A 130,995-nucleotide genomic window follows, 5' to 3' on the forward strand; every position below is an offset into this window, starting at 1 on the left:
CACGGCACGTCCTATTTACCCCTTGGAAACATCAGATTTAGGATCGTGTGAGCTGTGGCCCCGGCAGATGTTTGCAGCTCTCGAAGCATGCCCAGTAACAAACCATGGTGAACACTGCCACAAAAAGGCCGTTTTCTGGGCGCTCCTCCTTTACCGCCCCCCCCTCCAGCCGCAGGGGGTCTTGGACCGCCAACGAGCTCCAAGGGGAAGAGCACTTCTTTACGAAAACAGCACAAACCGGCCCTAATAAGCCTTATTCCCAGCTGCATTAATGAAGCTGTCAGTGGTCTCTCTGTCAAAGCCTCCTCCAGCACCCGGGTCTTACTGCGCCCTGTACAAAGCCCGGAGCAGCCGCCAGCGTTTGCAGCCCGTCCAGCAAAGCCGCCCCGGCAGACCCATCGGCGGGTCCGTGCTGCTGGGTTGTATCTGTCCCTTTGATCCCGCAGTAGGTACCTGTTCGTCACGGAGGAACCCATCTCTGATCGGATTTCTAACGTACAGCAAACACTGAATCAACAGAGCAGGAGCCAGCGGCAGGGCTCTAACAACTACCATAGCTGCCTGCTACCAGGTCTCGGGCCACCAGGGAACGTGGACTAATTCACTGTAATTCATTTAATATGTTTAGTCTGAGCAACATAATTCCAGCCCGATAGACATCTGAGAAATCCCTCATCAGTGCTAATTGCGAATAGGTCAGCACGGCACGTGAGCGGCCCAGGGCCGGGGCACCGCGCAGGGGAGCCCGCAGCCCCCACGGCCCCCTGCAATGCTGCAGACGACCCAGGACATATTTTTTAGGTTTTGAAAATCCTATGCGGGGCCCATGCAAATCATTGCCTGACCCTCGCAGGCCCTCACCCTCTCCGCGAGCCACACACTGATTTGCACGCGAGGGTTTGCCGTCTATCGTCTCTCCCCAAACGTAGCTGATGCTGGCTTCACCTCTTGTCACTGCTTCTGCGCAGCTGGGAAGGTCTGAACTCCAGGAGCGGGAAATTTCCTCCTTCAGACACAGATAAGTTAAGACAGATACAAGATACCATATCCCAGTCTAATTTATTTTGAAGTATGTACATTCCTGAACAAGGATATTAGATGGCAAAAGCAAAGAGAGCTTAATAGCTCGCAGATGATGCACGCGCACTTTGCGATCTCCAGCAGCCAGCTGCACCCCCTCCCCAGCTCATGCCCTTCACTCTTTGCTTGCCTCAAGCTTTCCTCCAAGTGTGTAAAAATATTAAGTCCTACAGCCACTTCCCCTCCCCCCCGATGGCCTTGGCGACTTTGCAACACGAAATGAAACCCATCTGAACTGAAGAATCAGCAAAACTTTTTATAATTCTAAGACTCAGATATCTGTTGACAGCAGATACTCAGTTAAAAGGCATCAACTGTCCTCATCAATTCAACGGATTTACTGCTGAATGGGCCCCAAACTAAGTCATCATTATTATCACATCTTTATTACTTTGGCTACATCACGTAAGGCCAGACCTTATTTTGTGACCCTTATCTGTGACCCTGTGTCACAGATATACAGAATTGTCAACAACAATGTCTAAAAAAATTCTACTTAAAGCCTGCTATTATATTTATATTTGATACCTGCTTACGCCTACTGATTTCTGTGATGCCACTTCACTAGTTCGAGTCTTGCTGGAGATGTAACCCAGCCCTCTGGGTCTCTAGGCCCCCGTGTAAATCTGGCAGTCGTACAAGCGTACCTGGGCTTTTTTGCCATTCACTGTAGCCATCAGCAAACACAAGTCTACAAGTGATCACGGCCCAATTCAAACATACAGCGACAATGATCACTAGTGAAGGCCTCTCTCAAGAACGGGTCACACGAGATAGCTGCAGTCCCTTCTTGGAAACCTACCCAGCAAAGAGAAACCCATTTTCCAGTGCGCCAGGAGCACCGGTGATTTACCACGACTCCAAGACGTATCACCTCAGCGAGAAGGGCTGCACACAAACCTCCCTTCCTCTCCCCAGGCTTCGGCCGCAGTTCTTAGCAGATCAGTCTTACCGACGTAAAAACAAGGAAAAAACCCTCCTCCTCTCCCAGCATGCTGGCTCCAACAATGACTTTAATGACACCTTAACTTAGCATACATCTCTTATTCTATGCCCACAAAGGTAATGATACCTCAAAAATAACCCTCAAAACCGAGTCCCACTGACACTGATCAAGGTGACAGAAAGCAACCTTTCAAAAGAAAGAAGAAAACCCAGCGAATGCTGTGATAAGATACAAAAAGAACTGTAAAAGACCATCTCCAAGCAGCCGTATGAAATGGCTCATGTCCTTCAGGTCCAGTGTCCCAGCGGTGCCACTCCAGCCTCTTGCTCAACAGTGCCTGCGTCCTCTCTCAAAATTCGTTTTCCTTCCTCTTCCCTCAGTCCAGCACCGGCCCAGGAAGCGTCCCTGAGCAGCAGCAGCGGTCCCCCCGCCCCGGGGGGGTCCCACTTGCCAGGGCAGGACCACGCCGGCAGGCGTCCGTCCGGACGCGCCACGAGCTGCCTTCGGGCCGAGCGCCACGGCATGCGGGAGACCTCCCCCTCCTTCCAACAAATCCCCCCCCGCCCTCGGAGCGGCGGGCAACCGACCACACCGAAAACACGTCCTTAAAAAACAGCCCTGCCCCACGAAGCGATGAGGCAGCTCGGCGGAGCAAGTGGAAACTTCACCTGAGCAACGGCTGCAGGTTTTGGCCAGAGCTTCCTTGGCCCATTTGCCACTTGCTGTGAAACTTCTTACTGCAGGTGCCCCCGAAATTAGAGAGTATTGAGGGGCTTTTACATGCTGCCAAACACAGAACATACCGTGTAAACAGTGATAAACTTTTCAGAAATGCCTACAAAAATTCAGCACGCCTTTAAACATTTGGCTTTGAATCTTTAAAAACGCATCCAGTCCTGGCAACCTTTGCTGCCAGCAAAACTCCAAGGGAAGGACTTAAAGCGAAATCCAAATATAAATCACAGGTATGCACCTTTTCTTCTCTGATTTGGTTTTTTTTTAATGTTCTTCCAGAGAGCACCTTGTGAAACAACAGTGAGAGTATTTTAACAACAGACATTTCAAAATTTCAGAAGATTGGACTTTATGCTCAGGATGTTCAATAGTTAGTGGGGAAAGGATCTGTGCAGCAACATTTTGTAGTAGCTGTTTTTATTCTGTGTCTGGATATAATTACTTTTATGGGAAGAATATACATGGTTCACAGACTTTCAGCATCTTTGTAAGCCTTGTTCATAGGCTATAAACAAATACAAATCTCACAAACAGCTTCTGTGCCCTTTTCCAGCAGAAATCAGAGATCGATAATCCTATTTCTGTCCTAATTTCAACCAAAAGTATGCTCTGAATCAGTGAGACTCACCATCCTTAGTGAGCATAAAATTAAGCTATTAAAAAGACAACTTCCACTCTTTACTCTAAAAAAGTGGACAGCACATAAAATGATCCCGTGTACTATTTCTTTTGATTCAATATTCACTCCAGACATAAGCTGTATTTAATGGGTGCACACAAATTAATATAGAGACTATAGGCTACATTTTCAGACAGTCTCCACCATGACGGAAAACTGCTTCTGGCTGTAAAATTCATAGATGTGAATGTACAAGCCTAGGAAGGATGTCCTCGCAATCCAGGGAGTGAGCAGATGTGGGCTTGCAGGCAGAGATTTTCTGAGTCAAAACTTAAAGCAGCTGTAGCTGAAAATTTGACCAAGAAAAAGCGATATCATCATCATCAACCTCAAAATGTAATAGTAAGAATTTGACATCGTTATGCAGTTCATTTTTCATAAAATTCCTCATTTTGCAAATATCTGGCAGGCTTAAGAGGAATGTGGGGATTCTAATCACAGTTTCCATTCATTTTTTAAGTGCCTTTGTTCAGGTGATGTCTAAAACTGGATTATTTCTTATGTCTTCAAGAATGGATGGAACTTACTCGATGCCAGTAATAATAAACGGATGGGTTTGGTAGCTCATAAAAATAAAGTCATGCCTGGAGAGAAATGGCGAAGCAGCCTGACAAATCTTCTGAACAGCAAAAGGATCATCAAATCAAGCAGTAGGGGTGGGTGTTCTGGATGCTAAAAATGCTGACTTTCTGTTTCATTTGACAGTGACATACAACCAAAAAGTTTTCCTGAGACAGCAAGACAATAAAGGAAATTTTAGGCAGAATATTAGGAAAAATGTCCTAATGGTGAGAGCTATTATATGGGGAATATCCACCCGAGGGAAGTGGTAGAGGGAAGCCTAATTGCTTAATCTTTTAAAACTGGATTGGACAAAACACTGGAAAATATGCCGTGAATGAAGAACCATCTCCCACTGGCAGATGTCTGATTTCTGTAATCCTCTGAAAAGCCACCACCAGTGTCATTTGGGAAGTGATGGATGGTTGCCGTTTGGATGCCAAGACTTCCAAATGCCAAATCATTCACACCTGAGAGCTGTTATGCATAAAGGCGACATTCAGCACGGGTCCTAAGCACATACGTCTGGCAGGGAGCAGTCCCACAGGCATCGCGGGAGCTGCTCACGTTAAGATGCAGCGTCCACGTCTGAGAACGCTGCACCGACACGATGCGGCCTTCCTCAGCCTGGAAATGCACCCGCTACCTCCATCGCATGCAGCTGTGAAGCACTACCACGTATGCAGCACGACGGCACTCAGTTCAGAGTCTCACAGTCAGATTCTTTCAATATTTGAGATGGCTTTTGCTTCTTTTGAAGCCCGGGCCTTTTGGCTAAGCTTTCATTTATCTATTTATTTATTTATTTTAAAGCTGAAGGACTTGTATACCCTTCATGCACCCAAAAGGTAGCACCAGATCAGGACAAATCAGTAATTGAAACATAATGCTAGAGGGAGCGTCTGAGCTTCACCAAAAATGCCCAGCTTCCGCTGCCCGTAAACCTGGAGCTCCTGTGGCCCCAGAGAGGGAAGTTTCCTGGCTAGCAAAGACACGGGCTCCCTGGCAACACCAGGGCGTTTATGGGGTAGCTAAGGGGAAGCCAGAAGAGAGCAAAGAGCAGAAAGGTAATGTGCTTTTTGATGAAAAATTTAACATTAATTGGAGATGCTCAAACTGGGAAGAAAGCAAAGGCTCTGGACAAACCTTGGGTGCTGCCATGACTACACTGAACTGAGCTAACCAGACAGTCAGGGCGACAGTAATGCTGGGAAAACAACAGAAGAAGGGAAGAAGAAACAAATCGAGCAAGTCCAGAAACCTACTGTTCCATAAAAAACAGCATGCTAAAAACTGTGACACCCAATCACATTATTGCTTTTACAGACAATCTCTATAGCTTGTGCAAACCTGGTCCTGCCTATTCCCCCGTGGAATAAAAACAGACAATGAGAAAGACAGACACGTTTTGTTCTGAAGGTTTCAAGGCTGACAGTCAGTTCTGGGACTCTGCTAGTTTCAAATCTGCTAGTTAGTGCTCTGCACCTTCTCTGCGACCCATCACTGTCACCCCAAATAATGGCGCCTTCAGCCAGCAGAGAGTGCCTTGGGGTTTTCACGGGCAAAAATGAAGGAAGCACAAAAATATTTTCAATCAGTACTGGAACAAGCTCCACATTGCACAGCTGCAGCAAAAGCGCTGTCCCCCAGAGACCCTCTAGAATTTGATTAAGGTATATGGAAACTCGACTCATATTTTATGAACATTCATTTTTATGATATATTTTTAAAGGGACAGCATATATTTCCATTATGTGGAAGAAACGACCGCTGTTGCTTTGACAGGAGTAGTATGCTTCCAGCGCGAAGCAAGTCTTGACACCCGCTGAAGAAGCCATGGAAAGTAACACGGGAGCCGAGGAATTAGCTGTTGCGTGGGGCGTTTCTGCTCGACCGCGAAGAGGGGGAACCACCACGAACCAAGGTGGAAACTGCAGTGATTTCATTTTCTGTTTTTAAAAGGGGCAATAACCGGGAGGAAGAGAAGAGTTTCAGATGCTGCTTTCCAATCACTCCGAATGAGGAGTGATCCTCACTTACTAGCTGAGGAGCAGGTGCTACCACCTGTGTCTAGCTATTAGCACCTCGGCTCTACCTTGGTGCAATGGCGACCTGCAAGTAGTTCGTGCCATTAAGTCCATCGCGAACATGGCTTAGCCTAACTTGCCCGACCCTCGAAACGCGTCTGGGTCTTTCAAAGCAAATAATTTGGTCCCAACGAGCAGTGGGGCACGCCTCCCGAGGAGCCGGGGCACTGGGGCTATCCGAGATTTACGCTCCTAATGAAAGCCGAATAAACCCCATGGTTTTCAGAGAGATGGTTACTCTGTGGAAGACGTACGTTGCTAAAACATCATTATCGCAGTAGGAACTCTCTCCATCTGTTTTTATGTAAATAATTTCAAGTGTGTGATTTATGCAATGGATTTTGTTTGAATTAGTTTTCACCAGTGAGATGAGGATAAAGATTTTCTTTTATATTACACAGCTGGTTTTACTTCTTCTTAGCATCCGATACTTTTATTATTTCTACACAAATTCCTTTACTGCAGGAGATTTATGACTTATAGTAATGCTGCGTGGTGTGAATTTCTTATAGCTCATTCATTTGTCTTTCATGAGACTAATCTAGAGTGGAGATACTACGAAAAAAAGGTGATCTGAACCTGGTAAATATTACAGGACAGTTCCCCAAGAGTCGGGCACGCTGCCTCTTTCACGGTATCCAACATTTTATGCATATCACTCAAAGAATTAACTAACTAGCTAATACAAACAGAACAGCAGACCTGAAGTTTTTCATGCCTCGAAATCCCTCAGAGATGTTAAAAATGATGAGGTTTCAGAGATGAAAACTGTATTTTTATTACTTACTCAGACAAGAATCCCTAATCCCACATATGCTAATATGAATAATAAATAACAATAAACTGCAGGAGTAGTTTTGGAAGATGCACTGATGCAGAACACAAAGTTTCACGGGTCTAGCTGGAAACATTTTTTCAGAGGATGTCAAAATTTTCTGGGTGAAAACCAAAGGTAGAAACGTTTAGGTAAAAACCTTTTTTCCTGAGTTGCTTGCATCAGAATAAGAGAATATAGGAAGAAGGGAATTATGTACACTGAAAACATTTTCTTTTGGCTGTTTCAAAATGAAACCTTTTGGTATTCTTGTTTTGAAATTACATTATTTTTAGAAATCGTATTTGATTTAAATAATAAAAATAGAAACAATCGCAAAAGAAAATAAAACAGTTTTAGCAAATTAAGTGTTTCACACAACCCAAAACACATGTGTACAGACCACGATGCCTGTCTGCCTGTCTGGCTAAGCAGTTCTTTGCGCAGCCCCTATGCGGAGGATCAAGGTTTACTGATAGAAGTGGTACGATTCAAGTTGCACATACTGATGTTTCCGATACTGAGATAAATTACTGCCACATCAGCCAGCGGGTTACTAGCACAAGATTTTATTTTCTGCTCTGGAGTCTATTCGGTACGTATCAAAATCACGGAACTGGTAAATGGAGTGTGAGAGTGGCAAGGGGAAGCTAAGCATCACGGAGCCGCAGCAGTAGATCAGCATCATTTAAAATGCACTTCAGAGATTAAAGAGCGTAAGCAATTTCCCGGTATCAGCTGCCCTGATCTCTTTACAAATAAGCAAGGGCAGTGAGGCAGACAAGCAGCGATAGGCGCGCAGGACGCAGGAACCCCTTTTGGTTCAACCCCAGCCCTAGCTGCCCAGAGGATGGATTAAATACGCAGGGGCTGATGCAGAGAGGGCAAGGTGCAAAGCACGCGAGGAAAGAGGCAGCTCACAGAGGTGCTCGCTGGTCACGCAAAAAGCCTCCCAAAGTGGATTTGACTCCTGCTCCAAACAAGCTGCAACCCAGTTCCTCTGATCTTAAAACCTCTTAGGGAGTTCAGGACACCTTCCCCTGGTTGCAAACACGCTCATTTGGTGGTGGTAGCACTGGCGGGCACAGTTGTCTCTGTTTGTGAATGCGTATGTATTTTTGAAGATGTATCCTAAGGTTTTCAGGAAGCTCATCTCCACTGGGCGTTCCCAGCCGTACGCCAGAGCGACCAACGCTCCCATCTCCTGTGGGACACTCACACGTTAAGTAGTTTTGCCATGCAGATTTGGGCTTTTCCAGAAGCTGAATACGTCTCTGCTCTAAACCTTGGATTCAGACTCATGCCTAGGTTCAAATTTTCAAAAGTTTGACGTAAAATACATATCCTGGTGAAGGACTGTCCAATACCTGGCCACCCCAGCTGGAGGTACGTTGACAGTCCAGCACTTATTGCTATGTATTACTTTTATTATGGGATAAGGTAAAAACCTATCTCCAAAAGCCCTGATCACTGCAGTGCTATGAGAAATGAGATTTTGCAGCTTGATCCCACCCCTAGAAACAACGAGGAACAAAGTTACTGAACATCATGAAATACTCAGTTTCATTTCACCTTTGGGCCATTAGACCATTATCTAGTCTTATTTAAATCCTTCCTCTACATATGACATGGAAAGGTTGCGAAACTTGGAATTGACACTGCATCTCAAAAGCCAAGGACTGAAACGCTCCAAGAAAAAAAACAGTTTTTCCCATATTACATTTTACTCTTCAAGTTTAAGTGAACCAATTAAACAGTATTAACCCAGTCTAGATACAGCAAACGGTATAGAGCAGAACACAATACAACATCAGAGAGAAAGAATGGATGTAAAAAATGGTTTCTGGGCAGTGTCTGTTACCTCATGCCTGATAAAAAGCTTTGGTGACTACACTGAATTACTATGTAGGCATATTAAAGTTGCCTTCTGTTTTTAATGCTTCTTTGAAAAAACTGAGCAAGCAGTTACTGATATAGTTTATCCTGGTAAAGAAAGGTTGGTCCCTTCTTTAGTGAGAATGGGGTTAAGCATGCAGTTTCTTTTTGTTTCCTATACCCGCAGCCTCTAAATTGGAGCTCTTTGACTTGAAATAAACCACTGGAGACCAGTGGATCAATGCATAGGCAGATCTGGCTAAAGAATTACTGCACTCCTGCCACAAGGCTAGCATCAAGTTATGCTGGACATAAAACATGGGAAATAGCATGACCCTGTTAACTTACAGGATATGTTTCATTATCATACAACTCTATTGTTTGTGGGGAACATTTCTAATCTCAGCTTCTATCAGTTGTTACAACATAATGGTGGAAGAAAGAAAACCACAAGATTTCCTGACGTCTCCTTTGAGTTAGGAAAATAAATCCAAGTAAATATATTTTTAAAGAATTTATTTAGTTCCTTCTCCGTGCTCTGTATTGCCACAAGAACTTTGCCTTTACCCCAAACTGTTGTTTTTCCTATCATATTTGTCATAGTCCTTACAAGTCTGCTTCTATTCTACAGACTGGTCAATAACAATTAACTGCACATATTTGATAGCTGATACCCAAACTTCAGTCTGTCCTCACCAATCTGTTTAATCCTCTGAGTCACACGGTGCAAAGAGCTCCATGTACCGAAGCGCAGGTTGGAAGGAAGCAAAGTGCCCTTCAAAACGGGAAAAACAGAGCTGTTAACAGCCTTCCCAAAGCTGGGAACCAGGCGCGCGGGCTGGAGCCCCATCTGCCGGCATCCTCCCCCTCAGCGGCTTGCGCCGGGGCCTTGCACCTCGAGCGGCTCGGCACGGCCGTGGGCGCCCGCAGCCCTGTCGTGCCCAGGAGGACGGCGCAGAACTGCTCCCCCGGAGCGCAGGGCGCCGCGTCTCGCCCCACAGCGCGGCGTAGCCCCGCGCCCCTGCGGCGCCAGCGTGGAGGACACCCACAGAAGCGGCGGGCCTTTTCCTCTGCGAGGCAGGCGTTTCAGCAAAACAGCGGGTTATTGCAGCAAGATCATTTTCCAAGACTCGAAATCTTTTGCTTTCTGGGTACCACTGACCTTGCCCGAGGCCTTCTCTGGGTGGAGGGGAGTAGATTCTTGCAAGGTTGATTGGCTGCCAAGCAAATTAAATATGTTTATTTTTTCTCAGCACGTTACTGTAAGTATTCTCCCTGTAAAACATCCTTTCACTGTCTGTCTTGTTTAACTGTCAGAGGACATTCGCATATGTTCCCTTTTCCCATATTCACTGTTGTAAGCACAATTTGTGTATGAATTTCTTGCCACATGCATTCCTCAGAGGACAGAGTGGCCCAGACAGCTGTGGAGAAATCCTGGCTTGCGTGAACGTCTCAAGAACTTGGAGTATCTACAGGCGCCCAAAGCAACTTTTTACATCGCCACATTTTATATTTAATAGTCACCGGCTAAAATACACAAAAACTAGAGAGAGAGTCTAGAGGAGAGATCAACAAGAATCATCTCACAAACATGACCTCTGAGGAAAGGCTGAACAAACTGAGGTTGCTCAGGAGGCTCTTGAGAAGAAAAGACCCAGAAAGGACACAGGAACAACCCTCAGCTACGTAAAGGGCTGTCACGCTGCAGGGGGAAGCAATAAATTGTTCTCTGCATCCATGGGGATAGGGCAAGATGTGGTGGGCTTAGCTTACAGCTAAGGCAACTCAAATCAGACATTTTGGAGAACTTTCCAAGAAGACGGATAGCGCAGCACCGAGCTGCCTTGCCTGCAGAGGTTGCGGCATCTCTGTGCTTAGGGAAAATAAGGCAGACTTTTGTCAAGAATGACACCAGTATAACTGACCTGGCTCTAGTGCACAGGAATGGATCTGGAAATCCTTTTCCAGCTCCAAGTCTTAGTTTCCTGGGAGCAAACAGGTGTGTCCTGGTGTTACCCTCCCAGGAAGAAGGAAATCTGGCCTCCCAGAGAGGTATCTGGAGAACAGCAGAAGAGCACAGGAGGCTGATGAAGATATGGAGCAGCTGAACACAGATTTTTCAGAATTAGAGGTCTAAATGTAGGCAGAAATTACACCCAAGTTCTACTTTAGCCTCTTAAATATTCTTCCCCCACACACTTTGGAGCTTAAGTTTGCCTCTTCCCTACGACTGTCTTGTGAATAGTTTTAATGAGGATCAGACTTTTGTCTAAACACATTCAGTATCTCCTAACATTTTAGGGCAAAATTACATCATTTTTCTTTGTTCTTGCACATATTCTCAACTCTACAAGCTAAATTTAGTTACAAAAACTCAGGGGCCATTGTAGAATCCAAAAAGCGGATGGAAAATTGGCCATGTTAGAGTAGACAATAAGGAGTCTTTGTGTAAAACTGAGAATTCCCATGGTCAACAGCTAGGTGTGGGGGGAGGAAGGGGAAAGCAAGGAAATCTTTAAGGAAAGATAACTGACAGAATGCAATACTAAGTTTCAAATGTTTCCAAATCTCTGCCACGAGCATCAGTGCACGTAATAGAAATCATGTCAGTATGCAAATGTTTTGAATTCAGTTATTGTCTTTTCATATTTTATTGGTTTATTTAGTCATAGTATTAACAGTAAAAATATCTCTTCAGTATAATGCCTTCAGGGATATTAAAGAAAGCTCCTTTATTATTTCACACAACTCCTGAGAATAGTATACATGTTTCAAATAGACGCAGCAGATCAGCAATAGCCAACTGTGTGCATTGCCTCACACAACATATAAATTCACCATTTCACATTTTTCACTGGTGCAAAGGGGTAATAGGAAGAAAAGAAAAGAAAAGAAAAGAAAAGAAAAGAAAAGAAAAGAAAAGAAAAGAAAAGAAAAGAAAAGAAAAGAAAAGAAAAGAAAAGAAAAGAAAAGAAAAGACCAGCGAGCTAGGAAAAAATCCTACAGTCAAGCAATACAGAGAGACAGACACTTAGGCCTCTTTTAAATCACATCTTCCTAACCCTTCTGCTAGTTCCTGACATGTAACTAATACCAACTTACACTCTCATCTGTTTGGGTGTAAGTCTGGAAGAAAAATGTATATGTCAGCTCTGGATTTTGCCCAGCACACAGAACCCCATGTACATCTCAAATGTCTCAAACATGTCTCTCGCCAAGGACTAAATATTGATCAGCATTTTAAAAGACATTTGGTGGTAAGTGAAAGAACTCCAGGGAGAAAGGAAACGTTGCTGTGACACAAGTTTTAAAAAACGTCGTTTATTTGCAAACCGCTCCGAAGGCGGCAGGCCTGGTGAGGGGGGTTAACAGGGGGCACTCAGGCCATCTGCTCACACACCAGATAATTCATTACACCACGCCACTGACATACATGTAAGAAAAAAAATGATAGGACGTTTCTTCGCATCTGTTACGTACATCTATGCGTACTCATGTACAAGCAAAATAAGGTCAAACTCAGCAACCTTCGAGATGGCAGTGCGTGAAGGCTTCTCCTTCCCCGCTTGCTTGCACACACATTGAACCACAAATCACTCCAAGAAAGCCAAAAGACAGTGCAACAAACAGAATAAACACTCAGACTGAGCAGGACGGAGACCTCTAAACCCCTTAGGCATGTGAGTAGTTCACAACAGAATTTCTTTTGGCTGCACCCAGCATTTGCTTTTCAAAATCAGCATCATGTGTTTTGCTCCGCCTTATCTATTTGCTATTAGTGTCTTTTTTGCCGTTGCAAACAACCAACATAACAGGAAGGAATTTCCGGCACTTGATGAAGCCCAAATTACCCTTTTAGGCGCCTGCAGGGGGTAATGGCTCCCCACCCTGAGCCAGGTCCTGGCACCTTCCCAAGCACCGCGTACAGCCAAGGCTGCTCAAAAGCTTCACTGGGCTAAGGGACCCCAGACCACTACCCAGCTCCTGCCCATAGAGATTTGTCTTCTTTGTCCTCTCTGGCTTCTTCTTGGGCTTAAATCAAAACTGTAAAGACTGTTTGTTTAGTTGCTGAAGAGATTAACTACTGGACAACACGCAGTTAATTTCTTGGGTGTGGTTCATTAGCTTCAGACACTTTCTGGCAGATACACGTGTGTTTCTTAGTAAAGCCCATTGGATTACTGGATTTTTTACAGCCCAGTGGCAAGCCAGTGCCACAGGCAAAATTTTAAAAGCCCAGAGCACCATTACACCGCTAGATATGCGCTTATCGATACTCAGTAAAGAAGGCCCCAGCTCTTGCTACACCAGCACCAGGATTTACACAGTTACTCTAGGTGTCTCCCCCGGGCCGGACCCACCTGGCGGTGCTCGGTCCCCTTTCGCTCCCTCGTCGCAGGGCAGGAGCTGGAGCTCCTCAGGCTCCGATGGACGCTCGCTGCAGGAGGAAGCCCTGTGCCGAGGCTGGAGGAGGCCTCCTGGGACGGAGGCAATCAGCAGCCACCTGGACCGCCCCTCCTGCGAGTCCCGGGTCAAGGCGTGCTCAGCCCCAGAAGCACAGCAGTGCATTCAAATCTGTGCGAAACCCGAGTGTGCTGTCCCTAGAGTGACTCTGCAAGTGAAGTGAAATCAGTCAAAGTCACTTCATGTCCCCTAAAACCACAGATGAATTTAACGTGGATTTTTAATTCCCCTTTAAAAGTACTTCCAGGCTAATTATCCCCTATGCCCTTTTCTCAATCGGTCCTAAATAGGCCCTTTCAAGTTCATTTGTTGTCTAGGAATTGTATGCATTTATATATATATATACACACACACACATATATGAGTACATATATAATGATATAAAATTTGAATATATAGAGAGAATTTATGTATATATATTAAAAAGTATATAAATACTTTATCTTTGACAGATTGATAGCTAGATGTAACTCGTTGCATTTAACTGTAGTATTACTTCTAATCTGCTGGCTTTTTCACATCTTCACACTGATTATGTTTTGGGGTAAATTCCAAAACCTCAATTGGGGTTTTGCATTTCATTGTACCCATTTTCACACTTCTCCAGTCTCACAGCTAGCTGCTATGTATTGAGGTTCACAGGGCCTTTACTATTGGGAACACAGGTGAATCCTTGGTTTTTTAAAGCAAAGGTCCAAGTTTGGTGTTGTCTGAAATTCATAACAGACTTCATATCCAGAATATCACACTGAATCTGCAGTTTATTTGTGCTAAATCCAAGTCTGCCGCAGCAGAAGGTCCTTGAGATCCCTGTTAAACTGTGACTTGCCTGCAGTCCTCTTTTTTCCAATGGTAGTACACAGAAAAGTAGGTATTGCAAAGTGCCCAGTGCAGCAGACAGCTGCATGAAGGTGCTACAGTACTTTAGTGGTGAATCTTGGGGCCAGCCCATCATCATGTAAATCCACACTCTTTTGTGACTGATGTTTTGTATGAACCTGGTACCATCAGTGTCTCCGGAAGTCAAACAAAACAGCTCATCAGTGCCGAATCCACAAGCCCTGCTTTGCAAATTAAAGGATCTTCATGAAGTCTTTCAGTATCAGCAGGCTATTTAGAAATGGAATTTGTGGCACTCTGCAAGAGATTTCTGTAATTTCAATTAGGCTTTCTTTGGAATGGACTATCTGAGAGAAAACAGTTTTGGAAAACAAAAGCTTTATCTACTTATTAGCAAGTCAATAAAAGCCATGAAGACTCCAAACTTCTGCTTTGGCTTTGTGTGTGCTAACAGGCCAAACAACCTAGCTTCATTTGAAACTGGTTTCAAATTACTTGCAGATGGCTGGATGTAGATGAAAGACTCCATAAAGGTGTTCCTTATTCTACTCTCTACTCCCTAGACTATTGGGCTATGTGCTGACACTTGGATGCTTGTTTTACAATATCATTTGACATGTGGGATTTATGTGTCAAAATTTCATTTAAAGCCAAGAAAATGTCAGCTCGCAAGTACAGAGAAGCAGCAAAAGACTGTGCTTTTCAAGACAGAAGTCAGTGAGTTGGACACTGCCAAGTCTTAACCCTGTACCAAGCACACACACACACAAAAATTTGACCCAACTGCCAGCAAACTGAGATTCCTTTGGTGTGTTGTGCTGAGATTCCATTACTGCCTTTATCATTAAGAAAATAATGTAATAAAATGAGACCTTTTCCCTGAATGCATTAATAAAGATAACTTGTTGGTCAAGCTCCAAAACCACTGGAGCCACATTTAATTTACTGCTTTTATGGATTTAGGATTTGGTTTGCTGTTATGTTCAGTCCACTGCAACGATATAATGGGAAATTGTAATGGCGTGTTTAAAAGAAAGGGTTCATAATCTATCACTGAAACTTTAAAAAGTCTTGCGCAAAGATGCACAATTAAACGCTACCAAAAATGGCCATTTCACATGGTTTCACCACAGCTCACCAAAGCGGGTCAGGGGAAAGACCCAAATAACCACCAGTTTTTGTGTTAGTCACCTTAAAACAGCTTGGGGAGGAGAACTGCTAAAAAAGCGCTAAAGGCTGGCAACCCCCTTCTGCTGCTCCTCACAGTAACAGCGTCTGTGCATTACCTCATAAAACACCAGCTGACATACTGCCTGACTGCAAATCAATAAAAAAATAATGAGTTACGTCAAGGCCTTTCTGATGGCTTCTGAACAACCGCTCAGCGAAGCGCTGATCTTTTGTCAGTGCCGAGGTCAGGCGCGGGAGACTTTCCCACCACCAAAGCACCGCACATTCGGCAAACGAGAAGACCCAGTGACAGAAGTGGTACCAAAACCCTGTATCCTGTCAGTCTCGCGTACCAAGAGCCCTGTTTGCTGCGGGCCTGCTTCGGCAGCCTCTTGCGCGGGGCAGGCGCTGCTCCGGCCGCGGCGTTTGCTTTGGCTTGCCCTTGGCTTGCCAGGTGGGAAAAGCGGAGAGTGGGCACACCGCCTTTCAGCCTACTTGCAACATCCTTGGCCTGTAAAGCGGAGAGCTCTTCGGAGCGAGGTTTTATGGTGAAACGTGAGTCCGAAGGGTTAGAAATAAACTTGCAGGCTCAGAGCGTAGGCAGGCGAGGACGCGCGGCCCCTGTGTCCAGCTCCGGCGCCCGGCCTGGCTGGACGAGCCTGGAAACGTGGAGCGGGAGGCGTCCTTGCAAATAAAAGCTACCGCGGTGTCAGGACGAGGCGTGGAGGAGGCCCGGGGAAAGGGCTGCGCTCACGTGTCCGTGGTGCAACCCAGCCCTGGGTAAAGAAAAGTTAAAGCTTCTGACAGGCGAATGAACACCAAGCCAACACATGCTTTGGGGGTTATTTTAAGATTGTGGGTTTTGGCAAAGATTGTCGGACATAGCCTTTCAAATGGCTAATTGCCCTAGGACCCATGCCTATCTCCTGACACCGGGGCAACGGAGGAAGGAATTTGCTGTCTTAGTTTTACCATCCTGATTGATTAAATACTTCATAGGTAATGCTGGACAAAAGCATTCTCTAAACCATGTGACAAAAAAGTCTGATTTAGAAAAAGCGGCTTGTTCTAGCTGCAGAATTAGACAAATACACTGGTTTTTATTTGCATGCAGCAGTTTCCATTTGTGCAGCTTTGGCCAGAATGCTGAAGAGGTCTGTGATGTGCAATTTACCATGCAGTGATTTTAAAGATGAATGTTTGGACTCTCATCGATAGTTGATTTTTATTACTCATTTTGTTACCATGGGAGGTTTCCACATGTAGTTTCATATAAACTCAGTCTGGTTTCTTGTTCTGTCCTCAGGACAAAGCATGACTTTGCTTCACTAGGAGGTTGGAAACTAGTGATTTGGGGGTTGGGGTTTTGTTTTTTTCCCCCTCTACAGCTTATGTTTATACTTTCTATTAATTTCTTGCTGAAGGTAAATTTTACTGTTGAAATGTGTATCGGTGAGTTAGGGATTCCCTGTCCTTGTAAGAAGGTTGCTGTTACCGAGCATCGCTCATCGGGAACCTGGACGGCTCGGCGAGCGAGGCTCTCCGCAGCAGCCGCGGGAGGGCAAGGGGAGCGCTGCTCCATTCCACACTTCTGCATGTCCCAAAACCCACCCCAAGCCTATGGGCTTGCATCCGAGTTGTGGCAACGTAAGGAAAATTTGCCAAGGGTTTGGCAAACCCCAAATTTGCCTCCCACCTGCCCTGAAAACTGCCCCCAGCCTTGCAGGCAGTGGTGGAGAGACAGGACCCTCTCCAGGAGCATCCTTGGAGCACATTTCGTCAGAATAGGACTTTTGCAAAATACAGCAGCAGCTTTCTTAAAACATGGCCAGAGGAGGCAGTAGTTTTTTGCACAACAGCCGAGTAGTCATGACGCTTTGCGAAGAAGCATGCAACTGCGCCTCATTTCCCCCTCCCCTCGCAGGGGTTACAGCTCGCCCGGCTCCCCTCGCTGCATCTCACCTGGGTTCCTAATCAAACAGACCGTCCGTGAAATAAGAGCTGACCGTGCAATATTTCAAATCCAGTAACTCTACATACAATAGAAGTTGTTTTAAAATTATTTCCTAAATTAGCTCCAGCGGGCCAGAAGGACTACTCCTAGCCAAAGCCCTCAATGCACGTTTGAAAGGTGAAATAATACTTTCAGGGCTCTTCAAAAAACAAGAGACGAGGGAGAAGGAATTCGCTTTTATTATAGAAATGTAATTCATAATCTCAGCGGTGGGAATGCTAATACCTTCTGACTGATTACAGTGATTACTCTGTGAAAGCAAAAAAGATTCCTATACCTGAGGACCCTGCTAAGAGTAAATCAAACGCTCTGTAATTGTGGCTATGATTCAGCAAAGCAGTCAGTTGCTCTACCTTAAGTATCTGCTTAAGTGCTTTTCTGAATAAGGTTGTGCTTAAATAGGTGCTTTTTCTGAAATAAACCTTTGCCTTTTTCCAATGCATGCTTATCACCCTATTCTTAATTGAATGTATTTTGTTTGTGCCTCATATTGTTTTTGAGATAAACAGTTTTCTAGAAACGGCTAACACAGTTTTCAAAGAGTTATCACTAGTGCTTTCTTATCTGCCATTTAAAAAGCATACAAAAACTGCCTCTAAAAATTAACGCTTACTGCCTTATCTCTAACATCCCACATAAAAAGCATTTGTCTACCAACATAACACCTTTCAACACTTCTCTTGACACTGATAGATTAGATTTCAACTAAAAGTGACAATTAGTTAATTTTTTTCTTCTTCCTACATGCTGGCTTGCAGTGTGGAAAGGGTTATGAAAGGTCAAACTACCTGTTTCCTTCCATGGTTATTCCATCGCGGCATGGAAATGATCTCCTGTTTGTTGGGCTGTGTATGGAAAGTGAGGTTTATTTAATATCACACACACACACACAAATAGCACCGAGGGCCAAAAAGAAATCCGGACAGTCTGAGTTACAAGGCATTTGCACTGCCTGCTTCACTGATCCCTCTCATGAGGAGCTATGGCAGCACAGATGGTCCATTAGGCCATCATCCAGCAGAGCACTTAAGCACTCCCGTAACCTTAGGCGTATGATTAGTCCCATCGACTCCTGTGACGAATAATATGCCTGCTCTCCCTGCCTCGGGAGCACATAGGGGAGAGGAGAGTTCGGTTTTCAGCAGATCCATGCATATTTGGAATAGCAGGTAAAAGCGTGTATTATGTCCACGTTACGCTCTTTTCTGCCTTTGATAACCTCTTGAATTGTTAGAAATGGTTAACTCAGCAATGAACGTACTCCTCACTGAGAGCTAGATGTTTGCCAAGCCTGATGTTTTAAACCTACACCAGCCTGCAGTTAATCGTGTACAAGCAATGCAGCTATTTTTTATTTTAATGAAAAAAATGTCTAAGTGGATTTTCCTGAAACGGTTGCATATGAACTGAGAGGTAAGCGACGTTGCCGATCTGAGGGGAAGGACTTCTAAATGCCTGAAACTGAAGCCTTGACAGGAAAATGTCATGCGTAACCACGAGCAGAGTGTGCCCAGTGCCGTTTCACCGGCCATCGGTAGGAAAGCAATCTCTGAACATGCAGATAGCTAAAATGCTAGTGCTAACGTATCATGATTCATGTACATTTCTCTTATGAATAAGCACATTTTCAAAACTCAGACTGATAATTTATCTTTATTGGCTGCCCCACCCTTGCTGTTTAAGCTACAACCCCACTTTGGGGATCATTACAGGGTCTGCTTGCATCAGACCCCCTGCTACCCCCCAGAAAAAAAAAAACAGAAAAGGGGGAGAAAAATAGAAAAAAAGAATATAATTGCTAAAACATGGTCTGTACTCAGAAACTGCTTTTATTTTTCCAAGTAATATACATTGGAATCTCAAGTAAATGGAGTGTATAATTCTTTGTGAAATGGATGCAGAATTAACACAGAAAAAAATACTCAGAAACACAGAAAGGCACATGCACACATACTCATATATGTGTGTGTCTGTGTTTATTATGCTCAGACACACACACACAAACTGTGATTCCTTCCATCCAGTTAATTATATGTCTTTCCCTAACATCTTATTTTTTTGTACTTTCAAAGCCTCATATTTTAATTAAAAACACTTAATTTTTTTTTAACGACAAAGCCACAGCAGACTTGTGGTAGGCTGCTGGAGTGCAATTACCAATTCCACAGCACTAGTCCCTTTTCTTTTTGGATGGCAGTCACAGACTCCAGATGCCAATGTACTGAGGCTAATTTTTTCCATCAGCAACATCTAGCTATTTGGCAGTCTGGTCTAACATTTTTGCTGGCTGCCTTGAGGCAGTTAAATGGCAGTATTCTTCATATATTGCCTAGGAAGCTGGTTTACCTGGGGGGTATTTTAATGAAGGTTTGGCCTTAACCATACATTTTATGCAATGTTTTGCTATTAATAAACATGCCTGTGAATTATCTTCTCATTAGATTTCCACAAAGGTGTATTTTTTTTGTGTTCGGAGTTGGAGTCCTGTGCTTAAATGCCCCTTTGCTATTCAGGGTCGGGCTCCTGTGATCACAGACCGAGGGCACAAAGACTCCTACATCCCTGCATGGACCGGCAGTGAAAGCTGCGCAAATAATTCTTCTCAATACACTGGCCAAATTGAGAGAGAAGGATGGGAAATGGTTTCAGGCTGATCCAAATTTCAGATTGCCCTTGTTTGTTTGATCAGCAGAATACTTGCCTGTCTGTGTTATTTCAAGTTGACCCATATGGTTTATGTGAATCAAAATTTTTGGAACAAGCTAATTTCAAGGTGAAGAACAATTTAATTTTTTAAAATTCTCTTAGCAAATATTGATAAAAGGGGTGTTCTTTTTGTTTTTCTTCCTTCTTTTTTCACATAAGAGGTTTTCATGGAATTTTACATGAGTTTACAAGTAAATTTACTTGCTCTGAAGCTTTATTTTTATCTAGAACAGGTCATTAACTTCATGTCATACCATATAACTATGACAAAATAGAGCCAACTATAGCATAAAAAGCAAACAAGGTTACTGGCTTCATTTATATATGTATGCTCCTGGGTGCCCAACATCCATAGCTTACTTGACAATATATAGTGCCTAGGCTGAGTGACATAAAATTGCATTTCCCTGAAAAGAAGTAGGCTTGTCCTTTGAACTTCTGACCGTGTGTCTCTGCAGCATAGAACGGCAAAAACAAAATTGTGCTAAAAATATAGTAGTGCTGCACAGAAAGGCGTACTCATATACGCTAGCATTGTTGCTAGAGCATGTGAGCTCTGAGTATATGAGCTAGAGTGCGAGAGCTTTGTGATTTCGAAACACTGCTTTTGTCGTCTTTTTTAATGAAGGAATTTTACCTTCAGCTGGACACCAGCACGAACCAAGCCCCAACTTCTATAAAAGAAGAACGACTGAAGGAAGCGAATGTAAGAATAATGTTCTCTTGCCTGCTTTGAAAGATGACCTGGAAGAGTAGAGGCCATGGCCCAGCTGGGACAAGTGCACGGCTGCAAAGAGAATGAATGGCTCATGGTGGCCACGGGGGGGTGAGTGAGATAAGTGAGCGACTTGCAACTAGAGACACTTGAATTAGACATGAAGAAAGAAGTTCTCCCTACGGAGCCTGTTCAATGCTGTCACAGCCTGTGGAGGACAGAGGTGCTGACAAAGAAGCTGGATGAGCGTCTCTGGGGACGGGGACAGGTCCAGGTGCGGCCGCCGTGGCGGGGGAGCCCCTGCAGGTCCTGGCAGCAGCTGCCAGCCCGAGCGCACGGTCCTGACCTTCTCCGCTGGCCCCGCTTCCCTCTCAGCAGCGCTGGGGTTGTCCCCGCGGCAAGGAAGCCACGCTCTGGCCACCAGCGCTGCCGTGGGAGAGCTGCCCAGCTGGCGCTGATGCTCCCTGGTAAGAAAACACCAAGCGTCGCCCAGGGGACAAAGAACAGCAGTTTCTCCTAGCGGGAAGCCAGCGATCAGTGGCTTGTTGCTCTTCAGCTGAAATGCTGGACGCCTTCCCCACGAGCTGAGTCATAACAATGAAGTCTTCTGCTGGTTTATATATTAAACCTTCGTGTTTTAATTAGAGGTTCAGGAGGAGGGCTGTTTTCTTTGGAAGGGGAAAGATGTCATTTTCATTTTTTTCGTGAGATTTGCCTTCCTTTTTGGGAAAGTCCTCACATGGAGCTGACGTGTGGATAACTTACTTTCACTTCACGGAAAGCTTCGTCTTTTGTCAAGCAAAGCACATGGCCCGAGTGGATGGAAACCTCCCTCTGCTTCCGGGCTCACGGCCCTGGGAACATGCCGGCGCCGCGGGGGGTGGGTGGCTCTCCCTGCTGCCGTCAGGACCTGGCTGTAACGCACACGTGGAGCAATGGCCCGTCATCCCCATGCGCTGCTGTGGGCTCCCTCCCCGAGAGAAACAGGTCCTTCCTGACCATCCTTTCCCTCGTGTCTGCTTTTTCTGCAGTCCCAGCTGGTTTTGGTGCTGTCGGGGCTGCCGCGTAGCCCAGCCCGCCCCCCCGGCGCCGGTGACAGCCCACACCAAAGACCACAAGGACATTGTGTTTCCTTCCTACACCTGGATCTTCTTCCCCCCAGACCACAGCCAACTGTGACCCAGGGCTGGGCAACGGAGGCAAAACGTTATGACACAGCTTGCTCTGAGCCACGGAGAAAAATGTAGCAAGAAATTTCTTTGCAGGGCTGAATGCATCAGAATGACAATGAATATCTCCTGAACTTTCTCTGAAGCCCGATTTCCTATCCATTCCTGACGTGCGAGCGCATAACGCCCATCTTCTTACTCATGTGTCATGGTAGGAGATAAGCTGATGGCTGGAGCGTTCTGTAATTGTATTTTTAGATTCGCGGAGGGCTGTTTAGGATTGATTTAAAAGTCTCTCTCCCTGGAAACCAAGTTCCTCTGGTTTGTTTTATAGCAGGCAGTTTGCATGTTGGCAACATGACTTGCTAGTATTAGCATTACTGGTATTTCATGAAGAAATAGCAAAATCATGCTACACATAGAGATGAAAAAAATCTACAAAATAAAATTAACAATGCCAGATAAAATTACCAATGCAAATTCTCATGCCAAATTCTGAAATGGTCCAAAGCAAACATTTTCAAAAATTTTTTTTGGGAGGGCTGGCATTTCAATCAAGATCAAATTGATTTTTAAAACTTAGCCAAAATGCATTTTTCTATCAAGAAAAATTAATTTGACAAGAACTTTTTAATCATGTCTACTTACAATATTTTTGCAATTATAGCGCCAATTTATGCCATCACAGTCTTTGGTCAAGACTTCTAATAGAGGAACTTATTAGTCATAATCAGTGTGATCTCTGTTTCTCTCTGTCTTATTCACACACACACAAACACTTCTTCTCTCTTCTTTTAATTCCAGTTAGGTTTTGATGCCATTCTGAAAATGAACACTGGTATATGGTCAGGTTTTTACTTGAACAGCTTCAGAAAGGCCACTTTTTTTTTGACTTTTAATTTCTAATAACCTAATTGTTGCATCATTTTCAAAAAAATCTTGAATTTTTGCAAGTTATTTCCTTAATGTGTTCATTCATATAAGTCACATTTATCAACACATTGTCAAAATAACAGGCAGTAATATGAATTCAAGAGTTCATGATGCTTCATCTTCTAAACTACCCTCAGGGCACTGACTTTATCTTATGGTAACCATTCATATCTGCATGAGGCAAAACTTCCTGTGGTTTTGGCTATTTTTATGACAAGAAATTTGGCCCTGTATATTTCCTATGGATTAGCAAAAGTAATTTTTGACCTTGCTGAATGAGAAATTCGTAAAAAAAATAAAACACTGGAATTTTCTAGTGGCTTGAAATATTAAGAAACGCTTCACCTTTCCACAGTGCTACTTGCACAGGAGAGTTCATCAATTTTTTTAAGCAAATCTGTGTTCAACAAGACGCTCTCAGCCTTCTCACCTCCCCCCACCGTCCTATCTGAGCTGGCAGTGCACGATGCCATGCTTTGCCCCAGCTACTCCAGTTCATAGAGGAGCTTCTCAAAGCAAATTTAGCTTCACTGGCGATTTAATCGGTGCTCCAGCCTGTGCTAAAGGGTTGTCGTGGCACAGGCCGGTCCCGTGGGTGCCCGTGCAAGAAGGGCTGCCAGGGCCCGGCTGCTGCAGCAGGTCCCCCGCCGAAAACCCAGCACAAAAGCGCAGCACGGTGGCTTCCTCCGTTTATCAGTTCACAAGGACAAGCTTGAGACACCTAAATGCTCCCAAGCCAAGCATGACTTCGCTTTACAGAGTAATTGGCGGATGTATTGTTTCCTTTGTTAAGAGCAGGATTTGAGGAATTTTATGCCCGTGTCAAAGGTGATACTGTGCAATTCTATATCACTTATGCACAATTAAGTACCACTTACGGCCTGACTTCTGGGGCTACTTAGCAACTTCAGTTTCCATTTAACCCAGCTGGGGGCTGGATGGCTTCTGTAACTCTGAAAAATCAAGGCAGTGGCCCCATTCTCCAATATCTTTGGCTCAGTTACATTGTCTTACAAAAGATAAATTTATAGATGGAGACCGAAGGGTTAAATTGTGTAGGAAAACATACTCATAGAGCCCTGAAGAACTGATGGCGTGAGGTCGGCTGTCACCGCGTACTGGTGTCCGTGGGTCATGCCGAAATGCAGGCAAGCTGCATGTGCGTGCTCCCTTGGTGTTGTCACTTGGCCCATGAAGGGTTTCTCTTCGGTCAGTGACAAGTTAGATTCTGGGGCAGAAATCCCAGTGCTGTTTTATCACTGGATGCTGTTACATGGAAAGATAAAACGTGCTATTCTCCCCATTTTCCTATCACCTCTCTACCCTGCAGCTTGTCGGGGATCTCACAGCTGCTGTCTGTCTGGCGGCAGACGTCCGTCCTCCACAGTTTTGCCTTCCTACAGCGCTGTGTCCTCAGGAAGGCTCAGCACCACAAGCTCTGGCGCTCACAGCTCTCCTTTCTCCGCTGCTGCGCTCCACGCCAGCCGATGCTGCTGTTGATCCCCACAGCACGGGACCCCACCGGCGTGTGATGCCACGCGGGCAGAGATGAGCAGCCAGAAATCGCAATATCCAGCTCATACTGAAGCTGCAATGTTTTTAGGTATCTTTCAAATCCGAGACTGCAGCTTCTTGTGTTCTTAGCCAATAACGATTCGACAGCCACCCTCGTGGAGGCGAGGCTGCAGCACACCTTTGCACGCACGCAGGGAGGGAAAGGGAAGACGAAGAAATAGGAAAGACGAGTGTGATGGGTGCACAGCTTTGCTCAAGGGTGGCAGCTTCTCACCCTTTATTTTTAACCGCATTTTTTTTATCCATGACAGCTGTCTGCAGGCAACCATGTCCTGCGGTCTGGTATGATGAGGCGCAGGAAAGGAGAGACATGACGGTCTTTAAGCGAGAGAGAGAGGAATCAATGACACTGATAGGTGGGTTGTAGCAGTCGGAGGTGAGGAGAAGACAGACAGAGGGGGAGTTTGCAGCTGGTACATGGAGAAGAAAGCAGTGGACACAAAAGGCTCTTTCCCCATTGCTAAATACTCTGATGATCTGAAGAATTATTTTCATTTTCTTTATGGAGAAACATGGGCAAAATTAAAAAAATAATACTGAGTGTATCACCTTACGTGTTCAAAATGAGAAACCCTGACAGAGTCAGGTCTTCAGAAAGCATCAAACAATAATCTTCTAAAATAAATCCTTTCTAGTGATTATTTTTTTAAAAAAGTTTCTATAATCTAGGACTCATATAATGATAATTTTGACATATACCTATAATTTAATTATAATCAATCAAATTCTGCTGGCTATTTGTACATACAGTTGTCAATGAGATTCTTACTTTCCTACCTTTTATTAAGCTAATACTATTATCTAATCACTTGCAGACAATGGATCTTAATTTTGTTTTAGCTTAGAAACCAAATTGTTTAGCTTAAAAACAGCTTGTTTTTTTCTATTGCGAAAAAACAGTTTCTCTCTTGTACTTTATGTCCAGCAGAAGATTTGAAGCACAGCACTTTTTCAATATCAAGTACTATACTTGAGGTTGTTTCTCAATGTTCAATGAGAAAAACAGGCCTTGCCAGAAATGAATAGTGACCATGTGTTAGCAGATGGAGTTTCAATGTGCTTGTTTAATTTGCAATCGTATACAAACTTAACAGTAAACAACTTGAGCAAATAATGAGCAATTGATGTAGAGAATTTTTTAATAGGGACAATGAGCATGAAAATCAAGATGAATACATTGCTTCAATTTCATGGGCAATGTGAATTAGAAACAGGCTGCATGCATTCTGGTTTAACTTAGAGAATAAAATGTTTTCATTGTCTAAAAACTAGGTTTATTTTCAATAACACTCAAGCCCTATTTTTCTTCAGCCTAGTGCTTTTCCTGAGATTTTCATGAGTTGGGAGTAGCTGTCCTGTATATGGCCAATTAATTTTGTTACTTAGTTGGCTGTGAGACAGCAAACAATAACTTTCTTGTTATTAATTGATAGCTATAGAAAAGATGCAATGGATCACCTCAGACAGCTCCGATCAATCTTTTGTGTTTAACATTTGTTTTGAAAACATAACTTTGCAAGTGATGGATGCGAGGAAAACTGCCCATAGTCTTTTTACAGCCACACTGACCAGAGGTATCTCTCTTTAAATGGCTGAGGCTGATTTCAACATCTGATGGTCTCCTCAGATGAGTTTTTCTTGTGTACATGCCCCAGCCTATATGTGAAGGTGCCTGAAGGACACAACAGCGAGAGCCTTCAAAGTGTCTTCAAAGGTGAGGAAGATGGAGGCAGTCACCTTCTGCGTTGACCTGCTTTTGTGACTCACCCACTAAGCGCTGTCGAGACGCCGGGCTTTGCACCCCTGCCCCATTCTCCAGCAGAGCCAAGTTTGGGATGCGAGACTGAGCTGAGAGCAAATTGACCCCAAAGCCACAGAGTAAAAATGATGCTCTTAGAATAAGAGAGAAAAGGCTACAGAATAAATATCCCCATAGACGTTAAACGTGCCGGGGAAAAATAGCAGATCACAAAAAAGTAAGGGGAGAAAAGCAAACTGGGAAAAATGAGGGAGAGGAGAAGCGGCTGGTGGGGAAGGGGCTGCCCAACACATAAACAAGCAGGCGGAGGGGAAGCAAATCCTGGAAAAAGAGAAAAGAGACAAAGAACAGATGGTCGTGAGTAAATAAAACCAGAAACCTAGCAAGGATTATAAAACATTTTTATTTAAACATCCGTAAAGGAAAGAGCCCGTAAGAGTGGTAAAATATGATTTATTAACTCACAGTCTGTTAATTTTACAGTGCCCATCTCAGTGGGCAGGTGAATGAGCTCAAGTCCCTCAGAGAAAACTTGTTCTTCAGGTGCGCTACCTTGTTTGGAGGTGAGGTGTTTTGTTGCTTTTTTAATGTGGATTTTTGCTTACATCCATGTGCTGTGATTTTGTTCAGATTCCCCCCACCCAAATGCTCCAGGAAGAGGAACTTGGAAGGACTGTTTGATTTGCAGCTAGGACCAGGAGACTCCCTCCCAAGTCGCTGTAAACAAGGATATTTTCTCGGTTCTTCACTGAAGATGACTGTGGATGTCACACATGGGAGATTCAAGTTAGGGCCTTGGTTTGCTTGGAGAAAAGAAAAGTTTGGGGAAAATCTGAGCTCTCTGAACTTGGAAAATATTCTTGGTCTGGATAAAAAAGAGGGGAAACATTCCATCCTTGATAAGTCAAATATCTCTACAAGCCTCTATCTCTCACATGCCTCTGTATAGAGACACTGAGACATAGATACGTATCCTGTAGTGCAAGCTCTGTGTTAGGCCATGGGCAGAGAGTAAGGCTAAATCAATTTATTGTCTGATTGATACCTCGGTCAGTTTGAAGGCTGGGGTCAATGAGAATTTGTAGCTGGTAAGTTAGACAGAGAAGGAGAACACAAAAATTGTTTACTGATTACATTGGATCCTACCAAGGCTATTTATTACCTCTTACTAACTAACTAAACTTACTACCAATGGCACTATCAAGCCTTGAGGTGCCTTTTTTTTTTTGCTTGGACCTGTCGTTCCCCTTGAAATACCGGAGCAGCTGTCAAAAAACAGTGAGTCTGCCTCTTTGGCATTTGTGCTTGGCTGTGTTTTATTTGCTGTGGTTTTCTATGCTGTTTGTGTGTTATGCTGTTATAGATGTCTTTCTGTTGTACTCCTCTTGTTTGTGGACATTGCAGAAACCCATCATTCATGTGATGCATCCTGAGACAACAAATCACATTGGTGTTGTTGGGTTTAACCTTTATCAGTTTGTACTGTTGCATTTCTCTGGTTCTTCTTGCCTCAGTTTCAAAAGTTATACGAATTTGAGTTCTCAGTTTTCTGTATAAAAATACGCGTGAGAAACAACATTGCTGTCCTGAAAGATAAATATGGATTAGAGTGCAGCTCTGCAGACCTCCTCAGGAGCCATTATATTATTCGCTAATGTTCTCCACCTAGGCAGTGGACTGAGTACAGCAGAGACTAACAATTACCTATGCAAAACTGCATCGCACAGCAAACTGGCTCACAGCACGCCTCACAACTGAAAAGCGACAGGTGAAGCCTTGTATGAGTAGAATAATGCCCAAATGGCTACAAATGAAGGGGATAATGTTTAATGATAAAAAAATAAGCTGTCAAGTCATGTCTGGCTAAATTAGCATCCTGTTGTCTGTTTATCTATAGCCTCGTCTAGTGATACTAGCTCGGGGGACCGACGATAACAGCTTAAAATGAGAATGTATTTGTTGTAGTGAATATAAATTGAGAGTAGCTGGTGGGAGCGGGCAGAGATTTTTCTTGGCTGCTGACATCAACTCTTTCATTAGCCTCAGCACGTATTCTTATATGATAAGCTACACTGGTTTCATCTGTTCTTTCAAGGAAAGAATGAAATGTCTTTCCTTGATTTTACACTTTTTAAATAGCCTTAACTTATTATTTTGAATATACTTTTCTACCACAACCAAGGAATCACATCAGAGTTCCTGAAGAAGTTTTGTATAGGGCTGGTGAGAGGTCACAAGAACGTGTGGTCCTGGCTAGCTGTGCCAACAGCCTCAGTTAGTGCCTGAAGTGCCTCAACACAGCAGCATGGCCAGCCACCACCACCTGTATTTTCTCAGACTGGACATTTTTGCAAGGCTTCTTGCATCAAGCCGACATGTACAATTCCTAGTTGTTTTCCTCAAATGCTGCAGAGAATCCTTCTGCAAACGCTACATCTATCCCAGGTTTGCATTCAGTCTGCAGATGAGGTACTTATTATGTGCTTGTCACGGCAAAAATAACAACTCCCCTCTGGAGGTAAGGCGAAGGCATCGCAAGGCCCCTTTTGGCAATGTCAGGGTGTTATTTGTGTCAGTTAACATGGGCTTCCCACAAATAAAGACACTAAACCTTTAGCACCATAGCCACAGCTGCCTTCTTTCTTTAAAATCTTTGACCCTAAGTGTTTGTTAGTGTCTGCAGTGGATAAACTGCTGATCTAATGCTTTAGCTTTTAAATCAAGTTGACACTTGTATCAGTCTTAATTCATTTGTGGTTACACAGAAATATTCGAAAATACACAAATTATCCCAAACAATTTATTCTGAACGCCATGAAGTGAAAGGAAGGCCCTTTCCCACATGGGGCATAATTAAATGGTGAAATCCATCCTCATCACCCTGTGGAAACCATGAGTATAACAGTGTTCGGAAAGAGATTAGGTCAACCAAGAGAAAGCAGGTTAGCGCCGTGGTTGTTGAACACAACAGCCACGGAACAACACAACGTACTGCCCACACAACGTGTACTTACCAGGTGTCACGGCCAGAACAGTGACAGACCGCTTGTGCTGGTTTGGGCACCCTTTTCCCCAGCCTCTGCTGTGGCCACAGTTGAGGTGGGACGCAGGACACCTCCTTGGCTGCTCCACACAAACGTGGCACCGGCAGAGAGGCTGTTACAGCACCTGAGCTCACGTGTGGGAGCCGATGCCCTTTGCTCTCTGGTCTGGCAGTGTGTGCGCCCGTCCTGGTACCGCTACAGATTAATACTGGACTAGGTGTGCATAGGGATGCAAAGAAAAGTAGTGTCTACGCACAGCCAGATACCAGCCAGCACAGCCGCTCCCCTCTGGTACTACTGATGAATGTTACTGTTCGTAGCACTGACTGTTCATTAGTAGAAGCTGTCGTTTTTTCGTCTGAGATCACTTAGCTGAAGTGTTTTGCAAGTAAATTTCTGGCACCCCTCTTCCTGAGGAATGCCAGACACGGCAAGCTGCTCACTGCTTGCTGCATCTACATTTTTAAATTATTGATATTTCCATTTTGTTAATTTTTACAGAGACATTGATGAATCTGGCAGTTCCTTAAGAGATGCCTCTGTGCTGAAGCTGCAGCCATATCTGAAGAAACAGCAGATTGGGGATGCAGTATTTCTTTTTGCTCTTCTTTCTTAATCTAAGTACCTTCATCCTGATATGCCAGACACTGGGCTTTACCTTCTCCTTTAACTCTCTATATAATAAAAAGAAATGTATTTCCAAAGATGACATTTTTATTGTGAAATAGCCCGTTGCTTTTTAAAATATTGTTTTAATTTCCTCTGTATGTTTTCCCAAACTCTTCACAGTCTACCCCAATCTAACCTTGTGTTTTCTATGTTGTCCCTCATCAAGTACAACCTGAGCACCCTTTATTTAAATTACTAAAATCCAGTGGGGCCTTTCTACAATCTCTGGTTTGTTTCTTTTCTGAGGAAATCTCGGCTGAGCAGAGCTGGAGCTGCTGGGGCGAAGGAGGAACTGGAAGGGGATGAGGCACAGCTGATGGGAGGTTTGGAGACAAGTTGCGTGAATGGCAGCCTGAGGGCAAAAAAGAGACGGAGGTTTTTGCCATGTTTCCCATAGACAGCCACTCTCCCTGCTGGCCTAAATCTTCTGGGATTTTGTGTCCTAGCCAAGTCCCCACGACGGAGCCGTCGCACCGTCCATTTGGGCCTGCTGGTCTGCACTGTCGCAGCTGTTGTGGTAACTCACGGGCTGAAATCCAGCCCTTCACGTAGCTGGGACTTGACTTATTAACGGCCGGGAAGATTAGGGCCAAAGCCCTAACCTGGCATCCGAAGCTGGGAGCCAGTTGAAGGACTTGAACACAGGCCCAGCGTGCTTGCAACATGGAGAAGGCAAGCAGCCATATACCGTAATCCTAAATAATCTGTTTAATGGTCATATATCTAAATAGTCTATTAGGCTCCAGGGTAACAAACAAAAACAGAAGGAAAATGCAGAGACTTCGCAGATCAATAGAAGTGCTCTGAACCTTTGAAAATTAGACTACTTGGATTAAAACTGCCTAACTTCATTTTTGGGGGGAGATGGGGGGAAATTTTAGCCTTAAACTCTTTGGTTTGTTATCATACCTAAGCCCTTTCTCAGACTTTTGATCAGAGGGAGCAGATACACCCAAAGGGGAATATCATTCTTTGGTGGGGTCTTTCCATAGTTTTGCTTAACAGATTAATGATTTTACTTGGCTTGTTTATAGTGTTCTGTTGACTACAGAAGGGTGACAATTTTTTGGAAGAAAAGTTTTTCCTCTGAAAAGAGTTTAAGTCAACCAAAACCCTCTGTGATTTGGCTGATATTTTTGGCCAAAAAAATTAAACCTTCAAACATCTCTTAAATGTTTTGATTTTTCATTAAAATGAACTGAATTGCCTCCTGGTTTACTGAGGACTTTTTAAAAATAAAAATGCTTTTATTCAGCTCTCGTTTAAATTCATTTTTTGGCAGTGGTGATGATTTTATAATGATTCAATTCTTTGAATCTTCTTCAAACCTTCCCCTAATTTGGGGGGTTGCCTACCAAAACCAAAAGCTACGGTCTTAGCATCTCTGCCATTCAGACAGTCAAAGATAATTATTTGTCCTATTTACTGCAATTTAGCAATGCCTTCCTCATGGGAATTTGATGTTCCTTATCCAGCTGATACAAAGAGGAGTGCTGGCAGGCAAAGTGGTACTGCTCAAAACAGTCAGTTTATGATCATTGCATGGGCATAATGTTCCGAACCCGCATGTACACCATGATTTTCCTGGAGATGGATCTATTATCACCTGCACAAGACTGTTTATGTGACAAAAGCTTCTCACAGCAAGTAGTTGTGGTCCCGAGTTATGAAGCCTTGTGGAAGCATTGAGTACACCATTCTGTAACCATCGAACATGCAAACTTGTTTAACTAATGAATTGCAATCTAAATTCCTGAATGTTAACATCCTTGATGCCTTCTGAAGTGACTGTTTTGTCCACGTTGCAGCCCACACCATGCTGAGATTGGCAAATTCTCGTTGGTACACATGCTGCTTGATTGGGGTGGTTTGAGAGGAAGATCTCATTACAGTAATTGTGGCAATGACTTGGGAGAGCTGGGACTATTTTTAAAAGCATTAGTAATATCTGATGGAAAATAAAAGTACTAAAGAAGACACCTCATTAGTTTCAATGGGTTTTTCATCAGAAAAAAAAATCAAAAGCATCTAAGTCTACTTAAAATATGCATATATTAAGGAGCACTCAGTCAAGAAGCTGGTGCAGCATACTGTACTCATGTTGTGGTTTGCAAATGCTTCCACTGGGGAAGGGAGAGATGAGCATTGAGGGACAGCTGTGGGAGTCCATCTGTGGAGGGACAAGATCTCCAGCAAGGCAGGTCCTCCACCATTCACACACCAGGTCATGCCAAGCACTCATATGTACTGTACACAGGCACAAACACTGTGGAAATCATGTGTGGCTCCTCCTTGTTCTCATGTAGCTAAACTGGTTCAGTATATGAGGCAATCAGACATTAGCAGAGTTTGCCATTTCTCATTTTGGAGCCTTTCCAGTGTTCTGTTCAGCCAGGCAGGCAAGCCCGCAGTGATGACTCCCATATCCTCCATTTAAATATTGACTTAATACTTGTATTTATCTGAGTTATCTGGGGTTTTCTTTGTCACTGAAGATATATAAAAAAATACATTTAGAGACCAGCCCCTTCTCAGGTAGCTCTTTCAAAACTCTAGAGAAACTATTGAGACTTGTAGCCTAACCTACTCGACTGCTGTGTTCCTGGAAGGCATTTCACCATCAGCTGGCACAAGAACATGGTCTGCTTGCCTCTTCTCTTTGTCAGCTCCAGTATTTGCCTGATATTAACTTCATTATTAAGTCTTTCTGCTTAGCTTCTTCTGTTGTGGCTGACCCAGAGGGCTTCACAGCTCAAAGTCATCAAACGCTGAAGCCATCTGAAAACCTGAGAGCCTCCCTCATCATCTTCACCCAGACACAGGGAAGCACGACCCTTCTCTCACCTGTTCTGTTCAGGAGCTCACCAAGAACAAGCTCCTGTCAACTAAACACAAAACTCAGCACATTGGTCTAACCCCAGAGCATCACGCTAAAAGTACACAGGATGGTCGCAATGACCAGCAGCCGCGGTGGGAGGGCTAAGTCTACGCTTCCTCCAGGAAACACAGGATATAGCACAGTTAACATTCATTGTTCTTACAGCATGTTTATCTTCATGCTGCTTCTGTTTTTTTCACCTAGACACCATAGACACATTAGTTTAAAGGAGACTAGATATCACTGGTAAACAAAATTATTATTACAGCAGCTTTTTGATAGGGTCCGGATAGTTGCATAAATAAAATGAAACCCATTAAAAACCCATTTTCTCACAGCCACAGTTTTCTGACACATTCATTGTTCAGGCTGAAGTTTTCCATGCCTAAAGTGATTTTTTTTCTTATCCCCTTAAAGTTGAAGCAAAACCCCCAGAACCATTTTTAGGTTATGGGAGAGTGATTCTAACCAAACTTTTTCCAGAAGAGCTACAGTAAAAACAGATGAAGTTTGAAACATGGCCAGGACAGAGTAATCAATGAAAATTAGTGCACTTGCATGCTTCGAAAAGAATTGGCTTTCATTTAGCAAAGCTGTGGCTTTTCAGAAACAGTGTGCTGTGTACTCCTGGATAAAACATTGCCTACAGGTGGACATACTGCAAGGGTCACTGAGCGCACACATACTGATTTCAAAGAGATTCCTACCTTGCTGCAGAACCTGGCACTGACTGAAGTCAACACAGAGAAAAATAATACCCTTTTTGGGGTATGATGTTAGAAAAAAGTCATCCAGCGCTTGCTTTTGCAAGAGATGAGATAATCCAGCCCTTGAACCTCCTCCAAGCTCCATTAGATGTGAGAGGGCTCACAGAGGGGTCTATTTGCATGCATTGAACTGCTGGAATATGGATTAGGGTAGCAGAGTTAAAATGGAAGGAATTAAGAGATGCAGTAACTCTCCTTTCTGAGAGCACCACTGAGTCTGAAAGAAACAATTTCTCACTCTTTCCTTCTGGAAGCAAAGGCTCTCTGGCCTGGCACCAGCTCAGCATCACAGGGCAAGGGGTGTCCTCCCTCTGACTACCTGATGGCCTGCCAGTTAGGGAGTTTCCTGAGATATAAATTGTCGTGATTTAAGACCCCTTAAGCTAGCACTTACTTAATACCTCTTATTTCTTGGGTGACTGTTTTAACTATTTTTTATCACTAGCAGCAGATTGAGGGAAGAGGGTAAATCCTGAGTGTGCAGAAGCAATTAAAGTTTCCTGTTCGTTCTCAGTACACTCAGTGGGGCACTAAATAAATAACTCCAGTGGATAGGTCATCTTCTGAACATAACCATATTCTTTATGGAGTCAATGAGAAACAACAACGAAGTTAAAGAGCTGCCTGCCCACCTGAACATCTTCAAAGACACCTATTGCCTCTGTAAGGAATTCACTGTGCAGACAATTTAGACCATGCAAGAACCTCAGTAGGGGCCAAACGCTTTAAAGTCGATAAGCCAATGCCTAAATTAGGCTATCTGGATTCCTCCCTGTGCTTTCTGGAGTGAATATTCCTTTTAATCGTGGCCAGATCCAATGATTTTTAAAGCTTGGTTGTGCTTGAAACAATGTAAGAAATTGTGTAAGACAATGTCCAGCAAAGCAACAAACAAAAAACAGGACCAACTTCACCCGACAATGTTCCTGGGAGGTCTCTGAGATATCCTTTTATACCTAGGTACCACTCATTCGCATATCTTCATTTTCTTTCCATAAGTAAATGCTTCCCGCACTGTCTGAAAGGTTTCACTTCTGACATTCATCTTCAAAGAAGTTCATATGAAGTGGTTTCCACCATGTCACTTTACAGGTCTTTAAGATAAGGTCCTTATTCTCGGAATCATTTCCTTGCAAAACTAATTACAACAGCACCCCTTTTTTGACAGCGTTTATAAATGCAAGACTGAAGAAAGATAACACCACTCTGGCTCCTCTGAGAAGATTATAGTGCTTTTTCCTATTTTTAAACTCTTTATAGCATTTGGATGATGTGTGACAGATTACTGCCTTGAATTTCTGCATTGCCAGGAAGCACTATTATCCAGCAGGCAATACTGGAACACAGAATTCTAAAAGTTATTTATATGATTTACATTTATTGTACATTCTTTTTTCCTCAAAAGCTCATCTGTCTAATGTATTTATCTATTTTGTCTTTTGTCAAAGCATATGATGACATGTTCTGAGCCCTTTGAGAAAATGAAATGTACAAAAAAGTTGCCAGGTAATGTTGCACAAAAGATTCAGATTATGCAAGAACAGAAATGATGCTAGAATTACTTTTAATAGTCAAAAAGCCATCACAGATGACCTGGGGCAGATTAGGTAGAAAAAGAAGAAAAATCTTCAAAATTCTATAAAATCTTAGTTTTGGACTGCTTTACAAGTTACAATCCTTTTGCAAAGATGCAGCTATAACTGAACAAAATCTGTTAATATAAATCCAAAGATAAACAATACATGACAATTCCTATTCCTTTCAACATGCAGAACTACTTTCAATATTAATTTTAGCAGTATTCCAGACTGAAATATAATAAGTATCTGGTACAACAGGAGCAAAATACATGTTCTTTCCCAAACATCCCAAAAATATTTTCATGTTGGGTTACTCAACTTCTAATTACCAATGTAGGAAGGACTGGAATATTCTGAAGTGTCTCAGCACAGCCAAGAAAGAACCAAGTCAGACCTGTGGAAAAAGCAGCTTTTAAATCCTTCAGCAATATAATCTAATTGTTTCTGTTAGAAACCGTAAGTTACCTTTTATTCTATGAGCTCTTAATTCCACTAGTTTAATTTTTAATTTTTCTCATTTGCCATAGAAAGGCTTTGATCATGTGTTAAACAGTTTTACAGTAACTGGGTAGGATTGTAAGTACAAGATACAGAATAAGAAATTTATCCTCAGTTTCTCTCATTCTGATGGGTGGAGTTTGATCCCACAAAGACTGAGTTGTGACTTTGAAGCAACCCAGCAGGTCCTAGCAGTGGGTGGATCACCTCGGGAACCGAGCAGAGAACAAAGCACATTCCAAAGACAGAAACTGTAGGACCTGGCTTAAAAGCTCAAGCTACAATTCAGGGACTTCACCAAAAAAAGAAACCTGGCAGTTGTGCCAAGCCATCCGACAACCACAGAATTTGGGATAGCATTCAGCACACTTCCTATTTTATCTGGTTGTCTTGCCTCCAGCTTTCCCCTTTTAGATCACCAGGTTTATTCTTTAACAGCCACTATCAATCAAAAAGTTATTCCTTGAATCATATTCACTTTTGCCTATACATTGTGAAAACTACAGAAACTATTTAACATTTATTAACATTAAAGCCCTCCTTTCCTTTGGACAGCTAGATTACTGACAATGCTTTTATAGTGTTGAAATATTTCAAAACAGAGGAATCGGAAGACGAAAAAGTGAGAAAAGCATTCAAAATGTCTATAATAGAAGGAGGAGGAGGAAATAAAAGAAGTTAAAGATTTATTTTTCCTTTGGTTAAAGCCAGCAGGGAATTCCTGAAATTCTTCAAGCTACATCAAGCTAGCTCTTCTAGATCTAAATGTGAAACCGTAGAGGATTTATATGCAGCCTTTCAAATGCATTTCAAACACTAGCAATTACTGTCCTCAGGAAGGCTCCCTCTTCTCCTGTTGTTCCTCTGTATCTGCTAGAGCGCCTTCTTTAAAGTTGTTTCTGACTGGTAAATTTGATTTCTGATTAATAAGTTTTGTGAAAATCATGAAAACCATAAATTTCTTGCAGAGGGATGCATAAAATGATGCAATTTTCATGTTGTGAGCACTTTTCTATGTATGTAACAGAACCATTCTGTATGAGAATTCCTACTGAAACCCTAGGGGAGAATTGGACTCAGCTGAATTATTCCCAGATGGCTAAAGTATAGTTTCATATTTACAAATATTGCAAAGAGGGAAAACTTATGGATGATGCCAAGAAGTTGAAAAGATATTAGTAATCAGAAAAACAGTGAGACTACTCTTTTCTGTGTCACATCACAGAAACAGGCCCTTGGCTTGAATGCCATTTGAGAAAAGGATCTTTTTGTTTTAGGCACATACTGCAGCCACCTGACGAGGAGGAAAATCCATAGGAAAAAGAGTTAATAAAACCACCAACAATCCATATGAAACAACAATAAAGTCTGCAGGGCAAGTTCCTGTGGAGGAGATACTACTGTTTTACTTGGGGTATTTCCTCCAAAATTTCCACAAAAAGGCCACAAACAATCATCCAGATTTTAAGCATGGATACCTAACATCCAGTGACCTAATTCAGCCCTTAAGCCACAGATCATGGTTTTTGACCTTCAGTTATCAAGAGCTTGAAATCTATCTGCAAGTTTCATTTGCACATGGTTTGCAGGGCTCAGACCCAGAGTGCTACTTTCCCCAGGAATACCAGACTTCCACCTTGGAATTCTCTGGACTGAAATATAAGGGGGTTTCTTGCTGTTTTTGTGCTTGTTCTCCTTGCATTTGCACCTCTTTCCCCTTGAACACTACTTTCCCTGCTTTTCCGTCTCTACAAAAAATAGCCCTAGTGGGTATTTCACTGCAGCAGTATCTCTATCTGTGTGTAGTCCATTAAGGAAATGATGTGACATGGAGGACTATCCATTTGTAGAAAACCATGGAGATGGGTTTTCTACATATAGGTCTACATGCAGACAGTTTGGAGGTGCCTGTGTTGGCTGCAGGATTTCTTTGCTGAGCTAGTACACTGACACACTTAATGAAATGGTATTTTATTGTGTCCCTTTGATTGTCTCACCTGCAATTTGCTCTGTTAATCCTTTTGCACTGGGTTACTTTAAAAATTCTAACCTGCTCAGTGGTTTCTAACAGCTTCTCTAAGAAAACAATCCAGCCTCTCCTCCCCATAAATAAACTATGAATCTCCCATTTAGAATTATCCTGGTCCAAAGTAATAAAAGCTACTAATAATCTTAATGCTCAGCATCTTATGACCCTCCTAGGCTGCAAACAGAAGATTTAATCTCATTAAAAAGCCAGGAACTTCTTCCTACCAAACTTTCTATGGTTAAAAAACAACTCTCTGTGGCTTATCATGAGATACTCACCTTTAAGTAGCATCAAAAGTTCTGCAAATCTTTTTAGATGTTTCTAAACAATCTTTTTAGATGTTTCTAAATGTATTATTTATAAGTTCCTCTCCTCCCTCAGAATTCTTTAAAGTTGGAATGGTAGCATTAATGTATCTTAGCTTTACAGGCACAGACAAAAATAGAAGCAATAAAACTTTAAAACTCATTAAAACAGTTTAGGAATAAACTGCTGTAAAATATCAGGCATCTACAGAGCACACTGTGGCGTGAAGTATTCTTAATGGCTTTATTGTCACTTCTTGGAGATGACCTAAATAACTCATTCACAGCTTCTTCACTCGGATACAGTGCATCTCTCCCAAACACACATTGCTAAACTTTTTCAGACCACATTCTGAAATGTTACATCCTTTATATATATTCCATGTATATATATAATACACATCTCTAAAGTGGAGTGAGATGATTTCAGTAGCTCAACCATTAAGAGAAAAAGGTGCTTTTAGTCATCTGACTACAGCTCCCCAATTTGGGTTGAATTCCCAAAACAATTTTGGCAGGAAGAGATATTGGGGGGGCGGGGGAGGAACAAAGGAGAGGAAAAAGAGAGGTAGATTCATGAAATTGGAAGCTAAAATAAAATGTGCCTGCCTTTGAATTTTCATGCATTATTTATTAAATGTGATCACCTCTATTATATTTCAAAATACCTTGATGAAAATTCAAGCAAAATATTTTTAAATATTTGAATGCCTGAACAAATTTTAAAACCTCTCTATTGATCCAAAATTCACATCAAGAAATGGCAAGTCTAGATAGACTAATGGATTAAACAGAGGTCTGAGTTATGGTGCCTTTAAGAGTATTGAAGTCTGTGCCAATACTCACCATCTTGAACACCTCTATCTCGGCACCTTCACTTTTATATTTATATTCATGTTTTATGCAACTTTTTCAAATGATAGTATTTTCTTTTTCTATGCAAATCAAGGTAAATTCTTTCTTCAAACAGAACTGTGTGAGACAGTATCAATTCAAAAGTGTTTCATATATCTTTCTGGTTTGTACTCTTGAAGAAGCACAAAGAAGCGCCTGTTATTTAGGGATAATAAGCTCTTTCCAGTTCATTAGTAAGTGAGGACTATGATAATGTTACTGAGATCAGGGAACGCATACAAGGACGAATATGACTGAATTAACAGCTTGGATATTTTGCATTCAAGAATCAAATAAGAACGTGTTGCAAATGCTTCAGGTCTATTAATGTTAAGTTTTAATAGTTCTTGGAATTCTAGGAATATTGGAATAACAATTGGATTCAGTCTGTTTCAAGATGCTGAAAAATTACATACAGAAGAGAGCCATAAAAATTACTCAAGGATTGGAGAAAATGACTCATTGTGTGAGTTTTAGAAATGCTCAGCATAGTTAGTAGGTAAAAAAGGAGACTAAAATTGATCTGATTACAGTGAGCAGTCATATCAGGAATTCAGGTGCTCCTTAATCTAGCAGAGAAAGGTATTGTAAAAACTAATCATTAGAAGAAATTAGCCCAAATTTCCTCTTATAAACTGATGAAGATCTGTCCTAATCAGGCTCATTTCCCTCATTGCTTCTGTATAAAAATATTAAAAAATCCAAAAAAATCTATCTATCTGTGAGGATCTCCACTAATGACCTCACTCCAGCTCTGTTCTCCCATTTTCGAAGGTTGCCCTTTGTTGTCTCTTTGGTGGTGGTCCCACCACACCATTCAGGTAACCGACAATATACTCTGCAATAAGTCTATAATATAGTAAATCTACAATAAACTCTTACTTGGCACTGTGTCAAATGCTTTTCTGAAAGTCCTATGCATCAATGCTATTGAATGTCTTATGTCTACATAAGCAGTTAGCACCATACAGAGATTACAGCGGTTTCACATACCTACCTTGAAATCTGCACACAAAACTACTACATCTCTGTGTCATGATTTTTTATCCAAAGCTAATTCTAAAGCTACAGAGGTAACTAAACAGTCAAGAATTGCATGAATCATTTTATTTTCCCCTTCTTCACCAGCAGGACTCCATCATTTTCCAGCTGTATGCCTTCACCCCCTCTTCGATGAAACTAAATGTCATACCATGCTATTGGGTGTGTAATTACACACACACATAGTCTTTCTCAATCTTGGGACAAGGACTATATTATCCCCTCTATTTGAGGACATTAAGAATTTTGAGGCATGTTTTCACCTTATGTAGTCACTTTTCCTTTCCCACCCTTACAATTCTCTCTGCCCCACCTTTGTCCCATGGCCAATATCAACACCAGCTTTACTGAAAATTAAGGTGATATATTCTTTTAGTTCTGAGCCATGAGGGATTATCCTTAATCTCTGCCTCATTTTCTGTGGTTTTATTTCTTTTCTTCCTTTTTACGACCAGAGAACCTTTGGCAGCTTGTTGTAATTTTCTTCAGTGTATTCACCAACGTCCCGCAATCCTTACAGTTTTGTCCTTTAAACCATGCTGTTCCTTGCAGGACACTCCATGCTCTATTTTGTCTGCACTAGATAATCTGCTGTCCAGATAGTTCCAGCTGATGTTCACACCTTTGACTTGAAGCAATTCTAAACTTCCTCAGCATTCAGACTCCTGGGTCCAAATGCCTTCATCTCTATATTTACATAAGTTTGCTCTTTGAAGTCAGCAATCTTAGAATATAGCTTATCCTGGGCAATGTGCTCTAGGTGACCCTGTTTGAGTGGGGGGGGGGGGGGGGTAGACTAGATGATCTCCAGAGGTCCCTTCCAACCTCAACCATTTTGTGATTCCTGAGCTTACATGACACAGTAGGGAGATCTGATCAAAACTGTTTTGGCTAGTATAGCTGTGTCAGTGTGATGTTCCACTTGAGCTAATATACTTTGAATAAGTTAGCTGGAGCAAAGTGTGTGGTAGTACAGCTTCAGATATTCAAATTAGCTCATTCAGAACTAATTTGGTTATTTCTGCTCTTCCTGGACAGCATAAATTTTTTGAAACTTGTGCTCCAATCGTTATTATACTTGATTTCACAACCTGCGTCAGCAGTTCAAGCTTCTCTGTGATTCCAGCTTTCTTTCTAAGAATACAGAGGCACCTTGGTTGTGTCTGGCTAACCTCATCCAATACCATACCTGCCCTTTCACTAACTGCATCATCTACCTGATCACTGTTCTTCATATTAGTACTTCTTTCTTCTTACTGTAACAGAATCATAGAACAATCTAGGTTGAAAGGGACCTCTGGAAGTCTGTAGTCCAAACTCCTGGTCAAAGCAGTGCTTACTTCAAAGTTAGATCAATTGGATTAGGGCCTTGTCAAGTTTTGCAAATCTCTAAATCTCTGTCCATGCCCCCATCCATGCTGACTCCGTTCTCCCTTCTCACCTCCTCATTCACCCGATTTTTCTCTCTGTGTACTAGAATGAGGCTTAAGAAGTTATGCACATCCTCCCTGATGTTCTCTGCACTATTTTCCAGTATCTTTACCCTTCTTCTTTACAGGCTGGAAGAACTCTACTGAAGATCACCTAACCTTCCAGTTCTTCAAGGTAAAAATTGGTAAAATTTGGTAAAAGGTAAATTTTGTTAAGTTCAGCAGGTGATGGGTTTGATGGTACTCTACCAGTCCCCACTGCTGCCACAAAGTATGACTGATTCTACCATAAGAAATAGTATCAGGCACTTTTGTTTATCCATATGAGCAAACTTTTACGTACTTTTACCTAAGAGAGTCATGCAACAGTGTACTGGGAGGAGGAGTATGCAAGTGAGACAGGATCTTTGACTCTTGCCATAGAGGCAATTAGAAAAAATAAAGGAGTAATAGTTTAGCTTCCTTTGGTTTGAGTGTATGAGATTCACTTAGAAGCAGCAGCAAATGACATATCAGAAGAGACAGAAAGGAAATGGTGGAATTGAAAAGAAAATAGACGAGGGCTAAGAATCGAGAAGACAATATAAGGTTACTCAAATTAAGAGAATGTAAAGGAAAATTGTTCATTATATGCAAGCAAGACTATCCTGCGTAGATGTTAACTATAGCCATATAACCAAAATAATAAACCTAGCAAACTTGTTAGCAGGGGGAAAAGGATTAAGAGCAATTAAAACAAATAAAAATGCTACAAAGTATTCTGTGATATCTATTAAGGAATATTATTCAGGCTTTTACAAATCATTTGTTTCACTACATGGATGTGGTCCAAAATCTAAGCAAGACAATGGGAAGTTTTTTTATTGAATTCAGATACTAAATCAGACCCTATTCTTTGTCCTTTGCCTGTTAAGGGTTTTTGCGTCCCCTTGAAAAGACAGTCAAGTACATTTTCATTGTCAGAGGAAAGATCTGTCTAGGTAGCCTATACTATGCGATTGAACTTACTAACGTTCACTACTACTAGCCCAAGTGAGATACATACTGTAAGTGCCGTAAGATTTACATGTCAGCTTTCATACAGCTGTAATCACTGTTATATTGAGACAAAGATAATTTACTTCCTTTTTTCTTTTGATAAAAATGACACAAATTGCTCTGGTTCTACCATCACAGAAAAGGAACATCAGAAATGCAACTTGTATCTGTAGCATGTATTTTACTCAGTACAAATCTCAGTATCCTAAATATAACAGTTATTTGTACTGTTCATCCAAAGTCATCAGTAGGTTCATTTAACACGAGTTTGAGAAAGGCAGTATTTATAAGGTAGTCTCTTTACAGTATGTCTTAGATATCTGATATATCCAAATACTAACACTTTATTGAACTTATTAGCATGGATCAGTGTCGATTTTTGGTGTATCACAGAAAATAAGTTTTTCACCACCATCTCTTCACATACTGCATTCATGTACTCTAACAATATACTTACTATAAGATGTACGACATCTCACCAACTATATATTACAAGCCAAATTTGTTGTTAGTCCTTAATATTGTGCAATGTTAACAATGCCATAATATATATACAGAAAGACAGCATTGTCATTTTCCTAAGCTTTTCCTCTAAAACCACAATTTTTCTGTAGCTGCATTATTAGACTTCTATTGAGATTCTAATCAGAATTCAATGATTCCTCATCTCAATGATGAGACTTTATTTTTATTTACAAAGGAACAGTATGGATGCTTTCTATTTATAACATTTAAATTCCTCAGCTATTTAAGAGATGTATCAATAGGGAAAGAACACATTTAAGAATCTGAAAATGCAGTGCTCTATATCTGGCATTTAGTCTTTAACCAAAAATAAAGTATTTATACTTATTTTTAATGCATCTATGTGCTCTCATCATAGAGAACACATTGCTAATCTTAAAGAATTAACATTTCATTCAAATAAACAGTTGCTAATGATTATATTCAGTTCTTCAGTATGACACAAGTGAAGTTCTAATGTAGTCCTTACAATGCCATTTTAAGTATTCTTGAAAGATCTATTACCTATAAGTCTGTGTTTATGATGGTTCCGCATATAAACAAGAAGAAACCCAAAGATTCCAAGATAAAGTTTGAAGGAAGAGGAGACACTTAGTTTGATCTAATCATCAAACTGACATCTCTGGAAAAAAACAGACAAGCCTGCAGGTACAAGCAGCCCCTGAAGAATTTGGAAAGCTGAACCTGATGGGATTTGTACACACATATTTTCTTTACTATTAGTTGGTCTAATACAAGTTATTACTTTTTCCTTCCTAGTAGGTATATTCCTTCCTAGTAGCTTAAACCCTTAGATCAGCACAACCTTTACAACATTATCATTGCTACTGTGTAAGAAGTATAATACATGGCTACCAGCTCTATACTCCCCAAAGTACTACCTAGTAGCCTTGACTATTGCAAGATCCTCCTAAGCAGTTAATATCTCAAGCAGGTGGATGAACTGGACATGCTTTTTTACAGAAGTTTAATGTTTTAAAATTCAAATATCATGATGTCCTCCATCATTTCATCTTTACACTACTTGCAGAATTCACATTTCTTTGTTGCTTTTTGTCTGTATGGCATAAATATCACTATTTAACTCAATTTTTTTGAAATCACAAAAAAAACCTCATTGAACCCCATCCAGAAACTGTTCATAAGAGAAGGCTTTGTACTGCTAAACCCTTATTTATATCTAATTGTAATGATGGAACATACCACGTTCTTTTAATAGGAAACATTCACATCTTGGTTTCACACCTTAACCGATTAAGGATTGGAATCCCCAATTTTCAGTTATTAAAACTAAGTTACAAGAAACATATGAGGGATGAAAATTGTGCACTCTGGAACATTTTAGCTAGATATGGAAAAAATCTGGAGGAAAAGTGGGGGAGTTCAAACATATCATTGATCAAGTACAGTATATGGTTTCCAGCAACAAAGTTGCACGTAGGGCCCCGAGATTTCTGCAGCTCTCCTGCCAGTGAACAGAGCAGACTGCTGAAACTTCTAATCAATCTCCATCCAGCGAATATGCGGTCAGTCCTTGGCACAAGATGCTCCATTACAGTGAAACAGAAGCCAAAACTCACTGGAGTGCAAAAGCTGTGGCACTCAGCTTAAAAACAAAAACAAAAAAACATACCACCCCCCCAAAAAGAAAAAAAAGCGAACAACCCACCCAACAAACACCCAACCTTTCTCTATTAGCGTAATGTTAACAGTTGCTAGGATCATTTTGAAGACTACTTCTATCCAGCACTTGATTTCAGGTAAAGTGCTTAGAGGATAAAGATGAGTGGAGAAATTAGTATTTGAAGGTATGATCATTTTGTGCAGGTCAACACAAGCAGTGGCAAATCAGGCAGCAGACTGTAGTTAACATAAATGTAGAATGGAAAAAAAAAAAAAACGGTAAATGACCTTTCCCTTGCAGACCTGTTCAGACTTCTCTAACAGGCTCTCCAAAATAAGCACATAAAGCAAGGCTTGCATCAATCACCATGAAACATAAAGGAACCTCCCCTCCAGTTCCCCCCCTCACCCCATGCTGGTTCCCCTCTCTTTTCCAGGCTCTTGATTTCCCTTTTTTTAATGCTCCTTCCTGCTGGTTTATAGCCCCTGCACCTCAGGAAGCCCAGTCTCCGCTGCCAGTGACTCTTGTTACAGTACCAGTAAGGAACACATGTTGTCCATTTCTTCCAGGTGCATTTTTTATTCAAGTTCCACTGAAATCAATGGAAGTCTAGTCGTGTTGGATCAGAACCCAGTATTTCCAAACCTTTTGAAATTAAATGAACCCTAAAGTTTGTTAAATGGAAGATGATGGAAGTCAGTCTACACCCAGCTGCACTGGGTTTGAAAAAGGAGTTTCTGAGTTCAATGCAAGCCGCCTTGACTTGCTGCTAACTTCTTTTGGATATGCCACCAGTGACACCATTTTAGAAACTCCTCTGAACTCCACATTTGAAACTTTTCAACCAAATGCAGTGGGCATATAAGTAACTGCAAGGTATTACTCAGACTTTCACCAGTGAGTGGGCTAATCTCGCCCCATCCATTCTCAAACTTAGCTCTTGGTATAACAACTCCTGTTAGCTGACCAGACCTCATAATCTACAGCTCAACTTCCATTCTCTAGTATTTCCGACATTTTTTCAAGTGCAATTTACATGCAGTTCTAGCTCAGCCACTAGGGATTGTATTAAAAATTCTAAGCTGCAAACGAGTGTTAAGTGTAAGATTCTTTTCACATGGTTAATGTGACATGGAGAAGGCTGCCAGTTTTAACCATATAGTGCTGCAATCCTTCATTTTGAATTTAACATTGAAGAAACTAGTTTTCTAATTGTGATGAGTTTTTCAACGGAAGTTTTGAATACCACAGAGAGTCATTTCAGTCCTTTACCATGACATCTGCATTTTCAGGCATGTGGTTTGCCATCTAATCCTTCATCAGGTACAGGATTTGTTTGGGTCAGTCAAACATTTAAAACAGTAATGGGGCAGAAACTTTGATTCTTCTTGAAACTTCTTGCAACTATTATTAGGTAAAGGATTTGGTATTTTCTACATTGCTCAAGTACCTCACAAGTATCAAGAAATAAAAACATTTCACAATTCCAGCTTACTGGAATGCCTGATGCCTGTCTATATTCCTTACAGATGCTCTTCTATTATGTTTCATACATTTAAGAAGAAAAGCATTTGAGATTTTATGAGGAATAGCCCTAGCAGCAGTGAAAAGTGTGAGTCTAAAACAGGAGGTTTTATATCCTCAGTTTTCCTTTCTATAAGGCCCCCTTTCTTTGCTTAGACATCAATGTCTGTTTCAACATTTTTAAAATGTTGTGTGCATTTACGGTGGAATTTTCAAGGCCACCAGGAGGATTTGGATGCCAGACTGCAGTTCATTTTAATGAGAGCTGAACATCCAAATCCACAGACAGCTTTGAATATATATTAGGCTTTGTATATGTGATAGTCAACAACTAGTAGAATTGGCAGCTATGCTAGACCCAAAAGTATATTCAGTTTGATTTTGCAACACCTTAGTTATTCCAACCAGACCATCAACAGTGAACTAAGCCACATTTTGCCATAGTGAGTTGTTTTTGTTGTGGCAGATACTAAGAGCAAGAAGCTGCAAAGCCATTTCACTTGCAATGTAAGCCAAATTCTGAATATAAACCTCTCACTACAGTATATTCAATTACAGAGTCACAATCGCCTCCTATTCCAATTAGCATTTTTACAGGATTTTAGGCAACACCAGCAAATCAACGCCAGTTCCCTCACGGCAAAGATTCCCCGACATTCTTCCAGACCAGTGACTAGTTTTCAAAAGCTGTTGTCAGCACGTATGAGGAGCTGTGAAAGAGGAGGCTGTCTCAGCAGAATGGCTTCTTGTGCCACTACCTACGACTGTCGACTAAATCACCAGTTGACCTTGGCTCCATGAGCTGTAAAAGCAAAAAGCCATACTGGCACAATTGTCAATCTGGTGCTTGCTGGCACTCGAGTAATATTTTTCGTAAGGGCAGCGCATTTTTGACATATAGCTCTCTCAAAGACACATTTTGCATATGTTTGTATTAGCAGTGAGGAAGAAGAATTAAACGTAATTCTTCAGGAAGCTACATGTCAAAACGAGTGACATACAACACAGAGACTTGATGGCAATCAAATAGAAATGATGTTAGGAAACAGCAGTACAATAGACTTAGCAAAATGGATTCATTTTTATGAGAGCTATTTTTTATCTAAAATAATTTTATGAATAATTCCTGTCTTCAAATGAAGATAAACTGCAGACTAAATGTGCAAGTATGCAGGTAATTAGTTTTTAGTAACATTTTAGAATATAAGTCTATATATTTTTTTTAATTTCAAAATAATGGATTCCCTAAAAATATGGAGTTTTTTCTCTTTGCATAGGAATCTGCTTGAATGTCAATTTAATGATTACTACTGGTAGATGGAATTTTGATATCCATTTGGTACTGATTTACACCAGTGTTTTCAAGGCTGCCAAAAAGCAAATCCAGAAGGCAGGCAGCCAAAATTCCAGAACAGACAACTGTCTTTTATTTTATAGCTTATGCATTTTGAGCTTAATATGATTTTCCACTAACAAGTTCTGTACCTTCTCCAAAGTGCTAAAACTGGTGTGCAGAATTGCAAAGTAACATAGCCTCTTTGAGGCAAGCTAATATTAAACTCACGGTAAATTATAGAAATTACAGTGTTTACTCAGGAAAAAAACAGTAAGGTTAAAAGAACCACACATGATTTATTGCAGACACTTGTTTCAATAGTCACATTTTTAAGCTCAACTATGTACGGAACAGCAATATGTCAGCTTAGTGTTGTTTTCCGTCTGATACAGAATGAACAGATACATAAAAAACAAGGAAAACACTGCTGTAAAACTTAAGGAAAGCACAAAGTATCATGTAGTGGTTATCTCATGTGCTTGATAAATAGGATGTAAGCTGTACTTAATTCTTTCAGAAAGGCCTCAAAAACAAACTACATTTCAAGTAGTAAAGGAGATACAAATAGGAACAGGATTTGCTCACTTTTCAGGCAGAACTATAAAAAGTGTCCACAGACTTACAAAACATGGAAGCATGGTCAGGGCCATGTCTTGTACTAAATATGATGACTGACTATGATGACTGAATACTTTGAAGATTTCTAATGCTAATACTATTCCAGTTGCAACAGTAATATTAGTGAAGAAAAAGCTATTCATGCACTAGCCTAGACTCTATACAAGAAATGAAGCCTCAGCTATTACTATATATTAATCAATATGAAAGACCAAACAGCTTTGCTGTGTATCTTCCACTGATCATCCATTGCAAAGATGAACCCTATTATGATAGCATGAATGCGTTTATTGTTCCTCTTCATAGCAATAGTTTTCACTTGACTGTGACTCCCTGAAACTGAACTCATGCTAACTAAGAATTTGATTATATGGAAAAATATATAGTCATAAACACACTCTTGTAGAATAAACACCTCCTGAAGCTGTAACTTCATGAAGCTGTAACATCACAAAGAGCATCTTTCATTCTGTTAGGAATTATTTTATGTAACATTAAAGTCAAAATCTAAATGGTTGTAGACAACAAAATTTTAACAGGTGGAAGATAAATTCTGTGGATAACTTTTAGCCTTTTATAACAGAAAAATTTATACAAAAGTAAGTTTTAAAATACTACTATATTATTTGAGCTATGCAATTATACATGTTGATACTATGCTATCAAATTGGTGTTGCTTTTCATGTATATACATTTCTCACTGAAATGAAGTTCAAAAATTAACATTGGCCATTCAGTTACAAAAATAATTACAACATCAAGGGGAAGCCAGTAGTTACTGTGAAAGTTAATGAATTAGCCTTCAAATTTCAGTAACTAACTACATATGCAGCCTGTATCAGTATAAAGTCCAAAAATACACTCTGCCTTCTTCTGATATGTGTCCAAAGAAGTTTATCTCTGAACCCTCAGGTGGCCAATCTAATGACCCAAAGATTCTGAAAGAATGGCCACAGGCCCCTAAACTGATATCCCATGTTCAGATATGAACTGGCAATGGCTCCTCTCTTTTGCTTTCCTCTTCCTGACACAGGTTTTTTGCTGATTATAGAACTTTTCTTCCTGTCTCCTTCCTCAGTAACATTTGTTGACCCCTATGAACTCCTAAGCTATGTCTGCTTTTCAGACTACACGGCGGTATAAAGAACGCATGCCAGCTCTAAAAGAAGCACTCTTGCATAGTAGCATGGATTTTGTTGCATGTTAGTACAGAGGTATGCAGGCACAGCCTTAGAACCAGAATCTTATTCAGAGATAGGTTGTGAGCCTTCAGGCTGTACCCAGTAAAGATCTGCCACTACACAAATGATACCAATCCCAGAAAGCCAGTCACTCTATAAGCACTGTGTGCACTTTCTTTACCTGTTATGACCTGTACAATACATACCTCTGTACATATCTGACTTGTAACTGATTCCCAGGCACCAATTAGACTCTTCCCTACACCCCACTTTTAATATATGTGATGCAAAAGAACCATCAAAGACTTTCAACTCTACACTGAAGAGAAATAAAATTTACTGTAGATGTATTTTCCACGTGTTTTATTGATTTGATATAATATACATACATACACAGCAGTATAGGCATGTGTATGTGTCTGGATATACATACATACACAAAATGCGATATGTATGATATATATATATAACAAACAAGGCCAGATTATCTGGTCTCACAGAGATGGGTCCAGCATAGGACCAAAGAATGATGTGGAGGCACACAAACCTTGCAGAATTATAACACTGTCCTACTCTGCAGCTGTCTGGGACCAGACCTGCTTCTGTAATAGGACAGAAAGATAATAGGTATCTATTATAGATCTAATAATGAAAAGGAAGGTTGCTTTTATCTTACCATGGGTTATTCTGTTTTCCAAGGGACTCTGTAAGTGATCACTTATTATTCAAATACCATGACTCGCAGGCACTATGCTTGGAGATGGGAGAAAAATGCAGAGAAACAGCCAAGTTGGATTCTACAACACAAAGATATCTAATAAGGCCCACTGGAAAGCTATTGGAGATGGCACAACTGCACCAGGCCCAACAGGTTAGTGGGACGCATGGGCTGAGATGGGGGAAGTCTTGGCAAATGCACAAGAGATAGCTGGAGAGAAATCCCTCCTTTAATCTTGCCCATCCCCAAGCCTACCATATTTACACATCCCTCTAGTACACTCTTCCAGTACAAACACAGAAGTGGTCAGAACCCATCAGCATGCTAATGAAGATTTTCCACAGTAAAGAGTTACTCCCATTAAATTGTTATTGAAATACTTTACAAGAAAAACAGTAAAATCTGTCAAGTTGGTTATCAAGCATGTATGCTTTACATTAGAAACTGTAGTTTTGGGGAGCTGAGAAAGTAGAAGCCTCATGGACTTGCAGTGCATTCTGTGAAGAAGGTAAGTAGTTAGAAAGTTTGTGGCTATGTTATCTAGTAACCTTTTCAGCTCATAAAAATATAAAAAATACTGGTGATACAGCTCTGGCACACGTTTTGCATGTTAAAGAATAACAAAATACACTTTAAGCCATATGTTTTTCCACAAACTACCAGCAGTTAATATCTAGACCTGAATTTCTTCCTCTCTTGCAAGTTCGTGGCTTGAACCAATGAGACATGTTCCTATCATTCTCCCATCAGACATTACTGGAGAAGTGGTAGGAGTTTGCATGGTAAGTAAAGAGAGAGAAGGAGAAAAACTGGGAGTCATGGTTGGTGGAGGGTATCCAAGATTATGAATAAGGGGAGAACAAGGATGTTTTTTAAATGCTTGTTCTGAGATTATATTTGGCATTCGTGGTGGCACTGTCCTTATGCCAGGTTGAGCTACTGATGTTATCAAGGGAGGAGGGAAAATAAAAGATTTCTCCTCCTTAGGGAAGCTATGAATGTGTACATTTTCATCCTTCAGTTTTGCAATATCACTAAACACTGAGGCTAGAGGTTGAAATCTGGGTTCCCAACCGAACAGATAATCCCAGTTACAACTCCGTCTGAGATCCTCATCAGAGGTGACAAGAGTTAAAAGTGAATCATATTGGGAATCCTGCATATCTGAGATCAAGATATGTTCTCTTGTGAAGTCCGCCATTACATCTTTCTCTTTTATTTGAATTTTCTTCAGCGTTTGAGATAACATTTTGTTATGGGCGTAGGCTGTGTCACAGGCTTCTTCTCCACCTTCGTCTTTAATGGCCTGGATGCTCTCCATGCTTTGACTGGTAGCGACAACATCACTTTCTCCAGATTGACAGGATAGTTGATCAGATTCTCTTGGAATTCCTGAATCTGGCACCCGCGAGCCTCGCTCACTTAGAGCTGAACCAGAGCTCTTTCTGCAAGGATATTCATTGATCCTTTTGATTTCCTCATCTTCTGCAGTTTCCCCTTCAGCTGAACCGTGGCCACCAGAATCTGAATGCCTACAGGGGTTACCAACATCCTCCTCCTCTCTGATTCCTACTAAGCTCAGCCATTCTGCTATGGTACCCATGGGAAGCATACTGCTCTCAGTAGTCTGTATTTTCTGGCAGTCCTTAGGGACTTTATCTTCACTCGCCAAACTTAAATTAGTAGCTGATGAGGATGCTGCTTCTTTTTTCGCACAAGAGTTCATCACGTCTTTTTGCTTATATCTCAGAATAAGTGCAAAAAGACTGACAGCAAGCAATAGGAACACTACAAAGGAGACAGAAAGGCTAGCAATCAGGCTGTATGCAGACCCTGCAGGATAATTCTCAGGAGAATTAGAAATATTTACCAAAACAGTGCACACAGTGAACTTCGAGTCAATTTTTGGACTATGAGCTCTTACTAACAACTCCAGGGTGTCATCTTTCCTTCTGCTGCCATTTTTCTTTCTATGGACAGTTTGAGTCAAATAAATATTGCCACTGGTTTGATTTACAGAAAAGAATGGAGAAGACTTTAGCAAGGAGTAATGAACAACTCCATCCAGTCCACCATCATTATCTGATGCTGTTACTTTGCCAAGTAACTGACCTGCTTCATTTTTCTCAGGGAGATTAAATAAATACTGATCTTGGGTAAAAACTGGGTCAAATTCGTCTGTACCCTCAATATCTACCTGAACTGTAACTGTAGCCAATGAGTCACCTTTGTCTTTTGCTTGGATTATGAGACAATACCTATTCTGACTTTCATAGTCAAACGTTTGCTTTGTATGAATATCTCCTGTCAAAGGGTCGATGAAAAACATGTCATGGTCTCTAGCAGCGTCACGATGAGCCAAACATGAAGACTGGATGGAATAGGTAATGTGTCCATAGGAGCCTTTATCAAAATCCAGTGCTTTAACAGTGCACACAAAAGAAAAGGTAGGCAGATTTTCACTGACAATGCACTTCAGGCTGGGAAACAAAAACAGTGGGGCATAATCATTGTCATCTAGGACACTAACAAGAACAACAGAAAAAGCCACATTTTTTACATCAGCTCCTCCATCTGTGGCTTGGATATTCAAAGTGAACTTCACAGTATCTTCATAATCCAGAGTTTTTACCAAATCCACTGATCCAGTTTTCCTATCCAAGCGAAAATACCCCTTTTCATTTCCAGACATGATAGCATAAGTGATCTCTGCATTAGCTCCTGCATCACAGTCATTTGCTGAAACTTCAGTGATATGACTACCTATAGGGATGCTTTCTTTGACATGAATATGGTACTCCAGGTTGTTAAATACTGGTGGATTATCATTAACATCCAGTACAGTTATTAGTACAGTAGCAGTTGAATTTAAGGAAGGTGTTCCATGATCAGATGCAAGGAGGACCAAACAGTGGGAAGATGCAGTTTCCCTATCAAGAGCATTGCTCAAAACAAGACTGCCAACAAGCTTGTAAGATGTTTCTGATTCCATGAGACTTGTTTCCACAGAGAATAGATTATCAGCATTGCCATCAATAATAGAATATTCAATATGTGTATTTTCATATGTCCAGTCACAGTCAATGGCTGAAAATGTGAGGATGCTTTCTCCAACTGAGGCATCCTCACTCACGCTGAGATTGTACAATGCCCTTGTGAACTTAGGGGCATAGTTATTTACATCTTCTATTTGTATCTCTACAGATGTAACTGCACTTAAAGCAGGACTTCCACTGTCCTTAGCTTCTATAAGGAGTTGAATAATGGAATTCTTTCCCAGGTGTATCACTGGTTTAGTAGTGAATACTGAACCTGAAAATAAAATAGAATTAATAAAAACCCACACTCACCAGGGCAAATAAACATGATTCCAAGAGCTGAATCTAATTGGTTGTATTTGAAAATGACTCAAATACAATGGTTGCATACATACAAAAGTAAATTTTAGAAACCAAAGTTAATTCTGCAAAGCCAAGGTCCACCCACAGTGATACAGTATACATACTGTACTGTACAGATACACACACTGTATTTAGACTAGCAAAACTGTCTCTTCTTCTGAATAGGCTGAACAGGTAAACTGCGGAAAATAAAAAGCAAAATAACGCTAAGGAAATATAGACTCTTTATTAGAGGCAGCTATTCTCTGCAAGTTAATTATTGAATGCTATCCGTTTTCCTGTCTTGCTATCTAGTAACAGCATTATAGGCATGTTTGTTACTTAGACAGGTTTGCCAATAAGTTAGGTAAATATGTTTTATCCAACTTGCTTATCTAAACATGCTCACAAACCATTTACTTCTACTTTACTGTTCATGGTGTATAGCTAAATGCTGCAGGAACAATGGTGTGTGACAATTTTCTGATCAGAGTTAAAAACAATCGCTAGCCAAAGATAAAGACAGGTTGGTGAACACAGAGTAAGAAATGGGTAAAAAAGAAAACATCTTTAATTGGGTTAAACATCTGTATATTCAGTGTTTGCAGTTATCATCACCCAACAAACATTGCATTCAAAAATTCCTCTCACGTGAATGCTTGGGAACAGCAAATAAGTGGCATGGACTTGCTCAAACTGAACAATAGTGGCACATTTCTGCAATATCAAGTTCTGAAGCTGGCATAACCAAAAAATCATATGTATACATATGTACATACAAAGAGAGAGAGAGAGAGAGACACACACACACACACACACACACACACACACACACACGCACGCACGCACGCACAGTTTTCCACCTCCCAGAATACTACAACAATAGGCTAGAACGTTTAAATTTGTAAATCTCTTAACTATTAAAGAAAATGATGTACTTTGGAGTGTTCTCAATTTAGGAAACTTCTAAATTCCATTGAGGATTACTGGATAATGCAATTCCTTCAAAGCACAAATCTTATACAGCCCAAGCTGTACAGAAGCTCTAGTATGATAGCTTCAACTTGTACTGAAAAGTAGTAAGTATGAACTTAAATTTCATGAAATCTAATGCATGAGCTGAAATTTCACGAAACAATGCAAAACTTACAGCAATATTTCTATTAAATCACGTCAGAGGAATAGCAACTATAGATGTTGTGACTTGTTTTGTACACAGTTCAGGGATAAACTGAGAACTCCGGTCTGATGTTATCAGTTCTTCAGGGATAATAGCATACTTAGGCATAATGTATGGTATATTTAAGTCCAAAGATTTCAAAACTCAGGTGATCACTGGCAACAGGTTAGGAAGTCGAATATGAATCTTCAGTTTACACTGTATGAGCTGAAATACTAAACCATGTTAACAGACTCACCATTCTTATGATCAATGGAAAATCCCTCAGAGGAAGAAAGCATTCTGTAGGAAATCATTCCATTACGCTCTGAATCGCTATCCACAGCAGAGATTGTCAGAACAGCGGCATCCACAGAAATGAGCTCTGGCAAGCTCACCTGGAGTGTAAAGCACAATGACAGTTTTGATAAAGCTTGAAAAGATTTTGAACATAATGAAAGCATTTTCTTTCATTTGATTAGATTAGGAAAAAAATATAGTTCCCAGCTTTGGAAAAAGTTTCATCTACTCGCTTTCTTCAGTGGACAAAACTATAAAAAGCTAAGACATTCAAAGCAATGTGCACAATAGGGCCAAAATTTAGAGTGAACTTTAAACAATATTAAAATCCATCTATTTCAGGTTCCATTATGACAACAAGTTCAACGAATCTCTGAATGTCTCTTTTTAATAATATATTAATGGAAGGAATATTTCACAGTGCACTGCAACAGTAACTAGCTTTTTTTCAGGCTTTCAGAAACATCTTAATTTCCCTTTCTTCTTCATAAAATCTAGGAAATCAAGAAAGTCCTTTCCCTTTTTCAGAATGTCCATTATTTGAAGTCCAGATAAAGCATTTTTACGACCAAAATTTCCTCCCACCTTATAAATTCAATTTCAAATTAATGATGCAGCAACTACCTCTGTCATAACTTCAAATGTTAGTTTATATCATTTTACTGCACAGATTGTATCTCTATATATCTATATATAGTATAAATATGAAAACTTGTGAAAGGATACTAAAAGGGTAAAAATTACAGGGCTATGAATATGGAATATTACATATTAAGTGAAAAATAAGCTGTGTATCTTATTGTCCAAGCAACACATGAAAAATCAGGATTGCAGAGCCAGAAGCTCAGCTGGTTTACATTAGCATAGTCAACAGAGCTATGCTGATTTACATCAGTTAATAATCCTGCCTCCAAGGTCTGCTTCAATCTACACAAAAAATTCCTAACGCTTGCATGAGCAAATACTTGCCTAAACTATTCTCCAAAATCAGACATATATGAGGGTTGAGAAAAACTTAAGGCCAAGTCTAAAGAAACACTTGAGCCTTTAAAATGCATTTCTAATGGCATTTAGACTTACAAGTCTAAGTGGGTGATTCACACAAATCCTGCCAGCTCAGGCACCTGAAATTTTCACAGGTGCATAGTCTGTCCCACAGTTATCTAAGTAACTATACTCCTGCTCCTGCACATGCTCAAAGGTAGCAATTTATCTACTAAATGGCATGCTTAGACTTACTTCTTAACTAAATCTGTCTGAGATTTATAAACGAAGCATTGCTAAATCCAGGTCTTCTGCAGTGCCTTATATTTTAGGTTCTGAGCACTACCAACACACACAAAAAGCACCCAGTCAAGCACACAGCTCTGTTCACAAAACTGCAGAATCACTGAGGTAGGAGGGGACCTCTGGAAATCACCTGGTCCGACCCCCCTTTTCAAAGCAGGGTCAGCTACAGCAGGTTGCTCAGGGTCATGTCCAGTCAGGTTTTGAATATTTGCAAGGATGGAGACTCCACATCCTCACTGAGCAACCTCACTGAGCAATCAAGTGTTCAATCACTCTTGAAGTAAAATGTTTTTTCTTACATTTAAATGGAATTTGAATTTTCTGGGTTTCTCTTTATGCCCATTACCTCTTGTCTGTTCACTGGGCACCATAGAGAAAAGCCCATACTGCCCCCCATCAGGTATTTACAGGCATTGATAAGATCCCCACAAGCCTTTTCTTCTCCTCTCCAGGCTAATCAACCCATGCTCTAAGCTCTCTTGGGCATCAGCCTTGGCACAAGCCCCATAACCTAGCCCACATGAACAAGTCCTCAGAGGACTTTTCTTTTGAAAACCTCACCCTTCCTTTGGCACTCCCTCTGCAGCCCCTCTCCTACTGCAGCTCTAGGCTTAGTCTGTCTTCCAACCCTAAGCCTAGCCTTAGGCCCCTACCTGTGCTGAGCCTTAGACAAAGCCCTCAGGGTAAAACTCTTTTGGCAGCCTACCTCTGTTCTTGGGAGCCTCGTAGGACATATGCTCCAATTCCTTTAACCATCTTGGTAGCCCTTAGTTGCTAAAACAGTTGCAAAAACATAGTTGCACAACTTGACTTTTACAACAGTCCAGCAGTTAGAACTTCTGTTCAGGAGTGCAAAAGCTGAGCTCTGTGAGCTCCTCAGTCTACTCGGAGATGTTGGGTACACTGACATTCATATCCCTCACCTCCTAGGACAGTATTTTTGCTATAAGGCAGGGGTACCTGTTACAAGCTATACAGGCATAACCTGCCACAGGGGCATTTGCTACCCCTGTGTAGAGCTGTGTAACTGTAAATGAAGAAACACAAGCCATAATAATAGGGCCAGAATAAATGTATCAACTTGTGAACTATTTTCTCAAAGAAGTAAGTTCCAAATTCTAGATGCTGCTTTCCATACTGGTTATGTATTATATCTTAAAACTCCCGGTTTTGAAAGCACTGTGTAAGGAGTACAACTGGAATTCATACCAATTTTCCTCTGAAGGCTGAAAACATGAGCATGAAAACTGAACAATTCCCTCAGTCCTATCAGCAGAACTCCTAGGAAAGGGCTAAGATTTTGCAAGGAGCAGTTTGGGGAACTTGCACTGTTACTGCTCATGTGCCAATAGTTTGCAGAGACCTTCCCTCTCAGTGGTGATAAATGCATTTTTAAGACATAAATATAAACATGCGCTCCTACTTTTTTATCATCATATACAGAAAGACATCACAGACATTTGTGGTCTGTTTGTCACATTCCTACCTGATATGAATCCTGAGTAAACACCGGTGGGTTATCATTGACATCCAAAATAAGGATAGTGAGTTCTGCCTCTGTTTGATGTACAGAATCTGAAACTATGATTCCCAACTTATACACAGCAGTTTCTTCAAAATCTAATGGTTCCACCACTGTGATTACACCAGTATGTTGATCAATAGCAAATTTCATTCCAGGACTATTATCCTCAGTAAAGCCAAACTGAAGTGCTGGCCTTGAGTCTGCATCTGTTGCTGACACCTGAGTCACTGTAAAACCAGGCAGGACATCTGAAACAATAATTTTCAAAATAAGTCATAGCTTAAAATGATGTTATAATTTTTGAAAATTTTAACAATTTTGTAAATACTGAATTTTAGATATACATAATCTTTCTATATTACCTTTTGGTGTATTCTGGATTCATGTTTTCGAATAAAAGCAAAATCTGAACATGCTATCAAAACAGTAATGAATTTCTTCAGATACACCTGCTTCATCCCAATTTTAGTGTGGATTTTCTTTTAGTTTGTCAGAGTTTCAATGTACCCATGACTGTTTCTTCACCAGCAACAGGAAATTCCTTTTGCATTTAGGTGGCATGGATTTATTGAAAAGTGTCACAAACTTCCACAAAATGACACATTAGAATCCCCTGGTCTTTGTAGAACCAGGGACGGCAATTCTGAAGCCTCTCGAAACAAGGAAAAGGCCATTAGAAATGATACATCCAGCCAGACCTAGTACTTGGCACAAAATCTTAAAGATACCAAGTATACCACTGTGAAATTGAGAAATTGGATACAGACAGCTTTTGTCATGTGCCAAACTGACAATACCAGAGATTGCAAACTGGACCTGCCTCTATCAATAATCATGTAACAAAGGCTGGAGCTACCAGACACAAAACCATTTCTCATTTGGATGTTTGGGGCTTGAAGCCTCAAAGATGTTGTGCTGTACAGCCATGTCCTAAAGCAAATGTACTTAGGCTGAATACAAAAACCTAAGCAAATAGCCAGTAGTTTTAGAGCTGTTCTGCATCCATGGTTCCCAGTCAATCTCTTGTCACTACCTGTGGGAACTAAATTTAGAAAAGGCTAAAAAAAATCACAGGAAAAAAATGCTTGATACCTTCTGCTAACAGGAGTGCGGGACTTTCAGCACTTAAACCTTTATAAATGTTCTACAGTGAATCTTAATGTATCACATACAGGGTATGAAATGAAAATTTTAGGCTTAAGACTTAAGACTCAAGGTCTGCAAATGCAGAGCTAAAGTCACACAACATATCAGGTGTCAAACTGGGAGAAGAACTCAGGAGGTCCTGGTCGTCTTTTTCATGATCTCCAACTAGACCAAGCTATAAAGCAGCTTAAAGCTTCATTCAAACTTAGAAATTTCCTTCATCATAATGAAGTTCAAAATGTTTCTTTTCTAGCTGTGCTGGTTTTAACACTAGGTATTTTTACTGCAGAAATTAAAGAAATTGAAGACCCCTGAAGAATCTGACATTGCAGTCCAAAATGAATAGATTATAGATGTATTTCTGTGGAATTTGTTTTTCTCTTTCTGAATTGCCTACGGTTTTGTTCCAAACTGTTCTTAAATATGATGTCTAAAGATTAAGAATAATGCCTTTGAGAACAAAAGCAGATCATAATTTACTTCAGTATTTCAAAATTAATATGATCCATAAAGCTTTCTACTGTAACCTCTTGATTACATGAATCACCAAAAGCAGTACTGTGGTCTGACAAATCTAGTCCTAGTAACACATAACTGTACAATCACACTTACTTTCTGGAACTTCCACTTTGCCTAGTGGTTGGACAATTGGAGCATTGTCATTAACATCCACCACTTGTATCTTCACAATACTTGTAGCAGAAAGTCTGGGATTTCCTTTATCAGCAGCTTGTACAACCAGCCTACAATTGGAATAAAGCTGTAATTGTCACTGTCTCTCAGAAATCACAGAATTATTCACCAAAGATACAAATGGGGAAAAAATTTCAAATGAAGATGTTAGTCCATTCTTCTCCACATTGCTCTTCCTAAATTTGCATCCTTATTTCTATAAAGGTGACTGCCAGGGATTTTATTCTTTTATGTCTTGCAGGAACAACATGTAGCAGATTCTGTAGCAAAAACACACTGAACTCCTAAGTATTCATATCACCCAATTTCATATTAAGTAAAAGTGTTTAAATGAGCTAGCAAGGTTCTTTCAAATAAACAAATTTCTCCATAAGGCAATTCAGAGCAGGAATTGAATTAAGTACTGAACTGTCCTTTGAAGGAACCTGTCTCTTGTCATTGATTATAAAGGGACACTAGGAAGACGAAAATAAGATAGTATGAAGACTTCCAAAACAGTAACTCCAGCAAGAATCTGAAAATCAAAACTAAATCTAACTCAACAAATGTTCTAGAAAAGGAACTGATAAAAAGAAGAGAAAGTCAGGCTACATGAAGGTATATACAGTTCAAGGCCTGTATTAAATGTTTTGAAAATTATAAACTGTTTACATGCCACATCATATTCTCTGGGTCTTTCCTGCAGATCTTTCAGGTACTTCATTTCCCACTTTTTCTTCTAAGTCACAGTTTCTGCTCAAAGTGTCAAACAGATACTACTTCTTATACATTCACATGACAATATGGAATACTAAAGCTGTAATTCAAGCTGTGGATTCTACTGCCATTCATGAACCACACAAGCTACGCTTTGGATGCCCCTGTGGTTTCTGACATCAACAGAAGACATAACTTGAATTAGAGAGTAGTATTCAATTGATGACCATGTATAATTCCATATAGAAAGTGTATTTTGTCTAGAATGAATACTGGTAAGGTACATATGGAATTATTTTACTAAAAATAATCACTTTCTAAGGTTTCAGGAAAAAACTCTCATAAAAACATCTCAGCCAAGGCATTAAAATTAAGGTTCTGTCAATACTTTTATTATAACGCCTATTATAAAGGACTTAGAACTTCTGGGGATGAAAATGTTCAATTTAGATAAAATAAACAACTCCTTTCAAATTTGCAAGGACCAACAGTATCATTTTGAAATTAAACAGGAAAACATTTTAAAAGCTTCTTTTGTTTGTCTCTTTTCACCTAACATAGCAATATACAGATTTATTAATAAAGCATTAATAAAGCGAAGGGATATGAGGCTTCAGATTCCTCTAACAAACTGTTAATTTAAATTGCTAAAATTCCAACATAAATTCTGAATCAAATCAAGTTCCCAGTTAAAGCAGATGCATGAAGATGTTCAGTGCTTCATTAACAACAAACATCCTTTCTTTGGAGGATTTATTCCAAAATTGTTTTAAAATTCTATTTAAAAATAAAATGTATTATGCTATTTAAATGACTAAAAATTAGAACTGATGCTTTTCATTCAGCGAAAAAATGAAAAATAAACTCTAAATGAAGTGCTCTGGATATTAAGTTAAAAAACAGTTCCTTTAGGAGGCTATTATCAAATTACACCGATATTTTAAAAAAATCATATTCTGTTGATCCTTTTGATGTGGTTCTCTAAAAGTTATTCAGGTTCATAAGAATTCTGATTGGATGATTAAAATTTTGTGGCCCCAGAGGATAGGAAAACTTGCAAATGCTTTAACTGATGTCATAGCCATATGGAAAAAATCATAATTTCTACTGACACATATACAGCAATTTACTTTTTGTAGAGATTGCATTATATAAAAAGGTTATGCTAACGAATCAGCATACTCTTACTTTCTCATCAAGGCATGATTTGTTTGCTTGCTAATTCTAATTATGGCATAAGCTGTAAAGAAAGAAAGTCATGTCCACTTGATTGTATTTATTCACAATTTCCTGGAAAACAGGAGAAAACTAATAGCGAGTACAAAACAGCTTATAAACAGAAACAGCTTACAGAAGAATCTTTATCAGATTATGGAAAAGAAAATTCAAAATATATTCAAATTTAACTGAAGAACAGAACATGTCTCTGTTTACTGCATTTGGTTTGAATGCTTTCTCTCTGTCTTTATGTATTTATAAAAAATGGTTCTACGTAGGGAATGGCTGTATAGTTCTTAATAAACCAAAATCTAGGAAATGCCATCTTTCCTATAATGAATCAGCTTCATCACTTATATCAATAAGTGTTGCAATTGATGGAATTAAATTACACTTTTTCCCCTAAATTTGAGAAGTACCCAAGAATCCATGATACAAATGGGCAGCTTTACTGTTGTTTTTGATGCTGGCTGGCTTGCATGCGGAATCTGTGGTTGATGGAAACCAACTGAAAACTATAAAATGTGTAATATGAGCTATTTCCAATTAAGGTGAACAAAAAGAAGGAGCATATTTTTATAAGAACTCTCTACACAAACCTGTAGGACGAAGTGTTTTCATGATTTAGGACTGTATTAGTCGTCAAAATCCCTTGTGATGAATCAATTAGGAATGCTGCATTTTCATTACCAGATAAAATTGAGTATTCAGTTTCTCCATTCAGCCCACTGTCAAGGTCAGTTGCAAATATCTGTTTGAGAACAAAACTGAGACTTAATTCAAAATGGCAGAATGCAATTTCTGAAAGAGAAGCCTCCTACTAAGGTCATCTATATCTAGTTACTTTCCTCTCAGCTGCACAGATTTAAGTGAGTAATCATAGACCCCCCAACATGAGTGTCATGTGAGGTCACAAAATCTGCTCATGAATTGAAAAGGTATGCACATAAATTCTTTCACTGAGTAATTTGAAATTCAGCTTCATAAAGCATTAGGGGTGATTGTTCTTCAATGTGATTTTTACACTGCTTATATTACTATATGGTTGCTCACAGAATCCTGCCTCTGTTTAGCACATAAAAATGCACTGCATTAGTGGTCCAGGACTGGCCCTTAAAGTATTACTGCAATACAAATAGATAAAGGACAAGATTAATTGATTATGAGGGTTTTCAGAGCTTTCATGGGATAGTTAATCAATTACTTTTTAAAATATAAAGTGAAAAATGCTAAAGAGGCAAAGCAAATTATAAAACCATCTGAATGAATGACTTTCAACAGCAGTGAACAGGTTTCTCAAAGATTCCTCTGACTCTTCAAAGACTCTTCTTTGCATCTTTTCTGGTTGCTGAACAAGCATTATAATAACTATGGGAATGAGATCATACCAGAGGCAGCTAGTTAGATTCAATAAATATAATAGACATAATAGAATGTATTCCATCAGAAACTTTTGACTGCACATCTGGGTTTACTGCCTTTTGATTTTCCCCATTGCTGGACATATGTTTTTCTAAATACAGTGTCCATCATTTCCTAATCATTTTGCGCTTGGGGCACTTGTAGCTTTCCATTTATTTATTCTCTAGAGGAGAAATACCTTTAGTACCTAACATGACCCTCACTGTGACCTGACGTGCAATGCAAGAACATGCGTTGAGCAAATTATGTGTTCTTCTGCTACAGCTGATGTCTTCTTTTGCTCTAACTTGGCCAGCTGGAAACACTTTCAGAGAATAGACCCATTCAGAGGAAGAAGTGTTTGCACATTTAAATTGAGACAAGCTGCTCTTGAAGCATCAGATTTTAAATTGGTCACTTAGGTTTGACTCAAGGCTTCTACTCCTAGTCTGATTAGCTGAAAATATTATTTTTAGTGCTACAGCCTTTTAATGCTGTAATGCACGACCCAACCTATATAGTAACCAGAACCATAGCTTTGAATAACATTCTTCGATGACTTGAAGAGATAAACAGAAAACAAAAAAAAATAATTTAAAATCCAGCTGCACAACTAGTAAAAGGACAAAAAATTCTTCAACTTGATAGAACTGAATGAAAGACTTGAAATCTGAGCTAGACAAAATCATCAATTATTTTAGATATCCAAGCAAAGTAGCAGACATACCAAGAGCCCCACTCTTCATATTTAAAAAGTGGTGGTCCAAAACAGGCCTGGCAGGACTGTAGCCTTGAACAGATCAAACTTATTTTTTAACTATACAAATGAGCTTGTGAAGACATATTTTCTCTTACCTGTATGATATCTGTTTTAGGAATCTGACTTTCCCATACTGATGCTTTGTAATAGCTTTGCTCAAAGGTAGGTACATTGTCATTCACATCTTGTACCCAAACAATCACTTCACAGAGCGCTGAATTCAAGCTATTTTCAGCCAAAACTAAAAGATGTATTTTATTCTTAACTTCATAATCAAGAAACTTTGGCTCTTTTACTGTGATCGCACCTGGTTTATTAAAAGAAACTGAGATGTGACATATGTAGTCAGGAGAAAAACACAAGTTACCGAATTTCTAATTAACGAGGTCTCCCTTACTGAACACATCACAGAATTCCAACAAGCTTCCCGTTGTGTCTTTCCTCTATCTAACATTGCCCTCCACATGCTATTATTGTACAAATCCAGGGTATCTTAACTTTTCCCTCATCAGACACCACATGGCAATTTCCTAAAGCAAAGCAAATTTACTTCTAAAGGGAGAGAGAGGAAGAGATGTGGCTCTGTGATATGTGCTTGTTGACTGTGTGACAGTGAAGCAGCTATGTCTGAGGAGATTCTTGGCCCTCATCCGGAGAGTGGCATTAAAAGGTAAGTACCTCATCCATATCCAAAAGAGGCAATAGCTGTATCAGTCTCTGTATCTGACTGACTCACAGCTGAAACACTAAGACTCCTTGTGCTACAATGAGTTTGCCAATAAAATTGTTATTCTATCAAAAATAATAATCAGTGAAAGTTACTCGGAGTACAGGTAAAACTAAGCATCTCTATATTAAACCTAAAATTTCTTTGTAAATTTGTGGTCATTGTTTCAATATTCTATGTAATACAGTAATAAATCAAAATTCTTTGTTACATCTAAACATTAAACATAGTTTATTTGCACATTAATTGCATTAGAATACAAAATCAGTTTTGTAATGAATTTTTCAATAATAATACCATGAATATCTACAGCCCAAACCTGTGATAGCATAAGAAGCCATCTAGTTTGGATTCCCAAGCTACTGATTCTTAGTTTTTAATTTTTTTAAGATAAACATCAATGATTGATTATTTTTGTGGATCTGTCCAGTTTTCTAGAGCTGAATCTTGAACATAAAGGTTTCAAAGCTAGCAGGTGTTTTGTCTTTAGCACAACAGTAAACATTTTTCACATTTTGTACGAGGAAAAAAAGCAAAATCTACAGTGGCACGAGGACTCATGGGCCAAAGTGGTTGCTTTTAGGAACACGCCTCAAGAAGACACAGATTAACTGAAAGACTCTAGAGGAGAACAGAACAAATAATCAAGTCTGAGGTATATCACCTATGAGGAAGAACTGAAAGAATCAGAGTTGTTCATTCTAGAGAAATGAAGACCAAAAAGAAACAGGGTAACAGTTTTTAACTGTGCAAAAGAGAAATGCAAAAATTGTTCTTCATGTCTATTTTTTTTTAGGGTGAGAAGTAGTTCATTTAAATAGCTTCAAGAAACATTTAGCAAAACCTGAATAAAAATCTTCCAACTGCTAAGACTTGTACGGACACAGAATCTCTGTCACTGGAGGTCTTTAAGAACAAGGAAGACAAACAGCTGTCAGACTGAGGCACAGTTGACTCCCTTCCTGTTGGAGAGGGGAGACTAGTTCATGTCTTTGGGTCACTTCCTACTCTATTTTCTACGATTCTACAATGCAATAGATCCCCTTAGGATGGGGGAAGGTTATACACGGCATACTGGAGGTCTGGTAACAGCAAATATTTCTGGAGATCATTTCCAAAGCAGGATAAATTAACATCAGTGCTTGAGCAAGTCAAGTAGAGCATACCTCTGCCTGTCAAGAATACTTAAGATACAGAGGGCCTCAATATACCTCAATATACTTCTGTTGTAGAAGCAATGGATAGAGAGTTACTGATGTCAAAATTAAAGATAAGGTGGGAACTGCTCTTAATAAGTCATGAAAGGTAGCACTTCAATTAATGCTTTCCATGAAAGAGAAGAAAGGTTTAGTTCCAGTCACACCAAGTATTTCAACAGCAGACTTGACCACAATGGTTCGAAAGTCTCAAAAGAAGATTCATGATATCCAGTGCTATAGGAATTCCACTAATATTTGTGAAGAAAGTGTTTATGAGACTTTTCAAAACATCTTGTAATCAGTTTGTAGCCTGGCCTGATGAAAGAGAAAAATCCCTCTGCGTTTGATTTTTTTTTTTTTTTTTTTTTGAGGCAGGGGGAGATGATACTGGAGATGCATGCTTTTTGAAGAAGTTACAATTGCTCAAAGAATAGAGAACTTGTTTTTCAGACCTTTCAAGGTCTGAACCATTAAACTCAACATGAGTCCAGTGCTTCCTTCATTAGGTGTGTTTGAAGGATTATTTACACTGAGTTTTTTCGGCAACTTGTGATAAGAAACAAGATGGAGTTTCATCTTTAATCATGAAGCAACAGTTTATCCAGACCCCCAAATCCAGTAATCACTATGTTTAGTAAAGCTGACTATTTTAAACAGGTATACTCTTGTACAATTTCTTTTCACATCAAGTTTACACTAGTGCTGGTCTCTCCATACCTCTGGTTTTATTAATGTTTTATTCATTTTAAGAGGAGGCTTATATTCTAAGGTATCTAAATTTATAAAAAACAAGTTACATTTGTATGTGCATACACACTGAAATGTAAAAATCCCTCACTCTTGTGGTAGGAGCTTGCTATATTTTACAGACCACACTCTTTAAGGAACAAAAGACACTTGGAAAAAATAAACCTTAAATATATAAATGTACCTGTGATGGGGTGAATGGAGAATATGTTTTCCTTGTCACTGAAGAGGCTGTATTTTATGCTTTCTCCTGTTAACCTGTGTTCATAAGCTTCTACAGTTACAAGTGATGTACCTATGAAAGCAATATTTTCAAAACATTTACTTTAGAAGATTTTATCCTAATTTTATATTACTGTGATTAATAGTAGATGCATGCCCAAACATCTGTGTACTAGCTTAAGCACCTCTTCATGATTTAAAATAGTAGACAATAAAAGCAACTCCTCCATGAACTTTTACTGTATTGCAACTTCATAGGCAAGACACTGAATATCCCTCCTTGCCCTATAAATCATTAGTCATCTCATCCCAGCTTCATCACCTGCCTAATAAAATGATGAGCTTTTAACAACTTTTCCTAAAGGCAAAAACTCCTATGTAGCACTGGAATTACCTCTTAACCTGAAGTCATATTTCAAAAAATTATTAAGTAATTTTTCTCCCTACCTGAGATAGCATTGATTGGGTTGAGGACTAAAAGAGACATCAGCTATGAAACTCCCTTTGTCATTTTAATCTCACCTTTTCATGAATTCTCCTTAGAAAAGTAGTTGTTTTTGTGGATCGTAAGTATGCATGTTACCTCTGAATCACTATAAAGAGATTGCTTTATTTTCCCTTCATTTATCTAAACTTATTTTGGATTTTTGAAAAATATTTTAAATGAAATTATTTTAAAAATTTTAAGCAGCCCTATTCTGACAGAATGAAAAGCTACAACTGCCTGTTATGTTATGTGCCAAAGAAGCAGAATCCAGCAGAATCCAAGCTCAATGAAAAGAGCAATGATCCAATATAGAACACAAAAGATGTGGAAAAAAAAATCCAGTTCGAATTAGGGTTTGAGAAAAATGTGGAGCTGAATACATTATCCTGATCAGAATCATCACATTTAACAGAATTGTGACAAGTTTAAAAAGCATTATTAAGGTTTCCAAATAACTATTATTTTCAAGCTAGTTATGAAATCATTTAGCACATATGGCAATTGATTTAACAGATTTTAATTGTTTAATTTAACTTTAATTGATTCCATCCAACTGTGATGGAATGAGGTTACTGTACAACCTCACCTCTTCCAAACAGCATTACAGACAGCTAGCTATTTTATTACATTACAAAGGGTATACTGTTCATACAAAGTGTCCCGGATTTTGGAGAGAAGGGCTTTATCTTTAGTGTAAAAGTCAGAGGAAATGTTGTTCTTAGTACCATCCTCTATTTTTTTTTTTTTTTTACTACTATTAGCTACTAACTTTTAAAAACAGGAAATGTTATTTTAAATGGTTTGTCATTGGCTCCTAAAAGCTGGCAACCAAAAGCAAAAATACACTGACTGTGACAGGAGTTTTCTGCACTAATAAATGCATTTCTAGGACCATTTACTAGGAAAGCCTCAGAAGTAAGATCTAAGTGTCCAGCAGGTAAAGATACATATTGGTTGTGCTGTTTTTTTTAGGAACTAAAATGGGGGCCTTCTGGATGACTGTAGGTTGAATTTTCATTGCTTGACTTAATATAGAAACCAGCAATGGCAGTCTTTTATAACATCCTCAGACCAGAGTTAAAGATAAGGAAAAAATTCAAGCTCCAGTTATCTTCCTTTATCTTCTAATTCTGTTAGCAGTCTTTTTTGTTTGATTTTTACTTGTTAATATAAGAAGAAAAACTACCAGAAATAAAGGAAGCAACAGCATTTCCATTTGAATGTCTGCTTTTCCTGCTAAGTTAATAAAACGTTGCTCTGAGTCCTCAAATTCTAATCCTTTCAGTTTTATTTTTCATGTGGCTAAAATTATTTACATCATCTTTACTAGAGAACAAATATTTTCTTTTTCTGATACTTTTCACACAAAATGGCCTTCCTTTAAACAATGAATTTTTACACTTCATTTTCAGATTGTTTTCACTTTGGACTAGCACCTTCTGGTTATCTTAAAAAATGTGACCAAACTGAAGTCTCCACTGAGGCACAAACAGGCCCTGTACAGATACACAGCATAAGGCAGTTCCTAACCACTAGAGTTTAAAATTTCAGGGATACTTGACTAAAATATTGCTTCAAACAGAAGTCACAAAATTTAGCACTGAACCTGCAGTCGTACAGCAGCCTAAATCAAAGTGACTTCTAGCTGACATGATATTGCCTTCACCAGTGCTTCACAATATGGTCATTTCCTCTCCGCGGAGCTGATATTCAGCAGACTCTTCATTCGGCATTTCAGTACACCAACCTGGCAGCAAATTAACCCAACAGAAATGTGGATAGCTTTCTGTCTGTTGAGCACATTTAAATGTCATGGTAAAGGATCAGATCAGCACTGAAGGTAGTGCAAAGGAGGAGAGAGATCAGGATCATAACAGAAAACAGTCAGACTGGCTTGAAATGCTGCGCTATCAACTTCCGAATTAGTTCAGAATATTAGAGGAAGTGAAGAGTGTTTTAAAATGTTTATATTTAGTGTCTCAGTTCAATCAGAGACAACATAATTTTATTTGAAAGTACCTCAAGCTACTTGAATCCAAATACCAACTTTTACATTATAACTAATGACTTGACACCGAAGTATGGCAGCTTAGATACTATTTGTCTACCTGGCAAAACAGGCTAATAAGAACTTTTCTATGTTTGGATATAAAATATACACCAGAAGTGAGCTGTTGTATAATCCATATCATTGTTTTTCTTGTCTCATCTGTACTTAGTATAGTGGTCTTTTTTTCCCCCCTTTCTCATTTCAGTCTGATTCATCCTTGCCCTTGAGTTCTTGAGAAATCTTAATTGCTAATGAAAAAGTAAATAAGCACAAAGAGTAAGACAGAAGAATAAGAGGCAACATCTTTTATATCTACTGTGAAAAAATAATTCTGCAAATATAGCAGAAGTCAACAAGTTTTACTGGTGAATGTCTCTAAGAAAATGCTTTGCAAACTACCACTCAGCCAAAAGCTTGGTGAATAATGAAAGAGTTTCTTACACTCTGGAGAGTGCAATGACTTGAATATTTATTGATTGGCTTCTAAGTGCCTGTTGTAACATAGTTTATAATATTTAAAGACATTAAATATTCAATACTAAACAAAATAGTAGAAGAATGGGGTTTGCTGAAGGTCATTAAACTTGGAGGTCAAACACTTGAAGAAAATCAGACCACATGGACCAATTCCTGAGGCAGTTACCCAAAAGGGAGTTCAGACTGAATTAAAACTGAAGGACTTCTGGCTTTGGTTTTCGTTGTTTAGATTATTTTGAATTTTGATTCTTTTAAAAATAAACTCACAGTTTTCCCACCCTATTAGTTAAGGTAGAAATAAAATTAGGAGGAAAAGCCAAATTTATTAATAACAGTTCTACAAATACTCAGTGTGTAACGTAAACCTCCCTTGGACTGAATACACTGGTATTATTCATACTTGTAGGGGTCCAAGGACCATATATATCCAGTAAGCTAACTTCTATGGAAGTTTTAATTTTAATAATTTTTTTTTCCTGAAACATAACATATTTGACATGTACTTATGGTTGTATAAACAAGAAAATACTGCAAACAAAGAGAGCAAGAATAGTGTCAGTATTTGATAAAAATCTCTCATACTCTTAAAAGAATTTGATCTTCTTAGCTATAGCCTTTTATTAAATATCTAAACTAAAATTTTGTGATGAAACCTTCCAGTTTACCCTGAAGCTTTGCTAAACTTCCTCTAATCAAAACAAATTGAATCTTATTTATATTTTCTATAGATTGAGTGGGAGAACATCTGACTATCGTATTCTGTTTCCACAGTTCCTTGGGGCATTTCCATAATTTCGAGCTGGATTGTCTAGCCTGACCCATGAAAGCATCCACACTTAGGAAAATTTAGAATCAGATTAGCTTAACTATTACGGAAAAGCTCTTATTTTGATGTTCTTATTCTTATTTTTAAATTTCTAGCTAAATATATCTTCAACCTCACTAATTTTTCTTACCTAGAAAGAAATTTAGCTCTGTCCAGCCAAAATGGAGGATTCATGCAGATTAATACAATCTCTCCTGAAAAGACTGAAACCCCAGAGCCTTCCTCTTACTCCCATGCGAAGACTGACACATAGGTTCTCACAACACATTCTGAAAATATAAGCCTACTGGAACAGGCAGACACAAAATTCAGAGACCAGAAGCCCCCTCTAGAAACATCCTGGTCTCTGCTCTTTCCAGATGTATGATCTAGGGCCCCAAACAGAGCATCATAACTGGTTCACAATCGGTAGATCAATTCAAAGACAGAAAGCAAAAGAAAATAAAATATTAAGTTCTGGGAGATCTGAACGGTATCATCTGGAAACAGTAAGTCCTCTAAGGAAGAGAGTCTCATTTCTGGAGTAATACACAATTACTGTACTATGCTGACTCTAAAAAGTGGCTTCTGGGTATCTGTGACTCACTTTCAGAAAAAAAATTGTTTTAGGGCATCCAAAACTACTTATAAATCCTGGTCAAATTCATGGAAAAAAAAATGTTATAAATGTCAAAACAAATCAGTTTAGAGATTTCTGATTTTTGGGGGGGGGGGGGGGGTTGTAATAGAAGCTGCTGTTTCACAAAAATGCTAGAGAAGAATTAACTTCTACCCTATGGCTCAGTTCTCAGAGTGCTCAGCATGGAGTGTGAGAAAGGGAAATGTTCTGCTTGAGGAGACCTGAATTTACACCTTTCATATCTCAGGAGATTGCTTTACCCATCATGCTCAAAGGCAGGACTCATCTCTCTTTCCTGTTGGAGCCCTTCACTTTTTTCTAAAATTCTACAAGTCTTTTGAGAGATAGTGATAGACCAAGAAGGACGCTCTATTGTGGTAGTTTGGTCACTCACTACAGCTTTTTAAAAATAGGCTGAAAATAAAACATTTCATTTATGGTCCCTCCCAAAACCAGTTTCACTTAACCCAAAAACAGCTTTTTCATCTTATTGCCTTTTTTGATCAGTTAAGTGAAACATCAGTTATACTCACAGACCTACCTATATCTTAAAATACATTGCTGATAATTTGGCTTGTGGTCCCAAAGAGACACAGAGGAGGAAATGGTTGAACAATCATAGAAATAATTTCTGCAACAGCCATCTTTGCCCTTAGTTCTCTATTCTCTTTGTAATTATCCACAGAACATTGATTGGTTTTTCAAAATTATTAACACATTTCATTTCTACTAATTCCTAATCAAATATATAGGCCATTACTCAAGATCTAAGAATTCCTAGTCTCACAACACCCTTAGGATATAAAGGAATATTGCTCTCATTTTACAGAGGGAAATTTTAACTATAAAGAGGATAAATTACTTTTTCAAGGTGAACCCCATAAGGCAGTAGTTGAATCAAGAATGTAGCACAGGTCAGACCTCTAAATACATCTGGTCAATTGTACAGCAGGATTTGTAGGGGGAAAAATGTGAAAGGCACTCCTTTTTGCCCCTTATTATGATGAGCCCATCCCCTGAAGCATGAAGAGGTTATCACCACATTTAACTGCCAGGATGCATATCTACAACTATTCTGTGAGTGACAGAAAGTACAGCAGCACTTCTCACCATTATACTGAACAAAAAGTCTTAAGCACCTTGTGATTTAAACTGTTTGTCTATAGCTAGCATTCAATAATGCAGGCTTCTATCTAGAGATGGTGTACCCCTCACAAAGTCCTTATTTTAACAAGCCTAAAACTTAAGCAAGGTTTTAAAATATCTCAGAATGTTATTACAGTTCAAGAAGAATTCTGCTAAAAGAAAAAATCTCATATTGCAACTGGTATACACCACGCATCTTCTTTGAACTTGTGTGTGGGTGACAAGTGAAACAACAAGTAAACACTGTCCATCCATCACTAAAGTAATTTTGCTAAAAGAGAGAATCTACTGATGCCCTGGGATCCCCAGGCTGAGGGATGGAAATGCACCACCTTTGATTCAGAAGCATTCTGTCTAATGTGAGTGACATTTCTTGCATATATGCAGCAAACTCAAGAGCCAGACAATGCCTCCAACTAACAGATCATGCTTCTTATTGGTTCTGGTGCACTGGAAAAAGGTGGAAGGGTATTTGCTGCATCCAAATCTAACTTCTCCCAGATGCTGCAAAGGAAAAAGATTTCCCTATATTATTCATCAACATTACCATCCCTAAAGGGTAGAAACCAGCAACTGTAAGAATACAATCAGGCTTTGATACCCACCTGCTGCACTGTTCTCAGGCACGCTCGCTTCATACAAGCTGTGACTGAATGAAATCTCCTCCTCTTGTTCCTCTGTAAAGATAGCTACCATAGCTGTGGCTGTTCGAGGTGAGATACCTTGATCCAAAGCCATCACTAGCAGTTGGGTACTGAAGTCTTTGGAAATCAAGGGCTCCTGAAGGATGATGTCACCTGTATTCTTGTCAATGTGAAATATAGGTTCTGGTACCATCAAACTGAACACAACTGCTCCATTTGGCCCCAGATCCATGTCCTCAGCTCTAACAGTGGCTACCGTCTCATTCACAGAGGTTTCAACAGGCACAAAGGCTTTGACAGGATTCTGTAAAAAAACTGGATCATTGTCATTGACGTCATCAATGTGTACCACAATGCTGACAGTGGTGCTTCTTGGCAAATGGATGCTGCAGTCACTTGCCACAGCCCTAAACGTATACTGCGATTTGGTCTCCCGGTCCAATATCTGTGTAGTAACTATAGAACCAGTTACACTATCCATAGCAAATGCTCCAAAGGTGTCATCAATGAGAGAGTACATCACTTCACCATTCAGGCCATCATCTTTATCGGAAGCAAAAAGTTCCACGATGGCTGAGCCTTCTTCTAGATCTTCTCTCACAGAGATTTCATAGTGGTTCTTTGCAAATAATGGGTTGTTGTCATTTTCATCCAAGACTGCTATATATAACTGTGCAGTGGAGCTTCTTGGTGGGTTGCCCAGGTCATGGCACTCAATTACGAGAGTGAAATTGCTGGTATCTTCTCTGTCTAAGCTACGAGTGACCAAGAGTTTTCCTGAGGTACGATTTAGTGTGAAGTATTCTCCAACGTTTCCACCTTTCAAACACATAGAACATAAAATGATCAAAAACAACTGCATTTGAAAAAAGAATCCCTTGTGAGTACCACTACGTTAATTGCAATAAAATGATCCAATTGCTAGTACACCTGTGCGCTCATGTGCCTTTAGCATATTTTTTTTCTTTTATAAAAATTAAAATCTGCATTTCATTTAAATCAGTGGGTGGCAATGACAGTAAATGCAGAATGTCATATCAATTTACACAGCAGCTATTTTGCCAGATGCATGTCTTTTTTCCCAAAGCAGCACACCTTATAAAATCTCCTGCAACTATGCCGCTGCACACAGTGACCTCTTCCCAGCCTTAGTTACAAATTCCAGAAACCTATGAAGCATTGCTGACAATTGTAATTACTTGCTCCTTGCTCTCTTCTACAAACCTGTCTCTAGAAAGTAAAGTAGTGCGAGGTCTTGATTTGGGGGAGTAAAAAAAGGTAAAGGTAAACCTCTGAAGCTGCTGCTAGAAGAAAAGACAGTACTTTTTTTAAACAGTGAACGGTATACATATTTATAACATGTAGAAAGATCATTAAATTAAAAGCCATATAAGATCACGAAATTAAAACCAAGGAAACAAAGGAATTCATAACTGCTTCTTCAAAGAAAAAATTGTTGGCTGTTACCACAGTAGCCATCTGCCTACATTTGAACTATTGCTGACAGCCCCAAACCAAAGAAAGCACAGCCAACTTGTATTTGTGCAAAGATATTACAGGAGGCTTTGAACAGCTGTGGAGCTTACATTGGCATACTAGATGTGGGGAGAGTTCGGCAATAAGAAAAGTATGACTTTACTAATTGCTGGGTGAAAGAAGCTTTCATGAAACAAAAAGTCCACTTAATTAGATGCATGCTTGTGCTTCTTTGCAAGACTTCAGACGGTATCTTTACGTACAGAATTTCCAGTGGTATGATAGAAGGGACAAAATTATTACTAATTAAGGGACAAAATTATTATTAATTTCCAATAAATGCCTCTTTCTAGTATTTGATAGTTTTTGTTTTTCTTTTCCGTACTGGTCCTAATCCAGAAAACAGACTGAAAGTGCACCTGGAAAGTGCTTATTAATAGAGACAAAGGGGTAAAAGATATTTTTTTTCCACATGAAGAAGGTGTGTCCACAAGATGAGAGCTGGGCTGGCTAGGTAAAACGAAGTCTAGTCTAAATCTTAGAACTACTGTTTATATACTTCCTAATTTATATTAATTAAAATAATACAGCATAACTTACCAATTATTTCATATCTTAGAGTTCCATTATTGCCAGCATCCTCATCTACAGCCAAGGCAGTGTGAACTACAGAAGGCTGTTGATTCTCTGGAATGCGAATCTCAGAGACAGGAAAAAGAAACTTTGGAGAGTAATCATTTTCATCCAGTACTTTGCAGATCACTGTCACTGTGCTTGATAGTGAAGGAGTTCCACTATCTCGAACCAAAACTAAGATTAATGAAAAGAAAACAAATTTTATACAAAGGTTGTGGGTGCAACAATGGATACTCCTTAATGACATCAGAATAGCAGAGTATTTGTGCGATGCAAAAAGGACAAAGCTACTCTCTATTCCTGAAAGATTTACTACTTCTATCTAATTGAGATGACAAGAAGAAAAGATAACACTGATAACGACACTACCCATTCTCACTTCCCATTTTACAGCCCTTCAAAGATATTTCATATTGTTACCTTTAATATAGAAAACCTCCTCGGTTTCCCTGTCCAGTGATACAGCTGTCACGACCTCTCCACTATCTGAGTTCATCTGGAAATTCCTGTAACCACTTCCTGGTAAGATTTCATATTGAAGCAAGGAATTCAGTCCTTAAAATAGAATGGAAGTCTTAATGAAATACAGCCACTCTCCTCACATTCTACTATATATATTTGTCTCGCTCCCTTCTTTTCCAATTGGGAAATGGGTTACGGATGAAATTATTATTTTTATGTCTGTAACTGATTCTTCATTACCACAAGAAATCAGAATTTAAAAATTGGATCTCCAAAATCCCTGCTCAGCTGCTGCTTTGTGCTTAAGTTTTTCAGTCACTGAAAGAAACCCCAGTAACATTTCTAGACACTCAGGGCACATCTCCACTGTGCAATGAGATGCTCCAAACAAGCTGATGCACCACCATGGTGCAAGAGAGCATTAACTTAGATCTTGGAAGCAACGTATTGTTTTGTGCTCTCCCTGAGGTAATTAATTATTTCTCAACAGGATGTCAGGGAGAACACTATGCTGCCGTGGCAGTTCTGGTTCTCAACTTGCTTCATTCAGAGCCAATGTAATTATCTCTATACAGTACAACGCTGAATAGTATAAACACACAGAGAAAAAATCTGCTTCTCAGACTGCCTAGAAGTTCCAAATGTCTGTAATATTCAGCAGGCAGGTGCCTAAGTCCCATTAAGACTCTCATACAGTAGGCATTTCCAAAATGTTTTCTGCATAAAAGCCAACTTGGTGGACATTCAGCAGGTCTCAGACCTTTTAGACTGTTCCCAGTTGTAGCCAATCTCTGAAATGATAATGTTTGGTTTTATTAAGTCTTGTAGGATTTCCAGAAGTGAAGAATAAAGATTCTTCCTCCCTCAAAGCTATTCTGAATGTCAACTCCATTCACTTCCTAATTAGACCTACCATCTGTATACAGTGCATGATCATTAGCCCTTCTCTAGGAAATAAGTAGAGTAAAAGTGTAGAGGCCTTTTAAAATCTTTCTTTCAAAGCTGTCTGTCTGTGTTGGACAACAAATGTGATTCCACGTTCTCTCGGACTGAATGCACCCTCAGCAAGTTCACAGATGATACAAAACTGGGAGAAGTGGCTGATACACCAGATGATCGTGCTGCTATTCAGACGGACCTCAACAGGCTGGAGAAATGGGCAGAGAGGAACCTTGTGAAGTTGAACAAAGGGAATTGCAAAGTCCTGCACCTGGGGAGACATAACCCCATGCACCAGTACAGGTTGAGGGCCAACCGGCTGGAGAGCAGCTTTGCAGAGAAGGACCTGGGGGTACTGGTGGCCAACAAGTTGACTACTAACCCAGCAAGGCGTCCTTGAGACAAAGAAGGCCTCTTGGGCTGTATTAGGCAGAGCATTGTCAGCAGGTGGAGGTAGGTAATCCTTCCCCTCGGCTCAGCACTGGTGAGGCCACATCTGGAGTGTTGAGTCCAGTGCTGGGCTCCCAGTACAGGAGAGACATGGACAGACCGGAGCAAGACAGGTGAAGGGCTACTAACTTGATGAAGGGACTGGAGTATCTTTCATATGAGGAGAGGCTGAGAGGGCTGGAACTGTTTACCCTGGAGAAAAGAAAGTGGAAGGGGGATCTCATCTGTATAAATATCTGATGGGAGGGTGTCAAGACAAGCAGGCCAGACATTTCTCTGCAGTGCTCAGTGACAGACAAGAAGCAATGGGCACAAACTGAAATACAGGAAATTCCATTTCAACAAAAGAAAACACTTATCTACTTTGAAGGTGGATGAACACTAGAACAGGTTGCCCAGAGAGGTTGTGGAGTCTCCATCCTTGGAGATATTCAAACCTGACTGGACATGGTCCTGGGCAACCTACTCTAGGTGACCCTGCTTGAGCAGGGGAGTAGGACGAGATCTCCAGAGGTTCCTTCCAGCCCCAACTATTCTATGATTCTGTGATTCTAATACATTATGGATACAAAATAATTTCCTTCCTATTTCTGGTAGTTTCAATATCCTTCTGAGGAAAGTATAATGTCATCTCCATCACTGGTTACAGAGTAAGATCATTCATATTATTAAATTTAATGAATTTAATACCTTATACTTGAAGGGCAGCAAACATTCATCTTGTACCATTGTGCTCATTTATTTACAGATTTTCATAAGTTCCATTCAATCATTTTTCTATGTTTTTTTAACTAACAATCAGTCTTTTAGTAGTGTAGGCACAGTTAGTGCACCTGGAAAACTACAGCACTCCTAATAATACCAAAACTGTTATTTGGATTTAAACACTGTATGTCTGTTCTCATTCACTGCAGTGGAAAACAGGACGATCTACAACAGAGTCGATGGAGACACATCAATATGAGAGAAGAAACAGACCCTACAATTTTTAATGCCAATGACTGCCTTGTTTTGCTTTTGAATAGCTTTGCTAAACAGTTGGCAATGCCACTGAAATTTGATTGAAAGAATGATTAGTGTAAGTGCATTTGTTTCTAAACTAATGCAGGGGAAGGGCATACTCACAAAAAATTCATAAGAAAATCTTTATACGTATGAGAAGGAAGATGAGTTCCAGAAATCCTTCCAGTTTTCAAGAAGAAAGGAGAAAAATCACAGCAGCAAGGACAATAAAGGAGAATGCCTTGCAAAATTTAAGGTTATCAACACACTCCATCCAATCCATCCATATTATATACCACTCAACTACATTTTTTAAAAGATCTTCGGAGTTCTGTCTGTATTTATCTATCCTTAACTAGTAATATGCTACACATGGAAAAAAACACACATGACACAGTTGGGATGACATTAAGTACTAGCCTTCGGTCTCCTGCAAGTGAACAGCTTTGACCCAGTCCATCCACTGGCAGATTTCACAATGGACATTGTTTACAGCCAGCGCTGAACAAACCCACAGCTGCCATAAAGCCTGACTATTCACACATTGTTGAAGTTAAAACTTTTAACCCTTAAAACACACAGCTATGTGACACCCTTAATTACATTTATTTATGAAGCATTTACTGTCTCCTTTCTGGTATCCAGCTGCTAGGAGTGTATGTCCAACAGAAGAAAAAAGTTGCACCTCTGACCCTGCCCAAGAGAGGAGAGTGATGACTCCACATTCACATACCATAAGCCTGGCGTAGCAACTGACATGTTTGCACTTAATCCAGCCTGATGGTTTATTGAATAATAATGCTAGTTACCTTTTGGGGGCTGAAATTACAAACTGAAATGAGTAACTGAAACTATTCCCTCAGTACATTAAGAGCTGAAAAAGAAGCTAAGTCTCCTTAGCCTTCCCTGCCACGAGCCAGTGACAGGGACCCCTTCCCCTCCAGGCCAAACAACAGGGTCAATTCATGGTGCTTGAGCTTCAGCTAGGGAAAAACTTCAGCCCCCTTTCCTATTCCTCCACCACAGCACTGGTAACACTTGCATTTTTAGGGCACCACGACAACTTCTCTGGAGCAGCAGGCATGGCATTATGCTCTGAATATGTCTAGTGCCAACAGTATCAAAGAAGCAATGGGAACAAATGCCCGCTCCTCAGCTCCCCATAAATCTTGGCTCAAGTCCCATCTGCATAATACTAGTGTTACGACCATGATAATCTAGAAATATGAGCATGGAAAAATTTTTAGAGAATGGCAATAAGCCCCTTCTAACTCTCTAAGTTAGCTGTCCCTATTAATCGGAGATTTTTCTCATAATGCTCCAGACAGAATGACAGACAATGGTGAACAGCAGCTTAAAAGCAGATCTTGCCGAATGCTAGTTTAGTTCAGTCAGAGCTTCTGCAAAGAGACATCTCAAGCCAAGTCCTTGACCTAGCTTAAATATCTTGTGGATATCTTTGCTTTCCTATATATTTGTTCCCAGCATTTACTTGTGTTACACACTTGTATTGCATCTTGGCCTTAGGGCAGCTCCCATCCAGTGTAGGAGGACTGAGAGAAAGTAAGCCAAGGTAGAGTTGTAGTAAGCGCAACTGTAGTAAGGTGCAGACAGGAGTGGGTGGAACAGGATGTTTCATGGATATCATGATAGTGTGAAAGAAAGCCATTGCAGGCAAAAAAATTATTAGCGATTTCCACAAAAGACCTTTTAAAGTGGCAGCAAGCTTAAAGCTCAATTCAAACACAAAATAGATTACGGCTGCTTGCTTTCCTTCTTCCCTTCACAGGGAATACATACAGTAGAAAAACAAATAAAACAAAAGGATGATGATGGCTGCAACTGTCAGTAAAAATAATTCCTCCCTGTGGTCAGTCAAGGAACATGTGTGGTGAAAAAAATCAGTGAAGGGAAGAAAGTCCTCTGCTGAGACCATGCAAATATTACTGGGATGCAAAGCACAATTTAAAGAGTAAATAAAAATAATGTAAAAATTCTGATGTAAAAAATAAAGAACAGCATGAGAGGAGTGTCTTCATTCAAAAATTCTGCTCCAAAAATATAAGAAAAGCGAGTAGAATTATGTTTATACGAGTCTCATAAACCCTCATCTTCTTATATTGTGAGCATCACTTTCAGTATTTGTTCAGAATAATACTGTTGTAATATACATACAACCTCAGGCCAAATCATGTAAATGTGAGAAAAAGCCCAAACAGAAGGACTGTGGTTACTGAAAAATGGGTAAAATTAGGAAAAAAAAGAAAAAGGAAGGAACCATCAGCCACAATACTGCTCCAACCCAAAGTGACTGTACAGCAAGCCACATACCGGCTAGAGTCACGTGCCACCCCTCACACTTGGAATGCCCTCCTCCTCCATCCTGCCAAGTCACCCCTGCTCCCTCCTTCTAATTGCTCCTAAAATTTCCTTTCTGCTGTATTTCCCACAAGATATGTAATAAATAAATACAAGGGATGGAGAAAGGAGGAAGAGGAATTCAAGCAAATTCCTGTTTCTTTTCTCTATCAACTTGCAGATTTTTATATCAAATACTTTGCCTTTGTTTTTGTAGTGTGATCCACAAAAGAAAGAAAATACTTTGAAGATTGAGGTATGGAGGTAGATAGTAACACTGCTCAGCTATCATAAAGATCTTCATAGACAGGGCTACCCATGCATTTCTATATTCTAAATATTTTACATGCTTGTGGGGAAATGGCTCTTCTATGCAGCATCTCTGTTGAGCTGTGTATCTCACATCAACCTTTTGCAATCAATATGAGCTCTATATTAAAATGGGAGATTTTACTGGCTACCAAAGCTGATTTTGCTAACAAGATCTACTTTTGTGATAGCACAGCCTTACACCATTCTAAAATTGTGCAAAAAGTGAACATAGAGTAAAGACAAAGTCATTCACACAGCTGAGATAAACTTTGTGCCAACTGCCTCAAGTCTTAATATTTAATTCTTTTCATTTTTTATTTTTACTGCAGACCACAGATTCTGTATAACTGTTTCATGTTACACCAACTGTACACACTGTGCTTGATATTACTGAAGGTTAGAGCCTCTCCAATACACAGACTACCTGTAACATCATATGTATTTTAGATACTTCAAAAGAATAGGCAATTGAAAAACTGAAGGGAATTTTCTGTTGCATAACAAAGACACTGTCATGCTTACACATTATCTGTGATTCAAAGACCATATGAACCATGCTTCTTACTCATCCATTTTGCATAGGTTTGAAAAACAATGCATTAACTTTTTAATGTATGTAAAACCATATTTGAAATCCAGAGTGGCTTCTAAGATTCCTTTTCAGCTCAACTACCTGGAAAATCTTGGATGACAGTGCCCCTCTCTGGTCAGAAAAGATTAGTGCATATTTGCTGGTTCTGTTGTAAAACACCGGTCTCTATCCAGTAAACTATTTTAACAAACATTTTTACTGAGAGAAACAAAACATTAAAATATTAACTTTAACTGAGTTGAATGTTGCTTGCTGATTTATAACCACAGTACTGTGGCTATTTTCACATGAAAGCTAGAGTATGCTGTACTGCTCTGCATCATCTGAGCACCCAGGGCTAATTCAATGCGCAAGTCAGAATACTTTCAAGCTCTGAAAAAAGGTTGAAAGTCTGAGCCAGCAGCCATGTTTTGAAACTTAGACTCATACATTACCTTGGGAAAACCACACTGGCTGTACATGCAAGCACATTAGGCAGCAAGATTTGATTGGTCTATTATATCCATAACAAAATTAACAGCAAAAGGACTGAAATTACCTGAATCTCTATCCACAGCTTCTACCTTTATGACAAACTCCCCTGGATCTTGGTTTTCACAGACCGCAGTTTCATAAAATTGCTTCAGAAATATTGGTCTCTCATCATTCACATCAAGAACAATTATAGTCAGAATCTGAGTTGCAGAGAGAGCTGGGGTGCCATCATCAAGAGCCATGATAGTCAAATTGTAGCATTCTTGAATCTCATGGTCCAAAAGCAGGGATGTATACAGTAGTCCTATTACAAAGATTGGAAGCATTAAAAAAGTATTCTACTCAAGGTTAGGATCCCACGTGTTCCAGCATTCACAGGTTCAATATAGCACCACAGTGCATACTGTGCCTCTGTTACAAGGCTTCTGCATTTTGGAGTCAGTCATTACCTCTGACTCCCTAATTGGCCCAGAAATATTCATTTTGACATCAGAGGAAATCGGGATTCAAGAAACACACAAATTAGGTTCAAAGACAGATTTCTTTTAATTTAATTCTTCTCTCAGAGGGCTTTGTAAATGTGGAGCAATGATACAGAAAATACCCTCTTCCAAGTCAAATATTGCCGTCAAATGATCTGCTACAGGTAGAAGTTACCTCACTCTGCCCTTGCTGTGAATCTGTATCTATGCACATGAAGGGGTTTTCATGATATTTTACACTTTTACCTATGTTACTAAAGAAATAATATAGGTCTTCTTTTGGAAATCAGTTCTACAATTAGGAGCTCTACACATCAAATCACAGACAGCTGTATCATACAATGGAAATAAAATAAAAACAAACAAAATTGCAGCTATTATGGTGAGATTTGCATTCTTGTCCTGATGGTATAATAGTTAAAGAATTCATTCAAGAACCAAGGAATTTTAGAAGCCTGAAGAATGAAATTCAATCAACACTTAGAACCTCCATAGACCATTTTGTATGCAGTGTCCTTTGATATTGATTTTGCCTTTCCTAGCATATATACATACATATATACCAACATACGTGTGTACACATATTTTAAGTAAGCATTGTGCAAAAAAACAGAACAAAATATTTCACTGCACACACTTTCCTCCCACATTACTTGATGCACTACTGGAAGGCACTACGGTACATCTACACAACACAGTACAGTACCAGGCAGACATTTCTGAGCTAACGTTCACTGAGCTTCCATACTGAATGCAGTACTGCCATGGCCACGTCATACACTGCCTGAGATAATTAACCTTGAGGACAATAGACAAATATTAATGTAATATCTCCATACAATATTGCATTGTATACACTGCCAGATATTACCGTAATAAGCACAGTATGAGAAATTATAGAGAAGCAGAAGTTACAGTACCTGTGACCTTATCCAGTATAAACGTTTTGTTTTCATTGCCTGAAAGAATGTGATATGTTACTTGTCCATTTCTTCCTTCATCTGGATCCTTTGCGATTATGTGGTGAACAAGGAAGCCCACTTCCACATTCTCCATGACATAGGAAAGAGGGGAAGATGTAAAACTGGGACTGTTGTCGTTGATATCTAAAACAACAATTTTCGCAGTCAGGGAATCAAGTCTGCAATCAGTCAGGTTTATTGCCAGATCTGTTGCAGATACTGTAAGGATCACAGAGCGAGTAATCTCTCTGTCTAGTGGAAACGCTGTGATCAATGCACCATACGAAGGGTGAATAAGAAATGGATTTTCACCCAAGCTACTCATTTCCATGGAATACTGTATTTTGCTGTTCAGAAAACTGCCATCTCCATCTTTTGCATTGAATGTGTACACCAGAGTGCCAACAGGTACGTTTTCCTCTATGCCAATCACTACAAAATCATCTTGAAAATACGGAGAATGGTCATTTTGATCTTCTACATCAATACTTAGGAAGACAGTGGTATTCTGTGGAGGACTATTATCATAATCCTTTATAGTTATTTGCAAAAGGAAGTGAGAAGCTGTTTCATAGTCAAGTTCCTTGCAAAGAAAAAGATCTCCTGTCAAGCTATCTATTTCAAAATGAACATCATCATCTTCTTTAGCGATACTAAAATGCAGTTTCCTGTTGTTTATCATATGATTATCAGGCAACTTTACAGAATTCAATACTTGTGCAGGTTTAAAATTTTCAGGTATGACAAAGTGGTTGAAGTCTTGTGAGAAGACAGATGTCCCTTTGAGAAGTGGGATTACCTGAAACAAAAGCACAAAGACTGCAATAATTTCCCACTGTTACTAGGAATATTGTAATGCAAATAATTTTCCTTAATTCAGGGTTCAATCATTTATTTATTTGTTACTATATAACTATCCTAAGTATGCCTTAAAGCCAGTAAACAAACTCAACATGCTCTGTAAGGGTTCAGGAAGTCCTTAGCAAGCAAGTAATCCCATAATTCTCTCATTCCCACATTAAAAAAAAAAGTAATGAGGTCATCTCCCACTCTCTGAATCTCAGGCATCCACACACAGAAGTCTCAAACAGTGCTATCTCTCTCCCACCCTGAAGCACTTCAACTCTTCTTCTGCATATGACAGTATCACAGTGCTCACAGAGAAAGATTTGACACAGAAATGATGGTACATTATTCAGTTTGCCCAATACAGATAGATATTTGATTTTATTGAGGGTTGTTTAAATCATTATAGGATTTCATTTATTATAGATTGCTGTAACATTCTAAATTAATGTTTTAATTTGAAAGAATCTTTATCAGTGTGAAGTGCATTTCCGTTGTGTTGATTTAAGCATCTTTCCAAGCTACCTAAAATTGGGTGACATGAAAATAGCAGTTTCGGTGATACTCAGCCTGCAAAAAAGGAGTACACAGAAGGCCTTGACAAAACAGATCCACTGTAGTTTGATGAACAGCAGATGGCTGGCTGCAGAAAGAGCACACACTAGATTTCACACTCGCATGCATAGCAACCCTATATAAACCAGCACAAAGGAATGAGCTATCCTTATACTAGTTTACAGGGAAAGAATTCAGAAAAGGGAGCAGTGTAGTAGAGAAACAATATCTACTCTAAGAGCCTTTTTTTTTAGTTTCTCTCTCCCATTTTCAGCCCCTCTTTATATGTGCTTTTCATTCTGCCTATCTTAATATTTTCCCTCTCTTCCAGTGTTCATAATCACCTCCTACTGAAGTACAAATATTGTGTATTTGCAAGACGACCCATAATGTTGTGGTGGATTCAAAACAAATCAAAACTGAGTTTGCCCTCTGATTTCCTCAGTCAACAGAAAAGTGGCTAGATTAAAGAACATTGTGATGAGATGATGTGCTTATAATTTTAAACATTTCCTTTCTGAAGCTTATTTTCAGCTTGTGTTTTAAAGAAACTAAGGATCTATCATCATTTTTCTATCTGTACAAAATAAACAAGTACCTGGATGTACACAGCAGCATGTCCTTGAAGTGAAGGCATTCCTTGGTCCCTGGCTGTTATCACCATTCTGTAGTTTGATCTCTCAGCATATGACAGAGACCGAGTTGTTCTTAGCTCTCCACTGATAGTATCAATCTGGAAGTACCCTATACCCTCTTCTATGGGGAAAAATGGATATCAGTTATTACAGATGCCAAAGGCATCTTCAGCTTGCCAAATGCCTCCATAGATGGAGCTATGCACTGTAATTAATGAGTAACAAAGATCAGGACAAACAGGAGAAGAAACTGACTCATTTGGATCTCTCAGGCTCATCTGTATCTCTTGTTCTCCCTTCATCAACTGCATAATAACTATGACCTGCTTAGTGTGGAATTAAAAAGCTGCAGAGAGAAAAGCTATAGAGTGCCAAAGCAACTGCTTCCTTTTGTACCAAGTTACTCACATCAATGGTCTGTGCGCAAGGAGAGAAGCAGACACCCCAAGACTCCTACTTCCATCTCCAACATAAGTTGGCAGGCAGGGCCAGAGAGAGAATTAAGTCTTAGTGTTTGAACTGGTATGAAGGGACAAGTAAATTACTCTAGATACAAGGTTGGCTCAGTACTCTCACAGACTAGGAGACAGCAATGAGACTGATCTACCCCTAAGACAGTGTAACTACAGTGATGGAGCCCTGCACTTGTTCTGAACAGTTAATTAACTGGAGGAGAGCTAAAAGCTTGCGATGATTTGTTCCAAAGCAACACGTGAATATTAGAAATTACGCCTTCATTTTTCGTTAAGGATTGGTCACATTGCTGATAAAATTACAATTACTACTCATTAAAATTACTACTAGTAGGCACATCATATTACATTTATTCTAGAGTTGCAGAGAAAAACTCTACTACAGAACAGTAAATATTATTTGTGACTTTCCAGTTTTTAGCAAAATGGGCAAAAATCTGTTACTTGGTATATACCATTAGAAATTGAGAAAATCGAAATTGTCATAACTACTTCTCTCTTAAAATACTATGCAAACAACTTTTTGCCACGTGAATTTTTAATAAGGTGTTCTAGTGGGTCAAATAAAGTCATGCAGCATAACAGCTGCTATTCTAATAAGCAACCGTGGTAAAAATAAATTCAATGCAGATGTAGTACACAAAACACCATAAAGAGCTGTATTTCCACAGGCACCTAAGTGAGCATGAAGCTGTTTATGTTCTCCAAATCTGCACATGCAAATTAGTTAGCTGCACATATAAGTGTTCATTTCTGTATCCAATTACCTTATTTGGGACTGTAAAATATTTGCACCTGAAGAACTTGAACAAAAACTGATAAGGCTAGTTAGAAAACAGTGCTTTCACCATCAACACATAGGAGTTTTATCCAGTATTGTTCTTGGTTATTTTTGAGTGACTACAGGTTTTTCATGTGCCCTAGGTCCCTTCTGGGTTGACTCTTGCAGTCTGGAATATAATGAGGAAATCGCCAACAAAAGGAAACAATATATAGAGACAAAAGTATTGAATAAGACAGTCCTGCATTCTGCATTTTTTCATGAGAGCATAAAAATACTAATGCTGCTTTATTGCTGTTTTCATAAATAGCTTTTGGTTACTTTTCTGTTCTGGGTCTCAACAGCATGTGTCACTACATTCACAGATATCCTATTTTGTTCTGCATAATGTTTCACAACATAAAATCCCAGCTCAGCAAAACAGCAAAGGAGATATGAACACACAATGTGAATTATATGCATGTATTTTTAACATTCTACTAAAACTGAAATTTAAAATAGCAGATACTGAGAACTAACACAAAAAAGAAACTAACAGTGAATAAATGTGCATGAAAACTATTCCCTTTATTTTTCTACCAAAATGGAGTTATAGTTACCAAACTGAACCAAAAAATTAGAAAACAAAAACACTGCAAGTACATAATTGCAATCTAAGCCAGAGGCTATAAGGAATCACCCTTGCTTCAGTAATGACTGAGGACAGTTAGTAGGTCTTAGCGTAAAGATCAATATTTTTTATTTCAAATTACAGAAAGTAGGTAGTTACGGTCAATTGAATTAGGTGTCAGACAACAGAGCTTTTGAAGCATTGAAGCTTATTTGATAAAAGAAAGGAATGGTCAGAATCTACTTTTCTGAATAAAAGAGAGCTGATCAGAAAAGAAATGGTGTTATTCATTAGAGACCTCAATTCCACCAAAATCCAAATACTGCATGAAACAATTTTGCACATATTTTGCTGGAGAAAAAAGTAACAAAAATGTCTAACCATTTTGGAAAGCGATACTTGTATAAATCATTAAAATAGAATACTTTCATTCTAGATTTCATAGCTAAACCAGTTTCTTCAATTCTGAATATCAAAAGTCTATCAAAGAGATCTGATTTTTTTCTATGGATTTAATAGATGATGTCTACTAAGAGAACAGACAGATCACTTTTAAATACTTTTGCCCAAGATTGTGGGGACAAGCGTATGTGAGTGGTAACTTGCGCACTTTCTAAACACACTCCAAATCCTCCTCACTGTTCTTTTGGAAGTTCAAAGGGAGGAATAAGGGAAAAGGTGGTTGTATTTTTTACACTTAAAGAGTATGTTAGTTGCTGCTCTGAAAACGCGTCCTCCCTGCACTTCCAGAAACATTTGCTCAGCTTTCATCTCTGTAAGTCACCTGAGTTAGGCAACTGCTGCTTATATCATACACCTTCAAGATCCCACGCTTTATGTATGAAGGGAGTATGAAGAAAATAAGAGAAACGGAGAAGAAAGAAATTGAAAAGAGCAAATGAAGTATGGAATGGACAAAAAGTAAATCTCTCGATGACTAGACTCCAATGCACCCAATCTCTTCTTCTGCTTAAATCACTGCTCTAAGCTGCCAATAAACAGATACACCGTTTCAGTCCGTTTTCCACCTCCTCATTGTTCATTCTATGCACCAGCCTTTCATTTACCTGTTGTTCTCCAAAACATAAGCACTTTCTCAGCTCTGTGCCCTCAAACACAATGACACAAACTGCAATTTCAGATGAAAAGACGGCCTAAGAAACACCACACAATGCGGCCATGAACCTCAGCAGAAACATTCAAGCCTTCTGGGGATCCATAATTCAGTCACAAAGCTTAGAAACCTAGACACAAAGTAATACTAGCCTTTTCCCAAATATCAGTGGCCTCAGCAGGCAGTTATTAGTTATTAGTTAAATATTTTTATCTAATTTCCTGAAGAACTATATCTTATCTACATTTCAAGATACTTAGGGCCTTAGTCATCTCATTCTCCTTTCAGATGAAATACAATTGATGATGCTGAGAAAAGAAGTGTTTCTTTTAGTTAGAAAGAAGACGACAGTGCCATGGTTCTCAAAGGGCTTGAAGACCACAGGGCAGCTATAGAAATGTAGCCCTCTTCAAATCTAGAAATCTTCCTTGAATTATGCTTGCAGATCACCCTAGAGAACAAGTACTGGCTTTTTACTTATCTACAGACAAGCACGCAACCCTGGCCAATTCGCGTGTCTTAGCAGTGTAAACTATTCTTCTCACAGCATTCTGGTTATCAAGTTCTAATATATCCACAGAACCATTTCAAATGTAACTGTAAAAGCCTGTACTTTGCCAGTGTTAATCTTAACACACAAAGCAATAGTTTATGATGCACTATAAATACAGATTAAATTTTGTTATAAATGTTACAGAATAATCTATTGACAATTGTAAAGAAGGCCAAGCAAATCACTTAGCAATTGCCAGCATTATTAAGGGATAACACATACAGGGAGGGATTCACTTCCTCCTGATTTCAGTTATTCTTTCAGCGATGATACAAAAGCAGAGGTATGACCATATGATCATGAATCTCCATGCATGAGAATGTTTAAAGGATGATTTGTTTTGATTTTCTTGGGAGAGGGAGGAGAATTTAGAAGAAAACACTTCTACTTTGAAGGCTACAATTTATCATTTTTGCAAACCTCCTGGTTCTTTCACAGATTTTTCCCTTATATAATTAGTGGGCATTTATCATTAGCCCTCCTGAATAATAACCTATTATTTTAATCTGGGAGTCTCATTAAGGTCTCAAGAACATTGAGAATTACCCAGTGACAGAGGTCCCTGTGGAGTTTACAAGCTGAACAGCTGATGCTGATACTCATCACTCTTGATCTTGCAGCAGTCTCTTAGTTGTTGAAAAGAGCACTGGTCTGCATGCACTCCTCCAATTAACCTGATGTCTGTGTTTAACAAATATGGCTGTAAATCAGATCATATTTCTTCTTTAAATTTTAGTACTGAACAATGTCCCAAGACTGGAAAATATTATTTTAAATATAAACCAGGCAAGAACTTCACCATGAAACAGAAGACCAGATGTTAAAGGCTGTGAGCCAACTAACAACAACAACAAAAGTCAGTATCAGAGAAGCTGAGCTGTTTCTGGATTTGTTTATCAGGAAAATATCTAGTTCAGAGTTTGGGAGCATTCTTTTAGAGCTTTTGCTGCTGTTTTTGTTTTTATCCTTTTGTCCTTTCTAGAGACAGTATTTGAAAGATCAGTCATATTTTGAGTCGCTTGTCATTTTAATAATTTGAACTCTTACTTACTCCCCTCTGTGAAGCCACTACGGAAATCCAGTTGCTGGTTGAAGGAAGGGCATGTAGTTAGATATGCAGAGAGACAAAAAAAACATGAAGGACCCTTCCTATATTGCCTAGCTATCACCCTTCAAACAAAGGGTTGGGTACTATCTGTTCTATAGTTCCTTTCTTCTTAGGGGGGATAATTTCTTGCAAAAGCTTATCATTCACAATGCAGGAGCCTACAATTCTCTCCAACTCCCTCTGAAAGAGGTGGTCACTTGTATCCAAACTAAGGCAATAAAGGTATGGGAATAAAACAACCCTACACACTTTTACTACCTACATATTTTTCAACTGCAAAATTTTCAATAGAGTTATTAAATATCTTAATTTTTTAAGGATCTCTTGGTGGAAGAAAGAAGAATCAGTTCTCTTGCCCTCTGAGTCTGGATCTTAAAGTCCTCCCATTACCCCATGGAAGACAAAAGGATACATACAGTATAACATAATCCATAGAAATCTTTCAGTAATTTCAGCCTCGCAAAGGAAAGATTACAGCTTTCCTGTCTCTTTAGAGTGAGGGCTAATGCCATAAATGTACCTTTATGGCATTTAGTTTTGTTCTTTACTCTGAAGTGACAAATAATCATAATGAGTTCAAACCTAATGAGCACACATTTGAGCTCTACCTACACAGAAAAGAACACCTGAGAAAATGTATTAAGCAGATGGAAATAACTGAAATGTGTTTTTGCTCTGCATGACTCCAGTTAAATAGTACATTTAATGTGCAAATTACCACATACTAAAAACATCGGTCTTGAAAAATATGGATTACATAAATCCTGTAGCATGGAGCAGGCATAAAAACTGTTATGGCATCCACGTGTAAACAACTTGCTGACAGATTTTTAGAAATAGTTTTGTTCTTGACATCTTTAGCTATTTTCAATAAGTAGTGACATAAAGCAGAAGGAATTTTTTCCTCATTGTTTAGAGATGGAGTTCTCTTGTGTAAAAGTGTAGCAAGTGGTATGTGACAAAAGCAGAGATCATATCTATGTCTCTTATCAGCATTAATGTCCCAGTCTCACTCATATTCTAATTAAGAACTGTTTTGTTATTGATTTCACTGGAAACAAAACTGGGTCCTAAAGCATACCCCAGATGTGAACTACTAGATACAGAAATTATGGAGGAAACTAAAAAAGAGAAGTGTTTTTAAGCTGCTGCACCATGTCAAGCTAACACAGTGCTAAAGGGTGAAACATGACCTAAAAACCACAAGTCTCATTGTATGCCCAGATTATCTGTTGATCCTTCTGATCCCCGTCTCAGACTGTCATGAACTGTTCTTTTAGCAGGAAAATTTTCAATTGGTCATGGGAACAGGGAGATCATCTCTCCTTTAAGATGTTAAACAACTGACTGAAACACTAAACCGTACTATACAAGACCACGGTCCTAATCTTGTGTGAGTGCTGTTTGGACATTCTCTGGCTGGCCCTACAAACAACTGAATCCTTGGGACGGTGGGGCAGAGGGTGAAGGGAGGAAGATAGCTGCTCATATCTCCTCAAACATTTAATAAGACATATATTAGTCCTGCTTCCTACTTACACAGGCACCTTTATTCTAACTGACACAAAATAGAAATAAAATCCTATATGTCTTCTTGGCACCTCTAGAACTAATTATTTCAATGTGTTTTTTTTCTTACGAATAATATTTTAAATTCTTACCTGATTCTACTGAATACAATACTACACCATTGTTCCCAGAATCAAAGTCTTTTGCAAAGATACTGGCGATGAGTGTCCCTGATGGCTGCCCTTCCAAAACCTGTCATCAAGCAGTTTATATATAATTTGCAAATATAAAAGAATATCAGTGAGCTTTAAAACAAATTCATTTCCCATAAAGCAAAACTTTAGTAGTAGCTATGTTTTCCATTTCAGTAATGTTCACAGTAAGTACAAACAAAGTATTTCAGAAAATGGTCAAATTAATACATTTCTAGCAATACCCCATTATGTTCTGCACATATTGCTAATTCAAAAATCATTAGTACAGCAGATTCAGAGGCCAGAAATTAAAAGAGTCTACTATATACATAAAACAGAATTATATGTATATTCTTTAAAACTAATAGTCAATGAGAAGTCTAATTATTACACATATTATGAAAGTCTCAAATATACTTGAATCTAAAGTCTTACTTTTTTATTTTTGTGTTATATTGTTACTGTTTTACTATTTTGTCAGTTCTATAGTAAAACAGCAATTCAAACACTTTAGAAGTAATATTCCTTAATAAATAATTTATTTCACAACAATTAAAAACCTTTAGGCTTATAATTGAATCTTAATAACTATTCAGGTAGGTCACATATTCTGGGCAATGTGGTGGTGACATGGACTAAAAGGTATTTCTTATTGTTATCCTATGCTTCCTTTAATAACATTCAAGTAACGGTCAGATTACATGCATTCCACTAAACACAACTGTGATATGGAGATGGAAATCCAATTTACAGTTTGAGCTTTTGCCACAAGGTGGTGCTCAGAACAAGTCTTGAAAGACAGCACAGATAGACCAAACCAGAAAGTTAGTGAAACAGCTAGCACAAACCTTGACATTTAGTTCTTTTCCAGATGGAATCTGCGGGAAGATAGGCTTATTATCATTGATGTCAGTGACTGAGATATACACAGTAGTTGTGGCATTAAGTTGCGGTGACCCATGATCAGTCACTAGTATAGTCAACTGGTGGTGAGTTTGTTTTTCACGGTCTAATGCAACCCAGTTTATAATTTCACCTGATGGACAAAGAAAAAGAAGGAGAAAATGAATGAGATATTGCTATACGCTTGCATTAATCTTAGTGCATGCAATTATACAGTTAATTTAATGTGAAATAATAATACATGTCTTTTGATATACCCTACTTCTTACACTAAAATCCCAGTTTACCAAACTCCATTCCACAGAAATGTTTTGTGAATAAAAGTTTGCATTTGTACATTAGTATTATATTACATTCTTTACTGCACTCCGGATGCCCCAGAGCATAGGTATAAAACAGTATAAACCAACATGCTGACCTTCCAAAGAAATCCATCTAGCCTTTTCTTCACCATACTTCAGGATAGATAATATATGAGCACAGACTTTTAATTGCTCACACATGGTTTTTATTATGCCCTTGGGTTAGGAAATTCTCAGCATGTCTGTATGATAATCAGGAAACCTTCTGTCTACTACACATTTTGGTAAACCCAGTGAATAAATCTGACCCAATCTTCTCTCCATCTGCTCAGCTGTACTCAATATACCTGAAGATTTGCAGCTGACCAGTCCTTCACATAGATGACCTTGTGCTATTTTAAGATCTTCTTGGTTAATTCCTTATATTCTATTTGCCTTTAAACTTTTATAACGGTACTCAACAAGAACCTGCTTTGAAATGACAGTTTTATGTTGAGATTCATAGAAAAATTCTAGAAAAGCTTCCTCACCCCCAGTGAGGACAGGACATCTGGGAAGTGGAGTTTTAAGCGGCAAATCTGTGCTGCTTAGACATTCTTTTGCTAAACTGGATTATTTACAATGCCTGTGTTCCTTACAGGATATCCTTCCACTTGACTTCCCATGTTGTATTCTCCATTTTTATACTGTGTGGATAAAGTATCTACTACTCAAGGCATTTGGGATGCACTGTGGAGTATACTTTGTACAGTGAAGAATTTGTCTCAATTAATTTCCTTTTGTGATGCCATGAACAGCATGAGCTTAGTTTCAATGCAACTTTTAGAAATTTTCACAAATGTGTTTTAAAACACTAACTTTCAAATATTATAGTTATCTTTATAGTTGTTTAAGGCTGATCTGTACTTTTCAACTTTACTTGATCACAGGCAGTTAGAAGTTCTTCGTACGCTCTATTGAAACTATTATTTAAAACTCTTTCTTTTCATTTGGAACATTCAAATACTGAAACTTATGAGCAAGTGATCTGAATAAAGTCATGAAAAATCAAATCCTAAGGGTTAGTTCATTCTTCATGCACATGCATTAGATTTATTTCATCCCAAAAGTTATGAAGCTTTGAGTTACAATACTCATATACCAACCCAAGAGATTCACAGCAGCTCCTGAACTTTACACATTACTTCCATTCCATTAGAGGAAAACTGCTTTCCAAAAGCAATATTAGGCAGATTACAAATCATAAAATGCTACCTGTGTTGGAATTCATCTTGAAATATTTTCCATCAGACAAGAGGAAATAGGAAAGTTGTCCATTTCTTCCCGAGTCTTTGTCAACAGCTGTGACTGTGCCAACCACACCCCTGGGAACTGGATTTTCCTCCATTCTGAAGAAGTAGCCCTCACGTATAAACATGGGGGAATTGTCATTTTCATCCAGGACATTAACTATTACTGAAGCACTTGCATTTTGCCTGGAACTTTTGTCCTCTAAGGTGCTGACTAGGGCTCTAAAACTTAGCATCTGTGCACATTCATAGTTCAAGTGTTTCCGCAGATAAATCCAGCCAGTATCAGAGCTGATTCCAAAAGCAACAGAATCTGTACTAGACTCCAGGGAATATGTCAGCTTGGAGGTGACATGGTGTGGATCTAGTGAATGGGCTTGAACTTGAAGGATTTGGACACCTAGTGCAGAAGCTTCACTGATTTCCACTTGATACACCAAGTTGTCAAAAGCCAAAGTGGGGCCCATCTTCTGCTCTTCAATAATCACTGACAACTTCAACAAAGAACTCAGAGGAGGACTTCCATGGTCTTCAGCTGCTATGTATAAAGTATATTCCTGCTGCTTGTCTGCAAACACCATTCTGGTGAGGTTCACCACTCCAAGGCCTGGATCAATGCTAAATGCACTTGATTGATTGCTTTCAATACTATATTTGATTGCCCCATTTAGGCCACTGTCTTTATCTTCTGCATGAGCAATGTAGACAGCTGTGCCAGGAGGCAGGGTATGTGAAATAATTACTTTACCAGATCTGGTAAGAAATACTGGAGGGTTGTCATTGACATCTATCACAGATATGTTGACCTGGGTGCTACTGTAGACAGGGAAGTTACCCAACTGTGACTGAACAGTGAGCACCACAACAGACTGAGTTTCATGGTCGAGCTGTTTTCTGGTGCGGATGATACCAAACTGAGGGTCAATAGAGAATCTTCCATATGGATCACCAGAGGAAATTCTATAAGAAACCACTTCTAAAGAATCTATAAATGGGAACAACAACAACAAAACGTAAAAAAAAGTATGAAAATGATAATCTGAAGGCTTGTATGGACATCTGTGAAGAATGTATGCCATTAAATTCAGCTGAATAAATGTAACCTACACAGACACTTGGCTTTCTTAGGGTTTTTATGCTTCCTTGTTCCTGTTCCTGGAGCCCTTCAGTAAAATAAATACTGCACAGACTTGATCTGACTGTATACAGTTTGCCCACTTATGTGCTATTTGACTTTCATCACTGGTGTGATAAATCTCTATGGAGAAAATACTATCATTGCCTCTTGTTTTCCCCTCATCTAAAATACAGAAAAACACTCTTATAAATTACTTTTAAGGGAATAATTTCACTACACACAGGCATTCACTATAACAAGGAATAAAACAGATGGCAGTTCTCTGAAGGAACTGCATTTTACTGAGCTTACTGTTCACGTGTGACCACTGCTATAACCTATACATGTCAAATGCTGACTAAAATTCTTTTCCACAATTCCACACGGTTCTGGCTTAGCAAGGTACTACCTCACCCTGGGGACTGTGGTCAATGCACCCTAACTCCCAGAAGAAAGTAAGAGGATCTGTCTAATCACAAATTCTTACAAAACCTCTCCTTTTATCACCTTACACGCAGAGATCCACAGGCAAGTTGGTATGTGGACCCGTGGTCCCACTGTTCTGCATAAGAGCCAAATATATATGGCTCCCAGGTCAGGGTCTTTTATGGCTACAAGGGGCCTGGCAGAATTAAACCCATTTCCCTCTCAAAGTGATGAAGAAACCAAATGGATTAAATAAGGTTTTAAAAAGCCCTATAAACATCTGTCTGGATTTCACCACTTAATTTGGGAATGCATTTTTTTGCACTAGCACACCATCTAGATTCTCAAAAACTTCTGAATACTTTCTGTTTGCTCATCAGTATTGCTCTACTGTTCTTCTTTTGTAGCTTTAACACAAGCGATGCTGTTACACACGTTCTTCCATACACTTTCACAGTGCACTGCCTGTCTCGCCACTCACAATCACACGAATCCATCTGGCAACTAAGCAGATGTTTGCATGCAAAATGGTCACAATTAAAATATACTGTAATCTCTAACTACAAAACTTACTTAAAGGTTCTCGGGCCTTTACAGTTCCAACTGGGCTATCTTCAGGTACATCTTCAGGAAGAGAAAAAGCATACCGGGATCTTTCAAATATGGCTGGTACCAAAGTGGTCTGAACGATGTTCACTGTGACAGCTGCATTAATGGCAGAGGAAAGGCCACCCCCATCTTGTGCAGAAACAGTCAGAAGCAACACAGAATGTTCCAGGTGGCTAAGAGCTGAGATCAAATAAATAATTCCTGAAAGTATACAGAAATAGAAGAATAATGAAGGCACTAAGTTAATGACAATCTTCCAGATATAGCTGGCTGTCAAAAGAGCTTCAGCATGTACCTTTATCATAAAAGAAGGCCAGATAGTGTAGACAAAAAAATACTGAAGAGTTTGAGACATGAATAAGTAAAAATGTGTCAGCTGCTTTGTAGTGAATTGTCTGCATGTTTTACCTCTTCCTCCTTCATTGTGTATGCAGCACTACTAATTCCTTTTTAAGGGCTAAGTTGTCTTGAATTACATGGTCTTTACCATGCACAAAGCCACTGACAAATAGCAAGTTGTGTGTCAAAACCCGGTGTCCTTTATTGTGATTGTAGAAACATATATTCAGCTACGGACATGTCAAACTTCATTTTTAGATTTTCTGTAGAAATCTATTATAACTTCCCTGAATTAGTGGAGTTGCTCTGAGTATTCAGCAATGTTATGAAGAACAGAATTTGACCAGTAATAATATTTAGGAATCTGGAGGTGAATTAGGGAAAAATAACTTAAATTAACCTGTTGTAATAATAATCTTTGCAAAAAGTGAAGATAACTGCATTTCAAATAGGCTGCAGAGACATCTTGTTCAAATAGCTGCCCAAATAAAACATCCAGACAAATGGGGTTGAAGCCCTAAAGTACAAATGTTAAGAGCAGTGGGGCCCGTGGCAGGTATCTGGGAAGCATTCACTGTCTGTCGGATCACAACTTTTTGGTAAAATATCCTTTACTAGTAAATTCTGAGGTCTGGTTAATTTGCAAGCTGTTGTCAATCACCGTTTTTCTAAACTATATGAAATAAATAATTCTTTGAAAAGAAAATGCAATGCTCTGTCCAGAAATACAGCACTTTGGATCAACCTTCCTTAAGACAAATATATATTCATCCTTTAACTCTGATTAGTGAGACTAGCTGTCTCCAAATATATTCTATTCTGACTGCTAAAATAAGTCTTTAGTAGCATCAGATAGATCATACACAATTTTCAAATACTCTGTATATTACTACAGAAACCCCCATCTGCATCAGCGTCTAACTATCACTACCTAAGATGGTAGTATGGCTAGAAAGAATAATATGGTAGGGATCCAGTCCTGTCTTCTAATACAGTAAAAGCTTGTCTGAATTTAAAAAAACCTTTGTCTGAATGAAGGCTTCAGTCTCAGCAATAAGAACTACATCCAAACCATAGCTCTCTATGGGATGTTCATAATGGTCCAGAATTGATACTTGCAATTGTTCCATAAGAGACTGTTAGTTATTCATTGTCCTTTTTGAGCCAATTAAGGATTTCTAAATGAAGATACAAAACCACAAATAAATCAATTAACCTTCAGAGCACTCTGAAATCTCTGGTCTAGATGAAGTGAACAGAAATACACAATAATTTAGGGGAGCACACTAAATCATAGAGCAATGTGGTTGATCACAGTATTTCTGTTACCTCATAAATTGTGCATCTAAATTATAACCTGAGGCACACAGTCAAAGACCAGCTGCTTTCAGTCACATAACAGATGAAGTAAGTAAATGTAATTACGTCTTAATACTGTTTGACATAGCTGATTTAATATTAAAGTGTAAGCAGCACTGGACTTCTGAATATATTTTGCCTCACTTACTCATTTTCAGTATAGTCAATACAACTACGAAACTCAGGGAAAGACAGAAATGTCAATTCAGCTTTAAATAAATTACTCTCCTTCATACGTACAGTTCTTTGCGCTGGCCTGACAAAACAGGAGGTTAGCAGGCACTTACTTGAAAGATTTTCCAAAGATTTTTTGGGACACTTAGAAGCCCTACTTTCTCCTCCATTGTGGGATAGTCTATACTAGAAACTCCTTATTCGTCTTCTCTCACAAATAATAAAATATTTCATATTAGTGACAAGTTATCACAAGGAAATAAGAGAATAAGTCTTTATGATATACAAGCTGTGCTGTGTTGAGAGGTCTTCTCATCTGCTCAACAATATGTTTTTTAGAGATGTTTCTAAAAAGCAGAAACCCAAAATAGATTTCTATGTTAAGTATACTAAGTCAACTGGTAAATACATGTAGTCTATTCAAAACATATTATTCAATAAAAGAGGTATTAAAATTTTTCTCCCTCTAATCTTTTTCATGTCCTCTTCACTTCTCTCTTTCCTTCTTCTCATTTCTTTTTATATTAAAACTTTCTCTATTATTTCCACCCATGTGACCATCCTTGAGAATAGGAGAGTCTCCCTTCAGGTAAATAGGCAACTAATTGGTTTATATTCAAAGCATCATTAAGATGTTTCTCTCTTTCTTCATCACTCTACATCCTTTTAATCAGCTTTATCAGGAGTCAGAAACAAGTGCTGTGTTGGTAGTGATAACATCTTTTTGTCTGATGCTTTCCAGCATCTTCTCTATTACTGAGCAAGAAGAAATCACTTTCACCTGTTCTGAGGTAAAGACAAAAATCTTTCAATATTCTAAGACCTTTTGGTGGTCACAGAATTTGCAATACATGGAAAACTACTTGTAAAGAAAGATTTTCAATATAAAAATGAACATGAGAAGTGACTAAAGGCAAGAACATCCTTCTTAAGAATGGATGAATTATTATTAATACACTAAATGCTAGAATTATAGTGAGCTTGTAAGTAGCAAGGCTGTAGTAACCTCGAGTGATTCAACCACCAGGGACAATTTTCTACATATCAACAGACATTTTTTAGAAAGCACCTATACTTTTTATAGAAGCCAATGAAGCCACAAAACCCCCAGCAGTTCAGCAAAACCAAACTCTTAAGCTTTGGGATACCTTCATAATTTTCTGCCTCTCAGGGCAGGTTTAGTAGGGAAGGTACCTGGCACTCAAGTTGGATATTTAGTGGTCCTATCTGTCAGACAGAGTAAAAATTAGATTCAAGTCGAACTGCCTTAGCAGAATTGGTGCATGATTCAACTACAATGTATCTTCTCAAAATTTAGGGTGAAGCCACAACTGCAATTTGTGATAATGCATTTTTAAGCAGAAGAATGGAAAATACATAAAATCCTTATAAATATTTAAATGTGCATGCAATACACTTTCCAATTATATTGCCAGGACATTATAATAACAAACTGTGTCGTGACATGCTTAAAATCCATTCGAAAGGTCTTCAAGATCAAGGAAGAATCTTTTCCCCTAATAACAAAGCACATTTATTCCAGTGTGACAAACCACAGTCATAACTCAACAAAGATATAGATGGATTCAGAATTCATTGCTGATCCAGTTCCTATGCCAATAATGGATGCTTTTCCAAGAACCAACCTTATTTTGGCCTTTCTTTCGGTCTTCTGCTGATTGTGTTTTACGATTAGTTATACTGCTCAACAAAGTAGTATTCCAGCGACATTAACTTTTGGCATTTCCTGAGGTAATCTGAGCAACTGTAGCTCAAAGGAAAAAGGGTTTTAACCTTTTTTTTGCCAGAGGTTAAACTTATAAACATGGATTTTAAACATTGTCACTGTCAGATTAAATGAAACCATCGAACAGATTATATTTTACTAACTTGATCATTTCACTATTGGGTATTTTCCTATTGAAAAGGCCAAAAATATCTCTTTCCCATTTTGGATGCTTACGTGAAGAGTGCGAAAATTTCTATGGAAAAGCATCGTGTTGAAATTCTTACTCTTAAAGCAATAAAAAATGATTTCAGAACATCCCTGAGCAAGGGGTGGAACAAAAACTGATTCACTCCAGGAATTCTGAAGACTTTGAAGTCAGTCTTGTAGAATCAGAGTTACTTCTCTGCTGACCTAGGCAAAACACAGATTACAGCACAGTCCATGCCAATTCAGCTAGAGTAAGCAGAGGGAAAGAAAATGGAGGAAGGATTTTGCTGCCTCTCTTCACTCTTTTTGTTATGTCCTTGAGAGGGAAGGGAATAGACAAATGTATCTTGCCAACTCAATCCTCTCAGGACCAGGGAAGCACCTATAAGGAGGCACTAAGAAAAGTGGCAGATTCCAAGTAAAAAGTGTTTGTCTTCCTGATGGTTCCTTCTAGCCTTGAACCTTTAACATATGGAAAACTTTATAATCTAGTTTGAGTTTTAGTTATATACATTCTCTTTCAGCATTTTTAAGACTGGATATTAGCTTTGAGTCAAGTGATATGGGTAATAATCTACACATACATTTGACACAGTTCTATCATATGCTGGGGGATGTGCCACATTAGGTTATATGATGGCTTCATATGACAGGAAAGAAGCTGTAGAAATAGGCAGCATCTGGGACCCTACTTTCTATCTGGTTGGGTAAAATTCCCGGACTGTGGCTAAAACAGACTGTCCTGACCACTTGGGTCAAATGTAGCTACCAGTGTACCACAGAGCAGGCTGACTAGGCTGACTTGGATCTGCTGCACTATGGTGTGGGAGGTCCTCTAGCACTACACTGCAAAGACAGAAGTACAGGCTTAACTGAAAGAAGCACAAGGCAGGAACTATCTGTGTAAGTCACACATTCAGTGTGCAAAATTCAACAGGCATGGCCCTATTAAGTAAAGACTGAACATCAGTCACAATTTTCCTTTCTTCTCTCTTCTGCAATTAGGAAAAATCAGCAGCTTATTATTGGTATTACTATAGTCATTTGCAGGCTGGAATTTGTGGCTTCAGAGAACTTAAAAGAAGATGAGGTTGTCATTGTACAGAACATATTCCTCCATTATGAAAAATAATTTCTAGAAAGGCTACTGATGGAAAGGGAATGATGCAGTGGTTAGATAGCTCCTCTGCAGGAAACATTTCACTGAGACCAAAGTTCTCAGCAGGGGACCAGGCAGAAAGAACTGTGGGTTGACTTTGGGAAGTCATTGTGTGAGAAATGTCACCTTTCTTACAGCTTAGCTCCCCCTCTATATGGGAAGTCTTACCTGCTGCCTTCAATAACTTTTACTACCTTTTTAATGTATTGTTCATATTACTGCACTGCCTTGAAAATTTTATCCCTGTTAACCCCTCAGTCTGCAGGAGAGTGTGCTGAAATCAACTCTGGCTCACAGATAAACAATAATATTAGTAAATTCCAGATGAAGTGTTATCATCTAGCATCATTTACACCTTTGCAATTCCATTTTCTTGAATAGATCTGCATAGATGTAATTGACTGCAGATTCCAATCTGCATAAATAAAAGCCATATGACTCAGAGAATGCATATCATGATTTACATACACATCCTAGAGAGAATTTGCAATGCAGATATGTAAAAATTCAGCAGTTCTATATGTAAACCTCTGAATCTGAATTAGTACAAAACATGAATAAGTACTAATCACTTTTTAGTATGTAAGTACATGCTAGCAACTGCCAGTTCAGGCTCTAGTTAGAGAAAAACTTTGTTCCATGGCAGGTTAGTTCAGCACAGCCACATTAGGATTTGAAGATATTTTATTGCAGAACGAACTATGTTTACTGGCCAGTGTAAACTGTTACAACTGTTTCAGGGATTCAACATACTGTGAGGGCTAGTACTAAAATGGGGCAAAATCATGACTGTCCGTTCTTTGACCTGTTCCATTCTTCCTCACTCACTATATGGGTTTCCAAGAAGTTCTTGTTTTCGACATTGTGCACATCAGTAACAGGTGTAAAATGAAGCTAATGTTTGCCCAGAATGTGCAAATGCATAAATGAAAGACAGACCTCTGTACTACCTGCCATTCTGTGGCAATGACATAAAATTTCTCATGGATTCGATTTTGCTGTTCTTATTTCTGTTGAGCTGCACTCTACTCCACAGGTGGTCACTTCTCCTTCAGCGGGCTTGCTGCTAAGTGCTATTTCTTAAGAGTTAAAGGCAGGAGACCAGGGCCCTACACAGTGATTCTTTAAAAAATATTTTCTGATCTTTTCCATGATGTTGTGTTCAGTCTTAACATTGTAACAGCACAGATCACCAAAGTAGGTTCACTCACCAAGAGCACATTCTGTATGGCAGAAATAGTACCAATTATGCCAATAGGATTTCCATATAGGCCTCTAGCTAACCACTTCAAAAATGCATCTGTTTTTCTACAGAATCTTCAAACCATCGAAGCAAATATCCAGCACTATGTTTATACCCATTAATAGGTACATGCAACATTTCTCACTAGTCAAGCACTGCAAAAGCAAAGATATAAATCAGGACACCCAAATTTCAATAACAAAGTCTGGATTACACAGAAACGTGTATTTAATTTAATAGCTTCTAAATTTTTCTTGTTGTTCATGGAATAAAAAAGGAACTTTAGAACACAGCAAGAGGAACAAACTCAACAACTGTCTAGCAGAGTTCTGTAAGACCGTGAAATTGAACGCCCTAACGACTTTAAATGATGGCAGTATTTCTTCAGCAAATATCCCAGGACAGGTCAGCTGACATGACCCGGCACAGCTCAGACACTAGGCAGATGGCAAAAGGTATGCACAGTTCATCACCCCAATTCACCTTCAAAGCTGGCAGCTGAACCTGCTGTTTAATACTGTGTATGTTAGTGCTCACCCGCTGATGCATCCTGACCAACCTAGCACACTAACTTATCAGCACAGAGACATGCGGTTTTGTGTACGACAAAGTGTATTACAAAAACGTGCAGGATGAGCAACTGTTTTTGGTTTCAGTGAATAAGGGGATTATTTCAAGTTTGAAAGGATTAATTATTTTAATGCTTCCATAGTAAATACCTGATTCATCTCAAATCAACCTCCTATGGCTCCCTGCCATGCTAATCCATTACTGTCTCACTATTTCAACCTACCATAACTCTCACAGGCCTGGGGATTTTGCTTAGTACAATGCTAATGTTAGTGCAACAGGGGCTCCTGTGACTCATCATAGGGCACCTAAACTAAATAGAGAAAAAACAAATATTATTTTGACCTAATTTCCTCTATATTGTACCATTACATGTTTAAAGAATTCTGCCCTAGCAACAAAAGAATTGCTAATTTGTCGGTAAAGCAGTGTGTAACTAAAGAGACATAATTTGCTATTGCATGGAGATTTCCTTTGGTTCTTTCTTGTTTTGTTTCCTTTAATCTAATACAATAGTAACTCAGAGTGTCTGTTCTCTTTGTATGGAAAAAGAAATCAGGCAACACTTCCACATGAGAACTGAGTTAAAAAAAAAACAAACAAAGCATACAACAGTGAGGTGGGCAGAATTCTGGATGATGAACTGCTGTTTTTTCAAAGACAAATGCAGAGACTTGCGCGACCAACCTGCACAGCTCCAGCATTGCCACATCATCCCACCAGGTCACTTTTAGTTGCTGAATAAGTTTCCCAAAAACATCTTTTTAATGAAGGACCTCTTCACTAAGGCTGCCGGCTTGCAGATCCAAAAATAGCTCAGTGCATAACCCAATAAAAAAAACCCTAGTGCCATGGTAATTAGAGATTATATTTGTTTGATGGTACTGTACGAAAACATGCATGTTTCCAGCACAGATAGAGACTGAAGTATAATATAAGCCCTGTAAGATGTATTTGCTGTTTTTATATTAAGGGCATTACAAAGCATTATAGATGCTCATCTTCATCCTCATAAATGATCTGCCGCTTACATACACTGCCTATGTTAACTACACTACTACGCTACTTGCATACACTGCCATATGTAGACTATGTTAAGTCTAGCAGAGTGAAGGCATTTTACTAAGGCTATTTGTTCTTTGTGTGACCTGCTGTTTTCAAAGCTTCATCTTTTGTCTAAGTTAACTGAGAACATGAAGAGTAGCCCTCACTTTTCCATAGAAACCAACCACTAGGCTCTAAAACTTTTATATTCCTGAAAAATAAACACAAAGCAGGCTGAAGATAGGGGAAATGAGGTGCAAATCCAAACCATCTATAGCTGCTGATCAGAAAGGCAACACTACCAGAACCTCATTCAGCTGAAATGGGAGAGGAAACAAGAACAAAATTTGTTAAATGCTAGCAATAATTGATCATTTCTTATTTCATATTCTGTACTTAAAAGACATATATAGTCTCTATGGAAAAAAAGAAACCCATTGATTGATTGAATTTTACTGCAGAAGTCTTGCATTTTTTTCCTCTCCTCTGAAAGGAGAGGCTTTGGTGTAATCTTTCCCTCTTCTCCATTTTTCTTGTTCGCAGCCCATATCATCTGCCTCTTGTAGACAAAGAGCTGTGGCACTGGAATGCCATGGGAGTTTGCTTTCTGTCTAATTTGGTGAATTCTTTTGTTTCTGAGATCTGACATGGACTGAATTACAAGAGGGGGTAGGCTAGAGTATTTTTGAAAATACTTTGCATTGTATTTTGCACAATAAATCTTGAGTACAGATGTCACTCCACTATTGCATTGTTCAATTTTTGGCACGTAGCTCGTAGTAATTTTTCTCTTCATAAATGGTTGATTCTATTGAATTTTATTCCACATGAAAGTAAAAAAAAAAAAAGAAAAAGAAAAAGAAGAAGAAAAAAAGCCAAACACATTGAGAGTTGGCACTATGTATGTTTTCTTCTGTTCTGCTACAGAGCTGTCTTTCAGGGCCAAAATCTGCATGCTCACTAGAGCAAATTTTGTATGCTTTGAGGAGAATATATTGTGTCCAGTGTTCTCTTTGTTGGATTTCTCAATAGGTGAGACCTCAGTGGTGGTAAATATCCACTAATTATTCAGCTGAGCCACTACCTATTCCTCTGTGACTTAACTTGAATAAAAGCCTTAAAAGGCAAAAACTAAGTGGGTTAATCCAATGTCTCACATATATTCCTCTGATTTGCAGCATTCTGAATAGGCTATCAATTTCATATGCAAGGTCAGAAAAACAGTCATTGAAGTAAAGAAATGTGGCCTCAAAATGTGCCAAAATAAAACACTGATTTTAAATATTATTTATGTGAACCTCTTCATATGTTTTCCAAATGTATTACCTACTGTAAGAAAATGCAAAAGTTGTTTAAAAATAAACTATTTTTACTATAATACTGTATGGAAACACCATTAATCATCATAAAAATGGCTTTTCTTTCTTCAGAAAGGATGCATCCCCATTTTACTTTGATGCAGATTAAAATTTGCTATATATTAAACATCGTATAACATGTAGAGTTAAGCAAAACTTGAAATTTTTGTCCCAAAGGAGATGTCAATATTTCAACTTTCGGTTTCAACACATATTGTGATAAAAATCACACTAAAATTTTTCATGAAATGAAAATCTCCCAAGATATGATTGGTAAACAATGTTTCAGCTTTCTTCAATAAAACAAAATTTGTCAACATTCTTAATTAGAATGAATCTATTCTGGAGCGCTGCACCAAATCAATAATGTTATTTTTAAGTCAGTTTGACACTAAATTGCATTTACATATGGTACAGAGGACGGTACCAGAAGTAGCAAAGCACTAAGTGGAGCATTGCCAAAACCAGGCAGATATATATACCAGTGGAAGGACTGTTCTGCACCAGTTCTATTCTTAACCCTTCCTTTTGCATCCATTACCAGCCACTGTTAGACAGACAGGATACCGGACTTATATCTGCCTTTGGGCTGACTTAATTAGAAATTCTTATGTTGTTAAATTTGCATCCCCTTCTGGTGTCATGTTCCTTTATTCTTCTCTGAGGGCCTAAGCTTCTAGACTGATCCACATCTCTTCTAGGATGTTTCAGTCATGAAATGCACTATGTTATCTAGTTAAAAAGAAATCACAATGCATTTTGAGAGAGAGAGTCTGACCATGTAGCCATATTCACAAAAGAGGCCATGGACCCCAAAAGACTTCACTGCAGCTTAGGCAATCACAGTGTGCCTGAGACTGACCAGAAAGCAATTATTATATTTTGATCTTTTTGAGAAGAAATTAATTAATTTTAGCAAGTCAAAATTTCCCCAAAGAATGCTAATTTTGAGGAAGCTGTATTCTACTCTAAAAAAAAAAATCTTTAATGCAAAACTACTGACAAGCTCTACTAATTCTGTTGATTTGAAACAGGTTCCTTGAACCAAGACTATAAATGAGATAATAACCATCTTTTATCCAGCTCTGAAGAAGTATATCACTAAGGTCAATGGAAAAAAAAATGTATGCCCTTGAATGAAATAAAATATTAATGCTTGTAGCACAATGAAAGTTTATAAATTAAACTGTTAATCCCAAATTCTTAAAGTTAATTCATTGCACAGGTTTTCTGCCACATTTCTGATTGTATCCTGTGACTTGCACTATTAATTACCTGCTTACCCACAGTTATAAATAAACTGTCTTTCAGACAATTTGTTAGCTAATAATGGGAAAATAAACATAGCTCAGACAGTTTCTTAGCCAGAAGAGCTCTGCAACTTGCCCTGTTCTAGTCAATCCACCAGTGCTGCTCATAGATCACCCAGGGATCAAATAGCTACAAAAGGAAACATAGTAAGGCCAAAATATTGTTTACACCAATGCTAGAAATAAATGACAATAGAAGAGTCACAAACTAGCAGAGGAACTGGTTGACAGTTTCCCTATCCATGTACTTTTCTAGTTACAAACTTTATAAAGTGGTTTACTGTGTGGACAGACTACCCTTAATCAAATGAGAAATGGCTTATTTCAATTATTTCTCTAAGGAAAATGCAATAAAAGTTATTTACAAGGATGTAAGAGAATACCACAAACAATACAGTACCTAAAAGCCAAAACAGCAAATAAATATCACCATTTAAGAGCTTTTTAAAATTCAAACAACCTTTTTAATGGAATATCTATCTGCCCCATGAACGCTTCTTCCTACCCACTCCCATTAAATTTATCAGTACATGATATCCACATGCCATAGTGCCTGAAACAAAAGCTGGAGCCTCTTCAGGGAGCTTGGATGTGGCTCAGCCTCATAATCTCTACATTTCCAAAGCACCATTAACATATGCTATACGGTCAGTTCTTGGACCATCTTGTATGATCTCCAGGCCATGTATACCCTGTGCTGTGACAACAGTTCACTATGCAAAACTAACAGTTTTCTTCATACAGACACTTACTTGCTTTAACAGAGCAAGAGCTAGAAGCAAGCTATAGTAGTGAGGAATTTGGGCTATAGTTTTTATTTAATTCAGTTATTCATTTCTCTTTTAAAAATAAATATAAAAAGAGAAGTTAGAGAAAAAGTTAATCTTTAACATGCCAAAAACAACCCTGAAGAAAACTACAATGAGATCAATTTTCAAATACACAATCTACACTCAATAAAATAGAAATTATATATGGCATGGAGAGCAGCTTCACCTTGCATATGATTTTAATGGATCATAGTTTTACCCTGATGTGACAAACCACTAACTAGTAATTAATTTACATCTCATAATACTGGAAATATTTCTCTGTCCATTTATACATATAATCCTAAGGGCTATGATGAATAAAGTAAGTCAAAAAGACCAATGTACTGATACACATTCCTCATTTCTAAATACCTTGTCAATGAGAAAAATTACACATTTAACAAATAAAACCTATTAGGAAGGCAAATTCACAGAACACTCCAACCCCATCACTATGCCTCCTTTTAAGTCCTTTAATAGCGACAACAGCAAATGAAATAGGATTTGCCACACTACAAACTGGAAAAACTGCACAACACATCAGTCACAGATTGCACCTCCACAAGAAAGATCAGAACACCAAAGAGCAAAATATGATCTTGTTTGGCTTATGGGTTTGGGGGTCTATCTCCTGAAGAATTTTTATTTCTAGTCATATTTGTCCATCTCCTCCTGTTCACAAAATGCAGTCCACCTGACAACTGGATAAAGTCCCTCATATAACCTTCAGAGAGGCAAATCTAAATCAGGACATATGTCAGAGAGCATGGAGACAGCTTTAGCATGAAGAAAACTGGAAAAGGTCATCACCCTTAACAAGAAGTAACACATAGGAACTCAAATCTCTGTGCATCACAGTGAACCACTTTTTACCTTCTTCCTCTGAATACTGAACAGCTTTCACAGCTATTTAACCCAGGAAGACTGCAGAACTTCTGTGTAGTAAATTGGCAATTTTAATGCTTGTTTTATTTAGATATTGCCGAATGATCTAATTATCATTTTGCTTGCCAGTAATTAGGCATAAGCATTGTTTCAGGCAGACACTGAAGAATATAAAAGTAAAAAGAGTATTCTTCACAAAAAAAATGCACCATTAATATTAATAAATTAAAATAAAACACAGCCTAACCTCATGAATTACCCATGAGATCTGATTAAGTGCAATCAGATTCCAAACACTATAATGTTGGGAACAGTATCTTCAATCTAAATGCTTTTCTCATCAAGAAATGCAAGCAATAATGACCTCAAGCTACTTCATCCAGAATTTGGTCTGCCTTTGATAAAATACCATGATAGTTCCACAAGATAATGATAACTTTTATTGTCTTCATGATTAAGGACGGCATTTGTCCTATACAAGCGCCAAAACCAGGAAAAAAAGGCCCCAAAGTCACAATCTGAGGAAGAACTCTTTTAAAAGAAAGGGCTGTTGCAAAGCCAATTGTTTTGGCATAATCCACAGGGGTTCTCTCTGATGAGCCTACTGGTGCAGCTTTCAAATGATCAGTTAAACGTTTGTGGAGATCCAGTTCCCTAATTATTGATTGCCCTATATATTTTTGGCATCAGATATGCCCTAGAGAATCTGAGTTGACAGGCAGTTGAAGTCCACAGTTAAAGGAAATTATGAAACAGCCAAGACAAGCAGGCCAACTTCCTAAGAAAATTAGTTTCCTCTGTTCATCAGAATATTTTTGGGACTGTGTAAGAGGGTGGAAATAGGCACCATTTTGAGAGAATAGAGCCTTACAATGATTCATATGCCAAACAGCTAGTATAAGCACATGCATACAACAGCCCAAAATATTCTTAAAACATATGAAATAATCGCCTGTGCCAAAGCTAATTTATCTGAAATAACAGATGATCAGGAAGCAATACTGTTGACTGGGACATATTCATAGTAGTGTGCAAGGGCTGGCTTTCAAGTAAAATGTTAGCTGCGGTTTAACTAAGCACTCTCTGAAAGCTACCATGCCCATTTGTGGATACACTGCTCATGTTTAATCCATCTGACACTGATAATTATTTATTAGATACTTAGATTTACTAGATAGAATGACTGATAACTATTTAAGATCAGAAAAAAACTATACTGGACTGCTTTGTGGCCATGGGAAAAGTGATAACTGCGAGATTCATCTGCCTTAGAAAGAAATCTTCTTGATTGGCTTTTACCAAAATTGTTTTCCTACTTCCATCGTCACCCTTCACTGAACCTGTTTCCAGAAACCAAAAGTGGGAAGGATCATATCAGGAAGCAAGGGCAGAAAAGACACTTAAGAAGCTAATCACTAAGTCAAACTGGGAGGCAGTTGGATGTTATGAAACTTTGAGCAGAATGGGAGAATTAGGCTTAGCACAATATGGGGAAGGAAGATTAGAAGGAGAGAAATGCATGTGTGTTAACTCTAAATCCTCCACCTTTCTCTAGAATTATTTTTTCAGCAGAATCTAATTTTCAATGGTATGACATGACTCCAAATAAAGAAACCACCTTCAAGGAAAAAACACATGCTGTCATTATAGCCTCTCTGAATCATACACTCTTACAGTACCTGTAAAAGTATCCACTGTGAAAAGAGAAGAAAATTCCCCTGGGACCAGTTCATATGTGACAATTCCATATATTCCAGCGTCTCTATCTGTTGCAACAACATTGATGATCTCTGTTCCTGGCTGTGTGTGACTGCTGATGCTTGTCATGTAGACGGTTTGCTCAAAAATAGGTTGATTATCATTAATATCTTCTATCTCAATACGAACAAAAGCTTGGGCACTCAGTCCACCCTGTTGGATAAAACAGAAAAAAATAAAAACATTGTCAATTTTTAAAATGTACACAGTAGAATGACACAGATCTAGCTTGAGCCCATCATTAGAATAAAGAATACACTGCAACGGTACTGAGCAATGGAAATATTTATTAATAATAAGTTATGGTATCTACAAAATCCCAAAATACTGAGTTCAGGCAAACACATCCTCAGAACAACCCCTGTGCGCTCCCTAACAGGATACACAAAGTTCAATTTGTTATGACTCTGAGCTTTGAACACAAAATTCTTGTTAATACTGATGAATATTATCCCTGTCAATTCCTTGTTAGTCTATCTTCACATGATATATTGTCATCACCTACACAATACTTTATTTATTACCTGATCAAAAAGGGAATGTTCACCAACTGAATCAGGGACCATGCTGTTTTATTATTTCCTTGTGAGAGCAGTGATTATGGAAAACGCTCCAGTAAGGCAGAAATAATTCTTTTCATCTACGAAAGATTTCAGATTTAAAAGCATCACCATGATAATAGTGCATATGAGACCATTTCAAATATTGATTAGAAAGGCTAAGAGCAGATCAATGCAGCATGGCCAAAAGCCTCGTAGTTAGGCTGCTACCTGGAAGACTGATCATCAATTTACTACCCTGACAGGTTTAAACAGCTCTGCTCATGCAGCATATATGTACATGTGCCTACATATCCACACCTTCACTTAGGCTGGGTAGAGGCAGAATGCTACCATATTCAACAGAAATACCTAGCTAAACAGATTTGTTGAAGTAAAATCTATAAATGATTTTATTTTATTATTTTAAATGGTTTTATTTACGAGCTTATTTGTAACTTTGAGGAGAAAGAGGGCTCACCATGCTTTCCAGAGAGCTTGGTTCAACTTCTTGGCTCTTGTTTGTTTCCCCTTCATAAACAGCTGGGAAAAGGGCCAGGCCTTGTGTACAGCTTCAGTAACTTACCTCTTCACAGCCTCAAGCCTCGGCTGCTTTGCTGTTCTCCACTTGGTTAAGCTTCTGCTCCTGGTGCTCACCAAGACTCCCTCCCCACTCTAACACTGCGTGGGCAGGCATGGAATCCCATTTAACCTCGCTTTGCACAGAAACCAGAAAAGCAAGAAGCAACTGCAAGCTGGCTTAGCAAATTATGTGACAGCAAAATCATTATTTGCCATGGCAAAACACTGAATTTTGTGACAATTTGGAAAAAAGATAATGCCGCAGCTGCTGAAGCGTAGACACTACAGGGCCTCAAGTAAAATAAACAGCAATTTACTTCAGAGAGCCACTGTCTCACACTCCTGTTGACTCTCTCCATCAGTTTGGAGTGGCTCGTATTTCCAAGATTATCTGTGCAAGCTTAACAACTAAAGACATTCTTTAAAAGAAAACAGCTCCTTTTCTGGAACAGCTAATGGTGAATTCTACGTCACTGAAGTGTAGAATGGAGGCATAAAAGAATATACGCACATATATATCACACACACTGTAAACAGTACATTAAGACATACATGGAAGAGAAACTTATGACTTTCAAAATCATGCCAAAAACACCATGCTTATATGAATTAGTTAATTAGAGAAAATGCTGACACAAATCGGATGTTGGTAAGCCTAAGTGACAAGCTATGCTATTCCATACTTTATCTTTCAGCCACCATATCATATCACATCATATCTATGATTTAAAAAAGTAACGATGCTACATATTTCTGTAATCTAATTGTATATGTCAATTATTTTTAAACCTGGCCTTCATGAAGTCACCTAATGATTCAGACTGGATATTACTTCAAATTTGTCCTACTGTATATGAATATCCTCCCAAAACTACTTTTGATGTTTTGCTTATTACCTCCACAGGCTCACACTTGTCAAAAGCATTCTCTTCTGGATTGTCACAGAGGTTTTCAATTTTTTCCCCATGTAGTAATATTAGCTCTGTTGGGTGGTTGTGAAATTGCTATGAAAGCTAAAGTAAAGTTTGTGGAAAATGAGGATTGTGTCATGCAGTATGCTTCTATGTTTCACATGCAAACTAGGAAACGTGGCCCACTTCCTCCTGGTATGCTTGGGTTTTCTTCCAAAGAAAAAAGGACATGAAGCGGAATGGTGTCATGCTGACATGGAATCAGCCAAATGGGCACCTCCGGATCGGGACTGTAAGGTGCACCATGCCAGCACCAGCCTCAAAATGCTGAAATAGCCATTAAATGCTTTGCTGATTAGAGGATGTGCAGATCTGATGGGCTCACTGCCAACATCCCAATCCCATTTCTACGCCTGGGTTTCCTCAGGAAGGAAATCTGTGCACAGGGACAGAAAGGGGGATCCTATATGCTTTGTTCAAGCCCACTAGCAGAAGATGTTCTTCACCACAGTGGATCCACAGCTTTCAGGTACTTTAGAACAGGAATCAGAAATAGTATTTTTAAGGGAAGTGGGCCAAGCAAGAAGTGAGGTCAATAACAAAAAAAGCATCAAAAAAGACAAAAAGGTTCATAAAGAACTAAACTAAACTGCAAAACTCATGCGAATTTGTGTTAAACTGCTTCTTCCAAGTTTCATTATTGCTAAACAGACATGAAAAACACCCTGCTCTCCAGCCAATTTATATTTATCCTATGGAGTTGGGTAAAAACTAACATCTTTGGGAATGGATTCATTCTGAGCAAATTGGAGACTTACTATTTAATCTTTCAGAAGACAGACCAAATTTTATGATGGAGACAGATCCTTCTTTTCCTGAAGGAGCATCAGATCCCTATTACACAGAAGTCAAGAGGGATGTTAACTTGGTTATGGTCCAGTACAGTGGATATCATGTAAGCTTTTTGTTTTCTTTTAAACTCACTTTGGCTACAATAATTTTCAAGTCAGATCCCAAGCGAGAGGGAACTGACTGCCTCTCTTTCTAACCACATGGATATACTTCATCTGTTCAGAAGCAAGCATGACCCAGTAGATCTTCCAAAATATGAAGACTGAATTAAACAAGTCTGCTGTTGAAAGAAAATCACATTTGTCAAAACAAGTTACAAGCAACAATAAACCACAGTTGCTCGCTTTGAAATCATGTCTCTCAAATGTTCAAATATTTTTAATTACTATTGTGCTCTTTGATGCAACAAGAAGTCAAAATTACAATTTTTTTTTTGTCAGAATTCTAAGATTTTGTGACCTGTGGAACAAAAAGTGGATATAAGAAACTACTACCAAGTCAAGATAACCACAAGTAGTGATTTTCTTTTCTTTGGCAGGACTCAATTTGTGTGAAAATATAAAGTTATCAGTATACCTCTTTATCATGTTTCCAAAAAAAAATTATCCTGCCTTTGGCAGGAGAGACTCTTTAGCTTAATAAGTAGTAATGGTGCTATTTTGAATAGCTGTATTTCTTCTTGTTGACACATTATAAAATGCTTAAGAATCTGTCAAGGTTCCCACAGAGGCCTCCAACCTTTTCATCAGTGAATTGTGCTGTCAAATTTTTGTTCCTAGCTTAACTGTGATATACACGATGTCTGATACAAAGACATATTTTCTTTTCTTTGTAAAACCTAGAAGATACTATGCCAACTTCAAGTCACAATGCTGTCATGATGGAAAGGGATGGACACCACCAGTTATTTCAAAAGCCTTAATTTCTTTAGAAGCTTTACCATGAGAGCTGAGTGCTTATGTCTGTGTTTTAATTGCTTCATTGTAAAAGACAAAGAAAATTGGACAAGCCATGTGGTGTGGTTTACCAAAAAACAAAAAGATCTCAAGAACAAATTTTTTTTCTATACACAAAGACAGTAGGCAAGACACTAAGACTTCAGTATTATTAGATTTTCATTGGAATCTAACTAAACACCAACTTAGATAACTGGCAGAGCCTTTTTGGCTTCTCTCAGTCTTTCTCAGGCAGAAATTATTTTCATGAGTTTGTCCTACAGCAAAAGGATGCCCTTTCCCTTTGGGAAAATATGGTCTAAAATCAACAGAGCTTAATATGGGCAAAGGCTAACAGACAGGCAGGGCAAAAAGAAAAGCACCACTACAGCATGCATGGGTGCGTCAAAATGTGACTTTAGCAGCTTCCCTGGGCCAACAAGTTAGGATGGGAAACACATGTCCTGAAGTGTCTTCATCCCAGACAACCTCTAAAAGCTGTCATTGCTGTCCAGAATAAAAAGAAAACCCTTAGAAACAAAAAGCTTCATCTTTTTCTTCCTCTTTACAAAGGCCTCAGGAAAAGAACAAGTCTACAGTGGTCATCTCCTATTTAAAAAAAAAAAAAAAAAAGCAATTGCAAGGCATATCCAGATGCATGTGGTACTTTAGAAATTACCTGAGGCACTACATACTATGGTGAAACTGGAACCTAATGGAACCAGGCCTACACTGACAAAGACTGATGAAAAACAGACAAAATCAGGAGAAGCCATTCCAGCACAGACTTTCAAAGGAGCTCACCAAAAAGCCTCCTATCACTATTCAATGACAACCTTCAAATCATAATTTTTAAGGGCAGTCCAATCAAAGTGCTTAGGAACCGCACTCAGGAACAAACAAAAACAAGGCAGTCCACTCTGTAAAGCAAAAAGGCTGGGAAAAAAAAAAACAACCAACAAACCCCCAAATATCTAAACTCTCATTACAGCATACCAGCTCCTCCTAGACTCTGCTGCAGCCCAGTATGTGTTTCCAACGCGGGACCTATATATCTATTACGACGAGGCTCTGTAGGGATGTAGATCTAAAGATGACCTAGGCAGGTCTCAGATGGCCTTGTCAGTATTAAACGTGATGAAAAAGTCAGTGTGCCACTTACTGCTAAGTGCTTGGCCAACTGTTGTCAGAACTGAGACAACCCCAAGCAGCAGGGAGACAGAGGCTTTTGCAATTCACCATCTCTAGTTGCCCTTACTGCAGCTCCAGCAGGGGCAGCTGCTGCATTTCTACAGAATCTCAGGGCAAGACTGGAGAGGCTGCTATGGTGCAGCTATCCCCGAAAGCAGCATTTGGACATCTGGGGATAGCGAGTATACTGTTTTCATAACATAATTCCGATGAGCGCTCACAATCGGTGAGCAGTCTGTGTGGTGCGTAAGACAACACTTTGCACATTGTGTATTATCCTGCCCTCCTCCTCAGGAGGGCATAATAATCCTGGTTTGGAAGTGTGTGTATTTGAGAGCAGAAGTGAGAAAAGAGGAGAGAATGAATGAAGGAGAAGGGGGGGAGGGGGGGGGACCCATGGTAAGCAGCTCAAATTGTGCTTCAGATGGATTACTTTATGTCCTAATAAAGATCTTTCTGTTTCACTTTACTTCTATGTATGTTTGTGGCCAAGTGGCTGCAGCTGTTCTGAAAAATTGCATGTTTGTTTGCTCTGCCCTTTGGTGGGTGGAAGTAAAGGGGCTGGAGGGGGGCTCTGACAGAGCTGATCGTTAGACAGGGTCACGGCTGCTGGTTTGGCAATGTCAGAGCAGGCTCCCAGCAAGAAGGCCCACACTCCCTGTCTAAACTAAACACGGCATGGGCTGTAGCCACATGGATCCACCTGGGATTAGACAGATTCTAGCTCTTAATGATGCATGTAATCCTTCCTTAGGGAGAATCGGGTGTGGAATTCCTTACAGTGTGGGAGCACAAATAACAAAAGTATTTCCTGCCGGTGCTGTAGAGGTCTTGAAACTTCTTGCCGCACTGATGAAAAAAGATGGTACGCTGGTATGCACAGCATGTTATCTAGAGAGATGTTTGTTCCTGGAATTGGGCCATCCCTGATAGCAACACTCACGAATGCAGATCATCCAGTCTTCCCAAAGCATACTTCGGACAAAACTGTAAGGGCCAGATCCTCAGAGGGTCTAAGTTGGACACTCTCATGAATGCCCCTCATTGGGCACCAACCCCAAGACTGTGCGACTTTGAGATTTTGGCTTTGAAGGCCAATCATAGTCTGTAACCAGATAGCAGAGATGCCACTAGAGAGAATCTAAATTAGCATTATTCCAATTAAACTTCCTTGGATTGCAACAGGTTTTCTTTAATAGCTGCAGGCATTACTGTTTTTTTGGTTGAAGAAAAAAGAGGGGTGATGGACATCATTTTAGAAATGCAAATGAAAAAACAAAAAGATTGAATTATGTACTATGCATAGCAATAAGATTTGATCGAATTGCAACTGTACAGCAGCAAAAATATGCATGCTGTTAAAAAGAAAGTTTTCTGCATATAAATGAATTCATGTCAACACTCTTTAAGGCTGAAGTACATAAAGCAAGCATGAAGTTACATATGAAAGAGTTTGGAGACCACCGAACAAATAGGGAAAATACGGAGTGTCTTAGTTCACTTCAGTCATGTTGTAAAAGCAGAGAAAACAAACAAACAAACAAACAAGCAAAACAAGCAAAACATATTGGACCTAATATGTTCAAAACAAACAAACAAAAAAGTAATTTTGTCCCCTACACCACTTTTGTAAACATGTTCAGACTCTTATTAGAATTCCTGTTCTTCCATATTTTCCTTTTGCAAGACTTGATTTCACAGTATGTTTGATCTAAATCTCGTTCTCAAATATTTGGGAAGGTTTTCCAAGCAAAAAGTCTTCATCTGTTTATTCTTTTTTGAGAGTGAAAAACATTAGAATTTTGACATCATTATAAGAAATCCAATTTTTAGCTCACTAGCAATTCAGACTCCCAAAACGCCTACTGAAACTATCTCTGGGCTGCTGCAAGTGCATAACACAACTGTATCTACTTGTGACTTAAAGGCGCTATTGAACTGGCGGTAGTCCTAAGCAGAGGCAGCATGTGAAGCATAGGAGAGATCCTGTTACTAATGGTACAGTCTGCTCCAGTCCATACACAGAACGCAACATGTGACACAGGCCCAAAAGGAGGGCTACATGCAAATGCTCTCGGATTCAGTGCAAACACGTTTCTAGAATGCTAGTTACATGATTTCTTTTCATATAAAAGCATTTCAAATACCACACCAGATACGCATGAGACATAAGTGACTTTGGTACCAAAATGAGTGCTGCCAACTGAAAAAGCTTATGATTATGATCAGTCTTGTCGCCATTCAAGTCAGTGAGACTTCTCCTGCAAGCTCTCCCAAGAAGTTTAGATCTTATGAACATTAAAAACAAGGCAGTCAAGCTCCAACATCATGTAATGGAGTAGACACAAACAGGTGGAAGAAATTGATAGTTTTTCTAAGATAAACTGAGCACCACCTGGAAAACACTCTTTTCCTCCTCATTTCTAATTAACTTTCTTATTTTCTTTCCTTCTCATCTCTCTCACTCCCCTGTGACAACAGTGACCCCTTCTTCTTCCTCTGTCTATTCTCTACACATTTCTCCCTATTTTGGATCACAGTCTCCACTTTGAACTGCATACCTAACATTTTTAATCAATCAAAAGGAGCAGCAGAATGCCAGGAGATAAAAATGTCATACCATAATTCAGCTGTAAAGGTGGTACATGGCTCAACATCAGTTCAGGTATACTGAAAATTTTGAAAAGTGAATACTGATTTTAGGTGCTTTAGTATTTAGGTGTCAGATGACCTAATTCGCAGAAGCCAGATCAATGTGAGCTACAAAGTGCTGAGTTCCAGTAATAAAAAAATTCAAGCTCTACCTGTCACAGACAAGACAATCACAAATTGAATCCCTCCTCCCTATTATTGAATTTTTGAAAACATAAGGTCCCCAAATGAAGACAAATCACAGACCAATTTAAAAATGAAATAATCTATAGTTTCTGTGCTTTGGCAGTTTTCCTACAATTTTTGATATAAAAGTTATCACTATAGCAATAAATTAACCAAAATACGCAACTACCTTATTCAAATCAACCTATTTTCTTTTACATTTTCAAAACGATCTTCTGGACCAGAGTAAAAGCAAATGTGAGAAACCTGTATGACATACAGTGCTATTATTCAGCTCTCACATAGCCTTTATGAGTAAGACTAATCTTGATATTCAACATATTCGTATGTATTCTTCATGCTTATTCAGCTTCGAAACACGTGAGGCCCTGTGCAAAATCTGCATTGGATATACATGACAGAAAAAAGATGAAGCATAGCAAAATACGTGATTTTCTTCTGTTATACACTGTAATATTGACTCCTTTATTCTTCAGGACTAGGAAATGTGTACTCATGTGTATGTTATAAATTTTTTTCCTGGAAAGGAACTTTGAAAACAGAAATCACTTCCCATAGAAATTCCAAAAAGGCCACAGATATATACATCTGCTAGAAAGACTGCTGATATGGTCCTAACAAAAAGAATTAATATTCTGAAATTATCATACATTCAAATAAGACATAGTTGTATGTTACGAAACAAAAAAAAAAATTATTGATATTTTTTATATTACTGTTTTTCCTCAAAGGAAATCTATGGGGAAAAAAGGCACAGTGCTAAAGGCACTATTAATACAAAAGAATGCGTCTGTAGCTTCTCAGATAATCACTGAATATTTGTAGCTAAATTTAAAAAAAGCCATGAATTAAACCTCTGATTTTTGCAAGTGCATTGCTTAACTATTACACGTGTATCCAAATTCAACAATATACAAATATACCTTTGACTACTACATTCTCAAAATGCAGCAATACCAAGCATCAACTACAGCCATTTAAATTCATCTACTAATTAATATAGGAATTACAGTTCTCCAAGTTTCTTTGGTGTATTCTAATGAAAAGTATAGACATTTTATGCAAAAATTCAGCATTTCTAGCAGATCTGCGCTTTCGAAAATTATAATAGATATACTTAGGACAAAATTTTAAATGGAAGTTTAGTATTTAAAGTATGAAATAAAAACTGTTTAACCTGAAATAATTTAATTTAAACATTTCACAGCTCAATTTATGGTGCAAAATATGATCTGAACAACATGGATCCGTAAGTTTTAAAAAGTATCTTTATGTTAAAATTAACATTTACAATGTTAAACCAGTAACCTTTTTCTTCCACCTCTCCACAGTTGACTACTAAGCTGAGAAAAGTACAGGCTGGTCGTCTTCTGGGCCTCTCACTGCAAGTAGCTTTTGGATACTTTCATAATTGTAACACAGCCAATCTACAAACTATTTTCTTCCAGTCACTTTACTAAAATACTCTGTTATAGGTGACCCTATAAGACAAGTCTCCACACCCAAACATCTTGATGTGTTCCCACCGCAATGAACTTCCGTGCAACACATCTTGAAATGAGAAGACCTGAAGGAATTACTGTATCATATTCTTTATAGCTTTGGACAGTTTTATCCAAACGTACATCTGGCTCTGTCGAGCAGAGCTCTTCTCCACTTTCAGCCTATCTGTGTGTTGGAAGAGATGGCCTCAGCAATACATTCTCTGGGCATCTGCATTAATGTTTCAGTGTGACTGTTAATACTTTTCAGGCCAGTCTCCTGACTGTCCTCACTTACTGTGCTTTTGTTCACGTTACCAACTGGCCTCAAAGCACACAAACTAGATTGAAACTAAATGAAAGATATGCTCCAGGAATGTACGTACTGCAGTTAATGCACTCCAGCTGCATGGGGGCATTCAGTTCACGGAACAAGACCAGAGTCCACACTACTTGCCAATGTAGTGCAAGCTCACAAAACAAAGTTGTGAGCTTAGTGAAGTTCCTCAGAGCCTCTTCATCCTCACTGTTCTGGCAAACTAGAGATCTGAAGTGGACCATCTCAGGCATGCACCTCTGCCACATACAATGACCCACCCTGCTCTGTATCATGGATGTCTGCTTCCAAGCACTAGCTCTTGAAAAGCAGGAAAACTTGCAGACATGCCACTGAACAGAGGCTGTACCTAGCCACAGCAATGGCATCAGTAGGCTAGAAAGGACAACTAAAGTTGTCTAACAACTAAAGAAAATAATTACTGGCACCCATGCTACCCATGCAGTTCTGGCACAAATTACTGGTTTATTAGTGGTGCAACCACCTTTAAACCAGGGAGCAGAAGTAACATGGAGTCCACCAGTTCCAAGAGGAGAAGGAAAACTGCAAAGAGTAACAGTTCCTGGAAATGGTTTTGAACAACTTGTTTAGGAATGGTTGTGGATTTCACAGTGAAGTATATAAATTCAGGTCAAAATGACTCCTGTTGGATTTTGTTCTATTTTATGTTTTGTGAAGTATTACATTCTGCCCTCTGTAGCGGTAATAAATTTAATTCAAAATCATGCAAGTTTCACATACTCCATTCTCATTTAAAAGTTTATACCACATCCAAATTTGAAAATACATTCACAAGTCTGGCAGTAAGGAAGGGTGAAACTTACCCCATCTGTAGCTTTTACTAAGAGATCGTAAGTGGTTGGATCTCCCTCTCTATCAATGTCTTGAGACACACAGATTTGACCAGTATGTGGATCAATCTGGAACGCTTTAGATTTTTCATAGTAATGGAATCCATCATAAAGAAAATATTCGATTTCACCAAACTGGTCTGCATCTGCATCTGTTGCCTTGACCTGTAGGGAAATAATAAAGATAAAAATGAAAACCAGCTAAACTGTTACTCAGTCATTTAAAAATCAGAGATACTTTGTTTTAAAGATAACTGTTGTTGTTATAAAAACAAATGTGCACACACAATACAAACACACTCTACTGCCTAAGCTATCTGCATGCCGTTTGTAAAATAATGACTTAGATGCTGATGGTGCAATTATTGCAGCAAGTGTAAAATGGATTAGATCTTGCCTATAACATGACTTGTTTACCTGACAATAATTATCTCGATCAAATGAACTTCCCACACCGAGAGAAGCCATACCCATTAAGTCACGTTAGTAGGCCATATGTTAAGCTACTTTGCCTTCATGTTAAAATGTGTTATTTTTAGCAGTAGAGGTAGGTCTTACAAAGCTATGTCCCATGTGCATCAGAAAAATGAACCATGACTTTCTTATCTAATGTATTTCTAAAAGATTTCCTACAGTTAGTTTACTATTTCATTTCAAGGAGGGTTTATTGGAACAGTGCTCCCTAAAAGCTAAGGACTGGAGGGGCATTTAATCCACAACCATCTGTCTTAGAAGCAAGAGCTCTGCCAACACAACCAAACTTGACTGTCACATGCATGTACAATACAAACGAAAAGATGTACAGACTGCAATAAATCACTGCGAAAGATTAAATCCCCTTGTCAATATAGTCTTGCATATGGCTATAAATGCTGAACAACCAATAAACATCACATCTTTATTTTCAGCTATATTAAATCTATCTAAAAAACACTGTGGATTCTGCAGTAAATCCAAAACATATGTCATAAATAATTACTTTAAAGAAATACTTCCTTTAGAGGGATGTTCCTCTGGAACCACATGGCACCAAACAGAAGTAAATGTGCCAAGCTGACAAGGGAAATGAGTGGCAGGAAAAAAAACAAACGGATGATGGTTAGGAACTGGAGCAGGACAATGGCCTAAGGCAGCAATGGGTGGGAGGCAATCCACGGCACCAAATGGCTATTTCCAAGCAGAAAAATAGGAGTTCCTCCCCTTCTTTCCAGCTGTACATATTCTTGCGTTACCACCAGATGACATCGGACCAGTATGTGGGATGTAAGAAAGATGTTTTCAGAAGCCTACAAAAGCCTGGAGTAACTTTCAACATGCTGTATCATCTTCTCTCAGCTGTTTTAAAGAACTTACAAAACATTAGACAAACAATAGGGATCAGTGTTCTTTATTTGTTGGGAATGTATTTGGCAATTAGGAAGCATAAATAAAAAAATCATTTAAAGCCATCAGGTGTTTGAAATTTTAAGACAGAACACGTTTGAAAGTTTTTTCCAACACTAAAATCTTGCTTTTGACACACAGGAAGAGAGAGAAATCAACAAACCCTTTAAAATATTTTAATAAATATTTACCACAACAATAGGTTTAGCCCATACAATATACACATGCCCTATGAGAAGAAGCTGAGGGAACGGGGCTTCTTTAGCCTGGAGAAGAGAAGGCTTAGGGGGAATTTAACAGCAGCCCTCCAGTGCCCAAGAGAAGGTCACTGAAATGACAAAGCCAAGCTCTATCCCAAGGTACATCACAGGAGAATGACAAAACACAATCATAAATTGAAACAGAAGAGGTACTCACTGGATTTAAGGCAATGTTTCCACTATGAAGTTAATTAAGCATGGGAACAGATTACCTGCCCAGAAAGACTGCACAGTTTCCATCCTCAGAAGTTTCAAGACCTGACTGGACAAAGCCCTGAGCAGGTGGGACTGAACCTGCTGTTGGCCTGGCTTTGAGGAGGGGTGGCCCAGAGAGCACCTAGGCCCCTTCCAACCTGCAGGTGTCTCTGATTTTGTGCAACGCCATGTGAAAACACCGCAACTTTACCATTCACTGAAAAATCAATGCAACGCTCAAGTGTAAAACTCCTGCTCTTAATCCAACCGGTGGATTAATTAAATAAATCTTTGATAAACAGAACAGCTTGGTACATTACACCTTCAATTTTATTGCCTTAAGCTCTCTAAATAATAACAGAAGTCTTGCATTAAGCTTAGTTCTTTTGTGACATGCTCCAATGTGAAAGTTTTCATTTAAATTTACAAATATCTGGGAAGAAAATAAGTTATAAAAATAAATATACATGAAAAGAGCCAGTATTTTTAGTTCTTTAGTTTGTCATTATTGGAGATATTTAAAGAAGAATTTCTCTTCTGCAGTCTGGTTTTATTTTCTATTTATTCACTGAAGAGGGTAAATCCTATGTTTTTTCCATTACTCTGTTTATGCAAATACAGCGTTTGAAGACCTTAACAGATCTTGGGAAATCTTATTATCCTAGGGCCTGAGTTAGATAACGTGCATAAATCTACAGAGAAAACCTGTGATAGGGACTGCTTGCACTTGGCCCTACGTTTTTAAGCTACATCCACAGTCACAAAGTAAAACAGGCCAAAGGCACAGGCCTGCACGCTACTCTTGTTAAACTGCCGGCGTGGGTTTGGGCATGGTTTTAAGCAGCACAGGCCAGGGATTTTCCTAGTAATAAGTTTGGATGAGGTCACCCTGTTTTAAGGAGGTAAGAGAATTTAGCTGCAAGGACACAAGCCATGCCAGGTCAGGTGGCCTTTGGGCCAGAGAACAGTCCTTGGCTGCTTTACTTACTAGTACAAAAATGGCCTTGAAGTCCACAGTCAGTGCCTTAATCACAAACTTCCTTCTCTGCCCTCAGAGGAATTATTTTGGCATTAAGATACTGAACTGGGATTGAATTAAGTCCAAATGAATGAAAACATGGCTTGTGAAGGCTGAAAAGTGTAGAACAGGGGAACTGGAAACCGTGTGAAAAGTATCAAAGCAAATTATGAAGCTAAAACTTTCTCAAGGCCCATTGCTTCCATCAGAAATTTAAACTGACAGAGGACCCAAAAGATACATGTTGCTGCAATTGGCTTCTTTTTTTAGTACTCCCTGGAGTGCTACTTCACGCTCCCTCACCATCCTTGTAGCTTGCCTTGCACAGCTGCAGCACAGGATGCAACGCAGCGCAATTCTTGACTGAAGTCCAACCATTCTCTCTAGTAAAGTTAAAGGCAAAACTCACACTCAGCTTCAATAGAACAAAGATCTGGCCCTAAAAATGCTCTACAGTTGTATGTAAATCAGGTCTACAACACATATATTTCACCAGTCTTGTACTTCATTATTTCCATTACAAAACATAAAATAAAACAGAAGGCTAGTATGCTGTCAATGCTCTACTGCCTCAATATTACGGAGCAGTAATTCACTTGGTTCTTGCAAGAAAAATATTTTAATTAATTTTTGTGCCTAAAAGTTAGTGTGAGTGATAATATTGAAAGGTTTCTACCTAACTGTGTCTGCAAGTAGTTAAATGTGTAAATGCTAATGTTTATGTCTGCAATTGACTATGGATGATTAATTAGGGGTGTGAAATCAGAGGGTTTAGCCCATTATGTTCAGCAACTTGTCTTCCTTCTTGTAAATTACACAGTCCTTGGATTTTTAACAGTACATGCAAAGGACTAATGAATGATGTATTTAAATAAAAACGCTTCAGTTCAAATCAATATAAATCTGAAGGTCCAATTGTGATCAAATTCAGTTACTTGAATCACCTCTCTGGCAGCAAAATTAAATGGCATCAAATTTCTGCATTTATAAAAATGTGTTTTTTCTCCCTGTCAGAGTCTGTAGTATGCATTCAATTTCCACCTAATTTTAACCTTTCTTACTTATTATTATTAGTCTTTTTTTGAGTGCGTTACCAACCTAAATTTTTGCCCATGGAATCTTTGATCTAAAGAGGAAAAAAATCTGGAATTAAAAATGAATGAAGAGTTTACTGCAGAAAACACAGCTGAGGGTGATTGGCACCATACCTGAGGCCTGGGGAGCAATTAACTGTTATTGACGCAAGCTGATTTAGAAGAAGGACTCTAGTCAAAACATGCTGACAAATTCAAATTTTCAGATACAGTTGAAGAGAACAAGCTGCCACACATTTTAGAAATTAAAGCATACTATAGTCACGATCCAAAACACTGCAGGTTATAATATCGTACTGCTGTAGTACTGCTCTTATTGAGTATCACAGTAGTTAAGTGTTCAAGAGCTGTGAATTACAGCACTCCAAACAAGAGGAAATGAAGGCAGGGGTAAGAATTTTCACAGTGGACTGATCAAGAGTGTTGTATGTTGGCAGTACCACAAAGGTGAGAGAGCTGAAAAGATTTATGGGTGTTGCAGATGTGGGAAGCAAGAGAGTATGGAGCTGTAACACCTCTGCTTCAACAGTTGGGCTGAATCTGATATTGGGATCCAGGGGAACAGAAAGGGAAAAATAGAAGGATTAAACTTACAGGACCTTTTTTTATCCTTCAGCTGAATATGTTTCAATACATTAAGTTGTAAATGCATGTTATTAAGAAGTGTAAACTTGGGAATAAGGAACTACATGACAAAGTATTTCCCTAGAAACATTTCTAAAAGCCAACAAAAGTAATGGTAGGGATAGATACTGGCTGAACTTCTGCGGTTGGTCACACTTTCTGTAGCTTATCTCCTTTACTGTTATCTATACACTATCTAGACTGCAAACCCCTCGGAGAAAAAAACCAAAACAAACTCTTCTGTCCTGTTGACACTACCAATAAAGTAATGAGCGGTTAGAATGCAGCCATCCTCTCAAGAGGAGGAAAAAGGGGGACCTAGGGAAATGTTATGGAGAACAATAAGGAAGCCGATCCATCCACATTATGCTCAAATTTACAGATTAGCGCACGATGGGAATAAATGGTGGAAACTGGTTGACACCGAAGGGCGTAAGAGGAGAAAGACAGACAGACGGACAGAAAGACAGAGTCGATCATTTAAAGAAACGCAGATAAAGACAACATTGGAAGTGCAGAAATTACTTTATATTTCCACATGGAAACAGGGGCTACATCAGAGAAGAGAAAATAAAGGGAACCACCGTGCAATTAAAGATTAACCTCACCTAGATGTACATTTTAATCCTATAAAACCTGGGAGAGTTTGAATGGAGAAAACAGTGCAGGCAATACACTTAAACAGGTGTGAACAAAAACATTTTCTTCAATGTTAAGCTAAGGAAGGAGAGACTTTACAGCTGAGAGAAAGCAAATATTTGGCAGATCCTCAGTTGGTTCTGCTCACTTCAGTGGAATTACGAGAATTCACAGCAAAGGGCACTCTGTCCTCTGTTTTTAGGACATGAAACAGTGTTGAGTTATCAATAAACAATGAGTTGTGTACTGAAATAGAATGCTATGATAAGGAATTTACTAATAATGAAGATTATAAAGAATTATATCAGCTCCCAAAGCCTAGATGTTTTAAACACTCATCTATTTTAAGAGACATGTCCCAATTTGGGATTTTTTAAAATTTTTCCTACTTCAAAAATTCCACCTATTTCATTGCATCTAATTGTTTCAACAGAGAAAAATAAAGTTCCTGTCTACATATTTAGACTTCTTCATTTTCTTTCCTAAGGGCAGTACCTTCTATTTTATAACTGTATATATTTTGAAAAGCAGAGTAAATATTTTAAGTGAGATGAAAAATGGGAGAAAAGATTTGTGTACACAGAAATACATCAGAGAAGACATTACAATTATTAAATTTACTATGCACAGAGCAAAAATTTCAAGGCTGTGCACTTCACATCCTATGTAAAGACTATTTCCAAGATTCAGATTCCAGATAGTATGCAGCCTTAAAGCTGACTGCTTTGCAATGCCGAAATTCACATGTGGGTGACCAGAATTAATTTTATGGATTTCTGATCAACAGAATAAAAATAAACTACAATAAATACTTCAAGGGTAAGAGCAGGCAGTTTGGCCAAATAACCTCTGACAGTGGTCATCTCTGATAGCAACTGAAAGAGAACAGAAAACATTAAATCGATTTTTCAATTTAAGAATCTCTCCCATACAACGTATTTTGTCAAGTTTATTTAGTTTGATTCCAGCAAAACAAGATAAAGCTTTCATGGCTCATAAAACCTGCTCTGGGGGACCCTCAATGTCAGAGATTAAGACAGTTTGCTGTTTTTTTGCACAAAATGTGTGGGTTTAATTCTTCTAATTATACTGATATCTTGAAAAGCAAATTAGTTGCTAGTAATCAGTTTTGAAGAAAATCAGAATGATGGATAAATAGAAACATACTCCACTACTCCAAAATATTCATAATCAAAATGTATGACGGGACACGATAGATGGACACAGACATAGGAAAACTATAAGGAAACAATTCAGCAATAGGTATGCTGATGATATATGGTTTAAGAACTTTCCTGTCCTACAGACATCCAGGGCACAGTCTTCGGGATCACCAAACCAAAATCCAACATCCTTCAAATTAAAGGACAGCAAACCTGTCCACGGCTACGTGGCAATGCCAGATGACAGGCCCTTACCAGATCAGAACTGCAATTCTAAATGCCGACAAACCAAGCAACACCAGAACTGTTTAGCACCAGTACTGCAGAAGTATCTACTACTGCAGACTTCCGTGCTTTCCTGCAGCATACTACACAGCTTAGCCCTACTGTGCATGTCCCAGACCTATTCTCTGCCCACTGTGCCTCTCAGGTCCTATTCCTTAATGTCTTTGCTCCAAAAGGGGAAAGGGGAAGAACAGAAGGCGAGTGAAATTTGCTTTCCTTCCCTCTCTCATTTCTTTCAGTGGCGTGCTGTGAACCTTATTGCGGCACCACAGAGAGATCAGATGAGCTGGCAAGTGAGAGGTAAATAAGAAGAGATGCACACTTCACTCTTCTCCTTAGTGTCCATGTTCTAAGCACTTCATAGTATCACACAGATCATCAGAGTACTTTTTTGATATCGGTATTGTAATCACTATTACACAGCATGAGCGTAACAGCAAGATTATAGCCTGCTGTCTGAGTTAGAATTTGAGTGTTCCTTGCCTGAATCCCGTCAGGCTCCAGCCACACAGAAAGAGTAGAGCAGCCTATGTTGGTGGCAGGCTGTCAGTAAAATGAGACTGTGAAATAAAGACTGTTTACTGGTAGCTGTTATTCTTCAAGAGCCATTTGGGTGTAACTGTACTTGTGAGATTAGCACATAAACTGACAGAAAGACCCTACTGACGGTGTGTAAATTTCTACCCTGAACAGCACTCAGCTCCTCTGTTAGGTCAGCTCAGCAGATGGCTTTAATTCAATACTCTTATCTATACCTTTTTTTGGTGAGAAAATAATGCATAAAATATAAAATAATGATCTTCGCCTCAAAGCTGCCTGAGGCAGCATGGACACTAATGCTGACACCAAGCCCAAGACGAGTTTCAATAAATACACTGCTTTTTTGGATTACTGTCTCTCTGCTTCAGTGTGCACAGTTACTACCCGCCTCCCTTTTACTGCAGGTTTAGCGTACAGAAATGGAGATAAAGCTTCAGATATACTTGCTTACGTCCTAGAGGCATAAGTCTTGTCTTCAAGAGCTCAGGCAAACAGTTCCTGTTCTTATCAGCCTGTCTTTGCACAAAAATTGTAGGTACAGAACAGAAGAAGCCTTGCCCCTCATCCTCAAAATGGGTCCCACCTGGAAAGCCATGAACTGAGGTAAAATCTGGAATCTAAGCTGAATATTCAATTGGCTTTGACACTCACTTTACCAATCACCACAGGTACCACATGCCCCAAAAACAAATAACAACAAAATCCTGACTTATCATCCTTGCTCTGATGCAAAATATCTCCACTGTACCAATGTCAATCTTTCCACATTCTTTTCATTTCCTACAGCAAGGAGATTGCAACAACCAAACAAGTGACATCTAGCACTACACAAACATAAAAGTTTGCAAAACTCTTCTGCAGCAAACTCTTAGTCCCCCAGATCACTTCCACAGTTGTCATACGTTTTCCAAATGTGCTCATAACTATCTCCTCTAAGTGCCATCTGAAACATTCATTAATTTAATCGCAACAACCTTTAAAGTACAGAAACCTAAACACAAGCTGAGAGGGCTGGGCACAAACGTACACAAGTGTCTACAAGTTTGTTCCTACTGTAGATGTCAACCGAATAAGCAGGGAAGGCACTCAGGCTCCCTGCACAGTACATGGGAAGGTTAGTCGCAGAAACAGAGCCTAGGGAACAAGAGCAACTCCACAGCCATGCCACTCCAGATGGAGGGGAAGAGAGCCCACCCCGCTCCCATCCCTGCCTGGGCAGTCCATGCTCACCACCTTTGGCTTAGGCAAAAATGTACCTCTAACATAAAGGACTAGGAGAGAGCACTTGCTGTTTCTCAGTTGAGTGCTCTATCTGATCGGTTACAATGCTGCCAATGCTGGCAATGATCTCTCATGCCACTAGCATGAGAATTCAATTCCTCTTCCTCAGCTAGAAGGTGTAAAATAAATTTAGATTACAACATGGACCCCTCATTGTGCAATGTGCTCAACAACAGCACGTAGAATGCCCTTTTCGTTGTAACCTCAGGTAAGCATTAAATCTCTTAATTGATTATAGGGCTTTTGTTTTCAACAATATTTGAAGCAGTTAAGAAATAGCTCAGCAAATGCATTTTGTGCGTAAGTGTACTCTTTTGCTTGTGTAGAACGTGTTGCATGTGTTGCATAAAATGTCCCAATAAACTACAGAGTTTTAAAATAAGGTAAGAATAGCCCCATTTCATATATAAATTCCCTTACAAAAATTACACTGATTTTTATCTTTTTAATAACACATTGATATTTTATATCAGTCTGAGTATTTGTATCAGTCTGTTTATATAACAGTCTGAATCCTCCCTGAGACAAGTAAACAAAAGGAAACGTATTTTGCTTGATGAATGATGGTGAGATTTTAGTTGCTACTGTCCTGTGTATATAACTGATGGCAATGAACAAACTTGTCAATCAAAATGTTGACGTATCTTTAACGTACTGCTTTCAATTAGTCTATAGAAAAAGAGAAAGATGAAAATTGTTGGAGAAAAGAATAGCTTAAGTACATTACTGTATCGTATTTTCTTTCCAAAAATGAGACATGATCCAGTCAACCAAGTCCAAGTTCTGGAAGAACTGGGCATGTCAATTCACACAGTAATCCACAAATCCTCTGATGTTAGCCAGAAGCCTAAATTCACTCCTATTTAACAAAAATTTTTTTGACATGCCTTTAATTCCATTTCTGTGCCTCCCCCAAAATGGCACAAACAGCTAAATCCCACCAATGCTAATCAGAATCCAGAAACTTGGGAGGCAGGCCCAACCTGGAAGGCATGCCCTTATCGCACCTTAAGTCCATCAATAAGTCCAGGACTGTCACAAAATTCAGTTGTTGACATCTGCATTCAAAACACAACAGTGCTGCTAAAGCCAACTTCTTACTTAATAGGTTAGGGGTTAGAAAATATGTTTTGAAAGTGGGAAACTTAGCAGATATTCCCAAAATTGGAACCTAAGAGGCCCAGTATCTATTTGGTTGGTCAATTTGGTCTACGTAGCCTTTCTTCTTATTGTGTAAATATAACCTTGGTTTACATCATTTATTTTATTTCTCATGTAAACTGGAAGAATAAAAGCAAAAAGACAACACATTTCTGAGGAAGGTTAATTAATTTTCATAGTGATCATCTCAGAGATGTCAGATAACAAGAACTATGTGAGTAGCAAATATTTTGCAGTACTAAAGCTTTATTTAATAATCAAAGAAAAGATTCCTACTTTTCAATAAACACAACTCCATCCATTCTTTAATGTTGTTCATATATTCTGCTACAATTTTGGATTCCATACCATGCTAAAACCCTACTATGCACAGTTAAGAATACAAATAAATACAAATCCATTTTTGTTCATTAACTTTAGTGAGCTGCAGAGCTCCAAGTCTAAGTCCTGATGCCAAGTGACAGCAGAGCACAAATGTCTCCCTATTCTATGTTAACTAATTGCACAAAATAAAGAAGTGTGAATAATTGGTTTCATCTAGAATATGTGTCACACAAAGAATTATTCCATGCAGAACACGCTATTTTGATAATCTTACAATGGACCCTGTTTTACCTTTTGAGGGGAAAGAATTAACTTTAAAATATTTAGTTAACAAGGTGCTTTGGAAAGGATGAGTCAATGTACTGGTAATCTTGTTGCTTAGGATTTTTTCCCGTTACAATTTCTTAATATGAATGATAAATTGATAATATGACTTTTATTGGCAGCATATATTAATATATGTATTAAAATTAATTAGAATCATTTTCTTTTGCTTGGATCCATCAGCTTAATCACTATATACATAAAGTTATAATGTAATATACTAGTTAATTGAGCCTAAATGATCACAGCATATATCCTGAATGCAGAGTGCGACTTTAGAACATAACAGTAATTACAAGATCTCTTGACTATACTGATGTCTCTAACAGACAAGTTACAGGTGGATGTTTTAAAGGAAAGAAAGAAAAACTGAAGAAGTGAATAAGCAACCTTAGGAACCAACAATAATTTAATCAGTGATCAAAGTCAGTGTAATTTAGTGCAGGATATAGGCACATGCAGAAACTTTTGGGAAGGCAAAGGGGTGAAAGCCAACATGAACACCAGCATACAGATGCCTGGAACACGCACAGCC

At 39.0% G+C, this 130,995-nt stretch overlaps 1 protein-coding gene across 1 annotated transcript; it reads right to left on the reverse strand.

The window, feature by feature from the left end:
- Positions 1 to 48,688: 48,688 nt before the first annotated feature.
- Positions 48,689 to 120,637, reverse strand: DCHS2 (dachsous cadherin-related 2). Its single transcript, XM_064511745.1, has 20 exons — positions 120,587 to 120,637; positions 120,143 to 120,334; positions 109,574 to 109,805; positions 95,670 to 95,906; positions 93,519 to 94,538; positions 91,908 to 92,095; positions 91,018 to 91,117; positions 84,681 to 84,838; positions 82,640 to 83,480; positions 81,302 to 81,541; positions 75,069 to 75,203; positions 74,613 to 74,822; positions 72,498 to 73,355; positions 66,250 to 66,360; positions 63,488 to 63,699; positions 61,831 to 61,982; positions 59,237 to 59,367; positions 57,440 to 57,726; positions 54,623 to 54,761; positions 48,689 to 53,136 (listed from the first exon to the last, which is right to left on the reverse strand). The coding sequence occupies exons 1-20, from the start codon at positions 120,635 to 120,637 to the stop codon at positions 50,498 to 50,500; spliced, it is 8,133 nt and encodes a 2,710-aa protein (XP_064367815.1). The 3' UTR covers positions 48,689 to 50,497.
- Positions 120,638 to 130,995: the final 10,358 nt, after the last annotated feature.

The sequence above is a fragment of the Dromaius novaehollandiae genome, chromosome 4, assembly GCF_036370855.1.
Source record: "Dromaius novaehollandiae isolate bDroNov1 chromosome 4, bDroNov1.hap1, whole genome shotgun sequence".
Classification (NCBI taxonomy): Eukaryota; Metazoa; Chordata; class Aves; order Casuariiformes; family Dromaiidae; genus Dromaius; species Dromaius novaehollandiae.

Excerpts from the sequence above, each read along its gene's own strand:
- DCHS2 (XM_064511745.1), bottom strand. The coding sequence starts at position 120,637 with ATGGCTTCTCTCGGTGTGGGAAGTTCATTTGATCGAGATAATTATTGT. Across the intron at positions 84,839-91,017 it reads ATTGTATTCAGTAGAATCAG|AAGAGGGTATAGGGTACTTC; the intron begins GTAAGAATTTAA and ends TTTTCCCCATAG. Across the intron at positions 54,762-57,439 it reads TTACTCAGGATTCATATCAG|GTGAGCTTGCCAGAGCTCAT; the intron begins GTAGGAATGTGA and ends TTTACACTCCAG.